General features: G+C 38.4%; 7 protein-coding genes across 15 annotated transcripts; 3 read left to right on the forward strand and 4 right to left on the reverse strand.

The window, feature by feature from the left end:
• Positions 1-7,755: 7,755 nt before the first annotated feature.
• Positions 7,756-26,282, forward strand: pias2 (protein inhibitor of activated STAT, 2). Of its 2 annotated transcripts, XM_088629553.1 has the most exons (15): positions 7,758-8,085; positions 8,758-8,843; positions 9,659-10,127; positions 11,262-11,346; positions 11,971-12,021; positions 13,831-13,921; positions 14,342-14,476; positions 15,907-16,012; positions 16,443-16,516; positions 16,627-16,787; positions 17,026-17,159; positions 19,279-19,465; positions 19,963-20,102; positions 23,048-23,085; positions 25,727-26,282. In XM_088629553.1, exons 3-15 carry the CDS (start codon positions 9,662-9,664, stop codon positions 25,913-25,915), a joined length of 1,857 nt encoding a protein of 618 aa, XP_088485679.1. In that variant the 5' UTR covers positions 7,758-8,085; positions 8,758-8,843; positions 9,659-9,661; the 3' UTR covers positions 25,916-26,282. The 2 variants fall into 2 exon arrangements, with proteins under 2 accessions (XP_088485677.1, XP_088485679.1); XM_088629551.1 differs by lacking the exon at positions 8,758-8,843 and having other exon boundaries at positions 7,756-8,085.
• Positions 26,283-27,376: 1,094 nt separating this feature from the next.
• Positions 27,377-44,191, reverse strand: eef2l2 (eukaryotic translation elongation factor 2, like 2). Its single transcript, XM_088629545.1, has 15 exons — positions 43,918-44,191; positions 41,146-41,360; positions 39,731-39,912; positions 37,042-37,253; positions 36,720-36,901; positions 36,347-36,452; positions 35,826-35,939; positions 35,133-35,271; positions 33,435-33,630; positions 32,435-32,693; positions 30,826-30,933; positions 30,157-30,510; positions 28,712-28,894; positions 27,904-28,036; positions 27,377-27,724 (listed from the first exon to the last, which is right to left on the reverse strand). The coding sequence occupies exons 1-15, from the start codon at positions 43,918-43,920 to the stop codon at positions 27,531-27,533; spliced, it is 2,580 nt and encodes an 859-aa protein (XP_088485671.1). The 5' UTR covers positions 43,921-44,191; the 3' UTR covers positions 27,377-27,530.
• fancg (FA complementation group G) lies at positions 43,400-68,008 on the forward strand. 5 transcript variants are annotated; one of them, XM_088629546.1, is made up of 16 exons: positions 43,400-43,539; positions 45,349-45,511; positions 47,244-47,328; positions 47,659-47,749; positions 47,859-47,990; positions 48,701-48,894; positions 53,164-53,308; positions 54,792-54,922; positions 55,505-55,651; positions 56,162-56,322; positions 59,028-59,091; positions 59,987-60,345; positions 61,271-61,311; positions 62,446-62,613; positions 65,820-65,949; positions 67,715-68,008. In XM_088629546.1, exons 1-16 carry the CDS (start codon positions 43,503-43,505, stop codon positions 67,806-67,808), a joined length of 2,142 nt encoding a protein of 713 aa, XP_088485672.1. In that variant the 5' UTR covers positions 43,400-43,502; the 3' UTR covers positions 67,809-68,008. The 5 variants fall into 5 exon arrangements, with proteins under 5 accessions (XP_088485672.1, XP_088485673.1, XP_088485674.1 ...); XM_088629547.1 differs by having other exon boundaries at positions 62,461-62,613; XM_088629548.1 differs by lacking the exon at positions 55,505-55,651.
• Positions 68,009-70,312: 2,304 nt separating this feature from the next.
• On the forward strand, positions 70,313-84,275 carry vcp (valosin containing protein). The gene is made up of 17 exons (XM_088629554.1): positions 70,313-70,472; positions 73,515-73,626; positions 74,987-75,159; positions 76,625-76,767; positions 77,489-77,619; positions 78,032-78,163; positions 78,416-78,518; positions 78,883-79,016; positions 79,208-79,343; positions 79,756-79,868; positions 80,248-80,412; positions 80,869-80,991; positions 81,171-81,383; positions 81,666-81,974; positions 82,439-82,594; positions 82,983-83,137; positions 83,702-84,275. The coding sequence occupies exons 1-17, from the start codon at positions 70,456-70,458 to the stop codon at positions 83,805-83,807; spliced, it is 2,421 nt and encodes an 806-aa protein (XP_088485680.1). The 5' UTR covers positions 70,313-70,455; the 3' UTR covers positions 83,808-84,275.
• A 3,179-nt stretch (positions 84,276-87,454) lies between these two features.
• On the reverse strand, positions 87,455-106,638 carry akr1a1a (aldo-keto reductase family 1, member A1a (aldehyde reductase)). Of its 2 annotated transcripts, XM_088629555.1 has the most exons (10): positions 106,529-106,638; positions 104,705-104,823; positions 101,590-101,709; positions 99,525-99,676; positions 98,787-98,982; positions 97,485-97,684; positions 97,148-97,220; positions 96,720-96,806; positions 88,989-89,190; positions 87,455-88,243 (listed from the first exon to the last, which is right to left on the reverse strand). In XM_088629555.1, exons 2-10 carry the CDS (start codon positions 104,786-104,788, stop codon positions 88,077-88,079), a joined length of 1,281 nt encoding a protein of 426 aa, XP_088485681.1. In that variant the 5' UTR covers positions 104,789-104,823; positions 106,529-106,638; the 3' UTR covers positions 87,455-88,076. The 2 variants fall into 2 exon arrangements, with proteins under 2 accessions (XP_088485681.1, XP_088485682.1); XM_088629556.1 differs by lacking the exons at positions 87,455-88,243; positions 88,989-89,190 and adding an exon at positions 92,940-93,316.
• On the reverse strand, positions 89,225-92,799 carry hwa (huluwa). Its single transcript, XM_088629557.1, has one exon. The coding sequence runs from the start codon at positions 91,914-91,916 to the stop codon at positions 91,203-91,205; it is 714 nt and encodes a 237-aa protein (XP_088485683.1). The 5' UTR covers positions 91,917-92,799; the 3' UTR covers positions 89,225-91,202.
• Positions 106,639-120,457: 13,819 nt separating the features above from the next.
• On the reverse strand, positions 120,458-135,266 carry dnajb5 (DnaJ heat shock protein family (Hsp40) member B5). Of its 3 annotated transcripts, none has more exons than XM_088629560.1 (4): positions 135,139-135,266; positions 132,255-132,510; positions 127,548-128,179; positions 120,458-121,257 (listed from the first exon to the last, which is right to left on the reverse strand). In XM_088629560.1, exons 2-4 carry the CDS (start codon positions 132,463-132,465, stop codon positions 121,024-121,026), a joined length of 1,077 nt encoding a protein of 358 aa, XP_088485686.1. In that variant the 5' UTR covers positions 132,466-132,510; positions 135,139-135,266; the 3' UTR covers positions 120,458-121,023. The 3 variants fall into 3 exon arrangements, with proteins under 3 accessions (XP_088485686.1, XP_088485685.1, XP_088485684.1); XM_088629559.1 differs by lacking the exon at positions 135,139-135,266 and adding an exon at positions 135,025-135,138; XM_088629558.1 differs by lacking the exon at positions 135,139-135,266 and adding an exon at positions 134,986-135,132.
• Positions 135,267-144,179: the final 8,913 nt, after the last annotated feature.

The raw sequence follows: 144,179 nt of genomic DNA on the forward strand, positions 1-144,179 counted from the left end.
GCGAAGAGGCGGTACGAGGGGTTAGCCCGGGCTCAGCAGTGCAAAGAGTTCTGGAGTGCTGTATAGAAACCTATGCCCTCAGGCCACGGACGGAGCAGCGACCTGGTGCTAGACGGGTCTCAGGACATCCGAATGTCAATGCTGAGCGAAGCAGAATAAGTGACCCAGAAATATATAGCCCCAGAGAGAGAGACACCGGAAGGAGAGCAAGCACAGGAAACTTGGGACAGGACAGAGAAGGAGCGCCCTCTGGCTAGACAGAGGCCCTATTACATTGTAAACAAGCAGGCTTGTGAATACATCTCTTTTAATCCAAAATAAATATTGCTCTCAACTTTGAGGTTTTGCCGGCAAATACAACTACTTATTAACTCTACATGCAGATCATGTTGGAACATTTCTGCAGTGAAATGCCTGCTGCACAAACTGTACTTATTCGCTTGTACATCACATTCCATTAGCCATTACAGTGACTAGTGAGCAGGAAGGGCAGCTTCACATCACAATTTGCGCAAACTCCCGATCTAGCCCATGGTGAGAGCACGGATTTGCGACAGCATGGTGACTATACATTACTTTCACAAAGTTCACAATTTTGTGCTTATTTTGGAATGTAATTGAAAAATAATAGAAAACCTTACACATGTAAATAGATGAGTTGAGGAAAAACATTGTTCGAATGGAAGAATTTACTGGGGTACCAGTATGCTGTGTACATAATTTAGTTAATTTAAAGTTATTTAAATACACCATTGTAGTAGTAAGATTATATTTTTATAAATGTGGTATTTATAAAAATACCACACTGGCTGGCAATCCTTTGCACAAATGTCATCTACAATAAAGCTGAAAAACTCTCTCTTCAAATAAATCCTTTTTTTAGTGTGTTACTTAATATCACCTTCGCACTGAGATGGAAACTAATCAAGGAACTGTACAGTATTTTAAAAGCTGCCATATTTTGTTGAGTAAAGAGGTGCTATTGGTTGGGTTGGGTATGAGTTGCGTACTTAATATGCTGTCCTATTTCATAGAATCTTGATAGCAAACAAGTTAACAGATTAGTCAGATAATCTTCTGTATAGGGACCAATTGAATATTTCCTAATGTACTTAATCAGACCTTTGAATGATGATTAGGCAATGTTACAAGACATAAATAAAATTATCAGAGATATTTATTTTGGCAGTCGCTCAATGCAAACTAGTTGGCACCTGCTGGAAACCTAATATACAGTATGACAGATTATAACTGACTTACTGTATGTTCAATAAACACCTGAAAGTTTTATTTTCGTTTTTTTAGTTTGTATGTACTTTGGCTTTGTCTTCTTGTTTTTCTGTTTTGGAGCTTTGTAATTTTCCACATGTGGAATACAGTACTCCTTTATCATAGATGCTTGCCTGAAACTGTACCTTCTTCACTAAATATTATATGAAACTAGTGTAAACACTGGCATTGCTGTTTCTTCTATATGAAAAGAGAGGCTCTTCAATGTTTGCTCTCCAGCATGATGTTCTTTAGGTACTGTATGTGTTGTGTAGCAATGTGTGTTCTTACCATAAGCAAACTAAAAGCCCAAATCCATCACAGCATTGTTGCAGGAAACTGCATTCCCAAAGGAAAATTAATGTTTTTCTTAAATTAAAAGTCTTTAAAAATATTTTTGAATGATTTTCCCTCAACACTAGCACTTTCCTCCATCTAAATAAGGAAGAGAATAAGAAAAACTAAGCAAACTTGCATATTAAAATGGTTCTTGTCCTAATGAAACCAAAGCTTAATCTACAGTTAATTAAACTATTCATGAATAATTTAACACAATGATGTTGTGTTTCAATATATTCTGGTACACCTGAATATTCTGGTGTATTTTAAAACATTAATATTTCCAAACAATTCATTCAATATTTAAGCCTTTAACAAATGCTACTAAATGCTTTTTATAAGTAAAAAATTAAAAAAAAGACATAAATTCCCAATCATTTTGAGAGATTAGAGCTCCCTCCTGTGGTCCCTATGGATTTGAACTAAATGTGAGTAGGCATTTTGATTACGAAATCCTTTTAAGATTACTTTATTTTTATGTAACGAGCAATTACAGGAGAATGGCAGTACATGAGTCATAATTTCAAGTTCCCCGACATGCTACAACAGATAATAAGAAGGCGGAGTTCTGAACTATTAATTTGAGTTTCTTTAGATTCGAACTCGGTATCTCTACGATGAACGGGCCATCTTCAGAAAACAGCTATTATCATTAGCATAATATTGTACCGGGAAAAGGTTAGATTCAGCGAAAGGCTATTAAGGTATTATTATTATTATTATTATTATTATTATTATTATTATTATTATTATTATTACACCACAGGTGTCCTTTGTGCGTGTTGTTTGATAGGGCTTTGATAGGAGGCAAAAAAAAATCTTAACAAATTTGGAATTTTGGACAGCAAAAGAGAACTAAAAGGAACGACAAAAAGAAAAATTATAGAGTCAAAATTAAGGAAAATAGGTAATTGTAAATTGTTCTAGCAGCAGACTACTGGCGACTTTTGAACAGATCAGTGGGGTACAGACGTCCACGAGGGTTTTCTTGTGTGTTTTTGGAAGGGAAGCCATAGAAGAAACAGGGTGAAGGTATTTCGATATTCATTTCACCTCACACATCATTAATAGTGCAATGGTGTAAAATCAAACCTACTGTAAACCAAGCAAACACTGCTTGAACATGTATGGAATTATTATCAATTTCCTGTCAAGATACAAAGAGATGAGGGAACACCGTGACAATTAAATAATAGACAAATCTCTAACAGAGACAAAGGATGCACGGGATACAGCGACTTCTTGTCACGTAAGGAAGGAATTCAGGATGGACGGTTCTTATGCGGGAATGCTCCTCCTCTTCTTCAGGGAACAAGGATTTTCCTGGCCCTGTATATTATCTAAAGAAATAAATAATTGTATATTTTCTAAAGAAATAGAATGAAGTAATTTATTATTTAAGCGTGATTGTGGTTTTTGTTATGTAAAATAAAACAGTAAAAAAACACAATTTAGTTTCTTTTAACTCTTTTTAACCTGGTGACATTCAAAAGTACAAAATAGAAAATGATCAGATAACTTAATGTTGTATCAACATTAAGTCATCTGACCATTTTTTATTTATTTTTTTACAATTTTAATCGGTTTTAAAATACGTTGAGTTTAACTTCTCTCTAGTTACCACATAGTGACAAAAGACTAATTCCAGCACCACTGCCAGTACAACACAATCTGTTTCTAACACAAATGCTCAAACTAAAGGCATGGCTGTCATGTTACGTGTTTGCATTGAAAAGCAGCATCAGTACAATCGCTGTGCTGACCGATTTGAAATTCGGCAGGTTTCTTGTCATTCATGAATACATCCCATCATATTCATTTTCAATCAAAGTCCAACAAAAATGGCTTGAATTTTCACTAAATTTCAGATATTGTATTATATAAGATCTGTATGTTAACCTGAATGAAAATAATGTTACTGAGTCTATGGGTGCTACTGTATGGCTCCCAAATCCGATTTTATGAAAAAAGATTTGTAAAGCTCTTCTTCACACGTATAGCAAATTGTACAGCTGTACAGCTGTGTGCATAGTCCTCCCATGACACAGTCATGGCTGTCATGTTGCATTATTTACTAGGAACATTTTCGTCAGGGACCCTTTTAGCAGATTAACAGGAAATTGAATTGTATATGCTTACATTGTACTGCCCCTAACAATGTAATTAAACATCAGATTCTACATGAATACCTACAGTACCCACCATGAGACATTCAATTTGTGGATTTTCTGCTAAAAAAGCGATTCCTATTCTCAGTGCTAAAAACACTTCCCTGTAACTTTCATTTCTGTTCTCTGTTGTGAGGTCCACTGTTGATTCTGAACAAATCCTTGAGACACACCAACATTAGTTGTTTTTGTTTCTCCAAGCATTGCTGCCACGTTCATCTCCCATCAGCTCCATTGGTTTATTTATGTTGTCTCCTAGCTTAATCATGACAATACATCAAGTGTATAAATCATAACATTATCAATTCTTCGGAGATTATGGCTTTTTAAAAACCCAGAAGGAGGAAGAATATTTGGAATGAAGCCTAGCACTTTAAGAAACAAAGGTGTCAAACTGAGGAAGCAAGGCAAGAGTATCAAGGGGAGCTTACCATGATCATATTGCACAGTATAAATCAGGATGCCTCCTGAGACAAGTTGTTACCTGCTCAAGTTGTCAGAGTGTGTGGTTCCCTGATTGGCTTTGTCAGTCCCCTTCGGATTCATGGAAGAAACTCATTCTCGTGAGATGGCAAGGGAGTAACAATGTGGTGTACAGTATATGCAGAATTTGTGTTTTTGTGAAATATTAGCATTTGTACTGTACATAGTTCTATATAACTACAGTAAATTATCCTTTTTTGGTACAACAATGCTGTTCTTTCTTCTTCAGGTGCTTGGTATTAAAAAGTTGAAGAAAATATTAATTTTCCGCTTCAAAGTAAAAAGAAAATAAAACTCACTTGAAAAAGGTTCCCCTGTTGTAATGGTGTGTTGTTGATTCACTCTTCTCATTGTAGAATTTGTGAATAGTCCATCACTGGCACAAATATTGCACTGGTAAGATTAGTTCATTTTTCAGGGATGGCATAAATGTTATGTAATTCCAATTTTAAGATTTTTCTTAATTAATCAGACATTTGTTTTTTGGTTACTTCTGAAAGATCCACTGCACGCTAGGTGTGGTCCATAAAAGGCTACAAACTGGTTATGACGATATTTTTATTTAGTTTGCCCAGAGCACCCAGTTCACTCCATTAATATTAATTTGTACTTCTAAAATAATCATGCAGTATAATTATGTGCAATACTATATTAATGCAATGCTTTATTACTTTAATAAGGTCTTTTAATAAAAGACTGCAGCTGTTATCAAGCAGTTACCTGTTACCAGTATTCTTAGCATACTGTAACATGCAAATTATCTTAGATTAGACTTCAGTTATTCCATGATCAATAGTTCTAACAGACAACAACAAAGATTATTTTACTGAGAGCTACAATTTAGACACATTTGCTAATTAGACTCAGCGGTGATATATCCTTATTAACGTAAATCAATTCAAGTGAAGAAAGGTGCAATCTGCATCTTGATTGTTTCAGTTCCTAACAGAAATTGCAGTTTACCTTGCATATTTTATTTGATTCTCATTATTTCTGATTTTCCTTCAAATGGAAAAGCTTCCTGGGTTTTGCTGACTTCAACAGTGTGTCTGTAGAAGCAAATAGTTGATATTTGTGCAGGACGGCATGCTAAATCATTCAAATGACTCTAAATAGGCCATTTTGGATACTGAATTACTGAATGCGTGCACCCTGGAATTAATTAATGGGATGAAGGGAAAACATATGCCGTAGATGCATTTCAAGGACTTAAAATCAGTCAGTAACCTTAGCCAATTAATGCAGAGACGCTTTTGAAAAGATCATTTAAAAGCATAAATTTTCTTCAGTTCTCATTCTGTGTATAGGCAACATCATGCTTATGGTTAAGGTATTCAATACTACCTTGGGGCAGTCTTTCCTCTTAGAACTAGTACTGGCTATGGAACAACACAGAAATAGAAACAAATGTGCCTGATGGGTTTAATGACCATCGAGCTCTTGTATGACCTTTCTAATGTTCTCATCCTTCTGAATGGAAACATCCCCTTTTTTCTTCAGGAGAGTTTTGATTCCAGCTTTTTTCACTGCGTTTTGCACATGTATTTCTATATCTCATAGAGTTTCAGTAATCTTGGAATACTTTTTGCTCATGGTGTGGATTTGACACCAGTGGTATAATGACACTAATATAGCCTTATTGAAGGGAACCACGTGGATTTCAAGTGCCCAGCAGAGTCTCGTTATTTTTCTCTGTCCAGTGTTGTACAGCTCTGGACTAGTTCTTCTGGAATATGTGGTCAATAATTTAGGAAAGTTCCATCATACTGTATAAATCAGAAGCTAAAGTAGTGACAAATAAATATGGTAAAGTATGTTGATGAATGGTGACTCGGTGGTGCAGATGTTGGCTTTGCTGCATTGTAGTGCTGGGGCCCTGAGTTATTGTACATGTGGTGCTATCTGTGTGGAGTTTGTATGTTCTCTTCAGCTTCATGTGGGTGCTCTGGCTTCCTCCTACAGTCTAAAGGCATACTAGTAATGTACCGTAATTAGCTGTTGAGAAAATTGGCTCTGGTGTGAAAGTGTGTGTGCAATGGACTGGCATCTCATTCACTGTTTACCTTGCCTTTTGCCTGTCAAACGCTGGCTCTGGTTCCCCGGCTACGCTGAATTGGATGAAGTGGTTGGAAAATGGATGGATTGATGGTGATGAATGTGATTTTCATCACCGTCTGATCAAATAGAAAATGCAAAATACAAACAAAACCCCATAATTATTCTATTGTTTGGCTTTGTAAATTAAACGCAGGAATTTACAGTACTGTATGTCAAGTGTATATTTTGTTTTTTTTTGTGCTTTGTTTTCTAAATAGCAGAACCAACAGAGCTTTGGAATATTCTATTAAGTCATTGTAGTGCACTTCTTCAGAAAGAACACTGAAACATGAACTAAACAACACAAGTGGAAACAACATGGAACAACAACATTGATCATTTAAAAATAATTCCAGTTATGATGTCTGTGAATTAAAAATGTGGGTGTTTACACTATGCCAATAGGTTATTTGCTGATCATTAAAATGACTCTGATTCCTTCTATTTTTTTAACAAGAAAAAGTTCTGTGTTTTGTTGTAGCATATCCAGTTATGAGGTGATGCTCCCATCTTGTGGCAATAGGATGCACAGCAACATCTAGTTTCAGTGATGATTTCCAAAGCCTTTGTATTTGGTATCACTTTCATATTCATTCTGGTATAGTTCTTTTGCCATAAGATAGTATATATTAGTAACGATTCTGAGCTGACTGTAGTGTGATTATGTTTTGTAAAATGCTTAACAGAACAGAAGGAATTCATTAAGATGTCAGTTGGTTGTGTTACAGTTTTCCATTTAAAAAGTGTTTCAGATGTTTTTTTTTTATTTTTATCTGGAATGAATATAGAAAATCTTTCTTTTTGCAAGTTGGGGCTGCAGTAAGAACATTACTTATGTCAAATTCACTTTATATTGTATCTCAAATCATTATCTGCAATTTTGAGAGTGTGATTTAAAATTTGTCAAGCATTCAGCCTCTTACATTACTTGACAGATTTCAAATATTCACATATTTCATATTATTTTGATGTTTTACCATGTTGTTAGCATTTTAAATAAAGTACCTTCAAATTATTGTATAAAGATTCACATTGTTTAAATTTCTGCCAACATTTCAGTACCAATTGCCATGTAAATTATTTAAGTATTTGAAATCACTATTTTTCTTGTTTTGTTTTACAAATTGATCTTGGGCCCTATGAGGTAATCAAACAGTCATGGGCAGTAATCTTCTTAATTTCTTAAAGCTTCATTTGCAGGATTTTATTAATACAAATATGGGTCATTTAGAGTGATTGAATGGCTTCTCGTTCTGTCTTAAATGTACCAGGCATTAATTTCCACAAGGGCTCCTCTGATTGGTGGGAGAGGCAGTACGTGGAACAGTAGGCAGTTGCTTACACAAAGAGAGAGGATTAACAAAGAAAAGAAAGAAAAGAAAATCTAGTTTTGTAGAGGATGCTGGTTCAAATATCCTTCCAAAAGCCTTCTAAATGAAGCAGTGGCACTGCAAGCTACCACAACTCTGATAATTATAATTTGCAAGACTGGCAACTTTAAAGTTCTTTTTGTATCTCTGCAGTTTACGATCAGAAATGGACACTTCTGCCTTCACTGTGACCAGTTCCAGTAAAGCCTTTTAGATAACATGCAATAGGCCCACGCTTTGTCCTTTCTTATGTTGCGCTTCCCAGTTCTTTCAAGGGCTCACCCTAGTCACGTGGGTGGTACCCTGGAGCGGTGCAGGATGGTCGCGGAAAGAAAATGGCGGATTTTGAGGAGCTGAGGGTAGGAGAAAGTATTAAATTAATTTCGTGTTACATAGAAAGAGCGCTGAACATCGTCGTAAAACATTGGAATGATTGGGTATAACTGTTTTGGAATCGTTGCATTAGAACTGACATTTTAAGTGGAGTTTACTAAGTGGAGACGTTAATGTCTGCCTCTTGTGTTTTGGTCGGAGGTTACGGTTTATTTGGTGTCTCGTAAAATAATTATATTATTAGGCCTGTTGAGTGTAACTTTTGAATTCTAATAGATGTGTCTTTAAGTACACATTTTCTGCTATTTGATTCATCATTGTTGTCGTAGATGTGTTTTTAGGTTTTATGAACGGTATTTTTTCCTCCAAAACATCTGGTCTAGACTGTTGTGTTGTACATATTTACAGCTTGTGCCAATTCTCGAAACCATGTAAGTAGCCTCTTCATCCGTACAGCAGATGCATTTCTACCGGTTTCGAGATCAACCGTTTTGTCACCAGAACCGTGCAATCTGTTGTGAACTCCGTGCTTCTGATTATGGTGCCCTTTATCCCTTTATTATTCCAACTTTTAACTGTTGCTTAATCTCTGTTGCAGTGTGTTTGCGACAAGGACTGCTTACAGTACGTGTGTTGTCTGCCTTGTTTTTTTCTTTTCCCGTTTTTAATGGGTTTTGGAATTATTCTTAACATTTTAGATGCTATACGATCACATTTGTTAAGGAAATGTAAAGAAAAAGGATTAACAAGTAAGAACAATCAAGCATGGACCATATAATGAAGGGTCAGTCGGGGTTTTCTTACTTTTTTTCTGTGGGTTTTTCAGATGGGATTTCTTGGGAGGGACGTGGTCATCAAACCACAGTTAAGGGGGAGAATTGTCAAATTGATGATGGATATTATAGATGTGTATGGGTGGAGTATAAACTACGTGCCTCTCAGCGAGCAATGCAGAGCCGGTGGAACTCTACTGCTCCAGAGGTGACAGTCGTTTTCCCCCCGCCGTGCTAATAGACAAAGTACCGTTCACTCTCCTGAATGCACTCAAAATCCTGTACAGAAACCACACCTGGCTGCTTTCTAACGTCTACAGTGTGCCTTTGATGTACTTCATTTTATAAAGAATTCAAATCCGTTATTGGAGGAAATGTAAGCCTCATTCTTACATTCATACATAAGATGGCACTGAAGCATACCTGGACTGACACAGTAAAAATAATTTAGTTGTTTGAGTATTTAATAGGAATAATTGGAGCTTCATAAGGTGCTGTAGCCGTAGAAAGTGTTTTGTACTTGTTTGTCACTTTACCCGCACATTGCTATAGTGGTGAACACTTCTAGTTCTTGAGCTCTTCAGGAGGTGGTTTAATCTCAATTAGTTCTTTGTGATGTTTTTCTTGCCTTTCTGCTTGTGATGTAAAATGATGATAAAGGAGCCCTGTAGCACAAGAGCTATGATTATTCAACACTTGTAGTGATGGTAGATTATCCTTTTATTATGGTGTCAATAGTATAATTTGCCCAGTGTTCTGCCTTGCTGAAGTTGTGCTGAACCAAATAAACACCCGTCAAATGTTTATATTTTTTGTATTTTTTCAGAATATGGTTTCAAGTTTTCGGGTCTCAGAGCTACAGGTTTTATTGGGCTTTGCAGGACGTAACAAGAGCGGTCGCAAGCATGAACTCCTTCTGAGAGCCTTGCACTTGCTAAAGAGTGGGTGCAGTCCAGCTGTTCAGATCAAAATTAAGGAACTGTATAGACGACGTTACCCCAGAACAATCGAAAGTCTCCCCGACTTGTCTGCCCTCAAGCCCTCCGGCTTCTCCCTGAATAGTAACTCTTCCCTCGTGGACCCGGACTTGGCCGGAGCCGGTGTGCATTCTCGTGCGCCTGTCTCGATCCCGCCGCACTCCGCAGCGCAGAGTCCTGTCCTGCTGCACGAAACGAAGCCCGGGATCGACATGCAGCAGCCGGCACCTCCCATCCCGCCTGTCCATCCTGACGTCCAGCTGAAAAGTTTGCCGTTTTACGATGTGCTGGATGTCCTGATCAAACCCTCAAGCTTGGGTAAGCATCTGTCTCTTCTTTGCTCTGCACTGTGCATGCAAAATACTTTATTATAAATTGGCCACTGTAATTGTAAATATAATAGGGTGCTGCTTTTAAGCAAGTAATCAATCAGTGATATTTCTTATATTTAGCTGTTTTTCTTTGCAACGCTAATTCAGATAATGATGTTCTAGTGTAAATTGTGAACAATTAGGCACTTTTGCTGGTTGTGGACTATAGGACATAAAGGAGCGTTATAATTTTATTATCTCCCTTATCTTATTTTTGAACAATCATCATACTGAATTTTGAGGGGTCTAATCAAATTTGCAAAATGAGTGAAAGCATTTCACCACGCAGTGTCTGCACTAGCAAATCTTTCCATAAGAACAATTTCTGCAAATGCAACCAGTGGCAATTTTAAGACTGTGACAGTCTCAACCCAACCTCGTGACACACGTTTTATGGCTGCACTTAGAAAAGATATTGCCTGAAGATTATAGTTTTGGAATCATCATTGGGAAGGAGCAGTTGGCTTAATCTGTGGTGTAGGTTTGCACAACTTATGTATTTGTGCATTTTGCTATAAGAATAGAAAGAAGGCCAGCATGGAGAATGACCAGTCCCAAGAGACATCAGTAGTCTTCTTTTCACAGCTTACATTTTGGGCTGTCTTGTCAGAGATCCATAGCAGACGTGAAGCTAACACGGCTAAAATGTCTCGGTAGTAGAATTGCTGGGTACATAATTTTTAAGCCATATCTTGTGTTTGTATTATGATCTTTGCAAAATCATTCTCTGGCTTTGCAAAAGGACCACACATGAAAATAAGGAAACTGAGATGTAGGTAACAATATTGAATTAAAAAAAAAATGCTGGGGTTGTAGTGAATTAGTTAAGGGGTAAAGGAGAAGAAAGTTTTTTTTTTTAATTTGCCAATGGTATTTACCGATACCATTTTTTGGTATTTGTAAATCAGCTTAACTGTAAAGCACTCAGCAAAACCCTCTCAGTTAGATGGGGTGAACATTTCCCCTAGTGGCCCCCTGAACAAATTGCTTCCTGAATACAGCACACACTGTTCTGTTGAAATTACCATTATAATTAGGAGATCTTAGGGAACACAACCGGTAACTTAAAATCTCATTTTAGGTGCCAGCAGTATTCAACGCTTTCAGGAGAAGTACTTCATCTTTGCCCTGACACCACAACAAGTACGAGAAGTATGCATTTCCAGGTGAAAGTTATTTTCCATCCTTATTTGTAGTGATCGATGTTTTTGTTACACAATGTATCTTTAAATTTATATTTGACTGATTTGGTTTCTGAGATAAAAATAGTAAAGGTGTACTAATTAGGTGTGGCATGGTGGCGCAGAGGTTAGTATTGCTTCCTCCAAGTACTCTGGTTTCCTCCCAAACAAGTACTGGTAGGTTAATTGGAAGCTGGGAACATTGTCCCTGGTGTGAGTGTGTGCGTGTCTGTGTGTGTCTCTTTTTCCAGCAATGGACTGGAGTCCTGTCCAGGGTGTACCTTGCCTTGTGGCTATAGCTTGCCTGGATTTTTGAGACATGAAATACGGCAGGATATTAACGGCATATCACAAGATGCCATTTAGTCTCTTTGATTCCTACAGTATTTGCTTATTGTGTGAGTCGAAGACTCCAAATGAAAAAGTGGGATGGTTGTAGGTGGCTTTTATGTTTTGTGTCTCAGAGGGAAAGGGTTAAGAAATTATTTATTTTTTGAACAACAGCCAAAAGTGCTTTCATCATGTTAATAAAACCATTATTATTTCAGGTTTTGCTTTTCAGGGGGCGGTTTGTAGTTGCAAAATGTAAATGTTATGTGTTTTTTTCAGGGATTTTCTCCCTGGTGGAAGAAGAGATTATATGGTCCAAATCCAGCTGAGGTAAGTGGAGGCAGATTCCAGTTTTCTTCACCACTGGCTGTGTTCACTTGCAAAAGTGAAAGATTGCACGTTTTGCCACGTTCCATCAGCGGTAACAATTTGCAAGTCTTCCAGAGAAAAAATACCCCTATCCACCTGTGATGGGCAATATTCCACTGTGATCAAATGTTATTAATGTGAATACTGATCCCGTTCAAAATATTAAATTAATACAGTATAAAGAAACTGTCTTACAACTAAATATTATTCAATCTGAATAATAGCAAACATTTTTATGCTAAAAACCATCATATAGTACATTAACAATTTGGTAAATATACATGTTTTTTATTTTAAAAACATGATATGCTTCATAAACATTTAAGCTTCTGGTATAAATTGTATAGGCCTATGTTTATTTAATACATTTTGATTTTCATTAATAAGCACAAGTGCATGTAAAGAGAGGGTTAGTTATGATTGTCCCTTCAGAAAACAATGTAGTTGGATATGTATTCAGGGTCTGTAATATGTCAGTCCCAGCACAAGTCCCACCATTCAGTTCTGGCATTTTCCAACTACCGATAAATTCAGCCTGCACAAGAATGAATCCAATGGTTTGGAAGTGAACATGCTTTTGTCTTCTGGTACACAGGGGGAGCTACTCACCTGTTTAAGAGCTGAGAGGGTATTGCCTGGTACAACCTTATTTTTTGGGAAGTACCAAGATGTGTGAGGTATCTTTTCTACTGCAGTGTCATGATCCTACATGGAGTGGCTCTCCATGTTAATGTGGAGTATACCTTTCATAATGAGTCACATTAATATGACATTATAAGCTTCATCTGGTTTTCCAGAAGTACACATATTATTCCTTCAATTAAAGTAACCGATGGCACAAAATGTGTATTGCAGTTCGATTCAAGATTTTTTATTTGCCATATACAACAAGTGTTTTGGAATGCTTACTCGTTCAGCTCCACCCAGTAACAGGAGAGAAAAAAAACCCCGGCACAAATGACTAGCAGACAAGGACAATAAATTTAGAGAGGATCCTCACCTGTCACAGTCCGGGCAATCCCGACAGAGTAAAGAAGCACAGAGCATATGAATGTGGATGTTACAAGAAATTTGCCAACTGTGATTTGAGTGTGAAGAATGAAGTATGCAGGCATTTTAAGTTAGGCTTTTGTTAAGTTTAAGTTAGGAGTCACATATAAATGCTGATCTTGATAATAGATATACAAATGGGATCTTGATAACAGATAAGCCATCATAGTGTATGAACATGTCTAAGTGAGCCACATTTGAAACTGAACAGAAAAAAATGTGACATTCTTCAATATGATGTTTCGTGTAGATGCAAAAAGATTTTGTTCCAAAACATAATTTGAAAACGAGGAGTATACCCTTAGAGTGCGTAATTTGGAAAGACTGGATGCAGTCAGAAATACAGTCTTTCAGACTTGTCTTTATAATGTATCTCCTAACCTCAGCCTTGCTTGCATATTACATGTTATGTGGTTGGGGAACTGACACAGCAATCGTAAAGGAACTGTGAGACATATTGTACCAAGAAACATGTACAGTGTATGGAGCAAAATGCACAGTTGAGTAAAAAATAGTAAAGTCCATTTAAATACTCCACTTAACAGGTGAAGTTTTTTTTTACCACCGTGCCTGTTTTCAGTGGCTACAATAAATAAAATATAGAATTCAATAATGCATTTATCCACATCAGTGTACCTTAATTTTACAAGTTCACAAACATGTCTTTTGGAGATTCACAAGGTTGCATTTTTACAGTGTGTCTTTTACCTTTGGCTTCAGGTTTTGCCTTGCAGAGACCAGTTGCCCTCAGGAAGACAACTATCCAAACAGTTTGTGCATAAAAGTGAATGGCAAACCCTTCCCATTACCGGTAAACATTTTTTTTTGTTCTTGACATTTTTACTGTTAAAGCTGACTAATACAGCAGTTGGACAAAGGAAGAAAAACATTATCTGAATTATTGAGTACATCACGTACTAATTTTTTCTCTTTATCTGCTAGATTTACTAGATTCTTTCTCTTTACCTTATATGCTAGATGTTTGTGAACTGTGGACAGATGATTCTTTTTAATAATGTTTATTTCAAAATACTGTTATGCTAATATCTACTTTAAAAACTGTTTTACAAGTATGCTTTCATTTGTTTTGCATCTTGTAAATGCTTTGATTCATGAACTCCTATCTATAGGAAAGTGAAGTACAGTATGTCCTCTCTATGTGTTATACATAATGTAGTTCACCTTGCATGTTCTGCTATGAGTTTGCAAATGAAAGTTTGCTTTGTTATAGGGCTATCCTCCCCCTCCTAAAAATGGAGTGGAACAGAAAAGGCAAGGCCGGCCATTAAATATTACTTCCTCGGTCAGATTATCATCCGCTGTGCCTAATCAGATTTCTGTCACATGGGCACCTGAAATTGGAAAGGTAAGCTTCTGTTTTACATTTCTAAAGCTTGACCTTTGTGGGTGAAATGTCCAACAGACAAAAATAGTATTAAAGGGGATTTTAATGTTTTACTTGTTTGAATAAGATTAACATGCAGCTGTTCTTTTTTGTGCTCAAAAAGTAAATGTTAAAGGTTACTACTAAGAGTAGGGTCCTTTACAACTGGTGCCATTTATTTTTGACTGATTAAGCTCCCCATTCAGTAGACTAATCAGTGGTTGTAAAAATTGTTTAGATAATCTTTGGTCTGTGTTAAATACCTCCACTGTGCTGTATGTTGGCCTTTTCCCATGTATACATTAAAAGAAATTAATGTAGCATTTGCTAAGTGTTTTAAAGTATCATCTGTTTGCGGGAATCATAATATTTAGTTATTTTGTAAATAAACGTTTTTTTATAGATGTTGCTTTTCGCTTGCCCTCTTGTCTTAATGTGAAGGGGGGAGATTATCAGAGAACAGGAAGGCTCATTAAGACATAATAATCAAAATCTCTATTATATTTGCAAAGGGGTTGCTTCAACGTCTGTGTTGTGAAGAATAATTTTTTTTCTAAAACGGCTAATAATGCCCGATTAAAATATTTTTGCCTACAGCAGCTCAAGTGCATAATTTAGGATCATGATGGTATAAAACAAAAAATATTACTTAACTGAATATAAAAATTGGAAGGTGAATCTTGCAGCAATTTTCTGAAGGGTCCATATAAAATCTGAACCAGTCTGTTCCAAAGCAGCTGCACAACACCTTACAGCAGCCTTAAAGAACTCAACAAGAAAGTGAGCAAAATAAGGAAACTCTGTTGTAGCAGCATGTAATCAATGCATTTAGCTAATCACCTTATGCTTGACAACTTTATTCAGTATTTTACAGGATAAGATTAACTTGCATCTCAAACTGTCATGAAACAAAATTGTATTGTTTTCCTCTTGGTTTTCTCAAACTGTTAAGTTAAAGGGGAGTGTCATTGCCCATTTGCCCTTTTGTAATATGCAACAGCTTATGATTGTTTCTCATACAGGGCTTTTAACTGCAACGTGTAGGTGTATGCATGATTAAGGAACAAGTTAAAGAGCAGAAAGGAAACGCAACGTTTTGGCTGTGGAGCCTTCTTTGGGTGTCAATCTAATGCCTTAAATTTTACACCCGAAGCATGCTACCTAATTGAACTACTTTCACTGATTAATCTTTAATTAGGTCTGTTACTACTCATTTGTTAATATTGTTGTTCTGACTCAGCAACAGCATTTCTCCTAGATGAACATATAGTACATAAAATGTCAGCGTGTATTGAAATACATTGCAATATGTGCATTTTGTCTTTCGAGTGTTTTTTTTTGCAAAGCAGAGTATGCTTTTTTGCTGGCCTATTTTTTTGTATCTAGTATGTCTTTTGTTTTCTGTTTTTCAGACATATTCTATGTCTGTGTACCTTGTGAGGCAGCTCACATCTTCACTGCTTCTGCAGAGGCTAAAAATGAAAGGCATTAGAAACCCTGACCATTCTAGAGCTCTAAGTAAGTGTCAGACTTGTGATTTAGAATCTTGTACCAGCTTAAATCGAAAACTGTGTGTTATAACATGTTCACATTGGAATGGTCAGCAAACTTCAAAAGGTTGATCTTATACATCAAGATTTGTTCCATATGCATGTCTATAATGTTACTTTGTCCAGTCATGTGACATGAAGAACTGAAAAGTCTGTGTTTTAGTGATTGTAGTGCTGTACCATTTTTGTAGGATTTGCTATGATACTCTATTATTATACTGTTTATTATATTATCAACCTGTGGAATTTGGTTATTACTTTGTTTCATATTTGTTTGTTTCACTAATAGGCTAAAACCTTCATGGAGAGCTCTGAACCCCAAAATGGTGCTGAAATGAAACATCCTGTGCTTTTTTCTCTCCATGTATTAATGAGACTTTTGATTTTTTTTTCCTCAGTTAAAGAAAAGCTGACTGCAGACCCTGACAGTGAGATTGCCACAACAAGTTTAAGAGTCTCGCTGATGTGCCCAGTAAGCTTTCTCTTATGTAATGAATGACATGCCAGTTTGTTAAATTTCCTTCCCATCCTAAATTAGGTTTCTGACCTTTGGGTGCACACACTTTCTCTTCTCTCCTCCAGCTTGGTAAAATGCGTTTGACAGTCCCATGCCGTGCAGTTACCTGCTCGCATCTACAGTGCTTTGATGCTGCTCTTTACCTTCAGATGAATGAGAAAAAACCAACATGGATTTGTCCTGTATGTGACAAGAAAGCTGCTTACGAAAGTCTGATCATTGATGGGTGAGTAGACCTTGTCTAGTGACATCCAGGAAATTCCAGCTTTCCTAACCGTTCCTAACTCAGTTGAGGCAACTTTCTTATTAGATTTAACACAGATGTATACACACACCATCAGGTATTCTAAGATATTGTTCTCTTCTAGCTACAGTGTACCTAAATGACTGATAGGCCATCAGCTAATCAATACATACAGTGGTTGCGCCCACCCGTATAGTTTGAATGTCATTTTCTCTTTCAGGCTGTTCATGGAAATCCTGAATGACTGTACAGATGTGGATGAAATTAAATTCCAGGAAGATGGCAGCTGGTGTCCAATGAGACCAAAGAAAGAAACACTGAAAGTGTCGGCCCAGTGTAGCACAAAAATAGAAAGTAAGACCTTTAAAAATAACTTGTCATGTTGGTAGTGGGATTTTTTAGATTTTTAATTTCCCATGCTTTTATTCATGGTTAACAGTTGAGCTGAAGCCTGTGTTCCTGTAGAATGTTGTGTGTCAAATAGGGAAACAGGGAAGTTACCCTTACCTTTCTAGGAAGGTGTTGGAGGTTGGATGGCAGACAACTGAATGGCAGATGACAAAGATGGATTACCGTTTCCATCACTAATGAACGTGGCACGTTTTCCTTTGGCTGAACTTAGCTTGATCTTAAAATGTAGCACAAGTAATACTTCCTTTGAAAATAAAATATTAAGTGATAAGAGGTAGGGCTTGGTCACATGACTATTGCCACTGTATTTCCCTGTCTTCTGGGGGTAGTCGTGCTAGCAAGAAATCCACAACCAACAAGGCAATGACATGCAGACAACAGACCTACAGGAAAGGTCAAACACTTAATTTTAATGAAAAAAGATTCTGGGGAAACAATGAAGTCAAATAGGTGCTGTGCTAGTGTAAAGTGCTGTAAGGTTTTTTGTCAGAGTACTTTTTAATTTTGTTTCGCTTAAGCCTGTGTTTTCTGAAACCGGTATAGATTTCTGTAATATAAACAGGGAGAGCTGTTTTACAAATCCTTTCTGAACTTCAGTTACTCAGATAACAACAGGTAAGTTGTAGGCAGGAAGTACAACAAGGCTCTAGGCCTGATGAGGCATCAGTCTCTCTTGTGCTACTTATATGTTGACAAGGGTGGTCATACAAGGTGACAAGCTTAAAACACACCTGTTTCATCTGTGTAACCAAGACCAATGTGCATTGTGGAAAACCTTGTCCAGTTTTCCTGCCTGATAGTTTTACTGTCTTATGACCCAAGGTCTGGTCATGTTAAGTGTGTTATCTTTTTTTATTTTAATAATTTAAAAGTTTGCCACATCCCCTTCACAGCTGTGTTTATTTTGTAAACTCCTCTTATGAAATAGTTTCCTTTTACGCACAAAGAGTTTTAAGAGTTGGAAATGAAAGGAAGTCATCTTGCTTGTTTGGTTGCTAGTAGCTAATTCACCTAGACATCTTTTCCAGCCACTTCTAGAAGCAAACCAGGCAAGCAGCTTCAAGAACTAGGGATTTTATTTCAGTCCAACAACCCATGATAAAGAGCTGCCCTGTGTTTACAGTCTTCAATGCACTGTGTGCTGTAATGCATATGGATTTGTTTCACAGTTTCTTTAGCCTTTTTTTTATTATTTTCTCCAAGGCAAAGGGGGTGTCCTTAAATTAATATGACTGTGAAAAATATTTCTTAAATGTCAGGAAATAACATTGACACTGTTTTTTATTCCAGAGCAGTATTTACTTCTAACATGTTGAATACTGTATATAATTGTATCTTCATCATTATATGATAACAAATATCCTTTTAGCATAAAACAGACCCCGCATCTCCTCAGCTCTGTTATCTCCTCCCCTTAATTATCCATCTATTAAGTCAGAGGCTTTCTTTAAAAGTCTTAATGTGTCATATCACACTTTACCTTAGCTTGTTAGCTTAGCTGGCCAAAAAATTTGGCAAGCTTACTTTAATAACCAGTCCTTTCTAAATTCCTAATGTTTATGATGCAAATACTTTTTTAGTTTAGATCTTAGTATTTGAAATTATAAGACCTGGTATCCTGCCTGAATCTGTTTAAAGATTGATGCAAAATGTAATATTTTCTAAACATTGGGAAACATTCGTTTTAAGAACCTGTTTTACTATCCTAGATACTTTATGTATGACATTTTTCATTTTGTAAAGTATCAGTGGATATATAGCATTGGGTACAGTTGATTGATCGATTCTAAAAGTTGCTGGTTAATGCAATCTTTCTGTCACATTGTTAAAAATGAGCAAATTTCCCAACCTGACGCATACTGTCTGTACTCTCATAAGATGAATTCCTGTGAGAAACAGTGAGATAAGTGTTATCTTTGCTGTGGGACAAAGACTTCATCATGTAAGTAGTTTTTGAAGTAGAGGAAAACACTACAGGGTTACATACAAGCAGCTTTTCAGGATCATTTCTAGTCAGTCTCACAGAGACACATTGGAATAATCTTTTTCAAAATGTTTGCAGGTTCAAGTCTTGTCAACAGGCCTTGTGCAGTGATGACAGCCAGTGACCCCAGCAGTTTGAAGAAGGCAGACATAATTGATCTCACTATAGAGAGCTCCTCTGAAGGTGAAGAAGAGGAAGAGGAGATACCACCACTCAAGAAACGCTGTCTGTACATGTCTAAGCCTGAGGAAGTGCATGGAAAAGGGTCAGTAATAATATAAAGGGCATTGTGCTTTCCTTTTTTTTATTTGAAAGCGGGTGATAATGCATTAGATCAAACAATAGGAAGATGTAACTATCTACAATCTCCATTGTTGACATATACTTATTTAATTTTTAAATAGCAGTGTTAGTTTAGTACTTTAAATTTAGGTTACTTGCTATGCAACATGCTAGTCTACATGAATTTTATTTTATTTTTCTTTGTAATTTAGTTCATTTTATTATGAAATTAGTATTTTCATTTACAGTGACAGCATGGAGAAAGGCTGACATTTTTACAGCAGAGAATTTACTGGAGCAGTCCTGAGAGAAGTACAGTGACCTTTCTTACATATACAGTCTCTTACCTAGTCCAGAGCCCTTACAGCAAGTCCACGCTGTTAGTGTGGAGTAACACATTGTGCTACTTTCAGATAAAATTGGGGGCATCAGTTTTCCATAAAACATCTTTGTATATTTTTTTTGATGTTTGCTTTGCAGGGTCTTAACTTACCAGCCTTCAACTGTGCGAGTGCCAAATGTCCAAACCGTGGAAACATCATACATAACTTCTCCACTAGCTGATTATGCAGTTCCATTCCATCACTCAACCTTATCTACAATTTCAGCAGACATGCAAAGTAAGAATTTCTATTCTTACATCTACATTCTCATATTTAGTGAGATTAAAATCATTTTTTGTTGTTAAATAGTGCTGTCTTTAAGTATTTTGACAGTGACAATTTTTGTTTTGGCTCTGTACTCCAGCACATTGGATCTGAAATGAAAGATGACGACGAGGTTAATGTGAAGAATGTCAGCTTTAATTCAAGGTTATTTACGTCTATATTGGCTGAACCATATAATAATAATTGCTTACACTTATATAGCGCTTTTCTGGACACTCCACTCAAAGCGCTTTACAGGTAATGGGGACTCCCCTCCACCACCACCAATGTGCAGCATCCACCTGGATGATGCGACGGCAGCCATAGTGCGCCAGAACGCTCACCACACATCAGCTATCAGTGGGGAGGAGAGCAGAGTAATATAGCCAATTCATAGATGGGGGATTATTAGGAGGCCATGATTGGTAAGGGCCAATGGGAAATTTGGCCAGGACACCGGGGTTACACCCCTACTCTTTTCGAGAAACGCCCTGGGATTTTTAATGACCACAGAGAGTCAGGACCTCGGTTTTACGTCTCATCCGAAGGACGGCGCCCGTTTTACAGTATAGTGTCCCCGTCACTATACTGGGGCATTAGGACCCACATAGACCGCAGGGTGAGCGCCCCCTGCTGTCCCCACTAACACCTCTTCCAGCAGCAACCTTAGTTTTTCCCAGGAGGTCTCCCATCCAGGTACTGACCAGGCTCACACTTGCTTGATATAGGAATCGCAGCCCTTTTTATGCATAGCTCTCTCATTTTAGGGGACCAAACGTAATTGCATACATTAACATAATCTTAAATAAAATGGTCATGTTTAGTCCTTTGTTGCAAATCCTTTGCAATCGATGACTGCTTGAAGTCTGCGACCCATAGACATCACCAGACACTGGGTATCTTTCCTGGTGATGATCTGCCAGGCCTGTAATACAGCCATTTCAGTTCCTGCTTGTTTTGGGGACTTTTTGTCTTTAGTCTTGTCTTGTCTTCAGTAAGTGAAATAGATGCTCAGTGGGATTCAGGTCGGGTGATTGACTTGGCCAGTCAAGAACATTCCGCTTTTTGGCTCTGAAAAACACCATAGTTGCTTTAGCTGTATGTTTGGGGTCATTGTCCCGCTGCCAGGTGCCATCCAATGAGTTTTCAGAATTCATCCTGCTGCTGCCGTCAGCAGTCACATCATCAATAATGACAAGTGAGCCAGTTCCACTGGCAGCCATACATGTCCAAGCCATGACACTACCTCCAGCATGTTTCACAGATGAGGTGGTATGCTTTAGATCATGAGCAGTTCCTTTTTCTCTCCACACTTTCCTCTTTCCATCACTCTGGTACTGGTTAAGACTTTGTCCCAGAACTCTGCAGGCTTTTTTCTATACTTTTTAGCAAACTGGAACCTGGCCTTTCTGTTCTTGAGGCTTACCAGTGGTTTGCATCTTGTGGTGAACCCTCTGTCCTATGCTGGTGTATTCTTCTCTTTATGGTGGTCTTTGACAGATCTATGTCTGCATCCTGGAGAGTGTTCTTGATCTGTTCAACAGTCGAAAAGGTGTTTTTCTTCACGATTGAAAGTATTCTTTGGTCATCCACTACTTTGGTCTTCCATGGCCTACCAGGTCGTTTGCTATTGCTAAGCTCACCCGTGTGTTCTTGCTTTTTAACAATGCATCAAACAGTTGATTTTGACACGTCTAATGTTTTGGCTAGCTTCACAATGGCCCACTTTACTGGCATTGACACTTCTTTGGTCCTCATGTTGAGAGACAGCAGCAACAGACTCCAGATCCAAATGCACAATCTAGAGACAACTCTAGACCTTTTGATAGCTTTCTTGTGCATGAACTAACGATGCAACGACACACAGCTGGCCAAGAAACAACTGAGCAACCAATTCTCCACTTACTTTTGGTCCTCTAAAATGGGAGGACAATGTATAAAAAAGGCTGTGATTCCTATATGGTTCACCCAATATAGATGTAAATACCCTTGAATTAAAGATGACATTCTGCACTTGAACTTCATAGTCATTGTTTCATTTCAAATCCAATGTGCTGGAGTACAGAGCCAAAACAACAAAAAATGTCACTGTTGAAATACTTAGACTGCAATTACAGACTGTATATCTCTTATTTAAATATACTGATTTTTTCTTTTTCACATGGGTGAAATGTGGTTAATTTCAAAGAACTACAGTGATCTCTGCTATTACACGAGTTTCCAAAACGGAAATTGCCTCATACGCGATTGGTAAATAGGGTAAAGATGTCTTACATGGGAAAGTTGTCTTATATGCGATTTCATCCCTTACATGTTTGTTTTGTGTTGCGGAGTAACACAGTTGAAGGTGGCGGTCTGCGGAGGTATACAGATGATGCTCAGTTGTCCAATGTGCTTTGTTTTGGAAGTGCTAATTGGGAGGTGCTCCTCAATTTTCGTGCTGTTTTCCCTAAGTCTTCTGCATTGCCGTAAATATGAGTGGACAAGGTGACAAGAAATGTGTCTAAGAAGCGTGCTGGTGATAAAATTTCAGGTTGTGAACTTCACTTTTTTTCAAGGTAAAGTCCTAAATGTACTGTAGTATTTCTTTATTATGAATTTAACGTATTTAAACTGTGCTAAAATTTTTATTAGGATAATTATTACATTTGGTAAAGCTTTGGTTAGACATTTGGTTAGGTTTTGAATGGTCTGCGGCTAACCCTATTTTTCCCATAAGCCCTGTTATTTTTATTACACGATTTTGCATAACACGAGGTTTTACAGGAAAGCATCTTATCGCGTTATAGCAGAGATACCTGTATGTGACTTTGCTCTTGAAAACATTTTCCATTTCACATATTATCACCCACTGATTGTGGATTTTTACACTATTTTTTGTGCTGTTTTCTGATTAATTTCTCCAATTTACCTTTTAGGTCTAGGTTTATTCTCATTGATACAAGGAGACCCTCAGGTATGTTTTCTTATTGTTCTTTACAGATTAAACTGTTACACATCTTACCTATATTTGGGTTCAATGCATTTTCATTAGTAGAAAGTCAAGTATATGCTAGCAAAATGTTTATAGTAAGTAAAGTAATTTAGGGCTTTATTCCTTATAATTTTTATGACATATGGCTGAGTCTAGAATGGCCATGTGTAATTATATTACATACATTTAATTGACAGAATCCCTGGTGGAAAAATAATGTTGCCTTTCACAGATGTCAGGGCAACCTTTTCAAGTTAAAATTACAATTTCTAAACTTCAAATCTCAGAATTGTGACTTTTTATTTCACATTAGTGACTTCAAAATGGCCCACATTTCATTGTCTGTCATTTTGTTATTGTAATGGATTCAGGTTCTAGGGCTTGTGCCCTCGCCGCTCCCACCCTAGTTCATGCCTCACTGCATTGGCTCGAACCCAGGTCTTGCCAGCTGAGCTAAAGAAGACTTTCTTTAGCCCCGGCGGCCAGCATCCCTGTTACGCGCAGGGGAGGTCTGTGCTGTCACCGCACTGCAACCAGATCGTACAACCTGTATGTCGGCCGTTCCGTTACACTATATTCATAAATCGTACAGGATCATAGGATCTATAGACCTGAAGACTTGTCTTGTACAGTACCCTGATAAAAATCAAATTAATTACACTAGTTTTTATGGAATCCCATTTCCTCCAGGGAGGCTTTCATGGTACCTGGATGGAAAAGTGGACGGTGGGCTTTTTAAAAAAGTTTTTATTTAAACAACAGAAATAAGGAGACGGAATATGAAAAAAGATACATCAATAGACACTTCACATCCAGAAGAATTCACAATTATAAAAGCTTTTTACATATTTCCATTGTATGTCTTGCCTTTTAATTCTTTAAATTTCTAATAGAATTTAAGTAAAAAAGGATTTTGTTCCTTGGGAGAGGCGAGGGCACAAGCCCTAGAACCCGAATCTGTTACAATAACAAAATGACAGACAATGAAATGTGGGCCATTTCGAAGTAGCAATTGTGAGGTTTTGAAGTCTTAATCTGAGTTTTTAAGTTGCAATTGCAACTTAAAGTCGGCATTCTGAGATACAAAGTCGCAATTGCGGGATACCATAGCACGTTTTTTTTACTCCCTGGCGGAAACAGGCTTCCATAGATATCGGTTCGGCTGCTGCTGTGTGTTTATTTCGACCAAACAGGATCAGCCGGAAAGGAGAGTTAGTCATTTCTATGCTGATGATACTCAAATCTACATCCATATTAAACCTGACACTGAAGTGGATGTCTCTACACTAACTATCTCTGACGTAAAAACCTCAATGACTCAAAATTTTGTGGATGGATTCTGTGGATGGGACTGTACTTGAATTTCAATAAATTGAAGACCTTGGGGGTGATATGTTCACCCTAAAGCACTGCATTGGCTCCACACTAGATTCCCAGGCCAAGAATAGTGAAAGTCCTAGACTTCTTCACTTAAAATAATATGGAATAATCTGCAAGTAGTGCTGATAAAGGTGCATGAAAGCACTAAAAAATGCATTCTTTCATAATTTTTAAGTAACATCTTTCTTCAGTACTACAAAGTTTGCAGCATATCATACATTCTCTGTGAGAATCCTACCCACCAGACTACTTCCCAAGTTGTTTATACCAGAAATAAAAATTAGCTTTACATTTTCAGGTTTTTGGACATGCTGTCAACTTTGAAAATGAAGCATGTGCCAAGCACAGTTCATCAAAAGTAATGTAGTTTGTTGTGATGGACTTAAGTTATGTACCGTTTGAAGCAAAATACAAGGACAAGATGTTTTAAGTGGAAATTCAGAATTTTTAACCCAAAACGTAACCATGAAGTTGGAGGTTACATACTGTAACCATTTCACCAGTAATTTTAGCTGGTTGCTTGTTTTGAAACTGCCTGTTTTGTAGATTTATGTTAGGTTATTTGAGTTTTTTTACTGATTTCAGCATTGAGAAAAGCAAAATTGACCAGAGTAATTTAGCTTGTGGTTTCCAGTCTGTGAATGTTAGATGTTTTTAAAATTAAAACACCCAACAAATTTATATACATTCAAATATGAAAATATAATGTGTGCGATTATTTTCTAGAAACTGCTTGATACTGTATTTAATAAAGGTTAAATTTAAAAGTTGTTGGTGTTGTATTTGGACTTTCTTTTCACAGGGGTTTCTGTTTTCATGTTGGCATTTTTTTCCCCTCGACTCGCAGTTTTGTAGCACCTCCTACAAATTATCTTATTCTACCATAATTATCTTGTCAGTATCTAAAATCTCACCAAATCACTATTTTCTCAAAAGCTTCAGAATATTTTTGCAGTATATAAACTTTTTCCTGCCTGTCTGGTGAAGGTAACGGATGTTTATTATTTCTTAATGAGTAATTTCTCTCTTAGTATTGCTATGTCCCCATGATGGTATTTTAATTAATTGTATAATTATTTGAGTCTCGTAATAAGTTTGAACATAGCTTTGTGTTTGTGAATATTAATTTGGTGTTTTAAAGAGGTTTGAGGTGGCACGTCCCTTGAAAAGATGTTATCCCAGTTCAATTTTTCAGAAGCAATATGTTACTGAGGCATTTTTACATGCTTTGTGTCCACTGCAGTATCGCACTCCGATGTTCCTGGACAACCTCCCCAGCACCTTACAGCAACAAGCAACAAGCGGAGGCCTGATTTCCACAAGCAGCCATTATGAGAGCAGCAGTCACAGCAGTGGCTCTGCCAGGAACGAAACTGGAGTCATTACAGGAGGCGGGGGGACCAGCATTCCAGATATAATTTCCCTGGATTAAAGAATATAGACTTCAAACCTTTTCTTCATACACAGCAGAAGACAGCGGAAATACAGCGTGTACTGAACTGAACCGTTTTTAAGCCATTCAAAATTTAAATCCTTTGGTTCTTTTTTAAAAAAAAACTCTGGACATTGCCTTTGACTCAGTGAACTGGACTTTCAAAACCCATTCAGATGGAAAAAAGGACAGACTCCGTGAATGGGAACTATTGATGTGTAAATGTGTTTTGAAGGCTGATGCTCCGATTAAGTTGTATAAAGCATTCAGAGGCAGCTCAACTTTATAATAGCTGACTTCATGCGGTGCATTTTTCTCCTATGTTCTGATTGTTACATATAGCAATAAACTAAGCCTTCCATAATAATGCTTCAGATGTGGTCAGACATTTTATGTAAAAAGCAATAGCTCAAAGTCTGTGTTGTGATGTTTTAATCAACTGCAAAGAATAGTTGTAAGGTATTTTATTAGTGATTGTACCCACAGTACTTAAGAAATAACAATTCAAATCTTACACTTAGATTTTTTCTGTTCCTTAAATGTGGTCTGATATTTTTGGTTCTAAGCATTATTCCAGTTATTTTAAAAGTATTCGATTGTCTAATGAGTCTTATGGGTCACAGAATATAAGCAATCTGCCATATTTCACTAAGCTTTAATATGTGGCTCAAGATAAATCATAGCATGTGTAGTCAAATTATAGAGCAGTATAGTTTGTGTAGTTACAGATCGTACACATTTTTCAAAACTTCCCAAACTTCCCCAAAAAAACATTTCAAAACAATGCGTTGGAAAATATATACACAATATTGGAAATTTTTATGTTGCATGTGGAACTAATAACTTCAAATTCTACATCGAACGGTCCAGGATAACTTTTATCTAAAATAATCCTACTGTAAATCCCTTTTACCATCTTAGAGCTTTATCAGCACGCTACAGAGACTTGGTTGATACAGAAGAATGTTTCTGGCCACTTGGACCAGTTACCCACCCTCTTTATATCCAAAAAAGGATTTTGTGTAAATTAAGAGACTTCTGCGTAAAAGTATTCAAAGAGCAGGTTTTTCTACAAAAAGCACATTTGGGAATATATGCCTACCAAACACATAAGATTGACTGGAAAGACAACCAACTGAATTCAAAGGTATTAAAGAGGGGGTCTCTCTTAATATAGACAATAGAGACCCATCTTAGGAGGGATCAAACATCCTAAAATTGGCCATTGCCTTGCACAAAAATTGTGCTTTCAAAGTAAATCTCTTTGGGAACTTTAAAGCTAGAACTTATCCCTTCTTCTGTTCATGTTGCACTAATTAATTTAGGCCTGTTTGAGCAGTTTATCATCAGTTAACATCTAGTTTTTGTCAAGTGGTCTGGCTTTAAAAACAGAAAGTTAACTATAGAACGTGTTAAATTCCTGAAACATTTCTCAATGTTGTACAAAATGACTTTCAATAATTACACTTTTATTTCATAGTTTTAATGTGGTTTCAAAACACTAGTTTTAACAAAGCTGTAGCCTTAATGATTTTATTGAAATGCGTTGTTACTCTGCAGTGTATATTCTTCTGAGATGGGGTCATGGCCTAAAACACAGAAGCATCGTGATGGATTAAAGTTTATCAAGGAAGTTGTCCAGAGCAGGGATTCCCTCTTTCAGGCCTTTGCGCTTGCGGGTTTCTGCCACAACCTGACTTGGACGGCTGTTGTCATCAAAGGGGTCCCCTGGGAGGATCTGCCAGTGGTCAAAGATGCACTGCGGGAAGGCCTGGCCACCAGTATTGGACCTCAGGTCTGCTGTAAAACCTGTTTTATACAAACAGTTACTTTTTCATTCTCATACTGCATTGGTTAGCTCTATTTTGTAAACATACATCGAAATGCTAAAAAGGTTTTAAATGGTATATTAAAGACTTCAGTTTCTGTTAAGTGAAACATTTTCAGTGTGCAAATTCTGAACTATTGCCAAAGAAGATGCCACTTACCGAACGATTCGTTTACAGGAAGGTAAGCTTTAACGACAAATATTGGTGTTCCTGCAACTTGAGACTCTTCAAATACATGACCTCTTTTTCTGTTTAGGACACCATAGATGCCGCCCACTACGTGCTCTGGACACTAGAAATGAGGTAAAAAATATTGCATTAAGTCATTGCTTGTTCTGTTCCATACATGGTTCATATTACATGGAGTTTATTAAGCCAGTAATTTAGATTACATCCTGCCTCTTCCTTTTGGAGCTCTGTAAGTGCTAGTGCACACAAGAAAGAATAAAGTTTAATATGCATCACAAAACTACAGTATACTATTTCATAAAGCACTCATGGGGCATTCTTCAGAAAAGTATGAGCTCTCTGGTTCAAGGTATTTATTTTCAGAGCAAACGAAAGTCCATGTTCACCTAACATATGTATATACATACAACAGACTTTTAAGACTTCCATACACATGAATCGTACAAGTGAAGCTGGCTGTTTTTCATTGAAAAGAACAAGTTTTTTGTTGCTACCCTGTCAATTTTGAACCATAGCTGCAGCTCTTCATTTTGTGAGCCCAAATGCATGGCATTCACGCTACCAACTGTGTGACATGAGATGTCCACATTGTTGCTGAACTGTCTGCTTAAGCTTTTTCAAATAAGCTGTCTCTAAAAGAAAACAACGTCTTTCAATCTTGCCATATTTAAATGTCATCTCTGATGTGTGATGAACTCTGTGTGATGTTACCTGAAAAAAAACCTGGCTCCCTGAAAACAAAGTCTTGGACAAAAGGCCACAAGTGTAGTCCGGTTACCTGGATTTCCACCAGGTAGATGGGCTCCATCATCCTGGGCTGTGCTGTCAGTACTGAGGCGTACAGGACTCTGCGGGCTGTGGGGATGATCTGGCCCCCTCCGCGGTGAATGGCGTCAGCATGGAGAGTGACATCATGGATGTCAAAGCGTACAGCACGCATGTTCTCCTCGCAGAGGGCACCCTGCAGGACAGCAGCGCCAAGACTTTTACACCCCTCCCAAGACACAGCTCTGTTTAATACACATTTTAAAAAAGCAGATCATGAAGATATTTTTATATAAGGAATGTGATTTTTTTATTACCATTACTTTTCTTTCATTTGGAAAAAGAGACTGGGTTTGCCTGATGGATATCCACCTTCTGCGTCAGGTTTTGCAGGATACTAATTTACCTTGCTCTGGAGTTAGTATCAGGTCCGTTTTATTGACATTGTACCTTTCTTTCCCAAGTAGATTATTTTTTAGCACATTTATAAAGAAAATGTAGTCCACAATTATATTGACTTGTAAGCTGTATCTTTGTTAAAAGATAGACAGACAGACAGGTTGTTAACAGGGAAAAGCAGCAGTTGGTTAAGTCTGAAAAGGAACACCTGGACCACGCTGGGAACTTGAGTGGTCCTTGGGGGTTTTGCTGGTTTAGCAGCCTCCAGGGCCTGAAAACACAAACACCCCTGACTCGCCAAGAATCACTTGAGAGGAGCTGCTTAGCGACTGGGGAACTTGGCCCGCGGGGGACAGAAAAGGAAGATAAAAGAACCCCCGACTCAAAGAGTCATTTTGAGAGGCTCTGTCCTAGTGGTGGAAAATGAAGAGAAAGAATTTTCTCGACTCACTGAGAGCCACTGTGGGAGGCCTCATGAGTGGGCTTGGCCCTCAGGGGACTGAGGAGAGAAAAATTCGAAAGTTTGCCACCTCACGACTCGCCCTGTGAGAACCTCCCCAGAAGGGCTCTGTCAACCAGAGGTCAGGGAAATGAGCTTCACTTACCCCCCCAGAGGGAACCTTAATGCAAAGGCAACACGAAAAGAAAGGAGGAGGAGGAGGGAGGTGCAGGGAACTCAGAACTTTAAATGCGAGTGTCAGTGTGGATAGGGATTAAATTGGAAGACAGGAACTGAATAATAGAGGAAGAGCAGAAGTGCCCCTCCTCCACTTCTTCACACACAGCACAAGAGGACCAGCAGATATGTTTCTCCAGCAAGTCACGTCAAAACCATTTATTGGTAGAACCAGGCTAACACCAGTCCTACCCTCATGCTAATCTACCATTTATCTACCAGGAAGTCACATTTACAGTCAGCTCTCCACATGACCCTGATTAAAACGAGCAACATCTGTGGCCAAAGGCTCAAACTGTGTGCTGAGTAACCGCCGTTACTGTTGAGCCACTTGGGAAGCTCCTGTCACCATTAACATTAAACAGAAATTCATTAATACACACCTCCTTGGTTGCCCACTGAAAACCAGCAACAACGCTGTCCTTGATTTCATTCAGGTACTGCACTCCTTTGGTTACGTCCACCAGGATGTTGGGCCCAGTGCCATCAGGTCCAAAGCACCAGATCTTGCGGGCTTCAGCTACATCCCACTCGTACTTCTCTGCCAGGTAGCGGGCTCGTTGTTTCAGCTCCTGCCGCGCAGTCACATCCCCCTTGTCAACATCCTCAGCCAACCCATCTGGGAAGGGCCGAGCTTTCATGTAGAGACGGTTGTGCTTGTTGGGAGACTTGGACAGGCAGACTTGACTGGACTCATCGCTGACTGTTTCGCGATAAGACACCACAGGGTCAGATTTCTGTTAAGACATGAAAGATTTAAGTATAACACGTTTGATTACTACAGGAGAACCACAATAACATAAAACATTTATCAGCACTTAATAGTACATCACCTTCATCACATACCAACACCTAAATAAGCAGTATAGGATGTTTCTTATAGAAGCTTTTGTGGGAAAGCTTTCCTCCTGTGATATGTCTTCTGCCTCAGTATAATTTGACGAATTAGGTAAATAAGCCTCTGAAGAGCTATAGCCTGTACCTCCTAATCATCAACAGATAATTGACTTTTGTAAGACACACAGATACTATGCCTGCACCACAGTCCTCACCTTAATGGGAATGCAGGCATGATCTTCCTCTAAGTCTTTAAGGCAAATTTCCAAGTGCAGCTCCCCAGCTCCAGCTACAATGTGCTCCCCAGACTCTTCAATTATACACTGTCAAAGTAAGGAAAGGGATTTCAAAGAAGAGAAAAGAAGACTTTGACCTAGCAAAAGGAATAATATACTCAGGTGTACAAAGACATCTCAATATTTAGTCATGGTTAGCTCAAACTTACATCAGCTATGAGAATGTGTGTAACTGGTTATTATTTGTTAAAAAAATGAATGAACTGAATGAATCATTTTCAGTTTTCCAGACAGTCATGTATCAAATATATGAAGGGGTTGTTGATACTTGTTCATATTCAAATAATTCTACTGATTAAAAGTGAAGCCTTGGTGAAACATTTTAACTGGTGGTTTTAACAGCTAGGAGCCTCATGTTTAATTTCAAGGCAGTGATTCACCATGAAAACAGCCGTTTAAAAGCCTTTTATTAAAAAAATATATATAAAGAAAGCAGTTCTATAGTTCACTACAGCTCCCAGCTGCAATACTACAAAATGTAACCATTGGACAGAAAAATAATAAAATTTAAATTAGTTATGAACAAAGGTCTAAAATTAAAAAAGCCTTGAATGTTAGAATTATTAATTTACTATGAATTATTGAAATTCAGTGTAATCTGTGTTTCCTGTAAGATTTGCTTTTTCTTTCGAAGTTCTAAGATTAAGTTCTAACAGTTTTCTTTACCAGCCAAAATAACCAGATTTATAAAATAATCTTCACACATATAGTATGCAAGTGTAGGAACAACTGTTTATGATTTATTTTACAGTCTTAAGGGAAACTCCCACACTGACAAGAAATAGGAACTGAACCTTTTTAGTAATGAACAGAGAAGGGGAAGAGATCCAATATAAATCATCAAATGCACTAACAAAGTCAACTGGGCATTAAAGAACAAAAGCAACTTCTTTACGCAAAAGATTATGGGAGAAAGGAGCAAGCTACCCAGCCATGTTCTTGAAACTAAAGTAGCAAACCACCAAAGGGTTCGTTCTTACTTTCGACATGTTCAGCTTCTTTTAAAATGCTGTTTTAATTTCATTTTTTATATTAATTAAATGATAATTAAATACAGAAACATATTTATATATGTATAAACATACATATTTACATATTACATCTGTAAATATGTAATTTTATGTCTACAATTTATACATATTACATACATTTTTGTGTACATGCATGTGGTGTACATGGGGTGGCTCTGTGGCTAAGATCTGCGCCTGTGGCTGGAACATTGCCGGTTCATATCTCGTGGCTGGAAGAAGAATCCTACTATGTTGTGCCCCTGAGAAAGGCTCTTAACTGCAGCTGCTCCAGGGGCCCTGTATAATGACCCTGCGCTCTGACCCCAAGCTTCTATCCCTGTCTTTGTGTCTCATGGAGAGCAAGTTGGGGTATGTGAAAAGACAAATTCCTAATCTAAGAAATTGTATATGGCTAATAAAAGATCTGATCTTATCTTATAATTAACATATTTGTAAATATATTAAATAGATTATAATTTTATATGTTTTTTTTGTCTCGTAATGGCCATGTAAAATACCTGAACCATGGGATCAGACTTGGCAAGACGTTTGAGGCCCTCCACCAGTTTGGGCAGGTCGGCCGGGTTCTTGGCCTCCACAGCGACACGCACCACGGGGCTGACACTGAACTTCATCACACGCATGTTGTGAGCGTGCTCAAAAGTGGAGATGGTGCCAGTCTTCACCAGGAACTGGTCGACCCCCACCAGGCCCACAATGTTCCCACAGGGCACATCCTCAATGGGCTCCACATAGCGCCCCATCATCAGGATTGTTCTGTGCCCAGGACAAAGTTAAACTTCATTTTGTTACAATTAACTGTTGTTTTGCTTTTAAGGGCTTCATTGTGGTCTTGAGTTTGTTCCAGCTTCAAGAGCTAATTTATAATGTTATATACAGTATAGAAGAAAGAAAATAATCACCATTTACAAGTTGAATGTTTTAACTAAAGTTCCATGTTTGGCAGTAATAAAGTTCTGGGATACATATTTGTTCTTGTGCTGTTTAAATATGTGCTGCTCAGTGTCATTAGTTGTGGAGATGCCAAATATAAATGTCACTGTTAAGAATTAAATTTTGGATCTAAATGAAAATAAATGTGTGGTGCATTGGCACAGTGATTAGCATTGCTGCCTTGCAGCACGGGCCCTGGGTTGAATTCTTGGGGTGCTATCTGTGTAGAGTTTGTATGTTCTCCCTGTGTTCAGATGGGTTTCCTTCCACAGTACAAAGACATACTGGTAAGTAATTGGCTTCTGTACACTAGACCCTCGAATGATTTTGTGTGTTTGTGCCTGTGTGTGCCCTGCGGTGGACTGGCGTCCCATCCAGGGTTTATAGAAAAATGGATGGATGAATACATGGCTGGATAACAATAAATTTAAAAAATCAATCATGGGCAAAATTACCAGTCAAATATCCATCCATTTTTAAAACTGCTTTTAAAAGATTTTTTAAAAGTGAAAAGGGCTAGAACTTCAATTAATTAATTATTTGCACAGAAAAAAAATTGCTCACCTTTGGATAGGTTTTATATACAGATCTTCCTTTTTGCCAGGTGTGTAGTTTGGACCCATGAGGCGCACCTTCTGGCCAGTGGCCACCACACCAGAGAAGACCCGACCAAAGGCGTAAAAACGGCCTTTGTCAGTGGTGGGTACCATCTTGGAGATGTACATCATTAGAGGAGACTTTGGATCACAGTTCTTGATACCTGAACAAAAACATTAGGGTTGATCTTTAGACTAGATCTACAAATATTCATCTTCATAATGACAGCAATCATTAAGCCCAAGAGAGCACCATGCGGTGTCTTTACTAAGATAAATAAACAGCATTTTCAACTAACATGGCAGTCTAGCGTTGTTGACATTAAATGTTTGCTGTTCAAACTCTCTAGGTAGCAACATTAAAGTATTAAATATAGAAATCATTTATGCACGCAAAACTGATCTGGCAGAGTCAGCTATAATAAGCATGTATTTTTAGCCCTCAGTAATGAGCACTATTAATGTCACACTACAAACATTCAGATTCCATGTGCCAATTCTTTTTCTTTACTTCCCATATTCATACCTAAGATGTTATGAATAAAAACTGCTGGTTTTATGTTTGTCTACGTAAAATGGAGTCAAGACATTCAACAATGAGCTATTCAGTTCCTAATACATCATTCTGTACTTTTCTGCAAGCAAGGGGAGGGCACCTAAATCCTGTGAAGTATATTATAAATAACTGTCACAAAAGGCTGCGTTTTTAATTGAGAACTTTTGACATACGGTATATGGATTTGTACCACAAAAAAAGATGTTGATTTTAATATCAGTTTTCTTCTAAGTAGAACACTACCCTGAAGATAAAGTATATTAAAGATAAAAATAGTGATCATCTGGTAACATCTTCAGTCCAGGCTAGAGCATGAGTCCCGTTGCCTGATTCAAATCCAGGCAGTGTGTCCCATGGCAGGGAATGAAACTGGACCAGCAAAGCAGGACTAAGCAGGACTACTATAAGTCAGTTACAGTGGTCTTTAGTTTATCAGTGCAAAAGTACTCCCTAATATCAGTTAAGCTTTTGCTTATGTTCTCTGATGGATGGCACCTCACAAGCAAAGAAGGAAGAGTGTTTTAAGATCCCCTAGGCCAATGTGGGAGAGCACTGGAGAAGAGTGAGTTTTGTGAATATGTAACAGGCCTCATTTGAGCATATAGCCTGCAAAAATCTAAGCATCAGTGTTCCCTCTGTATATAGTTATTGTTAAGAGGAATGCGTTTCCCCTAGCCCCATTTATATTATCATACATACCAAATATCATGGTTTCTTAGTTCAGTCTATACAATACATTTAATTGAATAAGATATCCTAATAAACAGAACGTGTGTAAGCAATATTTATATATGTTTATCCAACATACAGTACTTCTTGCTTTTAAATAACATCATAACCCTAAAGAACATGTCTTTTAAGACAGATATACTGTATAAGCTTTTTCCATTGGTCAAAGTTAGCTTGTCCCACTCAAGAGTCCACTTGAAGGGCAAAAAAGTTTTTTTTTGGCTGCTAACTTGAACTCTATATATACAAAAAGTGCTTGAACCTTCCAGTGTTGTGAAACAATGACAGATAATTAATATGCATTTCCATGATTCATAGCAGCTGCTTGCTAGCACCCTGAGTGTAAGTGCTTCTGCATTTGCATGGGCTATATTTACTCACCCATGGCAGCCTCATCATCAGGGGGGCCCTCATACAGCAGGTCACAGCGGTACTTCTGAGCTGTCACTGGGGAGGGCAGGTGAATGGTGATCATCTGGAGCAGGGCATCTCCAGCAGGCAGCCAGCGCCGCATCACTGCCTGAACAGCAAAGCAGGCAAATGGCATGGCACAGTTAGTGTCTCAGAAAGAACATGAGGTGGTATTGATTACCTGAACCCTGGATAACAATTCTGAATAACATTCATCCATGTCTTCCAATTCACAGGGGTCACAGGGGAGCTGAAGCCTATCCCGGCAAGCGATGGTTTATGACAGGACACCCTGGACGGGATGCCAGTCCAGCAAAGGCACATACAGACAGACTCACACCTAGGGTGTGGGCTTGAGTGAATTTTCCCTGAGACTGATTAACCTGGGACGAAACCCACGCGAACATGGGGAAACTTACAAACTCGACACAGATAGCATCCCAGGCCTGAACCCAGGACCCCGCACTTTGAAGCAACAATCCTAACCACCAGGCCACCGTGCAGCCCATAACAACACCAAAACAAAACAATAACACAGTGCTGACTCAATGCTTTAAGGAGAAGCATTCAAAGTATAGACTACTACCAATAATAATTCAACCAAAATCTGACAGTATTTTGGAATACTTAATATATCATTAAAGATTAAACAAAGATAGATACCTTCAGCAATGGTTTACCCTCCTTTTCTTTGTCTTCTGAATCCAACTTGATATCCAATTTCTCAATCATCTTTGTTGTTTCTTCTTTCTTGAAGTTCATGATGGCATCAAAGACCTGTATGTTATTAAAGAAAACTAATATTAAAAAAAATAAAGGAACTTTCTGTTACTGCTTAAAACTAATTTATATTAATATGTGCAAACAAACAGAGTGCTGCACGTAAAAAAAAAACACATTTTAACACATTTCATCTTTAAGGAGTTTTCACTCATACTGTATGTTTTGAACTCTCAGCCTAACCAGGGTAATTAAGAAATGCTAGCAATATCTGATAATTAAATACTGTATAAAAATAATTATTAGAAATATTACACTATTAAAAACAATAATAAACTTAATACAAGCCCATCATGTCCATAGCTATTTTCCACTTTTTTAAACTTTCTTTCTCACAGCGTCCTTAAGCAGATTCATGAAGCTGTACAGCATGGGGACAGGGGATAAAAAAAAGTCCTAAGTACCTTGAAGATGGGATCTAAGACAAGCTGGCAGAAAGTGCGAGGCAGTTTCTTTCCTTCAGCATTGGTGGCTGTCTTGCTAAATTTACCTGCTGCAGGATCAAAGTATCTGGAACAAGGAACATCAATTAATGACGAGTGATATTCAATTATTTAATTGCAGCTGTATTTGGAGTCCAAGATGCCCAAGATTTCTGTTTTTTTCATAAGAAAACACAAAGTGTCTAACCAACATTTTCACAGCAAAAGAGAAATTCTTTGCAGGCACACAATGAGGTAATACAGTATAATCTAGACCTCCTCCTTCAGAATTATTACACAGAACTGAACTTGCTTTGTTATCTGGTCTTTAATCACGGATGGTAAAGACACTCACTTTTCTCCCCAGAGCTTCTTCATCATGTCCTCCACTTTCTTGGCCCGCTCGTTAGGGGGCAGCTGTGCCTTCTCACCTTTAGCGGTGAATTTGGCAACATACATCTCAGCAAACTGCTTCAGGGTAAAGGCCCAGCCGTGAAGTCCTGATCCAAAACCAACTGTGCCAATGACTGGATCCACCTAAATTTCACACAGAACCAATAAAAACACATGACTGGTCTCAAAGTCGCCAAGATTCCACTGCCTGAATGGTAACAGTGGATGATCTGACATTCTTGTTAAACACAGTATCCTTCTGTAAGTGCTTGGCTTTCATTTACCATGATGTTGCCCATGGGCCCACTCTCCCCCTCTCCGTACGTGGAGATGATGACGTTGACGTTCTCCACAATGCGCTGGAAGGTCAGGTAGAGCTCGTCGGGTTCCAGCTGCAGCTCTAGCAGGGCACGGTCCATCTTGTTCATCATCAGCACGGGCTTGATCCGCTCGGCAATGGCCTGCCGCAGCACCGTCTCCGTTTGCACGCACACACCTGTGCAACACATCGTCCTTCAGCTCACCCTTCACTCTACTTCAGGCCTGGTCCCAACAGGCCATCCCCCATGCACAGAACAACTACAGTGGGTTTTTTGCTGGATGACCTTTAGAATCCAAAATTTATCTCTAATGAAGATAATCTGTGGGCAGCACGGGGGCGCAGTGCTTAATATTGCTGCCTCGTGGTGCTGGGGCCCTGGGTTCAATTTCAGACCTGGGCTGCTACTAATGTGGAGATTGTACGTTCTCTTCCGTTTGCATCCAAAAACCAACAACATACTGGTAGGTTAATTGGCCTCTGGGAAATTTGGCCCTAGGTGTCTATGGATGTGTCTGCCCTACAGTAGACTGGCGTCGTGTCCAGGGTGTAGCCCGCCTCGCACCTGTTGCTTGCCAAGAAAGGATCCCCCACAACCCTGAATTGGAAGAAGGGGTTAAAAAATGGATGGATGGAAAATAATCTGTTATTTATCTCTCATTCAAAAGTATTTTCTCTGTACGCGTACTGTAAGTGGATATATTCTGTACGTACAAAATCTGTCCAGTTATTGTTAAAGATGGCGGTGAGCTAGAGCCAAGACCAAGAGAAAAAGGACATATAGGGAGGACAATTTAGAGACATCAGCTAATAAGGAATGTCTTCAGACTGTGGGAAGAAATTGTAGCATCAATCAAAAACCTCAGGAAGAACGTGTGTACCTGTAATTGAACCCAGGACACAGTAGCCATAGGGCAGCAGTGCCCTAGGTCAAGCCACCATGCCACCCTTGTACAAAATATCATCCAAAAAAAAATGTAAAATAGGGAAACATATGAGTCATGTAGGATTTTCTGAAATGCTGGGCTTTTTGTTTTCCTTGGTTGAATCTGAATGACTAGCTACACGATGTGCATGTTTATTAGCAGAAGCAGAAGGTTTGAACTTCTAACAAGAGGAATATCAAATTAATTAAGTTTGTTATTATTAAATATAATAACATTGATACTTCATATTGTTAAATATAATAACTTTGATATTTAATATTTTAAATATTACATTACATACAGTATATCACCCTGCCAGCAGTCATATCACCCTGCAACTCACAACTGGCAACCCACTGAAGCTAAGCAGGTGTGAGCCTGGTCAGTACCTGGATGGGAGACCTCCTGGGAAAAACTAAGGTTGCTGCTGGAAGAGGCGTTAGTGGGGCCAGCAGGGGGTGCTCACCCTGCGGCTCATGTGGGTCCTAATGCCCCAGTGTAGTGACGGGGACACTATACTGTAAACAGGCGCCGTCCTTCGGATGAGACGTAAAACCGAGGTCCTGACTCTCTGTGGTCATTAAAAATCCCAGGGTGTTTCTCGAAAAGAGTAGGGGTGTAACCCCGGCATCCTGGCCAAATTTCCCCATCGGCTGTTATCAATCATGGCCTCCTAACAATCCCCCTCTGTGAATTGGCTTCATTACTCTGCTCTCCTCCCCACTGATAGCTGATGTGTGGTGAGCGTTCTGGCGCACTATGGCTGCCGTCGCATCATCCAGGTGGATGCTGCACATTGGTGGTGGTGGAGGGGAGTCCCCATTACCTGTAAAGCGCTTTGAGTGGAGTGTCCAGAAAAAGCGCTATATAAGTGTAAGCAATTATTATTATTAATTATTATTAGTATAACAATATGCTGTGCAAAAAACACTACAAAGCTGCACTAAAAACAAAATTAAATGGACTCTTATGAAATAAGTATTGAGTAGTAGACATTATACTCCATCACCTGTAGTACAGGCAAATACTTTCTATATCAAGGAAATCTTATAAAAAATCCAATGTTGCCTTACTATGGTAAACACAATTAAATACCATGTGATCCATACTTCCCTTAGCTAAGCCACTTATATATTAAATAGGATTCAGCAGGTGTCATTAAACCATTCCATGGATAATGTTTAATTTTGTAAAAGAAAACCACCTCAAATATTTTGAGAATCATTAAAATTCCATCTAATTAGTATTGGAAACAATAGCATTTGTGGTGTTTTTGATGGTTCTCAATATATTTTAAGAAGGCATTAAAAGATTTAATATTAATATTAATGAGTTTCTTACAAAAGTCCAAATTTTAGCTATAAATGACAGTGAATCAGTCCACCCAGCCATATTCTCAAGTTCCAGTTCTCCACAAAATGATCTCCAGAAACAGTGATACTATTACACATCAAACAAAAATTTGCAAGCCTGGTTTGGGTTCAGAATTCCTAAACATTCAGAGTTACAAAAATGTATTGTGATTTGCAGGAATATTTTAGATAAGTTAACAAGGAAGTAATGAAGTAACTCTACAAGTATTTTCAAATCCTAAACAATATTCAATCAGTTTTGCAAGGACTGACGATGTGTACAAATATTTGTATTTCTTGGCAGGTGCAGTAAAAATGCTTTCCGTGACAACTAGTGAATCTAGAAGATAACATTTTAACTTCAGCAATGCCATACCTGAAACACAATCTACAACTACAAGTGCACCATCAGTGACACGCAGAGCAGCAGTCACTTCGGAGGAGAAATCAACGTGACCAGGAGAGTCAATCAGGTTAATGAGGAAACCAGAGCCATCTTTGCACTGTTTGATGAAGGCCAAGTCATTGTCACTGAGCTCATAGTACAGAGAAATAGCTCTGTAAGGAAGGCAACATATAAAAGAAAGGTTAAGCAAATATAATTACTTGGGTTATAAGGAAAAAAAAGAAGATACTGTATACTACGATGGAAATTTTACAGAAAAGAGTCACAAATCAGAGAAACTACTCTTCCATACACATATTAAAAAATCATATGCCACCTCAGAAACGAAAAGTCTTTTTTGTGAAGAGTTAGCCATGAAGTGACAGCTTTTTGGCAAAAATCTGCCATTAGTATACCAGACCAGGTATACTTTTATCCTAAACATCCTGTGGTCAATTGCCATTGATTTATTAATATTAATACTGCTTGTTTTTTTTATTAATTTAATAGTACTTATTAAAAATAAATTCCCTTATATACTTAGCTTGCTTTGCCAAATGATTATCTATTGGGAAATAAACTATGTTATGGTAGGCAGGCTACTGTAAAATATGTTTTTAATGTGTTTCATTTTTGTTTGCAGTTGCTTAGTGGTTTTTTAGCTTATACATGTGAATTTAACCATGTTTTAAAAGGTTTCTATAAACTGTAAATTACAATGAACAAAAAACTGGCAGTCCTTTAGTTTTTGTTCTTTTCAGCAGCTTTAATTTATGCCTTTTCCTGGACTATTTCTCATCCACAGGGAGTGGCACAATTGAAACACGGTCAGAGAAAACATTACTTTGTCTCTGTGCATTTACAGAAAGAAAGAGGCAGCCGATCTGAGGCTTTTCTAGTTCTCTTCAAACATGGTTGTGGCCGTGGAAGAAAAAGGGTATCAGATTGTCACTAAAACTGATGGACAGATGAGATCATTTGAACCCTTTCACGTTGTATCTGGTACAGTACTTTATTAGCCTGCTGTTTCTCACTTTGTTACCAGTGAATTGCCAATCTATTACCATTTATCTTCAGAATGTAGAATATGTATGTATGAATGAATGTAGAACTCAGAGCAACACTGCACATTATATCAAATTATATCTTGAGGGAAGTAAAGAAGCAAATTACTGATATCTGAATATTAAGATATTTATTGTTAAACTTCTACGGACGCTTTTCCAGTTCTTCAGTAACTGTCACATGAGATATGCTGGACTCAACAGGAGCATACATAACAAAACATTTTGTTTTCTACACAAATTGGTTAAAAAAAATAGAAAATGTAAAAATAAACAAGATCATTATATCTGTCATTGACTTAGAGTAGAAGATTCAGTATTAATTACCTGAAAAATACTTACGTTGACTTGATGGTGATGCATCTTTCCTGTTCATCTTTCCTTGTGTCTGTGAATCTGGTCTCCCCAGCCCTTGCAGAGGCAATAATTCCTGCTTTGCACACTAAAGAGTCTGTCAGGGTTGACTTTCCATGATCTACGTGTGCAATCACGGACATGTTCCTGATGTTGGACTTCTTGTCCATGATTGCCCGGATCTGGTCTACAGTGAAGTTCACCTAACAAGAAAAAAAATATTGGCCTATACATTTGACAAATACTTTATACTGACCCTAATTCAACAGATACCGTTTCAATACACCTCCAGCCATAATAGTTTGTGCACACTTAAACGTGCATTTAATTAAAAATGTAGCTATTGTGCCTCCAAAAAGTTCAATGATAACCAGAATGATCAATTAACATTTTAAAATATCTTACACTTGTTTAATTTAAAGCAAACTTTGTAGAATATGTTTATCCATGTTTAAAAAACATTTGTATTGAGCTCCTTTCTGAATAAGTCAATGTCAATAGTGTGAGTTCATCCCTAGAAATGTCAATTGTTCATTCAGCTTAGACATGCTGTGAATTCTTCTTAATTTTCAAACTAAAATATACATGGTACAATCCCAAAAGGCTAAAATTAAAATTGCCCAATTAACATTTTCAAATAAAGCAGTTACAAATTAAGGTTAAGAATGTCAAGAACAGTGCATGCAATTTACAGCCATTACTACATTCTAAAAAATGATAAGTGAAAAACAGAAAGCTAAATGCGGCAGTTGAGAATGAACAGTCCAACACGAACAAGAAACTGACAGAAATTGAAACTACGTGTATGTGTATTTAAAACCAAGGATAAGAGGCATAGCATATCTTTACCCATAGCTTTGTGGGCATATGGAACAAGCTTCCTAGCTGGATGAGGTTCTTGGATCAATAAGCTTTTAACTACCAAATGGATCAGATGGGCCAAATGCCTCCTCTCTTTCTTATGTTCTTAAGTTAGCAATTTTGCCTGATGGCTCTAGGATCACAAGCTTGATTCAATTCTGAAACACCTTCTGGGTGGAGTTAGCATGTTGACATTTTCTATGAGCAGGTTTTCTCTGATCTCCTCCCACCTCCCACAGAACTGCTGACAAGGTTAACCGCTATCTCTGAATTGTGTGTGTGAGCTTTACAATGGTCTGAAATCCCATCCGGTGTGTAGTCCTTCCACCTTTATTTCCCAGACGGACTCTGGGTTGCTAGTGGGTTGCAAGGAATAAAAGTATCGAAAGACTAACGATTACACTAACTTAAAAAAAGCAATTAACTTGACCAATCTATCATTGTAAATCATGAGTTGACAAGTTTTGATTGGTGCCATATGTTTTGTTTCAATTTAACTCACGAATGATGATGTGCATTTTTTAAACAACACATTCATGTTTGCTTAAATAATTAGATAAATAAAGTTATTAGGAGCAACTTAACAGTCCTTATTTTTGTCTTCTTTTGATGTGTTTATAGCCTCCAGTTAAAGGTACTTTCCAAAATAACCTAATCTGTAATGTTATGCTGTTTACAGCCATTAATGCATCTTTGTTCCCTAACAAGTGAGTTTAATAATAATTTACACTTATCGACTTCATTTTTTAATTATCGGAATTAACGATTATAAAATCGTCGGTTTTCATGTCTTATTAGGGGTGACAGTTAATTCACTCTTAGATGCTCATGAAAAAAAATACATCAAGGATGCTTTAATATTTGAATCACCTTTAATTGAGCTTATTCTATTCATAATTTATTATATTGATTAATTAATAATCGGGCGTCAGTCGTTGCTTATTAATAGGTACCGATTCGGTTCAGATTTTTCATGAATTGCTGTCATATTAGTGTAATGTGTTAAGAACTCTTTGCTTAGTTTACACAAAGCGAGAGGCTGGCCTTGCAGATCTGGTTTAACCTGTGCATAGGGGGGGGGCCTTCCCCGTTTCTTGTGTCTGCCGCATTACCGCCGCCCACACAACACACAGGCTGCACGCAGGCAGCCAGCGCTTTCTATCCAGGAAACCCAGCCTTTCACAACCCAGCGGACCGCAGTGCCAAAATAAAACCCAACGTGAAGCGGCGATTTCACATCGGGATGGTGCGTTTCTACCAAAGTTTGCCATCCCCACTGACGTCTGATATTATGCAAATTAAAGCCAGAGAGGTGAACGCCCAGCGAAGTACAAGTGGGCGGGCTCTCACTATTTATAAACAGGGGGTAACGCTATTCCCATTTCTCTACACCCCTCCCCAGATGGGGATAGGGGAAGCACAAAAAGCGAAAGCCTAAAACATTTGACATTTGATGTTAAAGAACTGAAGGGAGTCGATAGTAAATGGTCATCTTGGAGCAATATGCGCACAACAGAGACTGTGAGTGTGTTTTGATAAACATGATCAAACATGAAAGGTGGACACGCTCAGGCGACTCCATAACACAAGACTACAGTGCTCTCACATTTCCTGAAATATTTTAACCGAGGCGTTTTAATTTGAGATCAGCGTTAAATTGCAAAAGGTGTTTAATTCCGTTACTTCAGACAATACTAATTTTTTATCATGTCAAAAAGTCTAGTATTCGCGTTGTCAGATAAATAACAGGTAGTTTTGATCCATTACGTGATCTGAAATAAACCTCTTCTGCGTCTTTAAAACGGGAGAATAAGTCGATATTACATTCAAAATATGCAGTTACGAAAGAATTCTGATCTATTTCTGGACTGCTCAAACATTTATAAGCAAACGGCTTACCATTTTGGCGAATATCTCCCGAATATCAGGGTCGGCCTCTGCAGATTCCGGACGGGTACCTCTTCCAAGGAGGACTTCAGGGGAAAGAGGCTGACTATGACGTAGGATCTCTGCTTATGGTGCAGCACCCAGTACACGGCAGGTCATATGGACCGAACTGACCCAGGACACACAGCAAGGTGACAAAGCTGGCTTCAGCTGGTCTCCAGGCGAACTGAGGCGCACAAACGGAATGCCAGCGCACACACGGACTGCTGCAGTTCAGGAATCCACGCAGGCTCTGCAGTGTTAGAAAGATTTCGCCTGTCCCTTGTCTTGCAACAGTCCTGTACTTGCGCTGACTTCACTAAGTGGAGCTCTCGAGCATTTCAATCAGTCGAAAGCAGGAGAAGCAGTAATGGAAGCACAATGGATAAAACTCAACTCCATCTTTTGTCTTTAAAAACTGTTACTGTTTTCTGACTATTACACTTTCATTTACACACAACTTCTGAATCTGAAAAGATGGATGTTTTGGATATTATATCATTGTTGAATCGGTACTCTAATCATTGTATCACAGTTTAAATGCAGTACCTGTTAGTGTGTGCCCTTCTATACACTGAAGGCCTAATGTTTTATACCTCCATGATTGTCTTCTCAAGATCAGTTATCAAGATGAGGAATAATACACACACAAAGCAAATATATTGTTTATGAACTGCAGTTGACTTGAGCAATAAAGTTTCTGAGCAGTAAAAACACTAAAGATTTGTTTACAAGCAGAAGCTGTTGTTGATCTAAGAGAACACACATTCAACAAAACAGGTTACATTTTTACTTTGCCTACTGAGATTCGAGTCATAGAAACTGAAATTCAAACTCGAGTTTATCGGCATGAGAAGTCTTGTTTGTTTTTTGATGTTATATAATTGGATGTAAAATTCCAAATAATGAAACCAGAAAATGTTTAATTACATTAACGATTGCCTTGTAGGGATTGGTAGAATTTGTATATACTTCCTTGGTGCATCCATTTCCAGACACTATTAAGGTTCATCATCACTGTTACTTTTTTACATAAACATATAAAAGCATTGTTCTTCATCCAGACCAAGCTGCATAAATATCTACAGTTTTTTATTTATAAGAAATCATGTTTTTATTAATAAGATACTAATACATGTATAAAATACAATTTTTATTGTATCTAAGGCTAATTTATTCTAAATAATTACTTAACTGTAAAAAGCAAGTAATTTAAAGCAGTAGAAGTTCACAAAGCAATATAGGATACGGGATATAGGAATTACAGCAGATACAGTATATGGAGATGGGTGGTTTATGTTACAGGGTGAAAAATGTGTGTGAGGTGGCAGGTGGCAATGACTGTGTTGACCTTGGGTTTGTATATGGTGGCCAGTGTGTTTAGTGTCTGTTTCCTCCCCCTAGATAAAGTCTTCAAGTGCAGACAGCACAGAAGACTTTGGGGAGACACAGACAGTAGCATTTCAGAGAGGAGGGGACTCACACAAAAAGAGGGGGACTCTGTAGTCAGGGGTAGAGGAAGGACTCAGCATTGTCTTCCTCCCCCCAGCCATCTGATGTTGTTCAGGTCAGTCAGGACTGAAGAGGATGCTTAAAACCACCGAAAAACTACACAGTTTCTTCTCTGATACGGAAGGGCAGGCCCTCCGTGAGCTCAGATGAGGCCCGGGCCACTTCACATTGTGAGGCTCCATCATTGTTTGGGAAGAGGGGTAAAAATATTTAAATGTTAAGAATGGCATGGTGGGAAGATTAAGGCAGCCATTTTGAAACTCTTAAAGAATGGTAGATTCAGCACTGAAAGGAGGACGTTTTCTCAAAGTGGACTTTAGTCAAGAATCACAGCATATGGTAAAAGTTCCAAATTTGACTCAAGTCGAGAAACACAGCCAAAGGGCTTAAGTGGAGGACCATGCACCCTTGGCTGAGCTTGGGCCGAATGACCCTGCTGGCCCCTCCTCTCATAGGGCCTGCGGAAGGGAGCACAGCAAGTTAGTGATGGGAGCAGTTGTTGAGAACACTGATACTGGATGGCTCCTTTGGAATATTGGGTTTGGGTAACTGGGGTCCATGGGGCTCATGTGTTTCTGAGAGTGTGTCCCTCTTGGGTATTTTATGTCATGGGTTCAGTGTGCATCAGTCGGCAGTATTGCATGTTGTAATTACTAGAGTACAAAACAGGCAATTATGTAGTCTTGACTGGGTGCACTGGTGGCTCTGGGAGTCCTAGCACTCTTAGAATTGTGGCTATAAGAAAGGAAGCACAGGTTCAGGCACCTGGTACCGAGAGCCAATGGTGCAAAGGTACCATCTGGGAAATCATGACAGAATGCCCTTTAGAGTTCCCCATGAAAAGTTTAAAATCAGTTCCTGTGCTTAGGGGTCACCATCCATGACATTTACAGGTGTGCAAAGGAACAAGTAACGGTTTATTCCATGCTGAAGAGAGAAGAAAAGGAACACAATGATTCAGCAGTGGGGCCTTCTTCAGGTGTCAAGAAACGTTGTTTCTTTTCAGCATGGAATAAACCTTTACTTGTTCCTTTGCAGCCTACGTATGCTGACGCAGCTACCTATTTGAACTTCATTTACAGGTGTGTCTTGACTTAATAAAGCACAGACATTTAAATTATTATTTTATGTATATAGCCACGGATTAATAAACGGTGATAAAATGTGATATGCAATTAAAAAAAAGGAAGTTCGTAATTAACATTCGAGACAATTATAGATATTCTACTACTGAGAGGAAACATTCAACCAGAAAACACATAAATTTGAATCTTGTAACACAATAGCTCGATAAACAATTAAGACGTCATCACTTAAATTATAATTCGTCACTGAAAGCAAAATAGCTGTCCTTGTACCATAACATCCCTCTGCTCTACTGCACTACATGCATTACACTGAAATTTCCCGCCTACACTGGAGGAGCTCTCACATCCGTCTGTCATGTGCGTCATCAGAAATGAGACCAGCTATTGGCTGAAACGCTGTCGCTTCAATCCCAGAAGTCAATCAAAGCTGGCGAGGAAGCGGGATTTACATCTTTGCCCGTGCAAGAGTGTTTAGCTTTGCTCTTCTGTAAATACTGTATCGTCACTTTTAGAGTCGTATTAACCGTGATCATTAATTTACACGAACTGTTTCTTATGTACGTTAAGTCTCAAAGTTTAGTGAATGTAGTCATGCAATATCGTTTGATATATTTTTTCGTGTAAATGCGTGATACCAATATATCACAATGTAAGCCTTAAAAAAGCTCCCATTAAGTTTTGTGTACTTGTCGAAAAAAGAATGGATCAGGAAAATTGCCTTGGTCGACGGGGCTGCTTGGACTTTTGGACAAAGGAGAACAACAGTATTATAACAAAGTGGAAGGTAATTGCACCAACATACTGTAGTTAGCTTAACGAACGTTATAGATCCTTTCAGATTTTTAATTTATATAACATGTATTTACTTTTATACACTGCCACTCTTTCTTTCTGCTGTTTTTCAAGGCATTGTTCGTTTCATAAAAGTTGTACTAAGTGTACGTGTAAGAAGTGCACGTACAGTTCATTGCTTACAAACTTGAAACGACTCAATTCTAAACTTTGGTGTGACCTGCATTATTTTAGATATCTTTACAAGTGCAACCTATTTACTAAATCTCAATTAGCAAGGTACATAAATGTAAGTAAAAACGGTGTTTCTTCCTGCGTACAGTCAGTTGGAAGAGTGCAGAAAGGAAACCATCAAAAAGACCTACTGAAACAGTGCTACTCCGAAATTGGCAAGCTGCTTCAAAAAATACAAGGTAAGATAGCATATTAGTTCTCCCAATGTATAAAAAAAGTAAGACATTGGTTTATTTTATAACACAGAGTAAACTAGTTCACAATGTTCGCTTGTTTGTGTTTGACAAGGGCTACCCTCTGTTGCTGCCACCCTTTCTCTGGAACTGACTGTTCTCTACAACACCTTACTGTTCAGTTTCGACCTGTCAGACCATGGAGGAGCTGGAAGAGGAGAGCTCCTGACTCTGGGTCTAGTCAGAGGTATAACTACGCCATCTACAGGAATTGAAATGTATAGCCTGCCTCATCTGCCTGTGGTCAGAGCTGTTGCATGGACAGCATAATTCTATTTTTCCTGTAACACCTGTTTTATTCAGTGTTTCCAGACCAAGACATTTGTTTAGTGATCTTTTGGAGAACAGTAATGTTGCGGACCCCAGAGAAGCTTATAGGATTTGATCAGACAGCAGAAATGCTACTTTTGTCTTGCCAAGTACTTTTATGAACAGTGAGCCGAAAGTCTACTAGTATTTTGGCAGTGAGAGGTATTGGTAATAGTAATTGGATTTATTGTTATGTTTGTAACCTGATACTTTAAAACCTGTAGGCTTTTCACTATGTATTTTGTGATTTTGAGTGTTTTATGATTTTTGGTGCACGATAATGTGCTGTGTATATGCTTAAGACTGACCTTGTTTAAATCCTATTTACTCTGCCAGATGCAACACCGTTATTATATTACTTTTATTTTAAAATTAGTATACAGTCCAGTGTCAAACAGTAAAGAGTTCTCTATCTAGGACAGCATGTAACCAAGACAACCTCCATTTCAGGCCTCTTTGAGTTTCAATAATGGGAAAGAACTGTGCAGTATGTCGCAGTTGAATTTCAGTGAGTAAATCATCTATAAAGTACTCGTGAGTAGGTGCTGTACTTTAGGAATGAGTCCAATGTGATTTCACTTCGCCTAGCACTGGAAGCCTTGGACAGTGAGCCACAAAGCTCTGACCCCCTGGATCTGTGGCGAGCAGTACTGCAGATCTCCGGCTCTCAGGAAAGGATCGTTTGCTTCCACCAGCTGGCTTGTCTGCAGTGGGCGGAGTGGCTGTCTGCCGGCCAGCTTGAGAAGATCAGGGAACTGGCTGTCTTGCTGGCCGACTCACGGGTGAGCCACTGTCGAATGGCAGAAAGGTTGTTTCTTTTGATCGTATTGCATTAAGAGGAACATTTGTGTGGTCCGGTGAAGTCATTGACTTTAGCCTTGCCGTGCCCCGAAATACTCGGGGAGTCCCTGGGACGCAAATGTGAACCAGGCTTTTCATCTCCATGGGTTTTCCAGTAGGGAATTGAAAATTCACATGAAACAAAATGATCGATCCAGTGGTTGTGATTTAAAAGTGATTTGTTTAAAGTAAAAAGTAGATTTCTGTCAAATGTCCATGAAGTCTGTATTCCCTTTTAGATAGAAGTAAGAGATTTGCTCTGTTTTATGAAATCCACAGGTGTCATCTTAATTTCACCAAACCAAAGTAGGAGAGCTGGTGAAATATCCTGCAAGCAGACTGTTGTCCTTTGCTCTCACAAGAGGGTGTGTGAGTGGGTTAATCCGGTAAAGACAGTAACATTAAAAACATCCTTTAGGCCACCCAAAAAAATCTTTCTTGCTTGTGCTAAGGGAATGGTTTCAGTTAATTAGTCCTGGAAGTTTCTGCTTCCTGCTAAAAGTTTTTTGTTTTGTGAAATCAACTAGTGATCCAAGGAAAAACAAGCTTACTGTACATCTGTAACCTTGACACCCTTGAATTGGCTTCCATCCCTTTTCATCTTGAAGAATTGAGAAGGTCAATAAAACTGTATCAAAAGAAGATGGTTGGATTTCTTTTGGCGTGTTTGCTTTAACCTGCCGTGAGAAATGGCCTTGTTGTCAGTTGTGAGGGTTTTACAGACTTACAGGCAGTTAATGCAGTCATCCTTTATTTTCCAGTTATTAATGTCTGTAGTCTGCTGGCTGGTTTTTGTCACAGGGCTAGTTTAATATAGCCCATTAAAAATCAAATCAAATCAAAGTTTATTTATCAAATGCACAACAATACGGCGTGCAGCAGTAGTTGCTGGCAATGAAATGTCTTTTCTGCGAGCTCACAAGAATCACAAAAATCCCAAATCACAAAATTCATGTTACGTTTCTGAAATTGAATAAAACTCAATATGAGTAGAGTGGCTATGTGTCTATGTGCTATGTGTCCATGGTGTATGCAATATATACAAGTTTTGCAAATATGCTGAATACAGTGAAAACTGTGTGTCCATGTAGCCATTACAGGTAATTTGGAAAGGAGCTCCAGATTGTCTTATTGCCTGGAGGTAGAAGCTGTTCCGTAGTCTGTTGGACTTGGACCGAATGCTTCGGTACCGTTTACTGGACGGTAGCAGGGAAAACAGTTTGTGACTGGGATGACTGGGGTCCTTGAGAATGGACCTGGCCTTCTTCAGACTTCTGGCTGAGTAGATATCCTGGATGTTTGGTAGCTCACAGCCGGTAAAGAGCTGCGCTGACTTCACCACCCTCTGCAATACTTTGCGATCCCGGGCAGAGCAGTTCCCATACCAGGCAGTGATGCAACCAGTCAGGATGCTCTCAGTAGTGCACCTGTAGAAGCTGGCCTGTGACGGCATGCCGAACTTCTTTAGCCTGCGGAGAAAGAATAGGTGCTGCCGTGCTGTTTTGACCACGGTGTTGGTGTGGTGGGTCCAGGTTAAGTCCTCTGTGATGTTAACTCCCAGGAACTTAAAACTGCTGACCCTCTCCACTGCAGTCTCATTGATATAGATAGGTGTGTGATCTCCTCCCTGGTGTTTCCTATAGTGCACAATCATCTCCTTAGTCTTACTGATGTTCAGAGAGAGGTTGTTCTCCTGGCACCATGCTGCCAGGGTTTCAACCTCCTTCCTGTACGCAGACTCTTCACCATCTGTGATCAGGCCGATGACTGTTGTATTGTCCGCAAACTTAATGATGGAGTTTGAGTTATGCCTGGCGACACAATCATGGGTAAATAAGGAGTAGAGGACAGGGCTAAGCACACAGCCTTGGGGGGCTCCAGTGTTTAGAGTCAGGGTAGAGGATATGTTGGTGCCCACCTTCAACACCTGCGGACGTTCCGTCAAGAAGTCCAGGATCCAATTACAGAGGGAGGTGTTCAGTCCCAGGTCCTGGAGCTTGATGACAAGCTTTGAGGGCACTATGGTATTGAATGCTGAGCTGTAATCAACAAACAGCATTCTCACATTATGTTCCTTTCTTATCCAGGTGTGAGAGGGCAGTATGGAGAGCAGTGGCAATAGCATCTTCTGTTGACCTGTTCTGGTGATACGCAAATTGCAGTGGGTCTAGGGTGTCAGGCAGTGAGGAGGTGATGTATGCTCTGACCAACCGCTTGAAGCACTTCATGATAACTGATGTGAGTGCAACAGGGCGGTAGTCATTCAGGCTGCTGACTCTGGGTTTCTTAGGAACAGGGACAATGGTGGTTTTCTTAAAGCAGGAAGGAACTATAGACTGACCTAGAGTGTACAGTGCTTTCATTTTCAATTTCGGTGACATTTACTCCCATCAAAATATCAGGTTTGACCTCCGATTTGCTCGTATATTCAGAAATGCTGGATTATGTACTGTACTTGTGTTGAAATGCATCACATGTGCCCTGTGACTCACTGACAGCCAAAAAGGCCTTAGCGTGCCCGATAGCATGTAAAAGGTCTGTCACCTTTTCGTCGAGTGTGAAGCTTTAGCACTGCTGTCATAGAGGTCAGTCCTACTGTATATGGTCAAAATCAATTTTAATTGTACAAGAATGTTGTTCCAAGAAGGCTAGTACACTCTCGCGTCAGAATTTTCTGCTGACTATCAGGGGTTTGCTGAATGCCCCAAATGGTAGAGTTACTGAGTTTCAGAGTGCTATACAAAATGGGAATCTGTCCTTTCTATATGAGTGATTGCAAACTTAGGTGCAGTGGTGCCATATACTGCATATTAAATACAGTTATTAGTGTCTGCTCTCTGCCAAGCAGAAGTGGAGGAGAATCTAATTGCTAATGTTACATTGTCTTACTGGATTTAATCCAAGGTGTTTATCAAATACAGTTGACAAAACCTTTATCTTTGCCACCCATCCCTGTGATATTTAATCTCCAGGAGATGACAATTTTTAGATCTCTTAATTATTGGCTTCCACCTTGAGTGAACAGAAGGCTCTCATTTCTGTCTTTCTGGACAGTCATGTTTTACATTCAACAAATTTTATGTCCAGTGGCCTCAATTTCCAGGCCTGTTGAATGCATTGAGACACCAGTTTTAAATGCAAATATTCTCATGCTGTTCCTCTGGACAGGACGTCATCGTTTTTTCTTGGCTAGAGTGGTTGGGTGTCACACAAAACTAATGAAGATATTCTCATAGACATTGACAACAAAGACCTGGGGTGTAGAAGTCTGTTTACATGTTGCAGCACAGTGACCTCGTTCTAGAAAATTAATAATTGACTGTGATAGGATCAAGGATGATTGATCCTATTGATTTGGAAGGATAAAGAAATAGCATTGATGTATGGGACAAACTAAATTAATTTAACCTGCAGTTTTCTTTTTTGTCCTTTCTATATGCAGAAAGGTTAATATTATCCAGAAGCCGATTCATTTCTGCAGAGAATTCATGAATAAGTGGCTTATGCTGTTTGCGCCCCATAGTGATTTGTCTGATTCGAGTAGGACTTGCTTGCATCTTTCCTGTTATTTTTGTCATTTGCATTAAAGAACAGCCTGCTTTGCATTATTTGTGCCATTTTACCCAATTATTTCACATGAACCTAAGAATCGACACAACAGGAATAGCAAATAAAAGGATGCTTTTCAAAGTGTTGCTGGCGGTATGTTTCTCCTGTCTCAGCAGTGCTGTCTTTCTCTGAAAGACTATATTCAATGCACCATACGTAGGTTGCTAATGGGGCCTTTACATGGAGATTGCTGACTAGGCAGATAAAGTAAGCACTACCACCACAATGCCCCTATAGGAAAGCATCCCATTACAGCTGCCTGTGAAGAGTCCTCTTCTTTTATTGTATTATGCTTTGGAACTTTGCCTCAGTCTAGCTCATGATTCTGGTTAAGAGTTGCCTGTTTTTAATGATAAATCCACTCTTTGAGACTCACTTTGTTTAATTAATTACTCATTTTATGATAGGCTTCTTTGTTAGATGTCTAAATCACTCTGGGTGGATTGTTTTACCTGGACAGTTGTATAGGTGTGGCAAGAAGAATATATCAATACCCACTTTAAATCAATGTTTTTTTTTTAAGACAGATCCTAAATTGTGGTTCAGTATTGATTTTGAGGAGTTTTCTGCATTTATGTGACAGTTTTTTTTTTCTCTTTCAGACAGAGGCATTTTCACCTCCAGCAGACACGCTGACGGCAGTTAGAAATATAAGCTTGTCAATTGAAGAGAATCCCTCCCTTTCTGTTGCACTGAATGCCGGGGAGTTAAGAGAGCTCCTGTGCATTTGCACTGTGGTCACTCAGGGTTAGTATGACGTCCTGTGGCTGGGACTATAGTCTGGATTTAGAGGAGAAAATTGAAAGGAATATAGAATGGAGATTCCAACATCTAAGGTCTACTTTCTCAGAGCCAGAATGTTTAAGGTCATTTCTTAGTGCTAAGTTTGCCTTTTTAACAGATGAAAGTGATCTTTAAAGTCCCCATAGCAAAGCCTTTTATCTTTTAACTAGCTTTTTGTAAATCACGATATTTGCAAGAAAAACAAATCCAGAAAAATATTATAATCTCAAAATACCTCATGTTGGAAGAGTGTGTCACATTTATTACTGTTCCGGAGAATATGTGCCATTCTTGACCTGGAATGATCTCCTCCAATATGTTGCTATTAATTACATCAAGCCTGTATTGTCTTAGGGTAGCACAGTGGTGCTGTAATTAGCATGGCTGTTATGTAGCGCTGGGGCCCTGGGTTCAATTCGTGGTATGCTATCTGCGCTGAGTTTGTATGTCCTGCGGGTACTCGGGTTTCCTCCCACTGTCCACAAAAACATACTGGTAGGTTAATTGGCTTCTGGAAAAATTGACCCTGGTGTGAGTGTTTGCGTGCTTGTCTGTGTGTCCAGGTTATATCCCGCTACATTCATTGCCTGCCAGAGCCTGTCCTGGCTCCCCCGCGACCCTGAGTTAGATCAGGTGGTTAGAAAATGAATGGATTTTTTTTTTGCTTTAATGTCTGTAGTACTTTTAAAAGGTAAATCACTTAAAACACAAATTACACACAGCACAAGTGCAATTCATTTGTTTCGTCAAACCTACAGTATGTATGTAAAGGTGAACATGAAAAAGTGAATAATTTTATACGTAATCTTAGTTTTTCTGTAAAACTAAAATAATTGAATAATTCTATCTCTTTAATTATGGTGTATCTTAGGTTTAAAGAACTGACGTACGTCAACAATTTTTGTTAAAGAGTACAAAAACATTTTTTTAAAGGAGTGTAGGCTGCAGTAAAGGTTTAAGAACTACTGCCTTAGACTCTAAGTGAAATTTACCATGCAGTAGACCAATAGATACCATCAAATTAGCAAAATGCGTGAGGGTTAACCTCAAACTAAGCAGCCTCAACCAGACTTTCATGGGTTTCTGGTTGGGGCTATTTAGATAAGTAGATGAGTTTAATATCTCCCCCCAAGCTATGAGTAGTGCGTAAAACCTCTGCTCTTGGTGACTGTGTATTAATTGTGTCTAGTTGTGACAAATAAAAAGATTAAGGGCCTTTGATGTATGAACGTGGCCATACTGAGTGGCAGAGTTTTCCCAAGAGTCAGATTTGCTTATTTTTAAAGCTTTAGTCTTTTTTAAGAAATAGTCCCTTGAAAGGTGCCTGGTTGACATAAATAGAGTAAGGTTTCACAGATGCACAGAAGGGTTTTAAAACCAGTGACATATTTGCAGTAAGCCATTGCTGCACAGGCTCTGTCATTCAGTTCCTATGTGTTTTTGGTAGGCGCTGAGATGATGGAGGCAGGGGAAGTTTCTGCGGCACTTCTTAATTTCCAGGAGGCTGCAGCCCTGCCCTGTCCGAGGAGTGTTCTGGCTCAGGTTCATACCTTAATGGGTCTCTGTTTAAGACAGCTGGTAAGAACTTGCTTAACTGCCTTTGTCCTTCTCTCGTGCAGATATACTTCAAGAGGTGTTTAGATGACAAAGATAATTGTTCAGATTTGTTTGTGCGTTACACAAGGCATAGCAATGTCAGATTGATTATTGCCGTTCTTGACACAACACAATGGCTCTCCTAATATAAGACATTTCTCATTTTGAACTCTTTCACTTTGTGGTGACTGCAACCTTGAAATATGAAACTTGAGGCAATTTGATTTTATTCTTTTTCTAATATTCCTCTGTGTGGCTCCATGGGTGAGCCCAGATATCTGGCCCAAAAACACAGCTCTGAATTTCATCCATTATCAGTAAACAAGGTGCATTATCTGACACCTTTAGAGGTGTTTCCCTGAGTTTCATCTCTGGTGTCTAGGTGGATGAATACAGTAGTACCTTCTACTATCTTAAAATAGTTATGGTGAAGAAAAAAAACTATCTGGCAATGGTCAGAAATACTTAAAAACATTAATAGGGGTCTGTAATATATGGAAAGCCCCTATATGTACAATGTTAACTTGTCTTGTAAGGAAGTGTGCTTTTGGTTGTGGTATACAGGGTAGGCCCCAGAGTGCCCTGCAGTGCTACAGAAAGGCCCTGGAAATAGATTTTGGCTGTCTGAGCGCGCTCTATCAGAGCTCACTTGTGTTCAGACAGCTAGCAGTGGCACAGGCAGAGATAGAGGCCCTCCGTTTGCTTCATTCCGTAAGTAACTTATCATTGCTGAAAGCTACTTGTATACTTTCTAGCCTCACGTCAACTAATGCTCCTTATTTTGTAAGTTAATTTTAGAAGGGGGATCTGAATCTTTTCTTTGTTGGTGTCAGTGGTTCAGGTAATGATCATTTGTCAGTTGAATCTCTTTAATAAAAATCACTTGGCAAATAGTTGTATGACTGAACAGCATACTAAAAGAGCCTTCTCGACTTGAATTTCTACATTTCGACAAGGAAAATTGAAAAAAACAAATAAATCATAGACACAGGATTAAAGCAAATCCTATCAGTCTGTTTGAAAGAAGCTGAAGATGAGGATGGCTTACAAACAAAGATCTGAAAACTCATCAGAAGGAGTCAGGGGGTATGGCAATAAGTATAACAGGCATTACCAGAAAAAAAAGACTGAGTACAGCTTGTAGAAGAGAAATAAGAGGAGTAACCCTGCGAGAATCTGTAGACCAAAGTAAGTACAGATGAGGCCCACTGTTCTCCACAGGCTGTGGTGTGTTCTGCACAGAAAAAGTCCTGCTGTAATTGGATCCATCTGATTACCCACGAGTCTCTGCTCTGCAGCCCGTCTCTGATCTCCATGTTCAAAAAGCCAGCTGTGCTCGGTGTCAAGCACTCCCTGGCACAAAGCAGTCTGCGTTACGGAAGGTAAGACTTCAAAGACAGATGTGAGACTTGATGGGGTCAAATAGTAAGTCACTTTCTTCTAGGTTTAAGATTTGTTTGTGCCACAATTGTTAAATAATGGGGAATACAGACATTTCATCATGGGTAAATTGTATCTTGCAGCAACAACAATAAAAATTACCTTTATTTTATTTACTGCAGAGGACACTGGCACAGTAGTTAGTATTGCTGTCTCAGCGCTGGCACCCTGGGTTCAATTCCAGACCTGAGGTGCTGTGTGGAGTTTGTACGTTCTCCCCATGTTCATGTGGGTTTCCTCCCACAGTCCAAAGACATACTGGAAGGTTAAGTGGCTTCTGGAAAAACTGGATCCTGTCTGAGTGCAGGCATGCATGTTTGTGTCTCTGTGTGTGTCCTGTGGTTGACTGGTGTCCCCTCTAGGTTGTATCCTGCCTTGTGTCCTTCGCTTGCCTAGGCTCCTGCTCCCCTGCAACCCTGAATTGGATAAACCGGTTACAAAATGGATTTATCTACTTTCTTGGTGCCTAATTTCAAGGCAACACTGAATCCAGTAAGAAAAACATCAGCAGCCATCAGCAATTAGTTAGTAAGAGCTGTTTCTGCCCTCTGCATTGATCTTATCCCAGACTGAAAGTGCTCACATAGCTTATTGCAGATAAAAGACCTTGTATCTGAACATCCAGTTAAGAACCTTAGCAAAACATTAGTTACAATAGATAATGTGTGATATTTACTGGGCAGACTGAAGTCTAAATTCTGTTTTGAAGCTACTAAACTTCAGATTACACAAGCTGTTCTCCAAAGTGAACAGCACTTTACATTCTATAGAACATAATTCTAACAGGCAAATATCAAATTGTAATGCCTTGTGTGTAACTGGTGTGCCAGGCCTACATAAGAAAAGACTGTAATGAAGGATAATCAGCCACTAGAGGCTGCTAAATAGTGCTTCAAATTGTAATGAGTTCATTTAGGCGTAATCTCACTAATGGTATAACTAAATAATTGTACAAATGGGGTATAACAGGAGAGAACAAGGGACTTAATTGGTCGGTATATCTAAGGTTGTACGAGTGAGTGGTTAGAAGTTTGAGTTAGTGTTCTGTAGTTGAACTTTAATTTTCAGTATCTATTATTTTTAAGTAAATTGCTACTTTGTTGAAAAGCCTTGTTTTGTGTTAAGAGAGCAATTTTTAAATAAGCCGTTTAAATAAAGACCAAACAGCTTATTGGTGTTGAAAGGATAATGTGTTTTTGGTGTATTTCCCTGGAGCCACAATACAGATGGTTGGGATTATTAGTCTTTGATGAAAGAGGGGCTTGTGTTATTTTTCAAAGCACCTAAAACCAGCAATGTAGGTGTTTTGTGGCTTATTTTGTTTTGGAAAATGGAAAAATATATTTTGAGGATATTATAGACTTCGATGTAACATTAAAACATTTTTTTTCTTCTAGTCAATGACTAAGACTAAGAATTGTTATGCCCCAACATTAAAGCTGAATTTTTACCACCACACACTACGACGCAAGGATTAAAGCTTGAATGGTATGCATGAACAGTGTTGGGGGGAATAATCTACTCTGAAGCAGTGAATGAGTTTTTGAGTCTAGTGACCCTATTTATCTATGTATTGCTTTTTATGGGTTATAGGTACATTAAATGTATATACCTGTAACTGAACTGTGTGTTGGGAATGTATCTTAAGCTAATTACATTCTTGCTTAGCTACAAGTGTTTTTTGGTCCTTAACTGTACTCTCTTCCATTCTTAAGAATGAGAAAAACCTTGTGCTTTAAGTCAAATTGACAAAGGTTATGCTCTCATGGTTCCAAGCCACCGTATGTACATTGCCCTTATGGGGAACAGTTCCTCTGTATACAGTACATCTCAGGGGTTTGTCGCAAACATCCAGGGGTTTGTCACACTGGATACAGTCAAGTCACTTGTCAATGTTCATAGCTAGTTTATTTAATTCTATCAATAACTCATTCTAACAATGTATCCACACACTGCAACAATCATCTAAAATAGCTGCCTATATTGAGTGAAAAGGTATGCTGAATATCATGCACTGTATGTTGATGGTAAAATGTTAACCACCTGATGTCCTTTGCTGCTTTTTGCATCTAGGTGGGGTAGAGTTCCACCTCAGAACCTAATACTCTTTTTTGGGGTGTGTGGGAGAGGGTATCTGTATACCTGCATGAGCACTGTTGATTAGTGTTAGAATCACCTGTCCTGGTCTCCAACATCTGGATAAACCTGAAAGTGCACAAAAAATGAATACAACTAATGATTAAAAAACAGGTACATGGGAAGTTTAATTTTAGCTGTTGGCTTAATTGTTGTTTTTTTCGGGACACTGTAATTGAGATATTGAAAGGCATGTTTTTCAAGACTATTTGATTAATTATTTAAATGCATGTTTGGTTGTCTTAATGGTGCATATGAGTCTAGTACACCTGTTAATTAACTGTTTTATTTGATCAGGTGGGTAGCTGCGTCAGTATGCGTAGGCTGCAAAGGAACAAGTAATAGGTTTATTCCATGCTGAAAAAAAGAAGAAAGAGAACACAACATTTCGGCCGTGGAGCCTTCACCTGAAGAAGGCTCCACGGCCGAAACGTTGTGTTCTCTTTCTTCTTTTTTTCAGCATGGAATAAACCTATTACTTGTGTTTTATTTGATGTTCTTTGTCCTACAGAATATCGGAAGCAGTAGAGCAGTATCTTGACCTGTTGACTTCATTTCATAACGATGAACAGCTGGTAGGTTCACATCATGGATCAAGTTAATTCTCCTTGAGAAAGAGTTCAAGGATGAGTTTCAAAATGTTAATTTGATGTGTTACGCAAAAAATCCTCTCATCCTAAAGAAGAGCTAAACTACAAGAAATTCTAATACTTTTATTTTAGAGGCCTCTGGACTCACAACAACTTGTCTCCTCTGAAGGCCATTAGTAGAGAAAATACTGCATCAATTATCTAGCTTAAAGGTTTCAGTGGAGTGTTATTAGAAATAAATAGCAGGATTCATCTGGGTTTGCAAGCAAGGTGTATTGCATAATAAGTATTTTTTCCACCAAAGCCATGGAAAATAATTATGAGAAAATAATTAAACTCTTCACATTCATGCCTAAGATGACTAGCCAAAACAAAAATTTCACTGCTGCACAGATTAGAGTGAGGAGCTGTGTTACTGTCCATGCTATAAAAGTTCCATGAGGAAATGAGGTAAAAAAAGTAAACACTTTTGGCTGTAGTGCCTTATTTACACACCTGAAGAGGGCTTTGCAATGTGTAATTTAAAATTTCTTGTTCCATATGCATTTAATACCAGAGAGACAAGTTAAATTCAATTCGTGGTTAAATGTGTTTTATTTCTGCTAATGTTCAGTCTGTTTTATAAGCATTTATAAATTTACAATGAAAATATACATTGGATGCTTTTTTCTTTCATATTTTCTTAAAATAATTAAAATGCTTTTCAGGAAACACGTATGTCTCTTCTAACTTTGCAGCTGGAGTTGGCTCCACTGTATCAGTATTTCATGGTTTAATCTCTTTCAGGGGAGAAAATGAAAATGACAGATGCGTTAAGAAAATAGAGAAGTATATTGCGTGGAATGGCTTTCATTGTAAACTGTGCAATGATGTTTCTTAGGTGACCACGGATAGCAGTCCAGCCCTTCCCAGAATCCCTGAAATCTATCTTGAAGCGGCAGTATCCTTGTTGAAGGCCAAGAGATACTGGGACGTTGTTGCAGTATGTGAGGAAGTTGTTGCTAAGACGGTAGACCTCATTCCGCAGAGACTCACCCTGGATCTGTCACAGAAAGAACTCCAAGAAACCAGTGCCGCTTTTCTGGTCCCTTCTCTGTGTGGAAAACAATTTCGGAAAGATACAGAGGGGAAGAAAGAAAGCTTGAACTGTGCCCTTTGGGCTGCAACAGCCTTTTTCTTCCAGGGACAGGCATTTACTTGGCTAAAAGAGAGTAAGGAGTCGATTAGTAATTATACCAGGTAAGGTCAAAACCTCTTTGTCCAACTCTCTTAGTCCTGAATTGTCTATATTCACAAACCAGAGTACAGAAGAGTCCATGTTAATGATTCAGCCCTTGAAAAGGGATCTTAATGATGTTCTAGAGCCTGTTAAAAACAGTAGATTTGTGAAATTCCCACAGTTAACCTGATTACTGTGTTACTTATTTTAGAAAAGAAAAACATTAAAGCTTGAATGTAGTTTTTTCCCCCCATTTAGCATTCAGCTGTTGATTTTAATCCAGAAAAAAACATATTCCAGAACTGGTTTTGTAAGGTTAGGAACTTCACTTCTCATTGGGTTTACAGAATATCCAGAGTTTTCAAAGCTCTTTCCAGTCTTGTTTGATCAGGTAGCTGGATTTATAAAAAACTGGAAAACGTAGTGAAGTGAAGTTTTGCTTTAAATAAAGAATTTCATTCATGTACGCCACTAGAAATTCTCTTTAAGATGTTTTTTATATGCAAAGGATTTCACAAATTACCTTTAGTGTCATACCCATTACATTAAAATACCCATTTTTAACATAACCTCATTGTTAATTTTTCTAATCTAGCTACAAGTTTTTTGTCTTCCTGCTGCAAAGAATTGTTTTGGTTGATAAGAGTTTAGAATCATTCTGTACTTTATAGCCATTCAAACCAAACATTCTCTGGATTATACTGGGAAGCCCATTGTTTTGTCACAATCCATCACCCTCCTTTTTCAATCTGCTGGAAAATGAGTGCATATCCTCTGTTTTAGAGTCTTTGTTTTCACGCAAACTATTTGACATTAACAAAATGAATGAATGCTCCCCTTCTAGGTAAATATCAATCCTCAAAAAAGAGATGGATGGATTTTTTCCTGCAAACACATGCAATAGCAATGGTTAATTGAATTAAATTTTCTTTTGTTGTGTTGCAGATGTATAAATATTCTGATTAAGGTGCCTGTTGAACATACAGGTGAGTGACACTTAAGAATGCTCAGGGGCAGCGTATTGACACTTGACTGTCAAGTGGCTTTTACTTATTTTCCTATATGCCCATTGATATTTGGAAAAAAAAACACACTCTTGTGTAAAAAACCTAGATGGTGAGATCTGAGAAGAACAGTCATGATCTCTAAAGTGGCATAAAGGAAATTGCTAGGGTTTTATTTTTGCTAGGGTAGAAGTATGTTTAGAGGGTTAAAGAAGGGTTAATGCTTGTTGCGTAGTAGATATTCATTATGGCAGTGGTCGTCTTTGGATTTAAGGTTCGGATTATTGTAGTGATTAAGATTATTGGCCTTTGGCTGTAGGTTGTAATTGAACATAAGTGAGGGTTCAAGTTTGGTTTCACGATTATCTTTGGAAATTAAAAATAAGATTATAATTAAGGATTTGCTAATTGATCAAAGTTGGTCTGGATAACGGATAAGGTCAGAGTTCTTTTTATATCAGAGTTGAGTTGGGGCCATAATTAAAGGTTACTTGAGCAGGACATCAGATAAATGGTCCACAGATATGCATGCAGACCTGTTGGTATGAATTGCTAACCAAAATAATGTACAATGAACGTTATACTTTAGCATTGTATAGTTTCAAATAGAAATGCTTGCTATTCTCTCCATCAGCCGTGATCCCTGAACTTTGATTTCCTCTGCTGCTGTGGCTCAGGTGAACAGTTGTTCAGGTTCTCTTTACTGACTTGATGTTGAGAATTATTTGAGGGTAGGGCTGAGTTTAAGGTCAGTGTAATGCCACTTGAGCACAATTAAGTCACCAGACAGGTCTCTATCCTGCTGAAGAGCTCTGGAGTTCACGATTAATTGCCTCGACACTGGGTCGAAGTTGACATCTCTTTCATTCTCCTTGACTCTTTAGCCTGGTTCTAAGGGAATTGGCCTGAATGTGGTTAAAATGCCACATTCCGTTAAAGGACGACAAGTTTCAAAGAGGCTTTAATAGATTGCTGCAAGGAAAAACGAGACCCTGATGGTGTCGTTGTCATGTGAAGTAGTGCTGATGACCCACATGCCTGCTGCTGTCTTTGCTGTGGTGTCGTTATCCAGCTCAGCTGGGCGAGCTCTGCAGTGACGAAGGCTTATTGTTTCAGGGTGGCTACGAAGAGGTCGGGACCTGTGTGAGGAGACCCTAACTAGCATTATGGCCTTGCGGAGGCTGAAGGCCCTGGCTTTCGCTGGCAGAGGGGTGAGCTTCATGGCAAGAGAGCAAGGGAAAGAGGCTCTCCTCAACTTCCAGCTCAGTCTACAGGCAACCCCAGGTACGATGTTCTCCCCCTTCACGCCTCAGCCATATGTTATCACACTAGGTGTTATTGCTGCTTTATTACGAATTGTAATGTCCGATTTCAGAATCCACATTAACACAATACATCTGTTTCTAAAATCATTAATGCAAATTAAGAAGCCGTAGTCCCAAAACTGACTCTTGTGTCACCCCACTGATGCCCTCACTCAACTGTGAGGTACCTCCACTCATCAATGCCCTGTTTTCCACACTTTAAACAACTCTTTCTCCCTTTACACAATACCCTGGATTTCTTTGGCCTTCAATTTGAAGATAAGTCACTGGCTGTACTGAAGGTTTGAAAAATTAGTTCGTATCTCACAGCTTAATGCATCCAGTGATTTAGCGGTTACATCATAATCTTTTATTTACTGAACTCGGTTATTTGTTAATTTACTGTGGTGAAATAATTCTAAAGTAAAGGAGAAATGCTCACCTGGGGAAAGCAGTGAGCTCATGTACATTTTACAATGACTCAGAGAGCTCATCACATAGTTTCCTTTGTTGAGTAAGGAGTATAAAATGTGCTGTACCAGTTTTCTTGCTTCCAATACTGTTCAGTCTTTACCAGTATAATCAAATCTGCTAATCCTGTGCAGATACAATTTTTTGGGATTCACTTTTTTTCATTATTTTTCCTCTCTCTGTTATCAATGCATCCAAATCCAAGATAAACACAATGCATTCATTCCTAAGTCTACTTTCTGCTCCATAGGGTTGAATAAAAGCATTTCACTTCCAAAGGCAGTAATTCAAGTATAAAGTTTAAAAGGGAGTATAAAGTTTGCTTTCTCAGTTTACTTACTGTGATTACTGTTAAATCTCTTTAGAGTCATAATGCTGGAAGGGAAATTATGGTGCATGACTTATTGTTTTAACACTAAACAAATGTTTTATATGGAAACGCACTTTAAAAGAGCCAATTAAGATTTGTTTTTGTCAAAATAAGCCCTTTTAATAAGTCAAGTGAGCATTGTGCTCAACTATGACAGGTAGGCTCCAAGACCGTTAGAAAAAAGTAGAAAAATCACACACAAAGCTTATTAAGCTTAATAAAGGTAAAGTATCAGAAGGTGGTAAAAAAAAAACCAATAAGATCTGTTATTACAATTTTCAAATGAAGTGTGGAGTGTTTTGTCCAGGATATTTAGCTTTTATGTAATCTGTTTATTAGCACATTAAGGAACTCCTTTTTAGAGATAGAATAAAGAGCACTAGCAGTATTTTCACTTTACTTGGAAAAAATCATTTCAAGGCTTGCAGGCCTAGGCAGATATCTGCTTTTGGATTTTTTTTTGTCAATCCAATGCTTTATGACTTTAGTTAATTTTCAGTCTTCTTGTAAAAATTGTAACGCATTTAGCAGATGCTTATTGCCCGAGCAACTTGGAAATATAGGAGGATGGATTTTATATCAACAACTGCTGCTGCTGGATTCCTTACTACAAGCCCTTGGATTTGTCGGCTTTAAAGAACAGGGCACAAAGGAGTCCAGCCACTTGCTAATTTTGGAAACACGGTGAATTGAAGGGCAAGGCAGGACAGGGGGTTGATCTGTTTAACAAGGGCTCCTTAACGTTTGAGCTACCTTGTCTTCTGCTGAAATGAGTGGTTATCGCAACAGAAATACCATCGTGCTGTGCATTGTCTTATAGGAGCAGAGCAAGTCTAGTCCTCGAGAGTCAGATTCCTGCAGGGCTTTTCAGTTTTCATCGGGTTAAGGGCTAAAATGAAAAGTGTCTCAACATCTTATCTAGTTCAATTACATCGTTATGATCGGAGGTGTAAAGAAAAGGGAGACATTCCAGAACTTGAGGTCTTAAGTTGCCAATCCCTGTTATAAGGAATTGAATGCCTCATTATGCCATAAGATGCAGTCCTAAACATGAAAGGAGGAGCCTGCATCAATTTGAGGTTTAACAAAGGTCATTTGATGTCACATGAGAGCATAATATTTAGATGGCATGGATGTACAGAAGCATTTATGTTACACTAAAAGGCTGATGCAACCCAGTCAGTGCACCCTCACCAGGGCCCCAGTGTTACATTGAATTATGTGCCCTCTCAACTCACAGTATAACACACAGTGAGTTAAGCATTGTGTGCTTTGAAAAAAATCATTATTCTATCGTCCCGATTGTAATTCACTAATACCGCTAATATTGAAAGCTGTCTCAAGTCTCAAGATATATCAGTAGGTTAAATGGTGGGACAATTGGCTGTGGTGTGAGTGCGTCTTGCCTTTCTCCCGTTGCTTTCTGGGATAGGCTTCTGCTCCATCCCACGATCCTGTACTCATCCTCGATACGCGTATTGGAAAATAAATGGATAGAATCAAGCTAAGGCCCGGATTAGATCTGGGGTTTGGTCTGTGGATATGACATTTAATTTAATGACCTTTAATTACCTACCTAATTTAATCAATTGACGAGACTTGCACGAGCAACAGCGCAATTTCCTATGGGAGGTATACTGATCGTAAAAATTTAAATAGGACAAAAAGTTTTACAGGAAAGACAGAAATGAAATGAAAAGGATAGAAAAAGAAACCTGTGACGATTATTAAAATTATCTGTGGGTCACCACCAAAATACAGAATATTACTATATCACCTAATATTACCAATGTAACAAAAGCATAAAATTGGTGCTCTCTAAAAAAAACAGATATCAGTTTGAGATACCAGTATAACAGACTAAAATATAGATGTTCTCCTGGATCAGAACTTATGAAGAGGTTAGCCTACGGTGGCTCAGGCTCAGTGCTTGCTAGCAACATACTGCACAGCACTGCTGTGGAGGCTGGGGGAAAAAAATCGACGAGGAAACAGTGCAACACAGAGTGACAGGGGAATTAACCACTCCAGCAACTCCATGGGCAGTGACCTGGAGTCGGGTGATGTTTATCTGTCCGACAGAGGACATTTTACAGAAAATAGTCAGGCGATGTATGACACTAGAGGGCTATACAGAGGCATTGCAGATGACTTTGAGGAATTTAAGACTCGGGAGCATGATTTTCAAACGAGTGAGTGGGCTACTTGGTTATGGTCCCACTAGTGCGTGATGTTATAGGCGGGGTTAGAGTTAGGCCCTTGTCAAGCTCCTCCACCGTGCAGCAACGACGCTGCCATGCTGGTGGAGGTCACACAGGCTCAGAGGACTCTTGGTCTGTCTGTAGGCTGCGAGGAGACGGAGCTGTGGCTGACGGAAGCACTCTGGAGCCTTGGGCGCAGGGAGGAAGCCGTGGCCTTCTGGAGCAAGCATCAGAGCTCCACACGGGAAGAAACTGTTGAGGAAGTTCCGCAAAGGTGAGGGAAGAACTGGCATTTGTCTAGAAGAGTGGCATTGAATCCAAATCCAAGTGGATAAGGCTTTCCTTGTTGAATCTTGTATGTATTTACCTTGTTCATGTAGGGAAAATCTGCACCCTGAAAAATTATTAAATTATTAAAAAAATATTTTTTCTCAAAGAATTACAGTATCACTTAGTTTTACTTGCATGCATTGTTCTTAATACAGAATTAAACTTTCTGATGGTAAGTGGTTCACAGAACTCCTGTGCTTGCTCAGGCCCTTAAACACTAGTACTTACTAGTGTCTGTGACTCAGTACGTGGCTCAAAAGTATTCGTTGAGTGCCCTAGTTAAAGTGCATTATTTCTAAAAGCTTAAGCACATAGAGATTTTTTTAGAAATTTAAGAATTTATCATAATAACCAGTTCAGGGTTGTGGGGGAGTCAGAACCTATCCCAGCAAGCAATGGGCACAATGCAGGGTACACCCTGGATGGGATGCTAGTCTATTGCAGGGCATTTATAGGCAAGAACACACACCATGGCCAATTTTCCCAGAAGCCAATACACCTACTAGTATGTCTTTGAACTGTGAGAAACTGGGAGAAAACCAGACCACCTTGAGGCAACACACACAAATGCAGGGAGAACATACAAACTCTACACAGATAGCCCTCCAAGAATTGAACCCAGGGCCCCAGTAATGTACAATGCTAACCACTGTACCACCATGCCACCTTCCTTTCTGACTAAACAGCTCTAAGTAAGTGACCTATTAATGATGAACAGACACAGGCAGTAATGACACCGTATTCGTTTTCTTACTAAGGATGTTTTGTCTTACTTTCTTACTAAGTCCAATTGGTTATATCTCAGCTCACACACCTGAATGAGTACAGCCCTGAAAATCATCAATTAGCACAGGGCTTATACCGATCGCAAATCTCATTTGACCTTTTAATATCTGACACAAACTTGAAATTAAAAAAATATATAAACTTAAATTTTTTAAGCTTTTAAATTTAAAATTTAAATTATCTTGTGATGAGGAAATGGGCTGGAGTTACCCAGGAGTAGACTGAAGACCATTCTATGAGGATATTTTTTAAACTGCATCATGAGCGCAGACATGAAGAAAGAAGCATATCAACTACTGGCATCAATTAGCACTGTTGATTAAGGGCCCAGTTAATGCAAAAACCAGCAGACACAGTGGTACTTCATGACCGTTATTGAGAACTGATCTAACTGACAGAATGAAATGTCTTATTAATTTTAATTGCAGAATCCTAACTCTTATTGTTAACTGCACAATCAGCGTTGATGGACCCATTTTGAAGCCATGTCCCAACTTTACTGTAACAATGTTTTTCCTATTTTCTAGTGTATTAGTAATGTTTTTTATCAATTCATAAAAACGTTTATGCTCCATATGGTAATTAAGCAGCAAACTTCAATGCCATTGTGCTCCAATGTGCTGTTGACATTCTAAGTTCTTTAACATCTTCTTTCGAACAGTTTTTCCTCCAGCCATCACGTTCACTAAAGTGTACAGAGAAATTTCTGAGTGAAAAGCAAAGACCCAGAAAAAAAGCATTGTCATATAGATTAAGTTTAAGTAGGGAGCTGTATTAGCATGCGTAGGCTGCAAAGACACAAGTAAAGGTTTATTCCATGCTGAAAAGAGAAGAAAGGAAACAACATTTCCTCACACCTTCAAAGGCCATCTGGAATGTTGCACCTGATGCCTTTCTCCCCTCTATAAATGCATGTATTGCAGAGCTCTTCCCCTTTATCTGATGTCTTCTGTTGGAGAGATGGAAACTGTCGACGCAGAAGAGATGAGGAGGAGGATGAGGGAATGCTCAAGCTGAGGACCACCACTGGGAGGACAAAGCAGCCTGCAAGCGTGCAGTCTAAGAAACTGAATGTCTAAATCTAATCATATGACTTGTTTACGGTGCTGGATTTGTGTACCGCAAATGTCTGACCTGACTACAAGGCATGTGTCAGAAACTGAGAACCAAAGGACGAAGAATGAACCCATCATTTGCATTTTCGTCGTGTGTTTGTGCGTTTCACAATAACCAAAATGAACTCCACTCTTTCACTGTCAGGCCTGACACTTATGGTCATCCCTTGAGTTTGTGCTATTTTTTTTGTTTTTCTTAGTAACTTAATTTGTATACACTGGAAAGAGTACAAAAAATGCAAGACTTATAAATGCAGGGGCATACATTAGAATCCCGTGTTTTCTTTTCTTGAGGAATAGTAAATCCAAACTAAAAAGCTTTTGGGTTGTTAAAGGTAAATTGCAGAAGATAATGTAATAGGATGTATGGGGGGAAACCATGGATATTAAAGAAATATGATGTAACTGGAGGTATGGTAATCTTTGGTTGCGATTTAATTTATGGCACGAGACCACATTTTCAATAAACTGGTTCTGGAATTTAACAGTCTACCACTATAATCTATGTGGAAATGACTGTGGGATCTTATTTATTTTTCCCACACAGAAATTCTCAATTCTCCTACGCATTCAAAATTTGTTATAGCAGGTGAAATCTGCAACAGTTCTAACTGCAAAAAAAGGTTTGGACTGGCCTTGTGATAACATTCCTTTCCAATCAAACCCTAAAACAAGTACAGCCAGTTTCAAATAAACGTTTCTTAAATATTTCAACTGTGTCAGTGTTTTAGGGTCGGTATGCAGCTGTATCATAATTCCTTGCACTTATATACTCAGCATACTTCACAAACTTATGTTAAATCTTTAAGATGATGGCTTCCTGAAAATGCTCCAATTTCAGACGTTTTCCCTAAAACAATGAAGAGTAAATTCACAAACAGATACATGCTAGTTACTTATCACACATGTAGTCACAGAGAATACATTTTAAACTCAGTAGAGACCTGGCTTTGTGAAGTTGTCTTGCTTGGGAACTATTCTTTTAAGAGCATATGAATGCAAATGCAGCAAACATTTGGAAGCCATATACTGTCTCTATAGTTATTTCATAAAGAAATACTTAAATAATGGGGTAAACTTTATCTTGCTTTTCAAGTTAATTTATTGAAGTTGATGGCGATCAGTTTATGGTCTGTTTCAGACCTGATACAGTAAGTGTCAGTGTACAATATTGTTTTAAGGTCTATAGCTATCATTTGGTTGATGAGTTACTTTTAGTGTAAGACAGTAAGTCTCAGCACTACAAATCCTGCAATAGTCCCTTAATGTGGTGGCTCTAGACTTGTTCAGTATAAAACATTGTAGGCAATCAAATGATGGAGATTAATGAAACCAACCTGAATTATTCATGTAAATTCAACATTAACCGGAACCAAATGATAAATAGAAATGAAGTCACAGATTCAATAATAGTAAAAAAATATCTGTAGGACCACTTGCTTGTATAACGAAACTGGCAAACAGTAATGTGACTGTTGTATCCTTAATGGACGTTAATGGATCAATACGTTATTTGCAGAATAATGAAAGGGGCAAAAGTGGATTGATTTCCTTTTTTGTGCTGCAGAGATTCGACCTCTTCACTGAGCTGAAGCGGGCCATTGATGTGTTGCTGATGTTAAAATCATGTTGAAACGATTTGTCTTACAAAAGAGACGAAGTTTGGTACATGGAATGATATCACAGCCAACCCAGACCTTTCATTTTTATTGAACTTTTCCAAGTAATATACTTTGAATTGTTAATTTTTTCACAAGTGTCAATTACTATAACCTATTGCATGCTTAATTAACTAGTTTATCGTAAGAATATTATTAAATAATACCTAACGTGTTATTTTAGCACCACATCTATTAAGAAACCCTGAAGTTTAATCCAGGGCCTTTTATCTTAAACATTTTGTGTGGATTAGAAAGTAACTACCGTAGCTAGCAAGAAAAGCTGATCCTAACTGTAGACTATAGTTTAATATCAAAAGATTGCAAATTTAACAGTAAAGCGTTTTAAATCCGAATCAATGCTTTTAAACAGAAAGTGTCACAATACAAGGGCTGGAATTTGAGATATTAAAGAAGATTTTAATTGAATTTAACATCCCTAACAGAAAACGCAATTTACATAACATGACAGATTAAGGACCAATGAGTTGAAGCCATGTCGCTTTACGGGGCGTCCTCTCGCACTTGCTACACTGACAAAACATTGAGCATTGTCAAAATTAACCAATAACGCCTCTGTTGTTGGGTAAAGAAAATATTCCGCAACCCCCTTATTTTCTGGATTGGTCGATTATCCACGGTGTTTTAAAAATATGACCAATAGTTTTAGCGTTACCAGGTGGAAAACAAAATTGATTTTTTTGATTGGCTAGTTTTTAGCCACCGTCTGTGCGACGGAGTTTCTCCGCAGCTTTGATGCGAGGGAGCCGAGCGGCCTTGGACTCAGTTGGAGAGGAAAAGGACTGTGGCGAGAAGCTAGTAGAGAAGCAATAAATAACGAAATACCGAGCTATTCTTTTTGTTTTGTAAAATAACACAAGAGGGGGCGACATGGCATCGGGAGGAGAGTAAGTAGGACAAAATAAAATTATGTACGCCTTGTTTGTTTTAAAAAAATACATTTTCTTAGTTTCCTCCAGAATGAATTTTTAATGAATCATCGTCGATGAGGAGATTTCGCCTCAGCCAACGGGGAGGAACGGAGAAAAAATGACGTTTTTATCTAGACGTCATGAGTTAAATGTTCCGATGTTTGAAATGCCGTTGTTTAATGTTTTTTTTCTTTATTTAACTGGGCCTGTCTTTTAGAAAATTCCGTGACCTAAACCTGTTTGGGTACCATGAAGTTGATCCGCAATAAGGATCGAAGTGAAAATGCGGGGCTCTGATGGGGAGAGTTGGGGTGGGGGGTGACCAGTTGGAAAGAGATCTGGATGAGTATTTTTGTTTTTGAAGGGTTTTAAGACCCTATAACGTATACCTGCGTGTGCTGCTTTTTTAAACGTGACGAGCGGTGCAGTTTGTAGTGTGAACCAAGGCGAGCCGAGGAGAAGGGCTTCCGGCCTACCGGCACCTTGTCTCGGCTCCGCAAACCGGCGATCGGGGCTTTAACTTCACTTTGTTGACTTAAACCAGCTGAAACGCAGCGCGATTTCCGAATCCCTGCATGTGATCAAATAAATAGATACATTTTGTCTGTTTCGTGCGAGATCACCTCCCCCCCCCCAGTTCCGGCACACAGGAATATCGTCAGCGTGGAGGGTTTTTTTTTGTTGTCGGAAGTTTTTATTTTCACTCAGTTGTAGCGTTTTATTTTTATTAGATTGGCGTGGCGGGTTTTTAAAACGCCACGTATTCTCCTCTGTGCCCGCTTAGTTTTCTCGATAATGCAGCACATTTCAGTTGCTTGCCCAGAGCATTTTCGTTCCCGCTGTGTTTTCGGTGCACTTTAGTTTCGTTTTTTTCTTGCTGTGTCATCCAGGCCTGTTCGCATGTGAAGAGACGCAGTCCCTCAACACAAAACCCTGTGCTGGGGGTCTCGCAATTCACGTTCGATTCCCGTTTTTCCGCTTTAGTTTTACAATTTATATTTTTTAAGATGAGCCGAGTTATCAACCACGTGACAGTTTGGGAGTGAAAATTGTTTTTAAAGACAAGGAAGATTGTGGCGAACCTGTATAGTTCAATGTTTATATGAAGGGATAACATGGCAACATTTGTGTAAATCAAAGCGACAAAGGCATTATTAAAAACAACACTACTTGGATCCTTCTAAAAATGCAGATATCTTATATGTATTTTACACAATGTATATAATGGGCACAGTTGTTAACGTTTTACTCTCCAGAGGCGTCTTTGTAATGACACTGCAAAGGCGACGTAGCTCGAGCCGGTGGGCAAAATGGCAGGTTCAGTAAAAAGTAAACAACCTATTACCCTAAAATCTGTGACGCTGTCCACGTCAATAAATATGATATCTTTAATTAGTTGTCCATTTTAATCCGTATGGTAGATTGCTTGTCGTAAATACATTCTATTAAACGTCATTTCCTGCTTGTGAGGAGACGGATGACAACAAAGCCGAGTCATGCAGGCCCGCTGGTGGGTCAATACCAGCATCGTGGAGGGTCATACCGGACTGTAGGAGAAAGCACAGCACGTAGTCTTAGGCCTACATATATTACTAGACGTTTAACACTACATGTATTACTGATTATACATGCTTTAGTTCAGATTAAATGGTTACATCCCACTGTACGTTTTGAATTTGTATTGAGTGTAATCCACTGATTGAAACATGTTATGTGTTATTATTTGGTACAAATACAGTAAAGTGCCTTATAAAATAGGAAATAAAGGCACTATTTACTGTTCTCCCAGACCTACATTAACCGTTTCTGTTTCTGCTGGTCAGTGAGCAGGGGTTTTCCACATTGCGAGTTTGCTTTCATTTACAGTTGTGCAGGGTGAGGTGGTTTCGTTTTTTAATGCTCATAGCTTGTAGGCAGTTTCTTGTGTTTTAATCAGTAAAGTAAACTGGATTATGTTAGGAGTATATACAGTAACAATTCCCTGGAGAATACAGTGAGCCATTGAGAAGGGCATAGAAAGAAAAATGCTTATTTAGCACTGGTTTCTTAAAAAGTGGAATCTTATCTTTGCCAGAGAAAAAGCAAATACATTGGCTTTCACCATTTACCATTTTACTATTTAAAACGCTTTTAAAACCATTTTAATTGACCTCTTCAATTGATATGTAAGGCTCTTGATCCAAGGTGTCATGTCAGTTATCAGTAGCTTAGAATTCAATTATTTCAGATTGGAACTTAATTTGGTGTTTAAATCTGAAGGTTTTGTTAAAGCACGTGCCAAATTTGTTTTTAGGGAGAACAAATTCCCTTAAAGGTCTGTCTTGTTGATTTTGGAGTTTTACTGTGATTTGGTAGTTATTTAAGCAGTTACATGTAAATGTTTTTTAAACATTTAAAGGAAAAACTAAAAAAGAAAATTTGAAACGTGCAAGAATTCAGTGGGTTTCTTTTTGCTATAAAACATTTAAGGGTTTATGGGGTTTTAATTTGACCTTTGCAGCTTGTAGTGGTTTAAAGCATGGCTTTTGAGGTGTTTGTGTTATAGTCTGAAGGACTTTTAAACAGTGAACAAATTAAAACTCAGCTAATATAATACATATCATACATCTCATCCTTGCCAATACAAAATCACTATGCGTTTTTACCATGGGAATGAACAAAGTAAAATCATTGAGCATGTTATTTTAGAAAAACAAGCTGTCCAAATGTTGAATCTGTTTTATTCCTTCAGTACCTACTGATTTTCTTAAGCCGATGATTTTAAGACATTTTTACCAGCATTTAAATTCCATGTTTTTTCCTTCCAAAAACGTCCTTCTAATGTGTACAGGTGTTAACAGCGAGGAAATTGTATAACAAACTCACAACATTGTAGAAAAGCAAAGAGCCGTGCAATCCTTTTTGTCATTATTTACCATTAATGTTTGAGTAGTTTTTAATTGCTCAAATAATTAAATGGTTTGTGTTTGTTTGTACAGTATTGAACCTTGTTGGTTAATACATAACTTTTTTTTACAGATCCAAAAATGATGATCTTTCCACTGCAATTTTAAAACAGAAGAACAGACCAAACAGGCTGATCGTTGATGAATCCATCAATGAGGATAATAGTGTGGTTTCGCTTTCTCAGGTATATTCTTTATTGATGTAGTAAATTTTCTCGCTGTGCCTTTTTGCTGTTTCAATACTATTTGCCTACATTATTTTTTATTTGGGGTAGTTGTTTGATGAATGCATTCCAGTTTAACAAAGTACTTCCTCGTTAATACAGTTTGAGAAAGACCTGTGACTAAAATAGAAATGTCTTGAATGTCAGTAGGAATACCACATAGCAAAGTGTCAACTTTATTCCATTTTCTTTCTCTCAATGATAGATGACATCTCTCTTTTAAACACAATTACAGACCATTTTCTGAATTAGTATGTCTGGTAGATCTCTGAAATGCATTCTTCACATTTATAGGATGACTTTCAGAGTTTTTTTTCCCCACTTTTTTTTAGCTTGTTTCATTCCAAACATAAGCAACAGATTTGTAAACAGAACAAACATCCTCTCCGTACCTGCTGTCTTTTACATCCGTGGTTCACAAGACCTTTGAAGAGACTTAAAATATAGATGGTTTTGCAATTGAGAAGAACATTTTGAAAACCGCTTAATAATAAGTGTAAGCGTGATATTAAAACACAGTTGATGACGATTAAAGGTTTTGGAAGATACTTTATATTTTCTGATTTGGTTTTAACAAACCAGATTAAAGTATTTATGGGCACTGCTAATTAGAGTAATTCTTAGAAAACATGTGCATTGCATAATTAAGTAGAGCTGGCCATGTACAGGATCTGTGGTGCTTTGCATTATTTCACCCAAAAAAGTTTTGTAGAAATTTCATTAGGATCCGAGACTGACTTAAAATTATGGAAGTAACGGGAAGTTGCAAGTTTTTTTCCTATAATAAGCAGTTTGGAAAAAATAATCCTTGTACCCTGTGTAATCCCATCTTTAGTATGCATGTCTTACTCCCTGATTTGCATATTTAGTATCGTGGACTTTGTCTTTGTGTGTATAAATGTTAGTTCTCAAGGCTGTTGCTATTTACATTAAGATAAACATCCATCCATTTTCTAACTGCTTCATCCAATTCAGGGTCACAAGGGAACTGGAGCCTATCCTGGCACACAGTGGGCACAAACACATGTGTACCATCCAGGGACATCACAGGACACACTCACACCAGGGCCAGTTGTTTTCAGAAGCCAGTTAACCTAGCAGTATGTCTTTTTACTATAGGAGGAAAGTGGAGCACCCAGAGAAAGCCCTTAGGAACATCGGGAGAACATACAAACTCCACGCAGATAGCGCCCCAGTGATGCGAAGCAAAAATGCTAATCACTGCGCCACTGTGCAGCCCTGAGACAAACTATTTGAATAAAAATGCCTTTTAAAGAAGTAGTTTGTGAAGCTGCTGTTTGTTTCACTGTCAATGCCACAGGCGAAAATGGATGAGCTGCAGCTCTTCAGAGGTGACACAGTACTGCTGAAGGGGAAGAAGAGGAGGGAAACAGTGTGTATAGTGCTCTCTGATGACACCTGCTCTGATGAAAAAGTGCGCATGAACAGGGTTGTGCGCAACAATCTGCGAGTGAGGCTGGGAGACGTCATCAGGTGAGACATTTAGGGTGGAAACTGCCACTCTCATTGGTGCGGGGCTTTAGTAGAAGCTTGGCTATTTGCCTTTGATGTGAACAAACTAACCAGTTTTTTTAACCCCAGTTTTATGTGTTGGCTTCAATGTCTGATTAAGTATTTACAGACACTTTGACTGCATTTTGAGAATTGTTTTACAAAGCTAAATGCAAATTATGCTATGTTCTATAAAAGACATTGAATTTATAATAGCTTTTAAATAGTTAAACTGAAATAAATGTGTTTAATGAAAAAAAATAATAAAGTACACTTTTTTTTACTTAAATATTTCTAGGATAAGATCACTTTATTGGCCTTATGCAATTTCTTGGATTAGGAATTTCTTTTTGCATTCCCCAACTTGCTCTCCATGAGACACACAGACAGGGAGAGAAGCCTGGGGTCAGAGCACAGTGTCAGCCATTTATACTGCGCCCCTGGAGCAGCTGGGGTTAAGGGCCTTGTTCAGGGGCCCAGTGGAGTAAGATTCCTCTGGCTGCCACGGGATACGAACCAGCGACCTTTCAGCCACAGGCGCAGATCCACAGTACTGAAATTCATTTTTGTACAAGTGGATTTAGTTAGTTTTTAATTGTGTAATCTATATTATACCTGCTTATTTGAAGGTTCTTTATTATTGCTCTTTAAAAACAATTAATTTATAGATTTGTATAGATTGTGTCTGAGTGGGTTGTTTAATTTTTTGGCTGAACATGAGGTAAAATAATCTAAAATTAAGTATGCTCATAATCTAATTCAATTTAATAGCTCCACAGTGAAACTAGAACTATATAGCCTTTTTTTATTATTTTTGGAGCCATTGGTAGAATAGCTGTTTGTTTTTTGTCATGCATGAGAAAGTGGTTTATTTAATGTTTGTAGCCATCAAAGAAAACTTCAAACACTGTTTCAATAGGGCTTCACCTTTCCCTTATGAATACAGTAGAGTAATTGCCAAGCCATGATGATCTTTGGTATGTTTTTCATCAATTGTATGACACTTTTCATTACATAACAAGGATCACAGAAAATTAGTTTCAAGTTTAGGAAACGTATATTCAATTGGATTTGCTAAATAGGTGGAGATCTAACCACAGTGAAGAATCCACATTTAAGCTAAGCAAGAGTTCTTAACTTGCAGCTACTCCTACCTGCTCCATGGAGGTATTTTAATGCAATCAGGTCTATACTGATCCTTCTAATTAAATTAGGAGAAGGCTGTCGTAAATTAGTGTAATAGAGAGCATTGTGGCGTCTGCAGGTTGAATAGACTGATCAAGTTTGTCAGACTGTGCTTGCATAGGTTAATAACCATGTTCATTGTCTCTTTTTGTCAGATTCACACACCTGTGGAATCATGGAACTGCAGTCTGAAATGTCATTTAAATTGCGTTTCCAATTGTGTCTTCAATGGGTGATATTTTTAACCTTTTTTTTTAAACAGTATCCAGCCATGCCCAGACGTGAAGTATGGCAAACGTATTCATGTTCTTCCTATTGATGACACAGTGGAAGGGATCACAGGAAATCTGTTTGAGGTTTATCTCAAGCCATACTTCTTGGAGGCATACCGGCCCATCAGGAAAGGTAAATGTCTTAATGATAAGTCTCACTGAATCCTGTTTTTCCTGGAAACTGGATTTACTGCTCCCCTTCCATACCTAGCGGAAGGTGATTTACCACAGGTGATATTAATTTTGGTGGGAGGCAGAGAGGTGGCTAGATGTCTGCTAGGACCTAATGGTTTGTCTTTTCAATCCACGGAATCCGCTCCTTCAGTTTTCCAGAAATTCATTTGAAAAGAATATGTTCTCAAACTAATTACAAAAATGGAATATCCTTCAAATAAATTGAATGGAAGGTAATAAGTTGGGGGCTGCACAGGGGTGCAGTGGGTAACATTGCTACTTGACAGCACGGGGGTCCAGGATCCAATTCTGGACCTGGGGTGCTATTGGTTTGGAGCTTATATGTTCTTCCTATATTTGTGTGAGTTTCCTTTTGGTGCTCTGGCTTTTTCCCCACTCCCACAGTATGTTCAAAGACATGGTGATAGGTTAATTGACTTCCTGATAAACTGGCCCTGGTTTGAGTCTGTGTATGTGCCCTGTGATGCATTGGTGTCCTATCCAGGGTATACCCTTGCCTTTTGCCTGCTGCTTGCCTGTATAGGTTCTAGCTCCCCCACAACCCTGAATTGGATGAAGCTGAAAATTGGTGAATGGATAGGTTTTTGTGGTGGGTGTATGGGAGTTGGCCAGCTGGCTCCTAAACATACTTGTTTGTACAAAACTTGCTGTTTTTGTAGGAGATATTTTCCTGGTAAGAGGTGGAATGCGAGCTGTGGAATTCAAAGTGGTGGAGACAGACCCCAGCCCTTACTGTATAGTGGCTCCTGACACAGTGATTCACTGTGAAGGAGAGCCTATTAAACGAGAGGTGGGTTACTTTGAGAATACAATAGTTTTTGCCTTTTTTACAATGCTATTATATTTATGACATACATTGTAAGATGAAGTTTTTTTCACCCAAATTGCATTGAAATCTGTTTTCTTGTGTATTAAAAATACTTAAAGAATACTTTTTTTCTTTAAATAAAAAAAACATGGAAATAAAATTATATACACTACCTTTTTTGAAGCAATGAGCAGTTGAAAATTCTGTGGCTTGATTATAAATTACAGATTGATCTGTCAGTATCTGCTTAATCTAGATTTCTGGAGCTCCCTTCTAATGTGTTATTTTAGATTAACTATTCGATAAGTCTTACACTTGCTGGAATTACTAAATACAAGCTGTGGAAAGCAATGACATTAATGGACTGTACTGTATTGTGAATTTTGGGATATAGGATGAGGAAGAATCTCTGAATGAAGTTGGTTATGATGACATTGGTGGAGTGAGGAAACAGCTGGCCCAAATCAAGGAGATGGTGGAACTCCCTCTCAGGCACCCTGCACTCTTCAAGGCTATTGGTGTGAAGGTGGGTATTGCCTGTTCTGGAGCTGCAGACGGACGCTTACTACTTGTTTGCTAACATGCGATGGAATGGTGAGAATACTCCCTTGTGCAATGTTGGGTAAAAACTGGACACCTAGACTGCTAGGTTGCTTTAGCAGTAACTGAAAAGAAACTACAATTTAGGTAAAAATAAAAATCTGAATTCTAGCAATTTTTTTCAGTTTTCAGTGTGTGTAAGTGTATAATTGTAATGAGAAAAATTCTATATGTGTAGCCTCCACGTGGCATCTTGCTCTATGGACCCCCTGGAACTGGCAAGACACTGATTGCTCGAGCTGTGGCAAATGAAACAGGAGCTTTCTTCTTCCTCATTAATGGTAAGGGGCTGTATACAGGAGAAATGTATTTGTGTAAACTGAAATTGGAAAAACTGTATATAAATCACACCATTTTGTCTGATACACTCTTTGGATTCAGACCAGGTTACATTTTTATGCCGCTTTGAATGGGGCTTGAGAATAAAAACACCTATACACAACTTTTGGATAAATATAATTTAACTTGTAGTGCATATTGTGCTTTAATTTTTGTGTTGTCAAAGCAAATGGAGAGATCCCCTTAACATTGGAATCCAATCATCCTACATTACTGAAAATATTCTGTGAGAATAAAATAGTTAAACAATAGATATTGGGGAAAATCTAATATCTGTGTGATTTTTTTTTTTACTGGTGTTTTCAGGACCAGAAATTATGAGTAAACTTGCTGGAGAGTCAGAGAGCAATCTGCGAAAAGCATTTGAAGAAGCTGAGAAGAATGCCCCTGCCATTATCTTCATTGATGAGCTTGATGCTATTGCTCCAAAAAGAGAGAAGGTGAGCAGAAACCTAGGCCTTTAGAATAGCTTTTCCAGAGTGAAATAGATTTTTTTATATAATTTGAATTTTCATCCGTAGACTGACATCTGTAAATAGTAGACTGTCATCCTCAGTACAGTCTTGACTTGTCATTCATTAGCATGTGAAAGCCCTGAGCAAAGGCTGACTGGTCTGCTTCTCTCTCCCAGACCCACGGTGAAGTTGAGAGGCGCATTGTCTCTCAGTTGCTGACTCTCATGGATGGTCTGAAGCAGAGAGCACATGTTATTGTCATGGCTGCTACCAACAGACCAAACAGCATTGACCCAGCTCTCAGGCGATTTGGTAAGATACCAAATATTAAGTTTTTTTATATTGGTCTTTTTTTTTCTGGCTAACTTCTAATGGCATACATTTTGAGTAAGGGGTTACTATTCTGAATGGGGATTGGGATCTGGGGTTTTCCACTCATTTTTATTGTATTCTGTTGATATGAGAGCAAAAAAAAATTAACACTGATAGTCTCCTGGATGAACCTTAGGGATTTGGTTAAATCATTAGATAGAGTTCATAAGGTGCTTGTTCATTTTAGCTGATACAACATATTTTTGTAATAAAGTGAATAAAGAGCAAAGGAAGATCTTGATTTCTTCAATTAAATTCACATTTAACAGTGCACATTTAAAACCTGTTTCTGATAGAAATCTCTTAGTTTTGATATCTGCATTTTTTAATGGCACTTTTTCTGTCACTTCAGGACGCTTTGACAGAGAGGTGGACATTGGAATTCCTGATGCCACAGGCCGACTGGAGATCCTTCAGATTCACACTAAGAACATGAAACTGGCTGATGATGTTGATCTTGAACAGGTCTGTCTTATATAGGCTCTTCTCATCTTCTTGATTTTTTTTTTCTTGGCTCAAGGAGTTTTGTTTGTAAAGGGCATTTACATTATTATTATTACATTATTTTACTTTCCACTTATGCAAAATGGATGATTGGGGAAGTATTTAGGTCTCAATGTTGATCTGATGTAAACTTCCCTTCGTTGAATGCATTTTCTGACTTGAAGCCAGATGTGGTTTCTTTTCTATAACTTCATATTTTTCAGAACTCTACCCCTAAAGAAATTTCAATGTGGGATGTAGCTGACTGAGTGAAGGGTTTAGGCCAGTGTTAGGAAGGATATGTTCTGGCTGATAGCTATAATAGGTAGAATTCTCAGTGTCTATGAATCTGTATTTCCAGGTTGCCAATGAGACCCATGGCCATGTTGGTGCTGATCTGGCTGCTCTTTGCTCAGAAGCTGCTCTTCAGGCTATCAGAAAGAAAATGGACCTCATTGATCTTGAGGATGAGACCATTGATGCAGAGGTCATGAACTCTCTGGCTGTCACCATGGATGACTTCAGGGTGAGAACACCTAAGGATCTCCACGTTTTGATTACATTTTTTGTAAGGTGGATTTAGAAGTCCTTAAGAATGCTAGCGGATACTGTATTTCTTTCAGTCAAAATGTGCTAATGAACAATTTTTTAACTTGACAACCTTCAAGTGTTAAGCTTACATTTTATTCTAGTTCAATGTTATTTTTACATAGGCCCTAACATCACACAGCAGCAGTTGTGTACAACTGGGTATTGTACACGTGATATGGTAATATGGGCAATTAAGGGAAAAACTCAAAAGCATTAAATAGTTATCACCATACAATCGAAAACATCTTTGAATGTTTTTTGTTAGGACTGATCACAATTACATCTACATACTTCTTAAGTTTGTAGATTGTGGTAAAATTAAACCTGAATGCAAATGTTACTAGCTTATTAGATAGGTATGGTGGTTTATCTTTTCCTTTGTATCTTGTAGTGGGCTCTGAGTCAAAGTAATCCTTCAGCCCTGCGAGAGACAGTGGTGGAAGTTCCCAATATCACCTGGGAAGACATTGGTGGTCTGGAAGATGTCAAGAGAGAACTGCAGGAACTTGTACAGGTAATAGCAGTAAATTCCACGTGGTTAATGATCTAGGAATTGAAAGAGCTCAAACAAAACCTGTGAGGAAGGTTAACAGAAATTGTTGTACAGATCAGTATATGTTGGAAAAAAATGTTATATGATTACATCAGACATGTATGAGGGTTTAAATCACAAACTGAATTTTTTTTTTGTAGTATCCTGTGGAACATCCAGACAAGTTCTTGAAGTTTGGTATGACTCCGTCCAAAGGGGTGCTGTTCTATGGGCCACCTGGATGTGGTAAAACTCTTTTGGCAAAGGCCATTGCCAATGAGTGTCAGGCAAACTTCATCTCCATCAAAGGACCAGAGCTGCTGACTATGTGGTTTGGGGAGTCTGAGGCTAATGTTCGTGAGATCTTTGACAAGGTAAGTTACGATTGAGCAGAAAAGGTTATCAAGAATGGGTAAATTCAGGCTGCATTAAGGTTTTCCAGTGCCAAAAGCTCCAGAATGCACCTGAATGAATCTAACCTCAGGCATAATCTTAATATGTTTCATAGTAAGATTTATTGTGCTAAGATTAATGAATTATTACATTTATTTTTGGAGATGGTTAGCTTTTTTTTACTAATGAAACCTTTTTTTACTTTCATACTTTTTCTGTGAAGGTCCCTTTTTACTGAAACCTCTTTCCCTCTCTGTATCCAGGCCCGTCAGGCTGCTCCCTGTGTGTTGTTCTTTGATGAGCTGGATTCCATTGCAAAGGCTCGTGGTGGCAACATTGGAGATGGTGGTGGTGCAGCTGACAGAGTTATCAACCAGATCCTGACCGAGATGGATGGCATGTCCAGCAAGAAGAATGTTTTTATTATTGGGGCCACAAACAGACCAGATATCATTGACCCAGCCATTCTGCGACCTGGGCGACTGGACCAGCTCATCTACATCCCTCTCCCTGATGAGAAATCTCGTATTGCTATCCTCAAGGCTAACCTCAGAAAGTCTCCCATTTCCAAGGCAAGTCTTTTCCTTTCTCTTTGTAATTGAGCTTGCATTTGTTTCATCGTTGGTGTGCTAACTTCCCTTGGAAACAAAATTGATTTGCAGTGTGGGGAAAATATTTCATATTGTAATATTGTGGACTTTAGCTTACAGGATTGTCAAACTTAAATTGTTACAAACCAATAGTATATCATGATCTCGGCAAATTAGTCCTTAGGGAACCTACAAAAGAACATTTAATCATTTGAAGTATTTTGCCATCTTTGCTGTAGATCTGAAGTGAATGTGTAGTCAATTTTTGTAAATCAGGAACTCACTAGCTTTTAGGACCTCTGCACTCCAGGACACTTGTTTATTGATAGTTCTAAACCTTCACTGAACAGATTTTGTTCCTAAAAAACTTGTTTTCAACAGATTTTTGTGTTGTGTTTTTTTTTTTTAATTGTCCATTGTTACCTTAAAACGTTTTCTTTCTTTAGGATGTGGACTTGGATTTCCTGGCTAAGATGACCAATGGCTTCTCTGGTGCTGACTTGACAGAAATCTGCCAACGAGCTTGCAAGCTAGCCATCAGAGAGTCAATTGAAAATGAGATCAGGCGGGAACGTGAGAGACAGACCAATCCCTCAGCTATGGTGAGCTTTTTTGATCAAGTTATAATATTCAAGTATAAAATCTGTGGACTTCAACATTCTCTAGATGTGTAGGAGAATAATGAGACCAAAACCTAAGCCTTTTGTTGGCATCTTGCTTTAAAATGTGAGTATTGCATATTGTAGTGTGCAAAATTTCGTGTCTTGGAATTTTTATGCAGTAGGTTTTGAAATAGGATTGTCATGGGCTTGGGAGTATTGAATGTGGAGCAAATGCTCCTAACATATCTATTGTGCCCTTGTTATAAAAAATGTCAGTTTAAATCTGTAACTCCGAATACTTTGCTCCAGTGGCACTTGGCATATGCAGTACATCTTCTAATCCAAACTGTGGAACGTTTTAACTGTTAAACCTCCCGTTGTTTTGCAGGAGGTGGAAGAAGATGACCCTGTTCCGGAGATTCGTAAAGACCACTTTGAGGAGGCCATGCGCTTTGCTCGCCGCTCAGTCAGTGATAATGACATTCGTAAATACGAAATGTTTGCACAGACCCTGCAACAGAGCCGAGGCTTTGGCAGCTTCAGGTAAAAAACAGTTCACGCATCATTTTGTTTTCAAAACCCTCTGCCTAGTTAAAACCCCAAAATATCTTCTTGTAACAGCAGTGGGATGGCAAATTCATGGTGTATGTTAAGGAAGTCAAAATGTTGAGTCAGCTTCTAGTACAGTGCCAGATATGTCTTTATTTTTTAAAATGTCTTCCAGACTTTAAGGGTAATCCAGATCAAAATGAAAAGTAATATAATGCTTATAGCGCATCACAATATCCAATAAACTTGCCTAAATGAAACATTTGAATTATACAGCACCTTTCTCAATGACAGGACTAAAATAGAAAAAACTTCAGCTTTTTTAACAATGAAGGGGAAAACTGTCACTCAGGTGCTTTATAGTTTAGTTGTTCTACTATGCATATTAAGCTCTAACACTTCATAAAACCTGACCTTATTAATGTGCTGTTTAGCCTCATCCTCACTACACCAGAATCCCAACAATTCCAGTTGGTAAAGGCTCTAGAGAGAAGGCTGTACCAGAATTCCATGTATTGATTGGTCTCTTTTTTTTTTTTTTTTTCTTCTTTGCTCCAGATTCCCTTCAAGTAACCAGGGTGGCGCTGGCCCAAGCCAGGGCTCTGCTGGTGGCAGCGGTGGAAACGTCTACAACGAGGACAATGATGATGATCTTTATGGCTAAACTTGACCACACGGCGGACCAAAATCTATCCATCCCGGCCACGTTGTACAAAAACTTCAAATCTAAATAATACCACATTTCTAGGACTCTATGCTTCTTAATGTGTTCATTTTTAAAAAGATCCTTTGTTCTTCTCTTCCCCACAACAGTCAGAGAAAGCATGTAGCTGCTTGTATCTATGCTCTGGTACATGAAAGGATTACTCCAGGGCCAAGAGGTCTTTATCAATGTTTGGGGGAGCATTTGAGCGAATACATACACAGTAGAGTGGCTTTATTCTCAGAACTTTTTAATTCACAACTTTACATTGTGAGCCTCTTTAGTGATGGGTACAATGCTAGTCTGTAAGGAAAAATCAAATGGAAAAATTAATTGCTATTGACTTTTCATTTTTTATGAACGTAGCATATAATGTATTACGAGTTTGAAAAAATGTTGTTAAAAATAAAATCTTAAGAAGTGAAACAATTACCTGGTGATAGTGTCTGTCAAGAAAATGTTTCTGTGTGGTTTGGTACTGTAGCAGCTTTCATTTCTGCTGGAGTGCTCATAGGGCATTTCAGACAGTAAGTATGGGTAAGGTTTCTATACTCCAGCTGTTTGACACTGACATGGAATCAGCTTGACACTCTTGTTTATATATAAAATAAAGCAAAATTCTATAAAATCTTTGTTCTGTGGTTGAAGGGGTTTCATACTTCAAATTCTGTTACGATGTTGGTTTATTTTGAGCATTAATGCAAGTTGGTGGGGGATGGGTTAGTTTTTTACTTGATAAACAACCACCTTGTTCACATCTCCGTTGGCGTTGATATCTTAATACATGGTTGATGCAAGAAAGCAATACTTTCCATGTATGTTTCTGACCGTCAAAGCAGAGTGTGTATTATGCTGCCTTACCATTTCTGTATATTCTACAAACCTGATCTATAGCTAAAAACAACACTCTCCAAATCTAAAATCAATCTTGGATTTTGGAAACAATCTGGGATTTTTTGGGAAAGTGTTAGTTGAATGCTTTATGTGCATTACTAGTCCTGTTCTGTGATTGGGCTCATGTGCAGATATAACCAGGATTCCACAAGAAGCCGTGTCGTCACAATACTGGTTTGGCTTACAACTTGGAGACCCTGTTGCTATTCATCTATTCATTCATTGCTGCTTGTCCACTTGAAAGGTTAACTTTTAATAGGATAGTCTTATATTACATGGTCTTATTTAATAAAATATAGTTGGAAAAAGTATTGATTTTTAGTTTTGAACAGGTTCATTTAAAAACATTTAGTGCAACCATATTGTCAGTTTGCTTTTCTAAAGCAAGGGGACAATGTAGGTCTGTGATCTCGGCACAGGTAGCTTTTTGTTTGAATACTTTTTTGAGATCTATAAGTGAATTGTGACTTCTAAAACAACTTTCTCTAAACTTCATTAGGCTTTAGCCTATAAGCCTAATTCTGCCTCAAAAGTAGACACTGCCTCAAAAATCCATGCATTTTAAAAGGTGTGTGTGTGTATAATGCTTGAAGGACAAATATAGACTTTGCCATTAAATAATTTGTCACTGTAAATTACCACCACTCAAATGTCTGCCTACAAATACACTTTTTCTAAGACTTCTTCCTCATAAAAACTGATTTTAAAGTAATTAGAAAGACAGGAGGAACAGCACAGTGGTTAGCATCAATGCTTCATAGCTCTGGGGAGCCCTGGATGTTCGCATGCGTTTCCTGCCAGAGTCCAAAATCATACTGCTGGGTTAATTACCTTCTTGGGAAACTGGCCCAGGTATGTGTGTCTGCCCTACAATAGACTGGCATCCTGTCCAGGTTGAATCCTGACTTGTGCCCATTGGTGATGGGATAGGTTTCAGCTCCCCTGCAGCTCAGAATTGGGAGAAGCAATTAAAAATGGATGGATGGAAGGATGTAAGGAGAAAACCTGCAAAGTGAGCTGGCCTCACTCACCCCACAAAGAAAACGTGCATGTTTGATGTATAAAAGATAAAGCTGTTCCAGTATCATTTACTGTTAGTGCTGGTATCCCTGTAACAAATGTTTGTAAGGTGAAGAGATTTTCTTTGTTTGCTCTGTTTCTTTGTTGAAAGAAGGGTTTCAGCTTCAACAACATAGCTGGTTAATTTGTTGTGGACTCCTACAAGCCTTTGTGTAGAGAAGCGCCTCCTGATCTCGTATTTTAAGTGCACTTCCATGTAGTTTCAACTTGTATTCTCTGGTTCATGTTTCACTGTCGATTCTGAAGAAGTCCACTTGAGTGCGTTTGTTGATGCCTTGGATTTGGAATTGGATTAGGTTCCTTCACTCTTCTGTGTTCAAAACTAGTTTCAATTCCCAGTTTGTCAGTTTAGGATATTCCCTTATGAATGTATCTGGTTGATAATCTCTAGATTATTTCCATATCAGCAATATTTTTCAACACAGTATTCAGTATTCTAAATTACTTTATACTTTATAGAAAGTAGTACAATTATAACATAACATCCCTTGAAATTCTAGACTTGTAACTATATCCTAACATTTGTTTCATTTTCCAACACTAACATTCTACAACTGAAATGTATAGCTCATTCACTTATAGCACATTATTCTCTCAAGGTAAGATTGAAGTCTACTCAACCTGCATAATGTGTTCCAATATCTGGCAGGCATTTAGACTGCAATCACTGACACATTGCAACAGCAGCCAGTGCACCATATCTGTCAATATTTAACAGCAATCATGTAACAAGTGCATGTTTGCAAAGTTCCCCAGCACTTCCATAGTGGTTGGGTAGTCTAAGACAGCCCATTGGTGCATGGAGCAGCCTGACATGACAATATACTGAAGCTGATTCTCCCTTCTTACAATTGAAAAATGACAGAACCCGATGTCTGCACTCTGGAAATCAGAGAACAGTGATTGGTCAGGGTCAAAACGTTTTTCTTCTTGTTCAACCTCTGTGGTTTTTTTGTGAGAACAGAAGATTCTCTGTTTTGAGCCCTTTACAAGGATTTGGAAGGATCAAACATCTGAGTCTTCTCTTTAGTCGGCAGTGGAGTTGCTTATCTGTTTTTGTAAACTTAAAGGTGTCTCAAATTGACAAGTGGATGGAAAAATAAAAATCATTGACAGATCGCAACCCACAATTTTTCAATGCAGTTTCTAGCACCCAACTTTGCTGTGATTACGGTTTTTAATCTTAAGGCTTTCATGTTACAATGTTTGCACACTATGAAAGCCTGAAGGAACATTCCGTTTTGCTGACATTTCAAAAGGATCTGAGTCCCAAGTGTATTAAATTCAGAGGAAACTCTACATAAGTGATACAGAGATCTGTCAACAACAAATGAAATTATGAGCTTCAACAAACTTATTGACATTATCTTATATTGTTATATAAAGTACCAAACTACATTATATCACCTTTTCAGCATGGAATAAACCTTTACATTATATCACCATCCACCTTCCAAAAACATGGAGTCTTGATATATTAACATCTTTAAATTGTCTGTGTGTGTGTTTGTGTCCTGCAATGGACTGGAGTCCATAACCATGGTTAATTACCAGGAATAAGTGTCTTTCTGATCTTGGATGGAAGGATAAATGGTAGGAGATCTTATTGAAAGCATAGACAAAATTTCAGTAGGTTCATATTATAAAATATTTTATTATTACAATACAGTATTTACATATATTTTGCATTTCCCCAAAAAAATAATTATAAATTACACAATATTGTTTTCAAATTTTTTTATGTCTGTGGTTTATAATACCTAGCATAAATAGTGCAAAAACAAGAGTGCTTCACTAAATCAGAAATATAAACAATGGTTTAATTTTTTATAAGTGAAGGTAGATTAATTTTTCTGGCGATCAAAAAAAAACATTTCTGAATATGTTTTTGTTAAACTAGTGAATACCTTTTAAACACAAGTGTTTGGGCTGTTAGATTTGGTGCTCATTATTATTTTGCTAGCGTCTACCTTCTCGATGTTAAGAGAACAGATTTTATTAAACGTGCTTTATCTTCTTGAAAGGTGAGATTTTTGCTGTGTGCTCAATTCTCGGAACAAAAAATATTCAGATTTTTTTTAAACTAAAAAAATACAAATTAGAACATAATTGTGCACTATTAATTAAAGTGTTTCTAAACTATAGTTCTAAATATACATTCAAAATTGCAGAATTTTTCATTTATCCTTGTATCTGTGCCTTCAGAAGTGATTGTGCTGTGTGGCTCTTGATAGAGCTGTTGAGTTTGAGGTGCAGTTAAACCCAGTATTGCTTGTTGCTGACCGTGGGCACGTGTTGCAAGTGTCTGTGCATTTGGCTTCGTCTCTTGTAGCTGGGGTCATAATAATCCCACTCCAACCCTGAGGCCCAGACAGTGGTGGGGAAGACTTCGCTGTCTGACGACAAGATTCGCAAAGAAATCCCTGGAGACAAGACAGAGTCAGTATTAATAAAAATGGTTTGTATAGCTACTATATTTATAGTTGAAGTAATATTGACTACAGAACCAAAACTTCCAATGTGCAAATATAAAATCACCATGACACAATACAAAATAGAGAAGACTTCCAGGCGGCTTTACTATTACAGGTGCTCACTGAAGTGCAGGCTGAGCTTCATGACTCAGAGTTTGAGTCTGGATTCTCACTAACCGACTGTGACCACAATTCCCACAGTGGCTATAAAACTGGCTGAGTGTCCCTGAAGGTAGGGTTGAATTAGTCACTCAGAGATTTCTTGTCTCTCAGGGACACAGCACCCCCTGTGGTCTCCTGGGTGCTTACACATGCAATACTGTCAGTGAGGGACATGGCTTTCCTCCAATTGGCGCTTAACTTATAGCGCAGGGCTGTGTTGTCTGCGTTATGCTAAAAGAGACAGCTTTAAAGAATCTAGGCTGGATGACACTTCCTTGTTCTCCCCTGTGTGTGGTCACAGGGTTCGAAGCTACGAGAAAGACTAAACAAACACTCAATGGGCTCTTCCAAATTGAGTGGGTATAAGACAACATCAACTCTAGTTCTAGATACACGCACAAAAAACAGATTAGTACAAACATTTTTGCCAGCTACCACCTTCAGACAAAAGCAAATATCACCCTATATTATAATATAATATGATTAAGAAATAAATGTATGTGAAACCATCTTTCGTCTTTCAAGTTCTTACCAGCACTGGCTCCAAAATCGCTGTCCAGTCCAGGCCCCAGGGTGGAAGAGTTACCGGAAATAACTAATTCGGACTCCTCTGGGGGAATGCTGCTGGCATATTCAAAGCCAATCATCTCAGTAGGATTTGGGATAACGGCTTGTCTTTCATTTTGAAGCTCCATTGTGCTGCTCCGTCGGATGGGCCTTATATTTAACATGTTCTAGTTTAAAAAAGAAAACATTAAGACAGTGCCCAATATTAGATTTCAAATAACATATTAAATAAGAATGATATCATTCTCTCAGATCTGTTAAGGGATTGGAATAGGTGTGGTTCCTGAAGCAGCCTGCTAAAGTAGATACTCATTATACAACCCCAGTACACCCCAACCTTAATAAAACCTCTGTAATCACAGTAAAGTGCATATAAATAATCTCAATAAATACATTAAACTATGGCGTGACCTAATCAATGCACAGCTTAGAAGTAATAGTACTACTACTGACATAATAGCAGTGGTTGCATAACACAGAGATTGTGAAAATAATGTAGGCCTACAATTTGTGATGTTTGTGAAGTGTTTATTAAGACTGTATACACACTGTTTCTTTCAGTGGACATATGTAGGACTGGGATTTGTGATCTTTGTAAGGTTTTATTTTGTTTGTGTTGAAAGCGTTGAGTTTGAGATATAAAAATAAAAAATAAAATAAGGATTGGTCTCATGGGACAGTTTGAGCGTAGAGAAAGAGACTGCTTACTATAAATTCACTGTGTATTTTGCTGTTTTTATATTTAATATGTTTCCCTATACGGTGGCGCTGTAGTTAACTTTGCTGTATATCAGTTCTGGAGCCCTGGATTCAACACCTGGGGTGCTATCTGCGTGAATTCTGTTTGTTCTCTGTGGGTTAATTTTTAAATTGTTCCTAGTTTGTGTGTGTGTGCCATCTCATGGACTGGCGTCACAAGGCAGGATACACCCTGGATGAGTCTAATGCTGTGACCCTGTGGATAAGGGTGGAAAAGTTGAAAAAAGAAAACTTATTTGTAACCAATATCTTAAGTGACTTAATCCTCCCATTAACCATTTTCTTTAGTTGCATTTAAAAATTATTTGAGGTAACAGGATTGGTATAAATGTTTTCTGAAGAAATACAATTTTCAAGTGGTAGAAATGGTAAATGAGAACTGCAAATTTTCATGAAGCTGAGCGAACTGTTTTTCCACCAAAACAATGAATAAAAGATATTATATCAGCTGGCTCCATGAAGCAGCCGCAAGGACCTCAGCACACCTACAACAGAAGAATCAAATCAATAAACTGGAAAACCTAGAGAATCTTCAGCCTGGTCTTCACAAGCTTCAACACCCCCCTGTTTGCGCAGTGGAGAATAGCATCATTTTAACACCCACTTCTTCAACCTAAACTAATATTTAAGGACACAATCACAGCTCTGATTTGTATAATTCCAATCTGATTTGGAATAGCAAAATAATCTAAAATACAAATTCAATCCACCTTTCAGAGTTGATATACGACTTTAAATTGCACCAGGAGGAAAATTCCAGAGTAGTCCAACATATCTATGTGTAAAAGTCCAAGATTTTTTTTTATCTATACAGCCTTGAAACATTTACATAAAGTTCCTTCTATCTCACAACACAAATTAGCAAGGATATTTACTCTACAGGAATTATGCCCTTATATAATGACTTCTAACATAAAATCTTTCTTAGTTTTCTTAGAGTCCTACACAAAATTCTCTCACAATTACTTTTCAGAATTACTCCAGTATCACATAAATAAAAACAGTTTGCTATTTTAACTCATTGCTGTTGTTAAAGTGGTTGGACTTTAAATCATCATAAAATGGATAGTTTATATCAGCATGTCCTTCCGTTTACATTTCACAGGGCCGCATCCTACAAACTACCCGATTGAAACTGCACTCGTAGTTACTAAAGAAGGGAGAACGATCGACAAAAAAGGCCCCTTGTTTTCATCAGAGCAGTTCGATTTTTATACCAAAAAACAGTCAAGTGCTAGATGAGTTAAATTTTCACTATATACATAGACCTTTTTACACTGTTGTCTGGCGCAATTCGGACAGCTTTGTGAAGAGATTCCAACTGCAAAACGAGATTTCCGATCAAATGGGAAAGATGGATGTAGTCCAGGAAAAACGGTCGGCATCCGACTTTTAGAAACTACTCAAACATAAATGTGTGTTATACACAGTTGGTAAGGCTCGTCCCATAAGTCAAAGGTGGCTTTGATCGATTTGGACTATTTCCAGCACTCACCCTCGCTGGTAGCGCGACGGTCGCCGGTGAATTTGGTGGAACAGTGTTCGCTCGATCCGCCTCTGAATCACTGGACAGCGGCACGACCCGGACGCCCCTTCGCCAGTCCGAGTAGCTGTGCGTGAAAACCCGCGGTCTGTGCGGAAGATCGGCTCTTGTGGTGGACGCAGACGAGGACATTGCGGCTAGGATGGTGCTGGGTGGCCTCAGTGACCCCGACCTTTCTCCTGTAGTCCCGTCTGGCCGGCAAAAACTAATTCTCTGTCCCGTCACCGCCTTCTGCTTGGACAACATCGGCGAAGAAGGGACCGACTGAGCTAAACCTGGCGTTGAAACTGAACATGGTTCCCTTCTCCCGCCTTGGTTCGCAAATGACGGCACCTCCGACAGCTTAGTTATCCTGCTTTGCCCGGTCGACTGTGTCGAAATGGTATACGAACTGTCTGAGCTTCTCAGCCGCCGTTTTTTCCTTCTTTTCCGCCTGAGTGTAATTAGCTTGTAGCCTAATATGAAACAGTTCACTAGCAGGAGAAGAACAACGCAGGGTATGAGAAGAAGAATGAGTAGAGTTAAACTCGGAACGGGCAAACTTTCGTTCAGAGCTGGTGTTGACGATGGACCTATCACCCCGTGCGTCATTGCATTACAAGCGGCTTAGTTTTCTGTTTTAAAATATTCAACTGCTTAAAATAACATTTAGAATACGGGCGTAAAATCAGACAGGTAGCAGGTATAAACAAAAAAAAAACGACCAAGGCCTTTGCCAGTGATACGCAAAAGGGGAATTTTTCCCCCTAAATGATTTCAGTCTGTATTCAGAAGCCGGCGAATTCAAGAGCTGAGAAATATACATCAGGCCCTGCTCGTCACTGGTTTTAGTGTTGAACGAGATGGTTTTCTTGGGCATAGACGCTGCTGGAATCGTCATTTTGGGTGTATAGTCAAGGGTCTAGTGTTGATTCTGGCATTTTGCTCGTGTACACTTCGACCAGTAGCATAAACTACTGCTTCTTCGTCGGCCGTGGTAAGTTTTAATATTTAGTTTAACAGATGTTGATAATAACACTCGGTGTTAATTCAATTTGTGACTGGGAAGAAAATTTTCGCCGTGCCTCCTACTTTGCATGTCTCGATGAACCGATTTAAGGCAGTATTGCTCATTTTTATTTTCATGCCAAGTGAAGCGACTAAATTATCACCCTAGGTATTTGAATTCAGATACTATGAATTTACTGGCTGAAATGAGTAATTGTTAATTAAATTTTCCGCATAAAAGCAGTCCCCTCGCTACTGATTAAATAGTAATAATACATGGGAAGTTTTTACACGGTAGCCACACCGACTTGGATGTGATTGGACGCTGAACGTAACTCAGTTAATTTACTACCACTTACTGAAAATGTCAAGCTTTTTTTAGTAGACATACTATTACATGTTAAAAGAGAATACTGCTGATATTTAATTTTGTGTTTTAGAGCAATTAAAACATTTTTACTATTGTATTATAATAATTCTATTATCAATAATACGTTTGGTATTGATGCAGTTTAAAAAAAACATACTGAAATTATTACCTCTGTGACCATTTCCAAATTGTATGATCTTTCTTAAATGCTGTATGGAACATGGTGTCTATAGGATATACAAAGGATGATACACAAGTGTTACAAAATTGATTTATTTTGTATTGGCTTCCAACACGTGCTTACAAACCAGTGTTGTAAAGGATTAACATTTCTGACTGCAAAAATTGAATAAACTTAATAGAAAATTATTATTATAACTGCTTATTATAACTAATTTTATTAGCTGTGCATGTCACATCCTGGGGAGTGAGTTGTTTCTTAACTTGAATCAGATATTACATTAGTTTGTGAATGTACAGTTCCTGGCCTGACAGAGAAGGATGTCTGTGTGCCTCTGCTGTACTGCAATGGTGTCAGAGGTGAACAGTCCTTGGATGACAGTGCTGGTTAATATGGCTCGTGGAAGGGGAAATGGGGGTGAGCTGCATCTCTCCACACTCGCTTGCCGTCTTTCTGTGAGCAGAGAAGTAGACAGTTACCTTTTCTTCACCTGTGTCAGAATTCTGAAGGACACATTTTTGGAATATACTTGATACTATTCTGCCATCCATTACATAGTGATTTTTTTGAGTATCACTTAAGCAGGGGGTTGGTAATAAAGCGTGGTAGCAATTAACTTAAATGAGTTTTACTAGAGATCACCTTCTGTGGGTATAACAAGAATATCACACATTTGAAAGTTACAGTGGGTGTAAAAAATGTAACTCCATTGTATTTTGCCACATTCCAATGTGTTACAGCCAGAAATGGGATATATTTATTTTCCCTTTTGGTCCATACAACATCCTCTACAATATATTGTAAATGTGTTTTAAAGTTTGGAGCTAAAAAATAAACTAATTAAAAGAAAGAACCTTTCGCAAGTTGGAATCTACCTATGTGCATTTAAAGTGGTTAACCATTCAGATCTGTCTTTTTAAGGTTAAATACACCTGTCTGAGTGTTCCCACCTTTGGACATTTTATACAATCCAATGTGAAGTCAAAGGAGCTTCTACAACAACTAAGGTACAGAGCTGTGGACAGACAAAAGTTAGGTGAGTGATATAATAAGATTTTAAAGGCTCAGAGTATCCCACAAAGCACTGTTAAATCAATTTTCAGGAAGTGGAGGACACATGAAACTATTCAGAATCTTCAATGACCAGGTCATCCTCCAAAACTCAGCAGCCGGGCAAGGAGGACATTGGTCAGAGAAGCAGTCAAGAGGCAGAAAACAACCCTGAAAGACCGACAGTGTCTAATAAGACGGGAGAAACCGTGAGTGAGTCCAGAATAGTTCAGGTACTCCACACATCTGGGCTGTACAGTAGAGCAGTGTAACTAGTGGACTGATGCACAAACAATCTATCTCTTAATGTAAACAAAACAAAAGAGATAATCACTGACTTCGGGAGGGCCCACTCTGATCACTCCCCACTGTACATTAACGGCTCCCCTGTGGAGACAGTTAGAAGCACCAAGTTTCTTGGTGTACACATTACAGATGACCTCACTCGATCCCTCAATACCACCTCCCTAGCCAAGAAAGCACAGCAGCATCTCTTTCCTGCGGCGACTGAGGAGGGCAAACCTTCTCCCACCCATTCTTACCACTTTCTAAAGAAGTACCATTGAGAGCACTTTGACCAGCTGCATCACCGTTTGGTTTGGGAATTGCAACGCTTCAGACCGCAAGACCCTGCAACGAATTGTGGAAACAGCTGAAAAGATTATTGGAGCCTCCCTCCCTTCCATTTATGTCACCTATCACAAACGCTGCTTACACAGGGCCTCCAGTTTAGTAGATGACCCCTCCCATAAACTCTTTGCCCTCCTACCATCTGAGAAAAGATCTCGCAGTCTACAGGCTAGCTCCACCAGACTCTGGAACAGCTTCTTCCCGCAGGCTGTCAGGCTCCTCAACACCCTGGAATCTACAGTACTTGCACCCACCCCAATTCCAGAAACAGTGTTTAAATACCCCCAGTTTTGTGTATTTTGTATTACATATTGGCTTGTAATTTGCACTATGCGTATCCCGTCTACAATATCTATGTCGGTGTCTTGTCTGTCCCGTTTGTATTTGCACCATGGAGCAGGAGGAACGATATTTCGTTCCACTGTATACTTGGATATGGCTGGAATGACAAACATGAACTTGAACTTGAGTAGTGAAGAGGAAGCCACATTTAATAATAATAATAATAATAATAATTGCTTACACTTATATAGCACTTTTCTGGACACTCCACTCAAAGCGCTTTACAGGTAATGGGGACTCCCCTCCACCACCACAAATGTGCAGCATCCACCTGGATGATGCGACGGCAGCCATAGTGCGCCAGAACACTCACCACACATCAGCTATCAGTGGGGAGGAGAGCAGAGTAATGTAGCCAATTCATAGATGGGGATTATTAGGAGGCCATGATTGGTAAGGGCCAATTGGAAATTTGGCCAGGACACCGGGGTTACACCCCTACTCTTTTCGCGATGCACCCTGGGATTTTTAATGACCATAGAGAGTCAGGATCTCGGTTTTACATCTCATCCGAAGGACGGCACCTGTTTACAGTATAGTGTCCCCGTCCCTATACTGGGGCATTAGGAGCCACATGGACCGCAGGGTGAGCGCCCCCTGCTGGCCCCACTAACACCTCTTCCAGCAGCAACCTTAGTTTTTCCCAGGAGGTCTCCCATCCAGGTACTGACCAGGCTCACACCTGCTTAGCTTCAGTGGGTTGCTAGTTGTGAGTTACAGGGTGATATGGCTGCTGGCCCGTTTGTCTTTAAAAAAAGTTCAGATGAAGTCATGCCTTGAATATGCAAAAAGTTATGTAGTGGCCTCTAAAATGTTGTAAAAAAATGCTGTGGTCTGATGAGACAAAAGTTATTTGTCCTTAATGCCAAGTGTTATGTCTGGCGAAAGAAAAGCACTGCTCATTACTCACAAAACACCATTCTCGTATTGAAGTATGGCATAATGTTGTGGCTTGTCTTCATTGACAGGGACTGGTAGGCTTGTCAAAATAGGACGCAGAATGAATGGAGCAAAATATAGGCAGAACCTGAACAGCGTGCAAAAGATCTGAAACTGGGATGGAGATTCATATTTCAACAGGACAATGATCCCAAAACACAAAACAAAAGCAACCTTTCAGTGGCTTAAAAGGAAGGTGGAAGTCCTTCAGTGGCCCAGCCAAAGCCCAGATTTACATCCCATAGAAAACCTGGGAACTAAACTGAAGATTGCTGTACACCACCTCTCTCCCAGTAACCTGCAGCAGCTGGGGCAACTTTGCAACTCGTAAGATGTGAAAAGCTGGTTGCAAGATAATGCAAAGGACGTGCTGCAAATGGGAAAGCAACTAAATATTAAATGTTTAAGGTCTCAGGAGTGAATTCTTGTCCAAGCTGGATTTTCAGTTTTTTGCAATGAAAATTATTATAAACCATCAAAATGTTAACTGTGTTTTATTAATCGTACAAAAAAACTCCTGTTTAAATGTGTTGCAATTTGAGGTTGTAAAACAGCAAAATGTGGTAGAGGTCCAAAGGGGTTCAATATTTTCTACACCCTCTGTATTCTAATAGTTAGATGTCACCTGTGTTTCATTCCTTTGGGAAGCTTTCCTAGGACAGAAAAATCATTGGGAAGTCTCAATCTCTTTAATAATGTAAAGAGTAGCGCTAATGTCTGTTCACAAGATTGATTCCTTGCAATGGCAGGAACACAACATAGAGTAGTATGAAATTTGCTTAATGTGGATTTAAGCAATACTAACATGGAGAACTACGTAACTACTCTGACAGTAATGCATCATATACAGATGTTCTTTTATTCAAAAGAAGGACTCACCACTTTTTATACTTACCTCTATAGTGGGAATTATCAGTCTTTCATTTCGGTTAAAGCATTCAATCTGCTTCATGTCATCATTCGACAGTGTAAAGTCAAATACCTTTTTACAGTGAATAAGACAGACACCATTAAAAACTATCACAGTTGAACTCCAAGCACTAAAATACAATATTATTTTATTTAATCCTTGGTGTTTGGCATCACTGCAAGTTATGCTACTGCAAAGGCTGATTACAAATTACAAAACTGGCCTTAATGAGCAGAGTAAATATGTAGAAGAATATAAGTAGCAAGAAATCAAAGTAGGGTGTTTATAATACAATGATCAAATGTTTTCTTTTTATGGGTATTTTATTTTTAAATAGAGAAACTGTACAGTATCCTTATGAAGTGGAGTTCAGTAGAGCCCCCTGGTGGTAAAGGCGGGTGTGAGCATCTCACCTGAATGTTCTGCTGAATCCTAGAAGGTGTAGTGCTCTTGGGGATGCAGGCTACTCCTCTCTGCACCTGCCACCTTCAGAAGAACAAGCGGGTCCTATCTGAAACTTGTCTGATTAGTTGAGGATCCTATTTTTGCAACATTATGTTGCATATTCATAAAAACAATGAGAAGATTTCCCATTTAGCTTCATTATAAATACAGTCTAATATTAGAAAGAACTATATATTTTCTTACTTTCTGTTGCAAGCAGTTATAGGCTGTTAATACACACTGTAAGCGTTTCTCAGGAGAAGAGTAAAATGTTCAATATGTGGTCTTTGCTGCTAGAGTGCTTACCTTAAGATCACCTGTGCAGGTGTTTTACCATATCTGCCTGCGATGGCCAAGATTTGGGGGTCATCTAGCAGCTGGGGCTCTCCAGGGGAGGTCCAGGGCCGATCAGGAGACCCTAGGGGACTGTAAGCCGTCAGTGCTATCCCATGATCGTGGCAGTACTTCAACAGCTCCTTCTGAATGAGGTAGGGATGGCACTCAACCTGCAGAGGTGATTGACCTGGGTCAATTTATTGCCAGCACTCTAATCTGTGGTACTCTGGCAGTAGGAGAATGATTTTTACCAACTGTTAGCTGGCCTCTAGATGGTGAAAATATATTGTATTATGCTTGGGGTGGAGGTTAACAGCGGTTAATTTAATAGTTAAATAGTCCTAACATCAGCATGAGCACAAGCGATTTGTAAATGTTTAATAAAAGATCCCAAATCCTTAGGGAATACCAAGTGAGGTCACAAACCTTTTCTCATTTTTTAGGAAGAACCTGGTGGTGAATAGATATGCGATAAATTATGAAACTACAAGTGGTCAAGGAAAAAACTAACTAATATTTAAAGACTACAGATAAAGTGGGTTCAAGATTCCCTAAACATTGCATCCAATCATGAGTACTTGCTAACATTCACAATCCATAATCTGCCCATTAGTAGGCAAATCTAATGTGGCAAGGATGACTTGTTTCCATAAAATTCCCTAATTTTAAGACAAGTCCTTTCAGGGCCCAACGCCTGCTGCTTTATTTGTTGACAAACCAAAATCAAACCTTAAAGTGGTTTTTACATCTCTCCTTCCCCTTTTATCATGCTTTCATTCACTAACTGTAATTTAAGTGCCGTGATGGTTACAATGTGGTTGGCCGCTCAGCTCTGGATAATCCCAGTTGTATAAATTGAGAGCTCCTTATCAAACCAAATTACCTTGAGCTGTGAGGACCCATCTAGGCACTGACCAGGCTCACACCTGCTGAGCTTCAGTGGGCTGCCAGTTGTGAGTTCCAGGTTAATATAGCTGCTGGCACTGCGTTATACAGGTAATGTAATTCATTGTCTTATCACAGAACTGCGCTGATTCTTGTTTGTGAATGAGAATTCTACTAAATGTCATTTTGTAATAGTAGTAATCTACCTTCATCAGCACATTTAAAGTCTGTCAATAGATTTACAGGTAAGTTTGATAAAAATATGTTCTTCTAAATGCATTTCAATCTGTGTCTTCAGTGTTTATAAATTAACATTTAATAGTTGTACAGTAAATCTAGTCATTTTTGAAAGTTTTCTGTATATGTATGAAAGAAACGTTTTGTTACCTGATTAACCACTGGCTTGTATTTACAAATGCTAAGGATGTCATCAATTTGCTTAGCATTAAAGTTGGATAGTCCAATGGCCTTGACAAGACCTTGGTCCAGCAGTCCTTCCATCGCCTTCCAGGTGTCCCTATAGTGAGTGTCGCCATGTCGCATTGTTCCATCATCATTCCTGGGCATCAACACTTCCCCCCTCCTGTACGAGAACACAACTCTTTTGAGAAGACTGAGCAGTGGTGTGACAGACCCTGAATAGCAGCTCTGGCTACTTAATGTGAACACCTGGTCTTGAACCATGACTTTTCCGTGTCTGTGAAACTTGTCCTGAAGGCTTGGCATAAAGAATGGACTTTTTCTGCCAGGTGAGGGGGGGATGCTACGCCATGATCTAGGCAGAGCTTCAACAGCTGCTTCTGAACCTGGTAGGGATGGCACTCAATCTAGAGTGACCTGGTTTACTATATTGCCACCACACTAATCTGTGTTGCTCAGCAATAGGAAAAGGACATTTGTAAATTCTTAGCATGTGATTCCCTGTAGACAGTGGTTGGACCTTTTGTTTTTAAAGATTGGGTTGTGGGTTATACATTAACACAGGGCAAATAGCAGTCAAATATTATCCTGTCTTGACACCAGTTTGGGCAGAAATGAATTATACAAGTTTATGAAAGGTTCTGGGTAGTCAGGGAATAGATACCAGGTGAAGTCCTGTGGAACTTCATGCAGTTCCCCACTTACTCAAAGGCCATGGGCCAGTGTATGAGATACAGGTCCAGGTACTGGAGACTGAGTTCTGCCAGCGTCTTCCTGCACGATGACTCCACGTCTTCAGGGTGATGCTTTGTGTTCCACAGCTTAGAAGTCACAAACACTTCCTCCCGTTTAATTTGCTTGAGAGAAAACAAGGTTAGGGCAGAAGAATGTGAATTAACTTTCTATTTTGCATCTAATCTTTTTTCATATGATCTGTATTAAGGTGAAGGAATGTGAGAATCAAGTTGATTGAATTTTTTAGCAGTATATCACTTGAATTTGAAAGTTGAAAATACACATTTCATGATTGAAATACAGTCCTGCTTTGTCAGGCATCCAGACTTGGCAAGCTTTTTCTGTTTATGAAATCATTTAACTAAAAAATGTGTCCTTCGAAAGTACTGAAAAAGCAAAGTCAAACCTGTCATTTTTGCATTACAGACAAACAATCGGTATTTGAGATCATGAGACCAATAGGAATGATAAGCGCAACATATGTTTTATTTTTTATGTAATTTAATGGAAATATTTCAGTCCTGTTACAACAAAAACATACTTTGCATTTAACCCAATATTTTCAAGTGACCTTAAGTATTGGGGTAGATTCACATTAAATGTCAACTTTAAGTCAATATTTGGTTGCATATCCAGTTGAGAAATGAGGAATAATTGTATGATGTATGCCATTTGAGCAATGAGCACATTAAGCTCTTTGTATAATCCTTGATGATGCATTGCCAAGCAATGTTTTCTCTTCAGCATATAAGAAATCATGCACATTTCAGTTTAAATCTAGAGACTGATTAGCCATTCTGAGATTTTCTCCTTGTTTAGATGTGCTTTGAGTCATTGCCATACTGCATGACGAAGCGCTGCCCAATAAGTATGGAAGCATTTTCTCCTGCATAAACAGACTAAATGTTTCTGTAAACTTCAGAATTTATTATGCAGCTGCTGTCACTTGTTACATTGTCAATATAGAAGAGTGAGACCGTACCACAGATTAGTCAGTGTTGTTTGGAGCTTCTGGAGTTTCTTTCTATCTCCACACATTGACTTTACAATCACTTTAGTAAACTTTTAATCATGGCCTCGTCTGTCCATACAATTTGATCCAGAACTCTTCTGACTGATCTTCAGAGCAAACTAATCTGGCTTTTATATTCTTGATACTGAAGAGAGGTTTCCATTTTGAGAGATTGTATAATTCAGCTGTCTCATTCTTTCACGTTTGTGGTTTTTGATACAAACTGGAGATTGTTGGTGATTTCACTGATGTTGTTCAGGGTTTTTCTTGACAGCTCTGATCATTGTTCTGTCATCAACTACTGTACTATTGTTTGTTTTGACCCATCTGTTCTTAGATGATTGGTAATTATATCTGCCTTATTCTTCCTCAGTATATTCTAAATTGTTGATTCTTGTACAGTATGCCTAGTTCCTGTATTATGGTCCCTATCGAGGTTTTCTTGATTTTGAATCATCTGGTTTTCTTTACCAGACAGTTCTTTTGGGTTTCACTTTGACGTTCAACAACAAATACTGACCTCAAAGTGAGACAGGTTGATTGGATGTTTACAGCTCTTTTCAGTGTGCCTAATTACCCAATAACATATACCTGATTGACATCTGTCAGCCAGATTTTTGTAATAATTTTTCTCCTTTAAAATAAACAGGTTCAACTGTATCAGTTTATTTCAACCAAGAAGATAGGATTGAATAGACAGTATGAAATAATAATTAGTAGTTTTAATTATCCGTTATATTTTTTGATGACAAGTGATAATTAGACTTAACTTTCCCAGTACTTCTAGAGGGCATTGCTTATTATCCCCCGACTTCCTTCAAGAGATGACTGGATGAGATCCTTAGATCAATAAGCTACCATTTACCAAATGGAACACATGATGAAAATGGCCTCCTTTCATTTGTAACCTTTTTGTGTTCTTAGAATATTACTTTATTTTAATTTCTCAGACAGAGGTTATGAAATTGCAGTGTCTAACTTTGAAATTCCTCGGTTAAGCTGTTAAAAAGAAACTTGACATACCTTGCCTGTTCCCACTCTTTCCAATAAGGCCTCTCCTACTTCCCGTTCATTACCATAGGCTGCAGCACAGTCAAAGTGCCTGTAGCCACAGTCCAGGGCACATAGCACAGCTTGCTTAACCTGGTCAGAAATACACTTATTAAAAATATAAACCAGCACACTAAGATTCTTAGTGGGCAGCAGGCCTACCTCAGGAGTCCCCGCAAATAATTCATTTGTAATAAACTGTCAAAGTTGGTGACGGCATTTTGGCTAACCATGTACTGTATATGCCCTCACTTGTTGCCTTGTGTGTGTTCATTTGCAATGTTACCCTTTTAATCATGGCTGAAAACCTTTCTAGTGCTACATATTAGTATAAGTTCCATGTTGTGTACTTTTTTTAAATGCCTGTGTCTTAAAGTTTTATTCTTAAAGTAAGGTAGTGACACCTTTTTGTAAGAAAATATCAGTGAGTAGAAAAGTAAAGCAGAACAGCAGGACTACGAACTCATAGGGGATTATTGCCTTTAATTAGCAGGTGTGTGCTAATCATCAAGAGAGGTTGAGAAAGAGAGTAGCTTTCTCTAACATTCTGTGTGGTAAAAAAACAAGAAGAGGACTACTTCCCTGATAAATCAGATAAGGACAGGGAAGGTTAAACAACAGTCCCAGTGTTAATCACTGGTAGGATGGAATATTACAGTACTTTTCAATAAATCCTAATAATAATATTGAAATAGTGTGAATTTGTATTATTAGAGTAATAATGTGTATCATTACATTAGTTATAATGATAATGAGAGCAAAAGTACCATGAAAGAGTGCGAATGGTTCCAAACTATACATACAATAAGCCAAGTGTTTTGTTTCACGGGGAGTACCTGGAGTAATTTTTATTTTTTCTTGCAGATTTGTTTAGGTTTGATAAATGCTTGATTGAATACATAGATGGAAAAGCACCGAGGCAAGGAAAGAGCTTTTTCTATGTGGGTGAGATACTGGTTCAACAAATCAATTAAGAAATATATATAAGGGTAAAGAAAGCACCTGATAAAATAATTAAAAAACAGGATCCAGTTAAAGGAGTAAAATGAATTGCAAAAGTGTAAATAATATTAGAAAGGTAAAGACACATAGAAAGGAATATTAAAATGGCGGCTAAAATCAATAATAACATTATTTCTGTGTCACAACAGCAAAATTAATTGTAACAATAAAGTAAAATGTATCTGGCACAGTAATGGGAAAGATCTACACAATGAAAGGGAAATGGCTGGTATGCTAAATGACTATTTCAATCTGCCTCATCCAACAGAAGGACAACGTTTTTATAGTATAAACAATGAAGAGGCGGAAGTCTATGGAGAATTGAAGTTGTCAAGGTTAATAAATCTCCAGGGCCTGTTGGTATCCTACTTATTGTACTTAAGGAACCAAGATGTTATTCATAAGCCGCTGACACAACTCTTCTAACAGTTGCTCAACAACCTTGACAAAGTCAACCCGGTGGATGTCTTCAGAATAAACAGTAATCAATTAACTGCTAGTTACCAAATGAGTTAGATTTATAAAATTCCACATAGTTGGAGGTCACTGAATTTGTTTTAATCAAATGTATTTGGCATTTCTGAAAAGGCTCGTTTGTTTCTCAGTGCAGCATAACAGCAGCAGTTATCTGAAGTGTTGCATTTTCCTCAATTTTGGGCAAGTTTTTTCATTTTCCTTCCTAATTTTTGATTCTATTATCTTCCCTCTTAATATTGTCCCATATCTATTTGTTTCCACTCTATTTTGAGTAAATATATGCAATGATTTTTAAGGTTACTAAACAGTTACTGTATAATACTCTATTTTGATAATAGATTTAGAATAGATTCTTTCTATCAGCAGTAACACATACAGTATTGTGGACATGTCTGAGGTCTGAAAAAAATAATTTAAAATTCAGTTGTTTTAAAATAACTGCTTGTAGCATATGTTTTGCTATAAAAAAATTGTATTTGTCATGCAAGGAAGAAAAATAGAATATCCAGAAGGTGTTTTGCAGAGACAATATCTTTTTTTAGCTTTCAACAAAATGCTTTCTTCCAAAATTTTCTTTAGAATAACCAAATCTCATATCTTTGTAAGCATTCCATTACGACTGAGGAAAATCAACACTTAGTACATTTTTTTCATCTTGCACTATGATGAGGAGAATTTGGATAGAATCTTGTTGACCCAAAGTTTAATTTCTTTCAAATTTGTTATGTAATGAATAATAATTTATCATCTGTTTGAAAATAAAACCAGAATCGGTTACAGACATGTCTGGTAATGCCACCTGAAGAATAGGATATGCTCTTGAATTGTTGCCAGACTTCACAGATTTATTCCATTTCGGTTATAACACTGCTTACTTTATTTACTTTACATCCTGCAAATAAACAACAATTAATAAATAAATAAAATTAATAAAATATTTCCAATGTGTGCTCTGAATGTAGAATGTTAGAGGTATACTTTCTGTATTTGTCTACAGAGCCAGGTGTCATTTAATCCTAGAACATGGATATCCATAGGTACTTGTATACTTCTTACAGCCTTTGCTAGCAAAAATGTAAGAACATTCCCTAGCTCATCTGACATACCAGTTGACCCCCATATTTTTACCTACTTACTTCACAGATAGTAAATATTGCTTTTGTTTTTGTTTTCTCAGTGTGGTAGAATGAAGGCATGAAGAATTTCCTAGTTGAATGCATTGAACATGCTCAATGTTTCATATTTTGTATAAAGGCGACTATGACAATCAAATTCTTTGGTGGTGGGCATGGTAAAGATATCTACTCATTTAGCCTGCGTTATAGAGTACTCTGATTTTCTATATGTCTGTTTTATTGCAATAAAAATAAAGGGAATTTTTAAAATCTTTAATGCGGGTCAGCGTTATCTTGCAGTGTACATTTTATGTTATTTTAATTGTTTCTGCTCTGTATTCAGCTGATGTCTGTGTCAGTGGGCTGCCATCCTCTGCCCTTTGGTTGGAACTGGTCATGGGTGACCTGTGATTTATCAGACATATTTTAATTTTTAATTTGAAATCTTAGCTCAAGCTTGCCATGGCCACTTCTCATCACAGTTGAACACTGACCAGTCCAGGGGCACTCTTCCAGGTCCCAAGTCCTATGAGCGGCATCTTGTGCCCAATGGAGAGGGTCAGGTAGGGACAGCTCATGATTTATACTGGGATTGTCTTCTAACACAGGGTGCCTGAAGAGTAACAGTGGTGACAAATCAAGAGTAACTCTGCTGCAAGGCAATTACAAAACTTATTTGTTTTTCATGAACCATCTGCAAACCATTGGTTTAAAAATTAAACTGCTTATTTTCAGAAGTTGAGTTAACACTGCTTTGCGTTAAAATGTGCTTATTAAGTTTTTCTTCTATAATGAATAATTGATTGTTAAAGAGTAAGCTGGAAGTGAATACTGAGAGCAAATAACTGATATATGAATAATGTGAAATTTTATTGTGTCTGACAGTTTTATCTTAATTTACATAACATACATTAAATATAATAACTTCAGTTTCACTAATAAAAACACCTGTTCAAAGGAGAAACAATTGGAAATCATTCAAAAAAGTCTTACAGGACTAAATGTATTACTTTGTATTAACAGTTTTTAAAAATCCAAACTATACTGGACACTATTTGACTTCATTTATTTGGTGTAATGATTGCTTTTCACTGTCTCAGATATACCTTTAATAAAGGTACACATAACTTTAGTTGATCACCTGAAAAAAAAACTTTTCAACATAAAGAAGGAAATACAATAATAATATGACATACATCTGAAACACTGATTTGATTTCATATTTTCATGACTAGGAAAAGCATTTACACCCAGTTCTCTCTCTTGCAAAGCTGTCAGCTATTAATAATTACCGCTGGAACCCAGGATGAAGATGCATCCAAATACAAAATGCTTTCTTCAGCTTACTTTAAGAAAAGCAAAAGAAAGAAATTTGTCATCTGTTGTGAGAGAAATACAAATAACTTGTGTCCTCGTGAAATGATCGAAGCTTTCACAATTTTCTATTGCTTTGTCAGAACAAAGGGAACTCGAAGAATATTTTGTTTTGCTGTTGGTTTATCTGAAACATGAAAATAAAACAACAAATGCAGAAGGACATCTATGGCTAAAAGCACAAATTCCAGTTATGCTGTGAATTCAAAGCCTCAGTAAATAGATCTGTGTCAAAGTGTCTGTTTTTGCTCTTTGGTGAGGATTGAAGCCTGGGGAATATGGACACATTCTGTTTTCATGCTGGTTCAGCAATTGAACCCTCAACAGGGTTTTGATTGAAATTGTGATGAATTTTGACAGGGAGATCTCTCCTGAACTCAAATCAGTATAAATTCATTGCTATGCTAACCAATTATCATGGCCTGGTCTTTTAGAGAAAAGTTGTGTCCCATGAATCTTAGGTAAATTAGGATCTTCTGAAAACTAGGAAAAAGTAGACCCTCTTCATTCTTTGTCTAAAAAAATAATATAATTAAAATAATCACATGTTCCAGAACAGGACCACGCCTCAGAAACAGAATCAAATGCTTTGCAATAACGTTTTTTGACTTTTCAAGGACGCTTTATTATAGTCTTGCAACTTGAATTAGTTTATATTTCAGCAGAACCAATAACAACTACTAGTTTTTAGATATGATGTGTGGGTCCTGGCAGGTGCAGTCAATATCAAATGCAGAGAAACTTTAAACACTTCTACCTTGGGAATCTTTTTGTCTGTATGTCTGTGCTCTGTTCTGTTTCTACCATGACTATTTGTTGGGCTAAAGACATAACATACCAATTTGTTTAACAAAATACAGTTTTGTGGTTTTCAAGTGAAAGTTGAAAATAGTTTTAAGTGTCAAACGCAAATATTTTTCAAACAACATTTAAGTCCATCTTACCTTAGTAAAATATTCTTATCCCTCTGTCAGCACTGGGTCATTTTCTTTTCTGAATTTGTTCACTCAGATGGGAGTAAATGTCAGGTCAAAGTCTTGATTTATCTGTTACCTAACAACTTGAAAAGGGGGGAAAAGTCCTTATCTGAATGTTAGTTAACTTAAGTGTAGCTTGTTCAGTAGATTGTGGTGTATGCTGTATGCTAGCTGTCAACTAGTTCTGAAAGAGACAACAAAAGATGTGAATAGATGTGACAGAATTCTATGAATTATGCATTCTAAGGTCAAAATATGTGAGTTTTCACTGAAGGACATAGTTTATTACACCTTTTGTAGGGTGCTTTGTATTCATTTATAGCTGCAGACAAAATTGGAGCCCCTTTGTTTGAACTATGTTTATTCATTAATTAATTCGACTAATTTATAAAGAATATTTTTTGTATATTGTGTTGCTAGTTGACAACATTCCGTCTCATAGCAGTAAAGTTTCCAGGTAAATCTACAAATTTAAGATGAGATTTTGCAGCTCCACAGATATGTGTTAACAATATTTAGATTATTAAACACAGGGAGTTACTGAATAGCATCGCTTTTAAAGCTCACAGTTGGCTGACCTCAAAGCTCTGTGGCTCGCATCACCAATTAAGATCAGCTGTTCAAAGTGGCATCTAAGAAATGCAAGTAATTTCTAAATGGAGTGGAGGCTTCACAGAATAAATTGTGAATCAGGTTACAGAAGCAGCCCTATAAGAGGAGGAAATTTTGCAAATATTTTGTTACCCCCGTAGGCCCAAATCCCAGTAGTTTTGAAAAAGCTTGAATAGAGGAATATCTTTTCCTAAGTCTCTTCCGTGATTTGTTGTCATTTAGACGTATTTCCATTCCCTGATTTTTTTTCCAGCAAACTCCACAATGTAAAAAGGTAAACTTATGTAGATCTGTAAAGTCTGAAAATAAGTAAGATTAAATGCTTTTTTTTCCTTTTGGGACTAACTTTAATCCTAACTAATATACAAAAGAAATGAAGGCCTCTCTCAAGTTAAAGTATGTTTCTTGTGTGTTTTCTTTTACTGTACCAGTTTAAACAGTTTTATGATGACAGATTGGTACTGAAAGTCAGGCCCTGTAGGTAATGAAGTGTAGGCTTGTTTTTCATATACAAATCTAGGATATACTGTATCAATAGCTCATGGGCAGTTTTCAGTATGCTGTAATGGCACTCTGGTATTTTCCATTTTATCATCTTGTACAAACAGTGCATTATTTTAGGAGCTCTGTTTATCCTAGAATTTCTGATTCGATTTAGGATATGATTTTAATATTACCACACTGCAGCTGTTTCATCTTCTACCCTGATCAAGCTCTGGGTAAATTATTTTTGTAATGTTAATATATTTTCTCATCTTTCTGTTATTACTTGCTTTAAACCTGCAACCACCAAATCAACTGTCTTAAATTAACTTCAATATCAAGTTTTCATGATCAAATTGCCTCTTTGTTTTTTTCCAGATTTACAATAACAGCCACAGTACAAATGTTGTTCTGTGTGAGGTAAATTGAAATATTGTTACAAATCTCATCTGTTATTCAAGACATTTTTTCAAGGCAATGTTTTAAAAAATCCTGTGCTGTATATACATTAAATTGTCCCACTGCAGCACTTACATCAGCAGCACTTTTTGTTGGAGAGGGGAGAGTGATGTTGTTGTAATATATTTGTTGTGTTGTTAATATATTATCATCATCAACATCACAGCCGTTTTTCTTCTTTGCTTCTTTTTATTCCTGAGGGATTTAATGCAACTATAAATAAAGACAGATACTAGACACAAGTGGAGAGAGGACAGTGTGCTTTCAGGGTCTATTATAGGGACCCTGAAATTTTGTGGTGCTCATTATCATCCATGTCTTTCAACACCCAATGAAATACACAGTCAATACGGAAGAAGAGCTATAGTAGTCTGACAGTAACTCAGATAATCAATTACTGTTCTGGCAGAAGAGAGAGCTTAGGAAAGATGGGTCCGTGAACATAATGGATATTGACAAATTTCCAGCAGGAATTAGAGGTTTTTCACTAGTTAATTTACATTTTGAAAGCCATAATAAAATTTCCAGGTTTCGATTACAGGGTACCCTAGCATGGTGTTCACTTAATGAATGGCTGTTTCTTTGTAAATTCGAGTAATTGTACATTTCACTTAAAAGCGCAAAGATTTTTTTTTTCAATTCGCCTTTTTGTTTTTATGTGATAATTTTGTGATTACATAGTTAATAATAATAATTGCTTACACTTATATAGCACTTTTCTGGACACTCCACTCAAAGCTCTTTACAGGTAACAAGGACTCGCCTCCATAACTGCCAATGTGCATCATCCACATGACCACAGAGAGTCAGGACCTTGGTTTTATGTCTCATCTGAAGGACGGCGCCTGTTTACAGTATAGTGTCCCCGTCTCTATACTGGGGCTTTAGGACCCACATGGACCGCAGGGTGAGCACCCCTTGCTGGCCCCACTAACACCTCTGAAGGACGGCACCTGTTTACAGTATAGTGTCCCCGTCTCTATACTGGGGCTTTAGGACCCACATGGACCGCAGGGTGAGCACCCCTTGCTGGCCCCACTAACACCTCTTCCGGCAGCAACCTTAGTTTTTCCCAGGAGGTCTCCCATCCAGGTACTGACCGGGCTCACACCTGCTTAGCTTCAGTGGGTTGCCAGTTGTGAGTTGCAGAGCGATATGGCAGCTGATAGTTAAAGTAGCAGCATTTGCGAGCTGCCTTATCACTTCGTAGTGATGAGATCTCAGAAACTAAGCAGGGCTGGGTCTGGCCGGTAGTAGAATGGGAGATCGTCAAGGAAAACCAAGTTTCTGCAGTAACTGATGTTGATAAACCAATAGGTGCCACTTTTACCTCTGGCTCAAAATTTTAAAACCAATAGCCCAGTACTGGGAACACTGTGCTGTAGAAGGGGCCATTTTTTGTAAGAGGTGTTTAACCTGAATCCATGACTCCATATTCCACATATTCTGTATTCCCATGACCTATTTCCATGGCAGTGTTAGTGAGCGTAAACATGTTAACTCCAGTGTTCTTGCCGAATTGTGCTCTGGACTTCAGCAATCTGCCCTGTCTAATGTTCTCCCTTAATTCAATAAGTGAAATAATTTTTCTCTTCTCCACCTTATCTGTACTATAGAGGGGCTGTAGGTGCATACTCGCTTTCACCCAGTTATTTGCTACACTTCTGTGATGGATAAAGTTGGTCCACCTCCTAAATGTAAAATCCTTTGGGGTCTTTTTGGATAAAAGGTGCTATATAAATTAATTTAATTATCATCATAATGTGGACTTAGTGAAACAACTACACGTATTGTGTGGTCAGTTCGTTCTTTTGATTTTGGTTATAAGCGTTGTGCATTAAAAAGATTTATGTGATATACAAGGTCTTGAAAGTGAGGTTATATTAACTGAAGAAAGGCAGTCTGCTCGTTTTCCTTATGTGGTTAGGAACATTGTCTTAGTCATTCAGCAAAACATATTACAACACAAGGGGAACATTCCAAAGCAGAGTTCTACAGCCTGGTCAGAGCAGAGTAACAGCTGAGTTTGTCTGCCACCAACTGGAGGTGGGGTATTCTCTCATCTCTTACATCGCTGCACTTGCAATGTTATAGTAGTACAGCTGTCTGTGTTCGTCACATTTCCTTTTTTATGTAATTATTTTTCAAGGCAAAATCTGTCCCTTGGTGTTAGGAGCCTTGTGATGTTTAATTCTGTTTAACCTAAAGGTTCATTGAAACCTTTTGAAAAGACACACAATTAAATGTACTGTATTTTTCTGCATATGTAAATGTTATCAAATGAATTAGATGCCCGATGCCCCCTTCTGAGAGAAATATACTGTACCCCATGCCACAGTTTGATACCAGCTGCAATAATATTAAAAGTTTGAATGAAGGGAATTTTCAATTCTCAGTGCTCTTTACTGTTGCTCTAGTGATTCCTTAAAATGTGTCCTGAAATTGCACTGAGAGCCAATCATTTCTTAGACTTACTCAGGAATGAATGAAAGATAAAATGTCAAAACCTTTAGTAGAAAAGTATTGTGATTGCACTCTTTTGCATCATGTAGAGATCAAGAAAACAGGCTGTTCTAACATGTTTCCACAAAATGCCAAAGAACAATTTCTCACAGTTTGACTCACATTGTTTCTTAATTGTGCAAGTGTTTTATTTCAACCAGTATTGAGTGGACATTTCTCAGGAACCCAGAAAGTGTGAGGAGAAAAACATCTGTTTCACACTGGAAAGATTTTTCTTTATCATATAAAAGTAGAAAGGAGTAGTTTTTAGTAAACAAATCAAGGATCAGTTTCAAAAAGATGACATGGCCATTCACTATGAGTACTATACAGTACAAAACAGCTGCACAAAGATCTAAATCTAAGTAGGCTTTGACTAAACACGTTATAATAATAATAATAATTGCTTACACTTATATAGCGCTTTTCTGGACACTCCGCTCAAAGCGCTTTACAGGTAATGGGGACTCCCCTCCACCACCACCAATGTGTAGCATCCACCTGGATGATGCGACGGCAGCCATAGTGCGCCAGAACGCTCACCACACATCAGCTATCAGTGGGGAGGAGAGCAGAGTAATGTAGCCAATTCATAGAGGGGGAGTATTAGGAGGCCATGATTGGGAAGGGCCAATTGGAAATTTGGCCAGGACACCGGGGTTACACCCCTACTCTTTTCGAGAAGCGCCCTGGGATTTTTAATGACCACAGAGAGTCAGGACCTCGGTTTTACGTCTCATCCGAAGGACGGCGCCTGTTTACGGTATAGTGTCCCCATCACTATACTGGGGCATTAGGACCCACATGGACCACAGGGTGAGCGCCCCCTGTTGGCCCCACTAACACCTCTTCCAGCAGCAACCTTAGTTTTTCCCAGGAGGTCTCCCATCCAGGTACTGACCAGGCTCACACCTGCTTAGCTTCAGTGGGTTGCCAGTTGTGAGTTGCAGGGTGATATGGCTATCTATATTATGTGCATTTTGTCTCAGTTTATATGCTCAACCAAGGCTGGCATTATTATTTCTAAACCAGAACAAATGTGCACTTATGTGTCTGTAAATTAATGTTGCTGGTCCTTCTTAGAAACTTGGAATTTATTTCTACATTTACGTTCCAGTAGCCACAAGATGGCAATGATGCATTTCCTGGAGAATGAAAAGTCCTGCTTGAAACACAGAGGGTACAATACCTTTAAATGCAAAGCTAAAGCTTAGAATAAGTTACATATTTATACTGTTAATATAGATCTCATACCGACAGACATCAATAGGGTAATGATAAAATACCCATTGCAGAACATGTGAAATCTGTGTATTTGTGACTAATTGTTGCTTTACCTGTAATTATAAACTTATTTTAATATTATTGTTTGATTTAAGTGATGCCTTTTGAAAAGCATATTTTTAGTACTAACTTATTACTGATAATTATTTTAATTTCATTCTAGCAAGCCCAATAATACAAATGATCTAAAAATGTCCTTGCAAGATTAATATTGATGAAATGCAGAACCCTGAAATGTAGTTGCTGGACTTGACTTTAATACACATTCAAGCTCCATCGTATCATTCACTTTGATTCCCCCTGCTTTTCCACAGTGGATAACCTGATTTTTTAATCATTATTTCACAGGTAATGTCATGACTTCTTTCCTATCCAGTGTGATGGCTGTATTATTTCCAGGAAAGGGTTTCAATGTATGTAGCACTTTCCTTTGTGCGGAAACCCATTTGTGGAATGCTGAGTTCCATATGGGGGCCAATTATTTTTGTCATGCTTGCAGATTAATACGAGCTTAACAGCTCATATGACCCCATAAATAATGTACAGTAGACAGAATCAGCTTGTCTTCATTCTCTGGCTTTGATGTTGAGATACTCATAGTGGTCATTTTAAGAACTTGCTTTCTGACCAGCCTACAAAGCGCTACATCTTTGAACATGAATACGCTTTATCTGGCCTATGTAGTGCCACAACTCTCTCTATATAAAAACCCATCACATTTTTACATTTGCTTAATAAAGTATTTGTGTTTTATACATGGTTCAAAGGACGTTCAACACATCTTATCTACAGCATGGTGAAAAAGTAAGTACAAATTAAGATATTGTGTTTTAACAAATTTAGACCTAAACTGCTTCAACTTAAAAAGTTTTGACCTTCACCTAGTCCTCAACAAGTCCTAATAGATAAAACTGACCTGTTTTGGCAAATAACACACAAGAAATCTAATTTTCCATTATTTATTTTAAAAATAATCAGCCAGCATTCATTATATTTGTGTGAAAAAAGTAAGTTCTATCATCTCAATTAAGACTATATGTAGGACCAGATACACCATAACATACAAAAGATTCGTTGATCATCAGGAGGTGATTCCAGCTGTATATAAAATCAGAAACTGTCAGAAACTTTTTGAATTAATTGTGAAAATCTATCGAAACTTAATTCAGTATTTGAAGTAGAAGATTTTAACTTTAAGGATTTAAAACATTAGTCTTTTCTTGTAAAACCAGCAGGTGTCAATAGTTACCTTGGAAGAAAAACGAGGGAAATTGCATACTAAAAACTAGTCTGCTTTCTGAGAGGAAAAAAACCCACAAAACACAAGCTTAAAATGTGTGTGAGGTTTATGATTAACTTTCCCTGAAGCAGATTAGAAGAGATTTGCTGTTCTGCCTCTAGGGTGGCATCAGGCACGTCTTGAACATTATGTGTTTTGAGGTACTTGGAATGCATTAATTAGTTATTCAAATGCTATTCAAATGCTATTTGGCATTTGGGGAAATTAAATAAACATTAGTTTGATGGAAAACTTATGAAGCAAAATAACAGTCACTGAGAATGAGTTTTCATCTGTGAAACACTTTGATAGACCAAAGAAACTGCTCTGTGCATTTGCCTCTGTGCCCGTCTGTGGGTCTGCTTTGTGTATTTGATTTTGATGGACTCTCCCCTTTAGATCAGAAGTACCATTCTTTAAGAAATGACCTATAAAACCAAATGCCTCTCACACATGCTTTTATGTGTTCTTAATTTACTTCTCTTTTATAATACCAAAGGAAATCTATCAAAGTATAAGCATTCATTATAAGATAACTTGATGTACCATTGTTGGAATGAGTCCACCATGACAGCCTGCTTTAGCAAAAAATTACATTTCAAATCAGTATGAAAATCTGTCCCTGTGAGACGTATTGGCCAGATTTTCCAATAATGTAGAAGACTGTTATAAAAAATAATTAGCAGATAATTAGATATTCTCCCACAGCGGTGGAGAAAAAAAGTCATTAAGATAAATGAACATTACAAGACTGATGTATTTTTGGGATGTATTTGTCATTGACAGAGTGCTTTGATAAACCTAACTTTGATCCTTTGATGCTTTATTGTGAATATCATGTGCAATGTCTTCATCAATGTACAGTATGTAGTTTAATGTGAATTTGGCCAAGTGCACATACAGTGAGTCATTAATTAAGGTTAATTAGTGACCAGATTAAAGCATAAACTAAGCAGGGTGTTATACAGACAGTTTGGCTAACACTACCTCTGCTTCTGCTGTACATACTGTAAACTTAACGCTATCATGTAACTGTGAATATTTGTTAAAGATTAGATGTATCTCCAAACATATATTACATACCCATGGCTTAATTAAGCAGTGATACCAGGATGGTTGTTTTTAAGAGATATTGCCCTATTTTGAATGCTTTGTGAGGTGTATGGTTAATATTTTCTTTAACCAGATAAATTAATTATGCGGCGCAGAGTTTAGTATTACTGTCTCACAGCGCTGGGGCCAACCTGGGTTCATTTCCTGGGGTACTATCTGCATAGTGTTCTCCCTAAATTTGTATGGATTACCTGTGAATACTTTGATTTCCCCCCAGAGTCCAATGACCTACTAATAGGTTAATTGGTTTCTGTAAAATTGGCCCTGGTGTGTTCTTGTTTGTGTCTGTCTGTACCCTGTGATGGACTGGAGTACTGTTCTGGGTGTATCCCATCTGGCGACTGTTGCTTGCTGGGGTTAAAGTGGTTTAGAAAATGGACGGATGGATAAGTTAGTTAGGACCACATACTCGCTAGCAATGATAGCTTGGAAAGTACTCATGTGTAGAGTGGGGAATTTACTGGAGTAGTATGAGTGAAGGATCTTACAATAGGGTGCAATAGGCACTACTCCACACTGATGCTCCATTGATAAGGTTGTGAATGGTTAAAAGGGTCAGAGACATTTAAATGATTTAAAGTGATTATGAGATCAAAAAAGTTAAAAAAAATATGGGTCTTTCTGTACATTAACACTTCACAGCTGTAGCAATGAATGTATATACTGGTATGTGCAGCTCTTCATTACAGGCAATTACAGGGGAGAGGGGTGTCAGAGCCAGTGTTAACAGGAGCAGGGAATGACATGGAGCACATAAGAAAGGTTACAAAGGGAAGGGAGATATTCAGCCCATCTGACTCATTCAGTAGCGAATTGAATATCACCCAGCCATTGCTTAAAACAAACCAGTGTATTGGCTTTAACAACAGGGCTGGGTAGCTTGTTCCACACTTTACACTTTGGATAAAGAAGTGCCTCCTGTTCCCTGTTATAAATGCAATTTCCACATTGTTTTTCCCCATGTGCCCTCAGTTTGTGCTTTACTGTTTATTGTGAATTGCCAACGTCACATCATCTGGGCAACGCAGAACAATGACTAGATATTTAGAAAGGTTCAATTTAACAGGTTCAGATGACATACCAGTCATTTAGTAATAATACTTACACTTACATAGCACTTTTCTGGACACTCCACTCAAAGTACTTTACAGGACTCCTCTCCACCACCAATGTGCAGTAACACCTGGTTGATGTGACGGCAGCCATAGTGCACCAGTGAGCACACCACACATCAGCTCTCAGTGGGGAGGAGAACAGAGTGATGAAGCCAGCTCATAGATGGGGATTATTAGGAGGCCATGATTGGTAAAGGCCAATGGGAAATTGGACCAGGATGCTGGGGTAACCCCCCCACTCTTTTCAAGAAATGCTCTTGAAACCACAGAGAGCAGGACCTCGGTTTTCCATCTCATACGAGGGATGGCACCTTTTTACACTATAGTGTCCCCGTCACTACTGGGGCATTAGGACCCAGATAGACAGCGGGTTGAGTGCCCCCTACTGGCCCCTCTAACACCTCTTCCAACAGCAACCTTAGCTTTCGCAGCAGGTCTCCCATCCAAGTACAGGCCAGACTCACACCCGCTTAGCTTCAGTGGGTTGCCACTTGTGCATTGCATGGTGATTAGGCTGCTAGCGTGTCACATTAGTGTCCCAATTCCATTAGGAACACAGCTTTGGGAGTAGCTAATGTTGTGAATACGCAAACAGATGCAGAACCTTTTTAATCATGCAGCAGTGGTACGTCTGCCAGAAACCCAAGTAGGGTGGTAGAAACTTTAACTGTGATAAGACATGTAAAGAGGAAAAGGAAAGGAGGTCAACAAGAGACATAAAGGTTGGTGCACATGCCTTTTATGCCTTTGGGCATCTTCTCATGCTGCAAATGAAGTTATTCAACAGAGCTGAACTGGGAGCTGGATGTTTGGAAGCTTCGCTCTGTACAGCATCCCAGACTTGATGTTTGAGATTCAGGTTGGGTGATCTTACTGACCAACCCGTATGGGTGATTGCGTGTGTTGTAATTATCTACTAAATTGAAATGGGGGGCTGATGGCAATACTGAAAATACATTTTTTCAGTAAATCTGATCTCTGTTTTACATTCTAGTCAAGGGCATACATTCAAAAATTTGGAGGTCGAAGCATACTGTACGTAGATCATGATGCCTGACCAGACCAGGACACCTTGTGACAGTCCTGTTCCATGTAGTTTAACTATAAAGAAATGTCTGTTTGAGTACCAGTCTCCAGGTAGATGTTTGACTCATGAAGAAAACATGGTTTCTTGATCCAGGTCCATAAAGTTATCAAAGTCCAGGATAGATGGACTTTCTACTGAGAAGATGTCAGTGGATGTTAATTCATATACCCATGAATGTCTGGAATACAGACCACCCCACATGAAATCTTCTGGCTACAGTCTATCTTGATATAGGTCTGCCTGAGTAAGCTATCCATAATACCCTATGGATTCAGCATAATTGTCAGCTGCACAAACACCATCTGTACATTTCATGAAATGTACCTTTTGTGCATTACAATCAAATAGCAACTTAATTATAAATCTGTATTATTAAAATGCTAGCTAGACTTCACAAGAGCAGTGTGGTATTTGAAATTGCAAGTAATGTTTTCATTCATACCCCTAACAGGACTAACAGTAATTAGCATTACTAATTGTTGTTCAACTTCTCTCATCTCCATAACTGTTCCAGCACAAGTGAGATGAGGCTCATACTCACTTTCCTCCAGAATATGTACTGTCAAAATCATATACAATTGTGAGAAATGTGAAGCAGCCTGCGTTGATTCAGCAGTTAGTAGAATTGATGGATGGATGCTCTTCTAGTACCTGGAGATTGGCAACTGCACACTACGTCAAGAATATCCTGTCCTTCTCTAACCACGCCACACTCTGGTGCTACGCGTCAGATGTTCTGTGGCACCTGGGGCTCTCAGTCTACTAGTGACATAGCTGAGCTGCACACTTAATAAGGGCCTTTACAGGCTGAGCAACTTGGATGTCATTTACATCTGACTTGTAAATACTTTATCCATATATCTTGAGATTGTTTCACTCTGCAGTAAAGTGGAAAAAGCATGACAGAAGTACCCTACACTGAGCCAGAGTATGAGTTCACTGGACTTCAGCAGTTGGAGCACTTAGCATTACTTTCTTTGAAGAGAAACATTTCCATTCTTTTACTTATTTTCATTTTGCAACAACACAGCTTGCAGCAGTTATAGTTTAAGAATTGTTTCTGTCACAAACTATTAGGCCATTTCCCCTTTCTTCTCACACCCCAGTATAATAATTGCCTCTGCTTTAAAAAACACAAGCAGAGAGTGCCTCACCAGATGCATGATGGTTCATGTGCCTTGAGTGCCTTACAGCAGCATTTTCTTGTATTGCGAATGAGGTACAGGTATTTTCTGATCGCATCAGATGAAGTATTGCCTGACTGCATCAGTTTATCTGGTAATGGCTGATTGTCTGGGACTATGTCAGGTTTTACCTGATTGTATCAGAATGTATCAGGTATTGCCAGACTGTATCAGAATATATCAGGTATGGCTCGATACATTTTCTTCTGTTAGGAAGAGAGTGACAAGTTGGCATTCACACACTGAATTCAGTCAGAATAACACAGAAAACACTTTTGAGGTTTTTTTTCATGTATTTTTAATTCTTTATCTATAAATTTTCATCAACATTGTATTTCTTTTAACAAAGTCATATGAAATCCAATGAATTCATTGGCTACATTTGACAGACATGAGCAGTCTTTGTAAAGGTGAAGAAAGAGTAAGATTTTAAAGTGCAATTATCCTAATTAATAATGCTGAAAACAATGCAGAACACAAAAAATAAAACCGTTTGCTGCCAGTCAATGGCCAATACATGTTTGTGTAGTTAGTGTAGACTGTTACACTTTAAGTGTAATCTAAAACTTTAAAGCTTAAATATCTGCAAAATAGTATTCCAGGTTGTTTTTTTGTAAACATTTGATTTTGCATTTAAAACCAAAAATCAACTTTTTGTGCTTTTTAATGGTAAATTCATGTTTACATTTCTCAGAAGAAAGTCAGCTGTATAAAAAACATACAATGCTGGACTAACAGATTTCATTTAAGATTTGGATTGTTTGTCAATGCAAATATGTCCACCATATTAGAAAACTAAATTTAAAGTCAAAATATTTGGTAAAGTTATTTTGTTTTCCTAGTTGTTTACAAAAAAAGATCACAACTGCTGCTAAGATCACTACAAACAGCATTCAAAATGTTTCTAAAAGTTATGTTCAGCTAGAGGCATCTGTCCCCTCTTTATTCTATCAGCAGACTGTTGGGGACCTTTTTACAGGAAACCTGTTAACTTCCTTGAGATTGAAGAGTTCTAGCAGTAACACACAATGGGACTGGATCACAGTGGCTGGAGCTGAGCATACTGACTGGGATACAGTATATAGGCAAAGTTCCACCATTACATATCAAATTGATTTATCCTGTCAGCTCTAGTTCTCAAGGACAATTAAAAGAATATATTAACTTGGTGGTATAGTTACATAGGACTGAGCAGTGAGATTAAACAAATGACAGAAAAAATACTTTGATTATTCTTTTTTATGTTAAATGCTGACAGTACTGTAAATGTATCCTGTACAACACAGAAAACGATGGTATTTCTGTGTCCACTATGCAAAGTGAGTTAAGTAACATAATGCTATAGTATGTATTATGATACATACTAGTTAAATGTATGATACTTTGTCATTCAAAAATTGAATGGGATGGATTTGGGGGGGAAATGTTGACATTAAAATACTACTGATATTGTTAAGCAATAAATCGTTTTAGGGTACATGCACAGACAAATGATTTTATCCAGGAATTGTGCACATGTGGCGTAAATGTATTTTAAATTTCATAATGTTAAAGTAACTTTTTTTTAAAATCTGGTTTTATATATAATTACTATTCTTGAATAAGAACAAGAATAATTACTTCTTGATCAAGTATTACTGTATACAAATGGCATCTTTTTTTAGCACATTAGTACAATATTATGGGAAAAATACAGGAGACTTAATCAGCATTAACTTAAACGAAGTATTTCTAATGTTGTGTAATATCTTATTACAAACCATTTTCCCAAACAATAGCTCCAAAATTGTTTATAGTAAAATCTGAAATCCTAGTTTCAAGAGAGCAGAAATTATACTGACAACATACAGTAGCATGTTTGGACTAATATAAAAACATAAAAATATGTTTTTATAAAAGCCATGTAGCCCATCCAGCTCATTGCTTGTTAGCAGTTAAATGTTTAGCAGATCTCCTCCAGCTATTTCTCCAAAGAAGCCAGAGTATCCCCCTCAACAACATGGCCGGGTACCTTTGTCTTAATTATGTAGAAAAGTATATGAATATGAATGAATAACTTTTTATAATTAGAGTGAGCAATCTCACTTCACCTTAAGTATTTTATAAACATTTGTAACAAAAGAGGAGTTAATTTTATCTGATGTATTCCCTGTGTCATAATGCACATTATTATAGATATTCTCACCCCTACTCAATTCATCATGTACACAGTCCACATTCAGGGCCAGTGTACAGTAAAAAGCCACTATTTTGCGCTTGTGAATTGAAATATCACCATTTAACTACATTTCAAATGTTAACTAATCATTACTTGTTACTTCTGTGTCCTGTATTTTAGTATTTTAAAATCTTGTGTGTATTACATACACACAGCCTAACTGCTGTATGGAAGGCTGCTGGTTAGAGCCTAAGTAAGGCACTCAGAATCCCTCTGTGATTTGGGCACCTAGTGTAAAATCCTGAAAAAAGTTTAAGGCAGTTGAGAACAACTTTAAGTCATTCTTTAACATACCAAGGTCACAGGCAAAAAGCACCTTTAAGACACAGCCTTTGTGTCTGTATTAACTAGTGTGTGACAGGTTTGTATTCTGCCAATATGGTTTTGACATTGTTCATCTCAGGAACAGTAGCCTTTTACTGTAAAATGACCCCATAACCAAATATTTCATACAAGATTTAATTTCACGTGTCATGCCTGAAAACAGCTGAAATTATTAATCTCTATCATTGTCACAAGAATAGTACCTTTCTATTGTTAAATGACCCGGTTCCCAAAGGTTTAAAGAAGGATTTTATTTTATTTGACATTCAGAGCTCATCCACATCATAAAACAGCTGAATTGGCTTAGCTGGAAAAACAAAGGCCACGAAGGAAGTTAACTTAGTCCCCTGGTCTTCTCTCTGTAAAGTATAAAATCCAAGTTCCCTTTGTAAAATTCAAAGAAATCTAAGTTCTTTACAATAAAGAACCATATTCTTTTCCATCCCCCTAAAAAGTCCTCAACTTGTCCTTACAAAAGAGAGAACAACTAGAAAAACATATCCCATTAGTACAAGCATTGCAGGTAGAAGAAAAATTCCACCGCTGAACCCTTTCTGAGGTTGCATGGTGCTGATCAACCTCACAAACAGTTTTTCCCCCCCACTTGTATTAAAAAAAACGTAAAATATTATAATTTACAAAAATGAATACATCTTTACATAAAAAGATAACAAAATTAACTCTTGCAGTTCTTTGTGGCACATTTTTTTTCTTTCTTCTGAAATAAGTGTCTGTGAGTAATAAAAAAATGATAAAAAGAAAAGAAAGCCCAATGATTCCCCTTCCCTTTCCGTCCTGGGTCCTAGGACAGGGGCAGATGCTGTTTGAGGATTTCTCTGGACTGTGGTGGTATTCTGTCAGGGAAGCGCACCTGGAACTCCACTATTAAGTCCCCACGCTGTGTTGGGGACTTGGGAAAGGGCAGGCCCTCTCCTCTCAGTCTCTTCACTGTGCCTGGCTTGATGATGTCACTGCAAGGCAGAGGAATCACTCGATTGTCGATGGTAGGAATGTTGACTGTGCAACCACACAGAGCCTGCAGAAAAACAGAATATAAATGAATGCAATAGATCTTTTTTTCAGCATTGTATAAATACTGTCACATTGACTCATTCAGATTTCAGTGTTGGAACTGTTCTATAAAAGGTATGTCAGAGAAGATGAAAACCTAAGTAGGTTTCCACTGGTTTGACTTCAGGAATTATACCAATGCTCTTTGCTCTTCACGGACTATCCACGTAACAATTATTTATGGAAATTCACGTGACACATTTATTGCAGTCTGTTTCTGTCTATTTGCCTAGACAGAATACAGTTTACCAAACAGCAAGAAAAAATATCTCCTGCATTTTGGATTTTTTTCAGTCCACCGAAGGCACTTTAATTTTAATTTATGACGTACTCTCAGCTATTCACCAAAAACTGTTCCAGTAGTTTTCTCTATGTCAATATAAAAACTGTAATCACAATATTTTCAAGTATTTGCCGTTTTATTAATAAACTACCACTCCAGAATAACCTGTCATTAGTCTTGGATAGTTGGGAGACAGCCATGAGGTTAAAGAAGTCATAGTTATAAGGGTCTTTAAAGCTTTATTTCAGTTATGAGCTGTGTTTTGAACTGAAGCAGAATTGCTTAAATTGCTTTGTTACATAAGTAAATTATTACCCAGAAAAGGCAGGAACGATACAAAAACTGTATGTGTGTTTGTGTGTGCGTGTGTGGGAGTGTTGAGGATGCCTAATTTTAGACTGCAGTCTCATTTCACAGTGCTGATGAGCTAACTGAAGAATCAGCTGAGGCCATAAATTGTTTCAGGAGTTTGTCAGCTGGCTTCAGAGTGAGCAGGGGCAGGCAGGGAGAAAACGTGGGATGAAAATTAAGTGGGAGGGAGAGAGAGCAAGCTGGAGTGGGAGAAAGAACAGAACACAATGTACCAGAAACAGTGAGGAAGGCAGAACAGATTCAGCACAACAGACTTCCGTTTTTTCCATTTTTTAACATGTTTTAAATTCTTGAATGGATTGAAAACTCCCACAGACATGGAAAAAAAATAAAATTAAAAATATACTGTACAGGATTATGAAGAAGGAGGTGGTGAATAAAGCAGAAAGATAAACGTGGGAACCATTTTTATCATTATTTTTCTTGTCTACACCTCAGTTCTACACAAAGAGCTAAGCTGATAAAATGTTTATGAATATCTGAAAAGGGCTGACGTTTGGCCAGTCTAAATTGTCTCTCAGACAGGCTGATGTTCCACTAATTCTTCACAAATGTCTGTGTTAGTTTTTTCCTTCAGCTCAGTGTCTGTTTAAAGTACAGTAAAATTATCTTCACACACGGCTGGTAACAGCTGCATTGAGGGGTATGAAACCTTATCAGCACTGAGGTCAGTTCCTTCCTAAAAAACTGCAAAAAGAAAATGACTCAAGAGCAAAGTGTGGGATTTTGAATAGTAGCATTCTAAGACTTGAATTTTTCCAAAGGAAAAATAAATTCTCCAGCTGCCTCATAAAATAATTACTGATAATCTCGGAGAAAGATTACCAAAGAGCCTTTGACTCACCACTGCTAGGCTAAATACTAATGGAAATTAAAGATTCACTGCTACCGAGACCACTGTAATAAAAAATTTCCCATGGAAGAACTGCACTTGAGAAATAAAACTTCTTCTTTCTCTGCCCTCAGTGTACCAACTGTACGCCTCTTCCCTCAAGAAATATCAATCACTTATTCTTGATGTTAAGAGCTTAATATTACTGTACACGTGAAATACAGTGGAGATGGAAACACTAGCCATGTTTTCTTCAGGAAACAGGATGAAAAAACAAAACTATTGGACCTCATAATGAACTTATTATAACTCTGAACCATTAACACAGGTTTAGTAAAGGAGAGTGAGCATTTAATTAAAAGCAGGGCCCATTCCACTGGTTAGCAACCAGAGCGTTTTGAGAAAAAAGTGATCGCTCCTGGATGAAATCCAAAGAAGACTGAATGTAAGAAGAATTTTGCATTGCACTGGTAGGTTCTAGATCACAACGTTAACTGTTTTTGGAATAAAGGTAAAGTTAAACCCTTATCTTAAGCAAATTATCTAAATAATACAATATTATTTTTCTTACAGACACATGCACTAATGTCTTTTCTAGGGAAAAGAGTTGTTTACTGTTAATATCTTCATGTTTTACATTACAATTGATGGTATATTTAAAAATAATCCTACATCCTTTCTTTTCTGTTTTGCAAATACTATCGTTTTCTTTTTTAACTCTTGGAACAAACAATTGTTCCTAAATTACTATGTGGTTTACTACTGAGCATTGTGTCATGTGTCATGTAAACTTGGAGACTTGCATCTTATCATTTTATAAGGTGCCTAAATCATAAAGCCTCCCTATTGATAAATAGCTTTAAATGGGCTATATACAAATTTGATTAGCATAGACATTTCACCATTATGCATCCTAGATTCTTTCAGCAAATATAACTGTACTTGATTTTTTGTTGGTAGTAGTTGCAACAGAATATTGCTAATGATATATTCTCATCATAACATATTTCTCATTGAGAATCATGGCATTTTAGACTTGGATTGAGGTGAAGAATGTCATGGCATCTCAAGTGTGAGTGTTTGTCAGTTCAGCTCTCTGGAGAGTAAATCTTGCCGTCTGCTGGCTAAATAAAGAAGAGGTCAGTCTTGTTGCCAAGGTGCTAAACATATACAAAACTTTTTAAAACAACCGGCAGACAAGGCACAGCAATACTTTGAGAAGCACTTAATTTAATGATATACTACGGTACAACATATTAGGATTTAGCCAAAAGGTTTGTTTGCACTTCTCAGACTTGGTTCACACTTGCCATTCAAGGGCCATTGAAACGATTTTCTTATTTTTAAGCTAAAACAGTACAGACAACATTACCTTTCTAAATCAAAAACATCAATGTTGACCTATAGCTCCTGGGCCCTAGCAACTGCAGCAAAACACCAGTACAACTGCAGCTGCAGCATTTGTACTGATTGTAAAGGAAGAAGTTATACCATAGATACAGACTGACATTGTACTGCACCACGTTTGGCCCCAATGTGAGTCTTTAATTTGACACTATGAACTAAATGCAGATTAATCAGCACTGTGTATCACTACTAGGAAGATGAGTGCCAAGTAGCATGTTTCTACTGACTGCACGCAAGGACTCTTGGCTCTCCTATAGGCCAAATGTGCCAGAGAGTAATTTCATGGTTCCTATGCTGGTCTTTTCCTAGAAACTGATCCCTGCTGCATTCATGGAAATGCAAAACCCCAAAGTTGGTAAGTGGTATCCAAATAAACCACAACAGTATGCCGTATTCAAGGACTGACAGTTCTTTACCAATACAGACTGTGAAGCAACAAAAAAAACAGGTTTCACAGGGTTTTGTGTCACAACCAAGAACAACCTAACTGTCCTTAGGTATTGTCCTAACTGAACTAAAGATGCATTCAAAGGTGTCTACCTCTTCGGCAGCAGACAAGCACCATGCACAGTTGCTTCTGTGGAAAGTCTAGACTGTACCCCAAAGAAAGTTAGAAATAAAGTACTAACTATTTCACTAAAGTGCTATCAAAGCAAGACAGTATTTCATTTTGACCAATATTGTATTGAGTCCCTTAAATAACTAATGAGGCATACCTGTAAAACAGTATGTGCCAGTATTGAGACACACTGGCTGGACATGTTAATGTTTGTAATGCATAAAAAAATCAATTATGACATATTTAATAGCACTGAAATGTACAGACAAATTAAATTAATTGAAAATGTAAGCTACAAATAATACAGTGACAAGAATTTCCCTTTCCTTGCTGTTGCCATGCCAAAATGAGAGATTGCCCTCTCTTGGGCCAGTATGCTGGCAAAGCCTTTTCAGAAAGTGATCTCTGGAACTGAGCACATGACACAGAGGCATGAGATTCCTGGGTGCTCACACACTCCAGGAGAGAATAATTCCCACTTATCCACAGCTGGCAACTTAGAAGGGCAGACTAGTACACTGAAACGCCCCAGAGGGAATGCAGCAGTTAATGATCGTTTCCTACCAATAGATTCCCAACAGCTGTCTGAAGGAATTCAGTTCTATTGCCACTTCTATATGTAGTTAATTATATCTCTGCAGTAGCTTTGCAAAAGAAATATCAAGTTCACTGTCATGTCCACTGAAAGTTATTAAATTACTTCGAAAATATACATTGAGATCCAGGCTGATACAATGGCTTAGTTAATGGAAATGTTTTCCAGTTGATTTTTGTCTGCTTTTTTCTACATGTAGAATCATATATTACTTCGGTTACAGCCATCCAATTTGGAACAGCCAAATTATATTACACACAAACAGTCACACCACAGTTCTCAGCTACCTGCCTGTGGCCACACACAGGGGAGAACGAGGAAATGTAGGCAGACTCCTCCACCCTGCCCACCTTCAAGCCACTCGCCTTTTAACACACCACAGTCCTGCAGTGGAGGTTAGGACCCAATCGGAGGAGATCACTCAATGACAGCACCAGATGCCTGCAAACATCTGGGAGGCTGTGCTTGTCGTGGCGACCGAGAGAGCTCTAGTCCACTAATCACATCCTATCCTCAATGTTGGTTAGCTAATCGTGTGCCACTGCTTGGGGAATCCCAGTCACAGTCAGCTACTGACATGACCCAGGTTTGAACACTGAACAATGAGCAAGGGAAACACTCTCTGCACTCAGGGAAGCATTGTCACTGGCCGGGTAAGGCAGGAGGCTCCTGTCCAGTCAGGTATAAACAGAATGTGTATTTTCAGAGCTGCCAGCTCTGTTCCCCCATGTGGATGTCCTCCAGTCTGTGGACAGGTGGTCAGTCTGTTACATAATCCTGAGTGTCAGGTCACAGCCAAGTCAATCTGCCATCCTCTGAACTTGTACACCAGCCATGGGGCTTGCTGCTAAAACAGTGTCTATTCCTGCCAGCTCATTTCAGAGCTTCCAAAGCAAGTTTAACCAGCAGCTCCTTATTTTAAGTGCTCCTTATTTTAAAGACCTTTTACTCTGCAGAATTTGAATATAACCCCCTGCTTATTCCTAAACCAATGTCTTAAAAACTACCGTAAATAAAAAAATAAGACAAAACAAATTTACAAAAGTAGATTAAACCGAAGCCATGATGGTCTGTGATGGATTTCTATTTGAATGAATGAATTTCTGTATGGTATGGTCAAACAACACTGGCATCACTTTTTAAACTGCTGGTTCCAATCCAATCAGGTAGCAGTGCTTAATCTACCAAAGTCATTATACAAGTCACTCTAATATGGGGAATGGATTACATTATCCTGTTGTGGCAGAAGGTATAGTTAGAGGCCACTTATTATGAAGTGGCAGAAAAGATTCAGCTGCCTCCTGTATGACCCTGACCTATCTAAAGTGGGTGATAGTCCATAGTTCCAATGGCAGATGTATTAAATCAGTAAAGGTTCCTTCTACGTGCGGGTAGGCTGCCAGGATTAATGACTCAATGCAGGTGTGATACAGTTACCTACAAACAGCCTCCAGAAGTAGGCTGCAAATCTTTTGACCCGGCAGCAGGTCACCCTAATTCACGGCACAGAAAAGAGGGGCTTGTTCTCTTGCAGCCATGTCAACATTGCAATAATGGATCTGCAACTCTCTGCCTTGGAGTAAACTAAATCAGTCATCATTACAGCTTGCGTTAGTGAAGCGTAATGGAAATTTACATTTGAATCTTATTTGGGAACAAAACTGTTTAATCTCCTAACTGATACTGATGAAGTGCCAGTCATTTTGATTTCGCTCCATTTTGCTTGCGTTCTGTTCCTTTATCAAACAAACGCCCAGCAAGTGCTCTTGATTAAGTATTGGAGGGTACTCCATAGGCGACAATCCATGAATTGTAGACAGTATGTTTTTCACTCTTAATGCAAGAGGCCATCTGTGTGAATTCTAGAGCAATAACATCATCCAGTATGTCTCTACATGCTACCCTCTGTACCACCAATAATTCCTTCACTGTTGATAAGTACTCTACAGTGCATCTTTAATAATTCAAAGCTAATTTAAACTATAATAAAGTTTAGAAATTTAGAAATTAAAACAAAATCCTTTCACCTGCAGTGACAGTAATACCACTGGAAGAAAATACCATCTTCAAAAATGACTGCAGGTCCTGTAATCGGCAGCTATACCACTGCACACTCTAGGGCTGTGACTCTTTCCCAAAGATCCCACAGAAGTTTTCTCTTTGCTGGTCTCCAGCCCTCCCCCCAGCATGTCCCAGTGCACACATACCTCTTTAAGACTGATCTTGGCAGTGTAGACAATGTTGGAGCCATCCCTCTTGAAGTGCGGGTGGGCCTTGTCCTTGAGCAGGAAGGCGATATCGGCAGGGATGTTATCGGGCGTCTCGTCCCCCTCCTTCGGGAAGGTGATCTTGGTGCCTTCCTTCCAGCCCCTCTTGATGACGATGTTGAGGATCTTGTCCTCAGTGCGAATAGTCCTGCCGTCGGGATTGAGGCGGCGCCGGGTGATCTTCATGCGCTTGGTGCAGCCATGAAAGATCTCTTCTAGGGAGACGCGCAGCTCGTGCACCACGGGCGGGTCTTGCACCTTGCGGCGGCTATGCAGGGACTCTGAGTGATGCCTCCTGCCCCCGGCGTGGTGGAATCCATTGATGCCGTTGAAGCCGAAGCGGCTGAAGGCACTGAAGGGGTCATCGTCTCCATCCATGTCAATGTCCAGATCTTGATCCCCGTGGTCGAAGCCGTTGGTGGTGCCCCTCGAGCGCCCAGCCCCAAAGAAGATGTCGAAAGGGTTGGAGCCCCCAAAGAAGGAGGCAAAGGTAGCATGAGGGTCTCCATGGAACGTGTAGTGATAGGCGTTTCCCTGACCCCCTGATGACCCCCCTCCTCCGGCCTTCAGACCTACAGAAAGCAAAACAAGTGTATATGTGAATTAAAGCTGTAGCTTTTTCTGTTATTTTTTATATGTGGATTAAAAAACCTACATCAGCAACCCCCAAAGATGCTAACCGCACATCCCCTGCATCCTCCAAACATATCTCTGTATAGCAAAAACAGATTTACCTTTGAGAGTATGAAAAAACACTCTGGGAAGACACTAGTTTGATAATCTTTCCTTACAATTAACTGTCAAGATTGTTGTTTTGTAGTCAGAGAAGATCATTTATTCTGCTCAAAGCTGTCATCACATGGATGGCTCCAGAGATGAGTTGAGTATTTTCAAGCAACTCCTTTCCAGAGCTAATACCTTATGACATCCTAAAGAATATGCTACACCACACTGCCTTGCTGGGGAAAGTAATACTATATTGACCAAGTAATGCATCTTGTTTATAGCACAAATTCTGATCCCAATGAAATGTGACTAATCTACATACAGCAGAAGGGGATTAATATCAAACCTTAAGTCCCTGTTTCAAATCTATAGCCTGTGGAATTAATGCTTAAAATAAATGGACAGTAATTTTCCATATTCCTTAGCTTTCACTAAGAGAGTAGATCTACTTTTCACATATATGTGGTGAGTGCCAGCTCTAATTTTAGATGCAATGCCTATGAACAAGCACGGGTATTAATAAGATAACAACAGTTACAAGACAGAGCACTTTTCAAGCATGTCCAACTTAAGAAGAAACAGCCTGTTCTTATATTGGGATAGGATTGAGGATTGATGGGTTTGGTGAATGGGATTGCAGTTTATCTGCTCAAGAGCCTTGAAACTTGATATGGATAAATATGCATGAATTAAATCTTGCAGTTTATTTTAAAGGTCTCTGGAACTAGAAAATCTTCTCTGTAAATTAAAAAAAAATCACTCAGTAAAGAGAAGTTATTAGTCCAGAAGGAATCTATTATTAAACATTCTGTGCTCTAAAAAATCAAAGTTGCTACCTTTTCAGTACATATCACTAAATTATTCTTGATATTTAGCTTGGCTTTTCCTGCTGCATTGAATGTGATAAGAATAACCTTTTATCTAACCCTAACCTTTCCAAGATAAAATAATGGCAGAAGGAGGCATTATAGTGATTGGAAACAGTTCCTTGCTGTGCAATGCAGAAGGATGAAATCTACACCCACGAAGGAAGATCTCAGTAAGCAGTCATCAGTCCACCCTATTGTTCAGGCAGTGTGTGCTGCAGATCTGCTTGCAGCAGCTAGGATCAAAGGAGAAGCCAGGTCCTTGGACACTTACGTGCAGTAGCTGCTTTCTGGCACTGTGACATTTGCTATTACTCTATAAAGGCAGTGCTGAAACAAAGCCATCTTGCTCCTTTCAGAAACTGTACCATATTTCCTAGTTTTGTTTTTTTTATTAATATGGAATGATGTAAGGATTCTTTTAGATGCTGTAACTGACATATCAATACTTGGTCTTCACCTAATGCATCAGCCATGACAGCATACACACAAATCGTTTCTTCTTGCCACTGATGACGAGGTCAATTAAATTATGTGAAGAATGAAATGGGCTGTAGCACCTAAAGATAATGATTCCTTTGCCAATCATATGGTAAAAGAAAATACTTTTACCGTACCTACCACTGAATCTAACATTATTTCTGAGGTTGACACATCATTAAAAAGCATGGGCAATGACAGTTTTATTGGCCCTATTCCTACGCTAATCCCTAATCTTTTGTATGCATCAAGTCTTAACTTGGAAGGTGTTACTTTTTTTTTCCTTGTTTTTACTAGAGACAACTGTTAAACTGCTCTGCTCTGAAGTGAACTCCCACACAGACAGTGTGATACTAAATTTATCACAGCCTGGCAGAATTTAGTGCTGTCTGTGGCCTGGGACGGATACCTTGTGAGAGAGTGCCCGTCAATCAGTTAAGACCTGGACATAAAGTAGAAGTATTCCTGTATGACACTCTGCTTCACTGAAGTATTATTTTACTATTAAAGCATGGTCAGACATTATCCTTTTTCATAGGACCCGAGACAACACTGTTTTTTTCTGGATTTACAAGAGCTGCACGAAACATGGACAGGCCATTAGAGAGCTGCTTTGAGTGAAAATCAAGGAAATTGTGCTTTCTAGGCAATGGTATTGGCTTACATTTAAAAATAAAACAGGGCCATTCAACAGGAATATATTCTCATGAATTCGAATGAGTCTCAAAAGAAGGCTACTAGGTGTGTGATTTTTAAAAAGATATTCAAGTGTTGCTTAAATAATTTCATGCGCTGTCTGCATGTCAAGCCATGAATTTGGAAAAGGTTGTCATATGAGCTCCATACCACCAGAAATAATCAAGAATTAGGACACGACAGTTTCCCATTTCATCCCTAGTCAATGCACTCTTGTACACAGCTTTAAAAAACAAGATACCAGTAGTCTCTATTTAAAAAGAGAAGCTATGCCAATTGTCTGGTTCCATTCTTAAAATAATTCACCAGACCGGAGGGCTAAGTAAACGAAAAGAAATAAGTTGGCTATAAAATTTAAAAACTGTAAAATGGGACAGGAATCTATATCTGACGGGAAGTAGGACCTGGGAAGCATGTTCAATTGTAATACATATCATAAAGTTAGTTTCATATTTGGCTTTTGCTGAGAAAAAAACTAGGGAATTTCAGTTCAATGTCATATGATAAATTAGGATTCACATTTTCTAGTGCTGCATGCCATCCCCTATGCTCCAAGACTGACAAAGCAGGTATTGGCAACTCAAGACCATCTCACAGGACCCACACAAAAGCTACACTAAAGATACAGGTTATGGAGTCCAGTTTTTCCACATCACTGTGAAACCTATAGGTAACCTTGACCTTCATCTTCGCAGGCGGTAGAGGAGAGAGTAAGGAATGAAAAGACATCAAAATGTGAATTTGTACAGCATGTGCCGTTTCTCCACAGCGTGACACAAAACGGTACTGGATTATAGGCTGCATTGTAAGTACATGGGTTCTTTCTAAATATAGATGCATCAAATTGGCACACAAGCCAGCACACAGTGTGAGTGTTGGAACACTGAATCATAAACAGCTCCATCTGCTGGAGTCAGACTTGCTGTGAGTCTGTGATACCTCACTCTTATTTTGGTCTGTCTGTCTAAACAGTCAACTTCTGGTGCTGTATTTTGACTGTGATATACAGGTATTTTAGGCTTCTAGGAAACTGAGATTTTGTTTAATGTACTTTGACACTTCCCTGTTACCAGTATTTGAGAAAAGGCTTAGAAAATTGATATTACTGAATATTTCCTGTTGCATATGTCCAGTGTGAAAATGAAATCACAGAACACATTTGAAGTGAGACAAAATGTCATGTGTAAAGGACATAAATGAGATAAGTCAACCATTTGAAGACCATTTGTGCTATTCTTTAGGGCTTGTTTATGGAGCAAATTAGCCTAACTAACCAAACAACACCTCTAGTGCAGGAATGTAGAAATATAAAATATATATAGGCCTTCGGTACTACATTAAAGGAAGTTTAACAACATTATTTAAATGTTACTAATAACAGATGAAAAGATGTCTTGTTTTATAGTACTACAGGAACAGTGATGATTTTTAAAAACATGGGGACTGGAAATGTGCTTCACTAACAGTGGCTTAAATACACCACAGTATTGCAATGCTAACAACTGCCTGTTCGTGATGAGGTATTGACTGACTCCATATTCTCATAAGGTACTTTAAAAGGACACCAATTTCTTCCTGTGAGTGAAGGCTTGAACCAACACATCACATCTTATTGTGAGAAAGGTGGGTGTGAAGTTTGTCATCTCAGTGCTATCTCCTGAGTCACTACCCCCTGTCAATACAATGCATTACATTGTGAATGCCAAAAACACAGACTATTTCTTCCACAGTTTCTTATGGGATGTTGATTTTATCTGACTAAAATCAAACTACACGGTCAAAGGCTCCCTCATCTCAAAAAAACGTCACCAGCTTTCTTATGGAAAAGACACACACAGACCTTAATGTCCATTTAATCTGAACTACGATTGTCACTCACCTTCTTCGCCATACTGATCATAAATGGTCCTCTTCTTAGGATCACTCAGCACTTCGTAGGCCTCAGCGATCTCCTTGAATTTATCTTCGGCGTCAGGCTCCTTGTTCTTGTCGGGGTGGAACTTGAGTGCCATTTTCCTGTAGGCTTTTTTAATCTCATCTTCATTAGAGCCTGACTGGATGCCCAGTATCTTGTAGTAATCCTTCCCCATGGCGGTGATGGATAGACACTGTGCTTCTGGGATGACCCTTGCTTGCTGGGAAACCAGGCAAATGCAAGTCAGCTAGACACAAGTGACTTATGATCCAAGCAGCAATTAGTACAACAGGGTGCAAAGTAGTCCAATCTTATATTTATGGCTTTCATTGAGTGTAACTGTTCATCATAGGACTTGAAAGTGAGTGACAGATTAATTCATTATTATTAATTTTTCTTTAATAATCTCATAAGAATGTAAGTTTGGACACCTTTACCACCCTCAACAAAAACAAGCAAAATTATTACAATATGAAATCTGCATGCTAAAGTAAATGGTGGCAAATATTTGCTTTCATGTAGACAAGACAGGGGTCTTTCCCTTCCCCTTCCCCCTCAAAAATAAATCAAATGTATTCAGATTGAATAGTTTGGAATAGTTTGGATCTTTCAATGCATTTAGAAATCAAGATAGAATGTATTGTTTTATATTGATCTAATAAAAAACCAAATGTTTTACATCAATATTTCTAAGTGTCAGTCCTCCCCATCGAATGTTTAGACGTCAATTCTCGGGGAGAGCAGCAGTACTTCTCTTCAGAGTCTCTAAAAACCAACACCCTCAGCTTGTCTTATAGCAGCACTGATACAAATTATTAACTGATGAGGACCAGCTGCCTGGCGGAGATTGTGCATTATATCCAAAAAGCACCAGCCGTTTATTTAAAATATCTTGTGGCAATGATAACGACTGCCTCGAAACCCAAGACATCACTCTCTCTCGTGCTCTAAATCCTAACTCATAAAAAGAGAAGAGACCCTTGCTGTAAATAATGAAGATGCTATGTGAAGAATTTAGAAAGATGCTGGAATGCAGCTCCAAAGCCTGATCTCAGATGTGTGCATGAGAGGAATTCTAAAAAGAAATATGTTGCCTGTTCCCTGGTGTAGAAAAAAGGCTGGTACATTCTAAGGTCAATGGTTTGCAGTGTGCGTCATGTCTGATTGTAAGGCTGTCCAAGGGACAGCAGCCCTTCTTTATCCTGTACTGTCATTAGATGGGTAATGCATTTTCTACAGATTTTATCTGTAAATTGTAAATCCACAGAGCATTCTAAAAAGTGAGTCTGTGTGCCAGTTATGAACAATTAGATAAAAGCATACTTATTCTATTCCACGGAGGTAGTGACTTCAAACAAGAATTTAAGGTATACATCAAAAAGGAGCCTATATATACTGTATATATTTTAAAAAATCTGCTGTAGGTAAATTAGAGTAGACGAGGGAAGGGAAAGAAGACAAAGAGACCCGGATCTATGTTGACTCGTCTACTGAATAAACCTCGAGATGAAGATTAATGAACACAGACATGAAATACATGCAAGCTCAATGAAAATTAAAATGCAGATGGTTGATAAAAAAAATAACGGAGATATTTTCTGTGCATAGTCCAGGTTCCGCCCGTGTACAAAGGATTTCAATACTGTCTTAATGAATGGCAGATACAGAGCTATACTCGTAAGGCTTTTTATTTTTTTATCTTAATTTTACTCATAAAAGCGTGGGCGGAAAACAATAATTACGACCGTCCTTTCAGAAAAATAAAAAAATCTAAGCCTACCAAAGGCTCTTTGCTGTCAAGGCGACACAATGCCGGTTCAACATTATACATTACTGTACTGTACCTATGCGCTACTGATACCACAGCATCCTTTCCACTTATTAGGTCAGAAGGCAGATATTTTCAAAAATCTGAAGTTAAAGTTAGGCTGGCGTGAGTACCCCGTTTATGGTTTATCAACCTCCAGCATTTCTGGGAGAAAGGACTAAAAAAAATCAAATCACTTACAAACGCAATTAAAAGTACTGTTACACAAATAAAATTCCTACAACCATGAAGATTTCCCGTTAAGCACTGATATTTAATCGATTTAAAATCAAAAGGTATTCAAACACCTTCCCATTTACAAATATAGGACTGTACAGTACTGGATAAACAGGTCTGAGATACAGACCCATATTATTTTAAAGATGTCTAAGTTTAATTAATTCTGTTAGATATGGAACTTGAGTTATATATATATCCCTTACCTGGCTATAGTAGCTATGCCTTGAAAAAAAATCACCCTTTGTTCAATAAATCCACAGTTTGACCATGGTATCTGACTATACAGAAGAACTGAAATACAGATTTCTGTTCATACTCAATAGTAGAAAAATGCCCATTTTGTAGAATTCAACATTATGTTTAGAAACTAAACTTTTCTGCAGTAAAACGTTTAAAGCTCTTTTACACTTGACATGAAGGCGATTCAGCAATGCAGTCAATGATAGCTGCTCTAACTTGGCGAATAACTTGTTAGAAACACATGGTGAGCAAACTAAGACAAAAGGTGGACGACATCTACAAAATCGGTTTCTATTTCTCCCAGACAATGCACAAAACACATACAGATCAATGCATTTCATACAAAAAATGAATATTTTTAAAAAATATGAAACTTAAAAAATACATTAATAATAGTTTAAATCTTACCCCCATTATCCAGCTGTCATTTCTGTGTATAACACGCACCTTACACTTTAAGTTTCTGTGTTTCAAACCAAACTGAGTCCAAATCAAAACCATGATGCAAGTTATAGCAAATCTAAGCGAGCACCCTTATTTATATAAAACCTGGGACCTTACCGTGTCCGAGTATCGCTTTGCTGACTGTCAGACTCCGTTTCGCCTGTCAACCTATTCCACAAACCCCGCCTACGCTTCGCGACCTAGCTTCCCCGAGATCCGCCCACCTTCCTCTCACCACCGGGAATACCGGAATACCTTGTCAATCCTTACTACTGCCACGCCATTGGTCACCCTGCGATCTGTCACGAGTGAAGCACCTCCCACATTCCATTTCGGGAAAACCGTCTCGATATTCGCCCTTTTCTGATTGGACTGTGTGGCCCGTTCTCACTTTCTATTGGTGTGGAATTAAGCCATTCATTTAACAGCGCCCCTTCTCTTCCCTCACCCCAGTTGACTCGTTCCATTGGGTAGATTTACAAAATCACCCATTACTGCTCTCCTCTGATTGGTCCATAACCTGCCAGGGATCGTCCCTCCTCGCAGCTTTTCTTCCAATCCGAGCTACCCTGTTTCATATTTGGTGCTTGTCTTCGGCATTCCTTCGGCGGTTGAGTCAGAGCCAGAGTCAAAGGGAACCTTCCAGAAAAAATGGTGACGACATCAGCAACTCCAACTCATTCACAATTACCTACAGCGGGGTTGTCACGAACAATTACGTATGCGTGGAGTTGCCGGAACACTGAATATTCATGCCCACTGTTGCCTGTGCCAGATTTTTAGGAGAGAGAAAATAATGTATTGTGCTGTCAGATCCGACACGCTGAAATTTTGTCGGGTCTCAACACGTAACCTTCAGATCCGGAAATGCAAGGAACCGAGAAAAAGGAGTTGTTTAAGGCAGATAAGCTGATCACAGTTCAGAATCTTTTCAGTCGACACCGTAGTTCCATGTTGTACCCAAATCAGATTTCCTTATTGAAAAGCTTATTATAAAGATACATAGGGGTTCAAAACTAATTGCATATTAAATTACATCGTGAACCTTCAACTGCCTCTTCAAGGCACGATCTGTGTACTCGGATGATGATGATAAAACACCAGGTGTTCTAGTTTTCCTTCGTAGTAACAGTATAAGACTTATACTCTGTGGACAGTACAGATAAATTGAACAAAGTGTTCTGGAAATCATATGGATTCGGGTTTTGACATAATTCGATAACATTCTGTCAGTTCGCTGATTTATTCATAAATAGGTACAGGTTTATTAAAGCAATCACTTTGAAATCTTACAAAAGAATTACAGCTAGATTGGCTCTTCCTTAAATGCTGTGTTAAGATGGCGAGATTGTCAACCGTTTTCTGTAAATGCACATGAAATTGAGTTAGCAAATTCAGCATAGTAAACGCGAAAAAGATTTTTTTTAATTATGCGTTTTTCTGTTAATTCATGGGAAGGGGGGGTGGCGGTGGAAAAAAGTTACGAGGTTGTAATTAGCGTTGATGGGTTTAGTAATCAACTCATAAATTAAATAAATTAAGCACTAGGTGACACAAATGCGAAATTCTCATGTTTATTAATGGCACAAGCCGGGAAAACCAGTTAGGGAACATCAAGTCGCAGGATGCAAGTTACTCTGTCTGCACAAGAGGACTTAAATGGTCATGCTTCCTGTTCCACAATACAACCAATAGAAGAATACTAGTAACCAAGGATTCTCCTCAAAAAAAGGAAACGGAGACAAATTTGGCTGTGCTTTGTGTGCTCACCAAGACTGTCACAGGAATCGCTGCAGCTCTGCAATTGAAGGGAAAAAAGGAAAGAAGACAGGGGTTGTGAGTCATCCTCCTATACTGAAAATGTAACAAGTACAAATGTTTCATGCTGCTCTCTCAATCCCACCTCCGTGTACACTTAAATGCCACAATTAAAAGGAGGCGTGTCGCAGAGCTTAGAGCAATTAAAAGTGATCGTTTTCACGAGAAAATGATTTTGTGATGTGTGATTACTGCATTCAGGTACTAATCTCTTGACTCTTATTTAAACGAGCGTGGTTTATTCACGTCCCTAACAAAGGTTTTAAGAAAGTAGCAAATTGTTTTATGGTAGACAAGGTGTCTGCATACGTTTTAACTATTTGCATATTGTCTTGCGAAGCAGACCCATGAGCCCACAGGACACAATTTCAAAGCAAGTATTAATTATGTATTAGAGTCTTTTACTTAACACAGGGCGATATGGCTTAGCGGTATATGAGGTAAAACAAATCCATAATATATAATGAATGCGTTATATGTTAATAAAGTACTTGAACTAATAATACATATCCTCAGTCATAATTTTTAGGTGCAGGTGGGCTTTCTTCCTTATTATTAAATTGATCGTCTATTTACCAAAGTGTCTTAGTCGGGTGAGTCTGATGTGTCTGCAGTTTTTTTAGGTTTTATTAAAGCGGCAGCACCTGAAAAACACAAAGAAGCTGAAGTGTTCAGTTAAATGAATTGAGCTGATTTTCTTGGCAAAAATAAATTTTATTTATATACTCGTTTATATACAGTACAATGTTAATTACATGCATGGCCTCTCACTTCATACAATCATATACAAGCCTCTACACAACAGTTTCTTTAGGCCATTAGAGGTGTGAAGACATCCTTCCTTTGCCTACAGTTCTGATAGTTCATTGTCTGAAGGTACTGTTTACTTATTGGAGTGTCTCCATTCTGTTTGGTCCTTAAACTGTGAATGTTTGATTGTTCACGGGAGCCATTTTGAGTAAGATGGTTTGTTTACCCTTGTCCTTAGCCTTAATGTAGAACTCACAATCCTTTCCATCACTCTTTCACAGTGGAGATTCCCAGATTGCAAACATTCTTCTTTGTCTGTTCTTTTAGGTTGCAGGGATTTTCCCCTTCAACTCCCTGACTTCGTATTCTGTTTTGTGAATTCCTTGTGTGCTACAGTCCCTTTTTCTTAATGGACGCCAGCAGCCGAAGCCGATATTGTGTCTTTTTTCTGGACTCCTATCAGTGCCAGACCCGTCTTTATGCTATAGTGTGTCAGCACTGTGTTCACTGTGTTCACTCCTAGAAGCTGGACTCTGAGGTCCAGTCTCCCCCACAGTGTTTTGGCAAAATGGCATCCCCAGAATATGTACTCCTGTGTCTTCTCGTACTAGGGTACCAAGCAAATATGTCTTAATTGATAATATACCAATGACACTGCCCTTTAGCGTGCTGAAATTACAATCTAGAGACTATTATTCCTTTTCCACGTACTTAGATCAACATATAATTAAAGGCCTTCCTCCCTATAATTACAATAGAGAATGTTTCTCTATTTCATAAAATATGCGGCTTTAAAACTTATAAATAATAAATCTGAGCATTCATTTTCTGAATAACACCTGAATGCTTTCAGTGTGTATCTTTTTATTTTGTATGGCTGTACTGATGAGTACTGCTGTGTTCCTTCTGTGTGAGTGTCAAGTCAGTTATGTTTAGAAGCTTCTCCAGATCATCAGTATCAGATACACTTCATACTTTAAAAAATGCCAATAAAGTCAAGAAGAAAGAGCAATGTTAATGGTTTCTTAAGATAATTCACTCGTTCTGTGCTTCAGCACAAGCAAATACAATTGTTGGAGAGATTTGTAATATTTTCCATACATTTCACATTTATCCTTATCTCAGTCTTAACTACCACAAACACTAATTTGAGTTTGTGTTGTTTTAATAACTGTTTCTCCTTCCTCTCCTTGTGTCTTGTCTTCTTCAGAGTCTCTTTAAGGTGTTAGTAATGGTCTGCATATTATTTGTGTCAAGTGTGAGCTGGAAAAGCTCAGACTCTGCATTCTCTGCAAAATTAAATAATTAAATAAATGTTTTCCTCATCTGGAAGGAAGAATCCCTAGAGAGCATATTCTCATAAAGTAGCATCAAACGCATATGCAAATTACAGGGCTGGAGAAAGAGATAGGTAGGATAGAATGAAGCTGCTGTAATTACCTCTTATTGTTGTTTTGCTTTTATCTATACAGTGTAGAATTCCATCCATCCATATATTTTCCAACCTCTTCACCCAATTCAGGGTCACGGGTAAGCCAATTCCTATCCTGGTAAGCAACATGTGCAATTTGGGATCCACCTTGGATAGGACGTCAGCCCATCACAGGGCATACACAGACACAGACACCCACACACTCACACCAGGGCCAGTTTTCCCAGAAGGCATTTAACCTACCAGCATGCCTTTGGACTGTGGGAGGAAACCCGAGCACCAGGCAAAAAAAAACATGTGAAGACAGGGAGAACATACAAACTCCAGATAGACTTTTGGATCCCAAAGATGAGAGAGGAGGTAGTAAGTGGTGAGGAGTTTGGGAATGTCAGAGATTTTGGAGGAATAAGAAAGATAAAAAGTAATCATCTGAGATACAGGAAGGGGAAGGAGGTTTGAGAAAGGATGAAAAAGTGGAGAAGAAGACAGGATAAATCACATTTGAAGCCAAAGCTTATTAAACTACTAAAATAGTGTATGCAGTTCTTTTCTTGAAATGCTGCATCATCTTGGATTTTACAGTGGAATTCTCTTTGTTATCCCAATCTAAGTCTCTGCAGATTCTGAGTATAATCAGGAGCAACTCCCTATTCATCTCTGTTTGACACCGCAGAATGTTTTGCTTTTTAGGAGTTTCAGGTTTTCTGACTCATGACAATCAAACTATCAATTAACTTTTGAGTGGACCAGCCCACCAAAGTGCATCACAGACCAGCCTTTCCAGGTAAAAATGCATCTGTAAACTGCTGGGTTTGAAGTTGTTTGGTAAAAACATCAGGAAAATTTTAACTGGATTTCATATGTGCACAGCGCACAGAACATATTCTGCTGTGAACTGTAGGTGTCTGTAGTGTGACTGAAAGTTTGTTCTTGTCTATTAGTAATACCTGTTCGACATAACATACTGTATATAGGCAGTATGGTGGTGCAGTAGTTAGTATTGCCACTTCGCAGTGCTGGGGCCCTGGGTTCAATTCTTGCAGTACTGCCTGGATGGAGTTTATATGTTCAGAACATATTGGAAGATGAGTCATTTTAGTGGAACAGTTGGTGGTTTCAGATCCGATATCAGATTATCCGAGATAGTTCTCAGATAGTTAATGTGTATTGGAATGGTCCAGCACAGTAACTTTCATTGAACCTTCTGAAACCAACAAGAAAATATGGTGGACTGTTTCTTATGATTTCAAAAGCTGTAGTTAAGAGCTGGGAGATGACAGGTGCTGTATACACAGTTTTTTTTTGGTTGAACACACACTGAAAAATTGGCCAGAGTCCATACTAATGATCACCTGTCTACAGGGGGCATTGTAGTTAATGGAAGTACCCCACCTCAAACCGTACGGGAACATGGAGTATTGGGGCATTACAACATTTTCACTACATGCCTTCATGCATTCAATACACCTGTGCCAAATTGAGGACATGTGAGCAACTTTAATAATATGGGTAAAATTAAGGTAAAGGCTAGAATGACATTAATCTTGCAAGTATTTTGTGATGTATGGTTCAATAATTAACAGGCATTCTTTTCAACATCTGTCAACAGATATACATCATCTCTTACAGACATCTGTACATCACAAATCTATTTAAAAGTAAATGTACTGATGCTTTTTTATGTGACAGTAAAGTGAATATTCCTGACTGTTTTATGTTTCCACTAGTAGTTAGTGACACGATCTTGTCTGCAAACTGTGAAAGACTTGTAATTATTCCTAATTATTAAGTGTGACAGACGTCTGAGTTTAAAATAATTTTTGGAAGAAGTGTAACTACAAAGTTATACTAATTAGCGCCTGGATATTCACTCTTCCTTCCACATCTCAGTGAATGTTTTAGGTTAATGTTACTGTGAGCAATTGTCAAATGTGAAACATGATCTACCCAGCCATATAAATGACAAACCTTGCACTGAATTAATTACTCTGCCAAAATTACTCTTCAGCAAGTCAAACAATTACCTACATCCATGCAATTGTGAAACATTATTTTTTCCTGTACATATATAATATTGTAAAAGCTCATGTGGAACACATTAGAATTTGACATTGTTTTCAAAAAAATAAAATATTTATTATTCGCAAGGTGCAGCTTCCATGCTCATAAGCTTGTTCATTGATCTTTTTATTCTGGTTGTCATGGTGCATTTTACCTACACTGTATATGTGGAAAATCTTGATTCTGCAGAAGTTGTACAGACTGAATTACTTACCTTGGGTAACCATGTCGAATGTACTGTGCCCTAGTTGTGGAAGAGGTTTTTTGGTAAGAGCAGGAAAGAGAACAGACAGGAGGTGTGCTCATGCACAATAGAGACAGCTGCAGAGGCTGCTGGGAGGATGATAAAACAAGCTGCTACATCAGTGTGTGCCTGTGCTGGTTAACGCATTCTGCTAACCCTGTGTTTGATCCACCCCCATCCTCCCACAGATTTTTCTCGTCTTCAGTAAAAAGGACCCCTCCATCCCCACTCGCCTCATCATCTCCCTCTCTCTCCCCAGGCTCTTTCTGCTCTTCTTTCACCTCTTTTTTTCACCGAACCACCAGTTAGCGCATTAACAATGTAGCGGCACTTGCTTTGCTAATGGATTTGAGACCGTTTCCCTTGTTTGGATTTCAGACATGCGTGTGTGCATTTCAGGTGTGTACACAGAAATGTACAAAGCTGGGTATTTTGCTGCTCATCATGGGACACCTTCAGGAGTTCCTTTCATATTTCTTAATTAAACCATTTAGGAGATTGTTTTTCATGTTCTGTGTATTTCAAATCAAGCCTTGTTTTAAAGCTTGGGCTCAGTTATTCATTCAATCAGGAAAGCCTTCTAAACGGTGCTTCCTGAGTCTTGAATAAGTGGGGTCCTTCATAGCACAATTTGAGAGGAAAAAGAAATGCAGAGCACTGGAAAGGGGATAGCACATATCAAGCTGCAGTGTCAAATTTAACAATGACTGTATGTTGTTACATGTCTTAACTGTTACTTCACATTCAGTTAGCAAATTGCAGTGTATAATATAAATTTATAATAATGCGTGCTCTTCAAATAATTCAAACGTGATCTAAAATTTTATATAATTATAACAAAGCTAGCTTTCCATTCTTCTCCTTCTCATTGTTTCAAAGAGTAATAATTATTACAAACATGTTACTTTCTAAGATGTTTAATCATCGGTGGATTTTCTGTTGGTGTGGACTGTGTGCTTTTGAAAATGAAATTGTTGACAAACTTGACCCACTGCTCCTACCTCTGGAGCAGGACAAAGAGAAGTGTCAGCGAATGCTCTCCTCGGTGACACACACACACACACACACACACACACACACACACACACACACACACACACACACACACACACACACACACACACACACACACACACACACACACACACACACACGCTTTGGAGCTTCCACCCATGTGCAATGCTGTGAGCTATGTAGTGTCTTTATAGAGCTCACAGTGGAACATAAAGCCTTTACTAAAGGTTACAAACAAGAAGAGGCCATTCACCCCAACGAGCCTGTTTGGTAAGGTAGTAGCTAATTGATCTGATTCAGCCATTTCATGAAAGAAACCAGGATATGAGCTTTGACTTCCATGTACTGTAGTTTCCACCTGCGTCATCTGGTTAGTGTTTCACTGTTAAACTGGAGGGGGTGTGCTGCTTTCTCTGACAATGCTGCAAAGGCATAGGTAAGGGGAGGTCAGATCACCTTTACAGAGCTCAGAGTGAAGCCAGTTAACACAATCACATTCATCCCCTGCTGCAGCGTCTAGTTGTGTGCTGCCACTTAGAAACTCCAGATTTATAACCGATTCCATGGTCGGATCTTTAATCAGCAATGTAAACATCAAGACTATAAGCTTAAACCTGGCCTCTGCACAACCATCTTTAATGTATAAAGCTACTGGGATCTACCGTATAAATAGTCAATTTTATATTTTGTACTATAGTATAGGTTTTCTTGGGAAAGTAGAAATAAATGGTCGATTCCTATTTTTGACATTAAAACATAAGTACAGTTATGCACAAGGGATGACATTCAACCTGTTTACCCATTGAATTGTTTGTTGTTTAATGATCTTGAGAATTCCGTCTATACTTTTCTTACACAAGCCCTCAGAGTCAGTCTCAACTGTATGATTAGGAAGTTGGTTTCAGATTCACACAATTCTGTAATTTCCACTTGTCTTCCTTTATCCTTGTTTTATTGTGTTTCATTGTTCATTGGAATTTTGTATAAACGTATGTTCATTTTTAAGACATGTATAAGTTTAGTGTATATTTCATTTAAAAGATGATTTCTGATTAACTTATGATGCTATGTTATACCTAATATGCTTCTCCCCTCACAGTGTTAGTCACTTCCTCCCCCTTGGCACAACTATGGATGCACAAGCAGGAGATCATGAGTAATTGTAGTTTGGATTTCTCAGTGAAATCTGTCCGGTTTTTGATTTGTGAATGAGCTCCATTGTTTCACTGACAGCACTGACAGCAAGTGTAAATGAAAGTATAAGGGGAGAATTAGAAAGATTCTGATTTTATAGGCACAGGATGAAATGATTGCAAGACAGAGCAACATACAATATCATGGCAGATTATACTCTGAACTGGACTCTATACCTAGACATAGACACCCAGAAGAAACCCATGCAAACACACAGATACCGCCACAGGTCAGAAACTGAACCCAGGGCCCCATTGCTTCAAGGCACTACTTCACTGTGCTGCCCACCAATGTACTCAATCTTTTAAAATTTTAGTCTAAAAATGTTTGATCGTTGAATGGTGTGCCTAATTTCATCTTATGAAAGCAAAGACTTGGGAAGCTAGGTAAGTCTGAATATTTAAATGTGCAGCTCACACACAGTTCTCAGCCCCAGTGATCCTCAGAGCCTGTTCATTGGGGTTGCTGGAATGAGAGAAAAGTTTTCACCTGCACACCTACAAATAAGTACTCTTAACACATTGAAACTGCTTTGTCGCCACTTGTTTTTGATGTATCTGTTTATTTGTTAATATTGTACGATTACAAATAAAAAAAATCTTATTAAGTCTTACCATATTCTGAAATTGGGGATCCTTACTTATG

This window comes from Lepisosteus platostomus, chromosome 4 (assembly GCF_059453375.1).
Source record: "Lepisosteus platostomus isolate fLepPlt1 chromosome 4, fLepPlt1.hap1, whole genome shotgun sequence".
Taxonomy (NCBI): domain Eukaryota; kingdom Metazoa; phylum Chordata; class Actinopteri; order Semionotiformes; family Lepisosteidae; genus Lepisosteus; species Lepisosteus platostomus.

Coding starts and splice junctions, on each gene's coding strand:
- pias2 (XM_088629551.1), top strand. CDS start 8,062: ATGGCGGATTTTGAGGAGCTGAGG. Junction 12,022..13,830: donor ATGGTCCAAATCCAGCTGAG/GTAAGTGGAGGC, acceptor CTTTGGCTTCAG/GTTTTGCCTTGCAGAGACCA. Junction 20,103..23,047: donor AATTTCAGCAGACATGCAAA/GTAAGAATTTCT, acceptor TTTACCTTTTAG/GTCTAGGTTTATTCTCATTG.
- fancg (XM_088629546.1), top strand. CDS start 43,503: ATGGTCATCTTGGAGCAATATGCGCACAACAGAGACT. Junction 47,750..47,858: donor GCTGCTTCAAAAAATACAAG/GTAAGATAGCAT, acceptor GTGTTTGACAAG/GGCTACCCTCTGTTGCTGCC. Junction 54,923..55,504: donor GTCTCTGTTTAAGACAGCTG/GTAAGAACTTGC, acceptor TGTGGTATACAG/GGTAGGCCCCAGAGTGCCCT.
- eef2l2 (XM_088629545.1), bottom strand. Junction 35,940..36,346: donor TCTTAGATCCCATCTTCAAG/GTACTTAGGACT, acceptor AATAACATACAG/GTCTTTGATGCCATCATGAA. Junction 28,037..28,711: donor TCTACCTGGTGGAAATCCAG/GTAACCGGACTA, acceptor CCTCATTTCTAG/TGTCCAGAGCACGTAGTGGG.
- vcp (XM_088629554.1), top strand. Junction 79,344..79,755: donor CCCAGCTCTCAGGCGATTTG/GTAAGATACCAA, acceptor CTGTCACTTCAG/GACGCTTTGACAGAGAGGTG. Junction 79,869..80,247: donor ATGATGTTGATCTTGAACAG/GTCTGTCTTATA, acceptor CTGTATTTCCAG/GTTGCCAATGAGACCCATGG.
- hwa (XM_088629557.1), bottom strand. CDS start 91,916: ATGACGCACGGGGTGATAGGTCCATCGTCAACACCAGCTCTGAACGAA.
- akr1a1a (XM_088629555.1), bottom strand. CDS start 104,788: ATGAGCTGTCCCTACCTGACCCTCTCCATTGGGCACAAGATGCCGCTC. Junction 98,983..99,524: donor CACTGGCCCATGGCCTTTGA/GTAAGTGGGGAA, acceptor GTTCTCGTACAG/GAGGGGGGAAGTGTTGATGC. Junction 96,807..97,147: donor GGATTCAGCAGAACATTCAG/GTGAGATGCTCA, acceptor CACTGTAAAAAG/GTATTTGACTTTACACTGTC.
- dnajb5 (XM_088629558.1), bottom strand. CDS start 135,078: ATGGTTTTGATTTGGACTCAGTTTGGTTTGAAACACAGAAACTTAAAG. Junction 132,511..134,985: donor ATGACAGCTGGATAATGGGG/GTAAGATTTAAA, acceptor CTGGTTTCCCAG/CAAGCAAGGGTCATCCCAGA. Junction 128,180..132,254: donor TGATCAGTATGGCGAAGAAG/GTGAGTGACAAT, acceptor TGCTTTCTGTAG/GTCTGAAGGCCGGAGGAGGG.